Source organism: Photinus pyralis, unplaced genomic scaffold (genome assembly GCF_008802855.1).
Source record: "Photinus pyralis isolate 1611_PpyrPB1 unplaced genomic scaffold, Ppyr1.3 Ppyr1.4_LG6, whole genome shotgun sequence".
Lineage (NCBI taxonomy): Eukaryota > Metazoa > Arthropoda > Insecta > Coleoptera > Lampyridae > Photinus > Photinus pyralis.
In genome coordinates this window covers 9568706-9707683 of record NW_022170663.1, presented here as the reverse complement: position 1 = coordinate 9707683, position 138978 = coordinate 9568706, and the positions used below count along the sequence as shown (strand labels likewise).

General features: G+C 35.8%; 4 protein-coding genes and 1 long non-coding RNA gene across 10 annotated transcripts; 1 reads left to right on the top strand and 4 right to left on the bottom strand.

Moving 5' to 3' along the window:
* Window positions 1–29484: 29484 nt before the first annotated feature.
* LOC116174849 (prisilkin-39-like) lies at window positions 29485–30906 on the bottom strand. Its single transcript, XM_031492863.1, has 2 exons — window positions 30578–30906; window positions 29485–30531 (listed from the first exon to the last, which is right to left on the bottom strand). Exons 1-2 carry the CDS (start codon window positions 30590–30592, stop codon window positions 29608–29610), a joined length of 939 nt encoding a protein of 312 aa, XP_031348723.1. The 5' UTR covers window positions 30593–30906; the 3' UTR covers window positions 29485–29607.
* Window positions 30907–39090: 8184 nt separating this feature from the next.
* LOC116173128 (band 3 anion transport protein-like) lies at window positions 39091–111503 on the bottom strand. Of its 6 annotated transcripts, none has more exons than XM_031490412.1 (10): window positions 111341–111503; window positions 80633–80948; window positions 61420–61588; window positions 60867–61296; window positions 48670–48943; window positions 48237–48617; window positions 48000–48122; window positions 42408–43892; window positions 42106–42362; window positions 39091–39573 (listed from the first exon to the last, which is right to left on the bottom strand). In XM_031490412.1, exons 2-10 carry the CDS (start codon window positions 80696–80698, stop codon window positions 39093–39095), a joined length of 3666 nt encoding a protein of 1221 aa, XP_031346272.1. In that variant the 5' UTR covers window positions 80699–80948; window positions 111341–111503; the 3' UTR covers window positions 39091–39092. The 6 variants fall into 6 exon arrangements, with proteins under 6 accessions (XP_031346272.1, XP_031346271.1, XP_031346270.1 ...); XM_031490411.1 differs by lacking the exon at window positions 111341–111503 and adding an exon at window positions 106211–106326; XM_031490410.1 differs by lacking the exon at window positions 111341–111503 and adding an exon at window positions 100602–100778.
* On the top strand, window positions 84217–84785 carry LOC116173131. The gene is made up of 2 exons (XR_004145879.1): window positions 84217–84309; window positions 84356–84785. It is a non-coding gene; the product is annotated as an uncharacterized LOC116173131 (long non-coding RNA).
* Window positions 111504–115427: 3924 nt separating the features above from the next.
* On the bottom strand, window positions 115428–122014 carry LOC116173130 (WD repeat-containing protein 47-like). Its single transcript, XM_031490415.1, has 3 exons — window positions 121815–122014; window positions 116198–116898; window positions 115428–116080 (listed from the first exon to the last, which is right to left on the bottom strand). Exons 2-3 carry the CDS (start codon window positions 116871–116873, stop codon window positions 115935–115937), a joined length of 822 nt encoding a protein of 273 aa, XP_031346275.1. The 5' UTR covers window positions 116874–116898; window positions 121815–122014; the 3' UTR covers window positions 115428–115934.
* On the bottom strand, window positions 121553–130516 carry LOC116173615. Its single transcript, XM_031491234.1, has 3 exons — window positions 129956–130516; window positions 121815–122005; window positions 121553–121565 (listed from the first exon to the last, which is right to left on the bottom strand). Exons 1-3 carry the CDS (start codon window positions 130514–130516, stop codon window positions 121553–121555), a joined length of 765 nt encoding a protein of 254 aa, XP_031347094.1.
* Window positions 130517–138978: the final 8462 nt, after the last annotated feature.

Here is a 138978-nt window from a genome sequence, read left to right as displayed (position 1 = left end):
AGGCAATCTTAGGCACTGTTATACAACGTTGCATTACAAGAATTTTCACCATCTTACTAAACTAGGAGATACATCGGATAAACTGTTGTACACTGTGAAGTGTGAAGGCCTCTATGATAGTGAAAGTTCAATCTCATAACAACTAATCCAGAAGCGTTTGGAACGAAAAAAATCCTACGAATTCTCTCTACCTCTACCTGAGCACTGGGAAGAAACTTGGTGAAATTGCTAAATACAAAAATCATTGTAGTTACGTTTACAGATATATTGTAGCTGAAGAGGCATGATCAAATACCAAATGATGATGAAATTGGTATGTGCGGATTATGTTTCTATAAACTATAATTAAAGTTGTATCTCGATTTGGACGACACTAGGTTCGTTGTAATTACAGATGTAAAATTGGCTCTAATGGTGGGAAAACTCTCTTTAACGAGTACTGGGAAAGGCTTTACATAAGTGACGCCTGCTCAATAAACACAGCACTTCGACTTACTTCTTCGTAGAACGTGAAACACGCTTCCGCTTAACTTTAAACAAGAACTTTACAACTGACAAGACTGACTGTCTTGCAATAAATACTATCAAATACGGCTTTTAGCTATCACGTAAGTAAAGAGTTTGTTAATATTGATGGAAAGGTGTATATTGTGCCAGATAATTTGACAACAGACATAGAATAGATTATCTATGTGAAAACAAAAAATACATTGAAAATTGTACGTCAAAATCAAAGAGATGCTATTCCGGAAGCAGCAAAAAGAGGAAAGAACCATAAGTTTGGGTTCCATATCACCTTACGTAGAATTACCAAGCTGGCTCTTGCCAACTACTATTATGTCATACTAAAACTTAAAGTATACCTACAAGCGCATGCAAACTGCCAACTTGTGGAAACGTCACTGAAGAAAAGGAAGAAGTAGTAGGTTTTAGTGTACATGAAACTTTTGAAAGTAGGTAACGAAGGGGTTGATTTGATTTATTTTTCATTAAATGTTAAGAGTTAAAAAAAATTCCGCTCGTTTACTTCATGCATTAGTTACTAATTGTTGATGTTATCGGAAATGTAGTTATGACAATATTGTAGCACTCACAAAAGCTATGATTTAAGAAAATGATTAAGTCGGAGCAATAGTTCTAAAGATAGGTATAGTTGATTTTATAAAACTCAACATCCGCCATCTTGGATTGGCCGCCATTTCTATTAGCTACCACTTTGAGATGGCAATTATGGTTTTTTTACATTCCAATATATGTGTCTAACCGTGGTAAAAAGGAAAATTGGTACCCCCAAATTATACTATTTCCTAAAATTTAGCCAGTTGGCCCATAGACTAATAATTGGTATAATGACAAAACGTATTAACTATTGTAGTAGGTATAAGAGTAATTATATTACCGATACAACCTCCCTACTAAAATTTAGTACCCCTGTAGTCAAGGCTTAAATTAAAATTTACTATGGTATGGTACTGGCAACCCATCTTCTACACAAGAAAACAAAAAATCGCAGGTGAGGAGTATCGTTCCGAAGTTTTCAAGTTGTTACTGGCAATTCTGTGTGGAAAAATTGAAAAACTGGGCTCGATTAAAAGTAAAAAAAAGAAATGCGCCGATTTGCAAAAAAATAAATTGCTATATAAGTAGGTACAAACCCTGGTATGGTACAAACTTTAATACTTATGAGAGTCTTTGGAGTTTCTCACTTCTATAAGACAAACTGATATTAAAAATAAATTCTAGGTGGCAATTACGGTGATATGAATATAAAACGTATGGAGTTTTTGATGATTAAAAAAGCTTTTTCTATTTTCAACGATGTAAATATAAGTGTTGGTAGCATAATAGTATATTGAAAGACAAGTGTTACAATGCGACCTATTGTAATACGACTATCTTGTGGCACGAGTGGCGACGCGAAGCGTAGCCACGAGTGTCCGCAAGATAGAAGTATTACAATAAAGCGTTAGCATTGTAACACGCGTTTTTCATACTATTTTTTCTATTTCGGTGCTTTAATTTAATTTAAAAAATCATTATCAGAAACTATAGGGAACATTAGAACTGACGTGTTTTATGTTGGGAACACTTTTTATGCCGTTAAGTTTTAGGTTGGCAGCGTAGTAAGATTGGCATTTAGAAGTTCAAACATGGAAGTATTGTACCTACTTGTACTAACTATTAACTGCCAACTTAAGAGATGCAGATGAGTTACCAAAAAAAACGACTATAATCACTGTCTTTGTACAACTGTTTTCGGCCGAAAACAGTTGTACAAAATCATCATTGTGACACCGAAATAGAAAAATGATATTTGCATTTGAATAAAGTTTTTTTAGCGCATTTTTAAAAAAAGACAGAATTGGAAAATTCGAAACCGTTCATGAGTTATCAATGTTATCATGTACACAGGCAGACGGATGGACAGTAAGTCCAAAATCATGAAGTTGCTTCTTGTCGGTCTAAAGAAAAACGCGTGCGCTAATAAAATTATATCTCACGCAAAGTGAGTGGTGTAAGAAGTTGTTATCTCACGTATTTAGTTCTGGCAGATGGTATGGTAGAATAGAATTTCAACAATTTCTGCTTTCATACTATTTATAATTTCTCTTACTTTATTACAGCCGAATAAACGTTGATATTCGAACTTTACCTAATATACTTTTGAAATTTTGCCAACAAACTTTTAGTGTATCTAACAATTGGGATGTATTTCTGATAAACGCACGTTCCACCAGGTTGTTCCGAAAAAAGTTGCGCTGTTAGCACGACCCTACATGTGAAAGGTGATAATTCGAAAAACGAAAGTTTGGTGACAAAACAGATTATGGCACAGTTAAAACTAATGAGCATAACCCCGCGTTTTGTGCCCCACAAAATTAGCTAACATTTAAAACAACTTCCGCAATTGCGTTACTGAAATACGCATTTTGTGTGGACTAGTAGGAGATACTCGTATTTCCGTGTCGTGTTTCATAGTAGTCATCCATTTGTGATTTGGGTTGGTGAACTTTAGATTGGAATTGTGAGTGAATGGCGGGTAAATGGAGTGCGGGGTTGCTACATTGAATAAAAATCCACGAAATTCACGAAATCCCGTTTATTGAGACTATAATTGAATTACACAGATCTCGAACAAATTCCATTTAATACTATGCTCCGTATTACTTTATTTTTGTACAGGTCTTAGCTGTATTAATAGGTATTACTAAAAATCCGCCATGAAAGGGCCGACGACCGTTTCATACTGCTAATAAAAAAGTTAATTTCGTCGCCTTCCGCGTTTTATACAGAACGAAGTTTCAGGGAAATATGACGGTATGGGCACCACTGGTTTTTATGAATTCATTGCTATACTTTACGACTTGCACCTAACTGTGTAGGAATGCACAAGGCCGTATACTCACGATATTATTTTAATTATTTTCATATTTTTACTTTTACCCAAAATCGTTATGAAACCTTCATTTCCATGCCTACGTTATACTACACTACATTACTAAATGTCTATAATGATTCCCGTGATCACTAACAGAACAGATTCACTTTAATCAAATGTTAAAAATTGAAATGTTATATTAAACTCGTACTACAAACTTTCTTCGCCAGTAATGTGTCATTACTCATTTTCTTGACTTTTATGTAAATATAACTATTACTTAATAAATGAAACAAATATGACCTAGACTGTTCTAATATTGTGTTCTAGTATAAAATTGTAGCGCATGCTATGATATTTATATATGTATGTCTACACCACATTGCGTTACACAGGTATCAAGATTGAAAATAGAATTTTGCATTGAATGATAAATTAGAACACATCTCCTATTCTGTATACTGTGGAGAATGCTTTTATTTTGGATTTTTTAAGGTTCTAGTAAAAATAAGTAAAGAAGAAAAGAAAGCTCTAGTGATAGACTTGCAGTCCTTTTAATGGAGATATAACCTTACATTTCGTAGTTCATCATGAGATAGGTTAGTACCGTGAAATGCTAAGTGTACGTTTTTGAAATTGCGTGGATTTTGAAAAACGTCTAAGGTTGGTAGCGAACACTTCGGACATCGGCATTTTTAGGATCAATCCGCCAGTGTGGGCGATCAAAATTTTACTAAATAACTAAGATTGGGGATTGTTTTTCGCGAGCTTTTAGGAATTCGCAATTTGGCTTTGACAATTTGTCCCTATAATATTATAAATGAGTTGTCAGAGCGAGCACTGTGTCGGACAAAAGACACCGGAATTGGAGGTTAATTCCCAAAGTAACCAATACTTTGTCGATATCCACAAAGTTTGTGGGACATCTTTTCTGGGAGCTGCATCAGTGAATAAAACGTCTTTAGACGTCTGTTTGTCTAGTTCGATGTAGTGTGTATAGTGACACCATAACCACCCATGCTAAACCCCTCGTTTTAGTAGCCATTAGTGAAGATAACTAAACGTGAGTGACCGTGAGAATGATTTGGCAGAGACAAGCAAATTAGGAGTATTATATTTATGTTACAAATTGGCACAGGTTGCAATCATAAATGTCAGAAAGGGAAGTACAAAATAATTATAATGGCAACCTCTTTCTTTAACATCGAGCAATTGATCACATTGTACCTTGTTTTGATTTTTATGTCTACGTTAGAATGAAAAAATAGATAATCTGAAAGACAGGCTCAACAGAATAATAAACATGAATATTAATTTAATTTCCTCAAGGTAATACATAAAACACTACGGCTTGTTTAGCTATACAATAAACATTTACTGAGATTCCCGGTGCGTGTCCAAACAAAGACTTTCTGGAGAACTTTCTCTTGCTATAAATAATGTAAACAAAGTAATGATCAATCAGGCGCGTTTGCAGTAAATCAATCGCACTAAGTTATTTATCACAAATCTATTCACCTTCGAAAATCCGTTCTTAATATAACTGATGAATACAGCACCTAAATCAATTTTCTCTGTAAACGTTAAGAATTAACTGCTGGCAGCAGAAAATTTGTAACGAGAAAAATATTATCCACACATATAATGTGTCGAGTTATTCTACCGTGCAGAACACGGAACAAATTGAGTGTAACAGCTTTCCAAATGAAACTTTTCGTGCTTCCTATTCATCTAGACCTTTCACGTCAATAAGATTCCTTCATGTTACTCTTTCACAATTCGTCCTTACAGGGCTGCTTGGCATGGAATATAAATTGTTTTCTCAGTAAAAATGGGACGCATTAATAATTAATATCTTAAGAAGGTAACGAGCGATCAAAAATGACTTGCCGTCGAGTCGCCTTTGGGAGTACGATTTCTCATGTAAACAAAAAGTCCAAAGATGACTAGGCGGCAAGTCATTTTTGATCGTATAGTATATGTCTGCAAATATCCTTTGAGCGAAGCTTACAGGTTCTGAACCTTTTCAGTGGTGTTTTGTGCTTTCTTCAAATTACTTTGTACCTATCTAACAAATTGATAGGACACTCAATCTTTTATATTTATTTCCGACTCGGAACTCGGCGTCAGAATTCAAAACTGCGTGCAGGGGGGCCGGGACACTTCGCCTAATGCCGACAAGGGTACAAGGGAGACAGTGCCGACAATGCTCACTTGTAATAGTTTTTCCTTTTTTTCATGAAGTATGCTTGGTCAGATTGAGAATAAAAGGAAATTTATGAGCAGACTACAAATTTTAATGCAAACTAGATCTTTTGATGTGATTTTTAATAAATTACTAAGTATAGAATCCAGCGCCTTTAACGTACAGGGTGGAGCGCGGGAGACAGATGGAATTGGTAGAGGCGCCGTGCGTGGCGCATGCGCAACAGGGGTCTGGGAGGGGGTTTATCTGAAAGAGGGGAATGGGAAGTTTATGTTTTGTAGCTAATCAGTCGCAACAATGTTTTGGTCAGTGGAACATCGTACGTTTTGTGTCAAAGCCTATTTTGAGAATGGCCGCTCGATCGTACGCGTGCAACGTGCCTTCCGTTTGAGGTTTAATATCGCCCCCCGTGGCCGAATTCCCGACCGAAATCGCATTCTTTCGTGGGTGAATGCATTCGAAACGAGTGGTAATGTGTCAACGATCAGAAGGGGGCCTCAGAACTCCGTCATTACCCCAGAAAACGTTGAAAGAGTTCGAGTCGCCATTCAACAATCTCCAAGGCGGTCAATTCGGAAACAGTCACAAGTCCTTGGCATTTCGAGACGATCTATGCATCGAATAATCAAAGAACACCTGCATATGCATCCCTACAAAATGGTAGTCGTCCAGGAATTGAAACCACGTGATTATGAAGCCAGACAAATCGCGAGTGAAAATATCCTTGCAGCACTGCCTCGGGACGCTGTTGTGTTCTTCTCTGACGAGGCACATTTCCATCTTAGCGGTTGTGTCAACAAGCAAAACATGCGCTATTGGAGCGAGACAAACCCCAGGGAACTCCATCAGAGGCCTCTTCACTCCGATAGGGTAACCGTATGGTGTGCACTTTCGAAAAATGGGATCATCGGACCTTATTTTTTTGAGGAAAATGACAGAGCCGTTTCCGTCAACTCGGCGCGTTATTTGACTATGATTCAGGAGTTTTTCTTGCATGCATTAGATGAAATGGGTGTGGATGAGGACGTCTGGTTCCAACAAGATGGGGCCACCGCCCACACAGCAAGAAGAGTGATGGAGTTTTTGAGAGGGAGGTTCCCCGGGCGCCTCATCTCCCTGAGAGGCGATTTGGACTGGCCAGCGCGGTCGCCAGATTTGGCCCCTTGCGACTTTTTCCTTTGGGGCTACCTCAAATCTAAGGTTTACAATGATCGTCCCAGGACCATAGAAGACCTCAAGAACAACATCAGGGCCAACATCGCTGAAATTCCTGTTGAAATGCTCGGAAGAGTTCACGAAAACTTCAGAAAACCTCTTGATCAGTGTATTCAGAGTGAGGGTGCCCATATGCCAGATACGCTGTTCAAAACCAAATAAATCTAAATTTCCAATGCTTACACACGAGGTAAAAATAAAAAGTTTGAGAATTTTTCATGAATTAGTAATGTTTTTTCATTTTATAATCCATCTGTCTCTCGCGCTCCACCCTGTATTTCTATGTCAATTTACTGCACCCTCCCTATCCACGTTAAAGTCGCCATCTGATCTTAAGGGTGCTCTCTACAGTTTGAGAAACACATAAAACAGGGATTTTGTTGCATAATGGTTCACTCGGATATTTGGACCACTAAATACTTCAGTCTCCTAGGATAGGAGCGTGGAAGGCAGATAATGAAAACATTCTTTTATTACGTGGATGTAAATGATAAGCTGCAACTGAGGATTTGGTGCAAACAACCGCATTGATGAATTACTGCTTGACGGAAACATGATTAGTATGTAGGTAAAACTTCGCAGTAGAGCAATAACACGATCACGGCTCACTTTTAAATTTGATAAAAAGTCAAATACTTCATTGGTATTCACCGTTTTATTTTTTGAACCAAGCAAGATGAGAGCACTGAAGTTGAGATAACACATTTTAATAAAACTCAGAACGGGTGTTATAAGGGAATTATTTGTTTGTGTGGTTTTAGCTTTGAATATCAGAGAGGCTATAAATCGAATTTTAGGTAATCTGTTCTGACGTAAACTTCGTGTAGCGGAGTGAATAATTTCTCATATGCTAAATTATTCATGCGAGATCTAGTTAGATGGAACATGAAGGATAACTAAAATAAGTGGCATTTCTCACCCAGACTGTGTAATATTCTACTAACAATGTATTGCAAGAAACAGCCATTCTTTAATTTTAGGAACACAGTTCATACGAAATGTGTTCTAAACACAAGAGGTCGTTAAGGAACGAGTCATGGTTGCAATGACTATGAATCTTTTATAGTATAGATGGATTAATAAATAATTCATGAAGTCATGTTAACAGTTTAGTTTATGAATAGCTTATATTGTAGGTACTTTTCGGTTATTATTAGGGCTGGAAATTTAAAATATTCATGTGTGTTTGCTATGTGCAATTCAATATTCTGACTATATTGTAAGCCTTGTTTGTATTTCTATTTTCATGTGCAAAAGGGCCCAAGGGCGAACTATGCCCATGATTAATATTTTCTGGTAGGCATACCGTTTAGAACTTTTGGAGACAAGGGTTACATTTACATCAATAAAAATTAAAAGAAACGTTGAAGAACAAATAATGACAAGGAAAGAGCACTGCATCACACTGCTTTCCAGTATTTAAATCGGGAGATTCAAAAGATATAAAGAATTATCGACCCATATCAATACTCCCTACGTTTATTATGAAATAAGTAAGAGATTTAGGACTGCTCAGGAAATATGCCAATGTCTCTTGAGTTGTTCCAAATTTTCCTTTTGCCATTTTCAGTTCAAATATGATCATTATTCATATTATTATTATTATTTCTGGAGAAAGTTTATTGAATCGATTAACAACAAAGTTATTAATTTTGCAACAAAGTATAACTAACTGGAATTTATATGGAGATGTGCATGTTTTTTTCTCAATCATTGCCATTTCTTTGGATTACCGGAAAATCATAAAATTGGCCGAATTCTTCATCTCCAAGAGATCACTCGTTATATTTAGATTGTTATTTAAAACTGTGAATGATCGGAATATTAATCTGTTTTAATCTTTGCTCATTCTACAATAAGTTATGAGGGATGAGTGTTAATGAAAATTACAAGGGCGTAGGTACGTCATGCATGGTAATATTATTCATAGTAAATCAGAATTGCCTTCCATTACTGGGGAAATAATAAACGCTCACCAACTTCATATCACGTTGTCGTTCAATTAATACCAAATGTAAGGTGTATGAAAATATAAATCAATATCCATGATTTATTCAACAAAGTGTGATTTATTATACGCAAATCCAATGCACCAGGTCCCTATGGGACATTGGATTATGTCACCAATACCGCTCTTTTTCAACGTAATCGCATTAGCATTTTTATGCATACACCGACAACTAATTATGTCAACACTGTGAGTAGATTAAGGGAAATCTGAAAGTACCACCTCCATCTTACTTGCGTATTGGAAACTGAAGTTAAATAATTAATTCTTAGAGTAATTTGCGGATTTTTATCGGTGGTTGCCTCTTCTCATTTTGGGGATATGGAAACTCATCGATCTTTATCTTCTCCTTTTCAATACCACAAATAGGATTGGGAAGCTTCCTCCATGCTATGGCATAATCGAAAATGCGTATCTACCTACGTAATGGCGTGGCGTAAAAATTCTAACTTTTGTGATTACAGTTCTAGAACTTTTAATGAACGTCATTGTTGAAAGTTTAATAATTGTCAAAGCAGCACAATTATGTTCTCTAGCTCAATGCCGTTTTCAAACAGGCTATCTGCCGAACTGGAAAAAATAAAAGTATTTGATGCCCTTAATGTGTATCGTGTATGATTTATGATGACAACATAAAAGACATTTGAAAATCCGGTCTAATCTGTGTGCTTCAAAAGTATCTGTAACAAAGTGTCATTATTTAATGTTGACATATTAGTTTTTAATTTAAACTTTATCAATCAATCAACAGTGGCTGCAGATTACTTATCAAGTGTGATTGTGATATTTTTGTGCTCCTTTAGAGAACGATAGATACATGCTTTTAATGAAAAGTACAATGAGTTCATTGCAATAAGATTTCCTGTAAGGTTTGGGAAGGCCAATTCCGAAACTTACCACAAGAACGTTTTTTTTTCGCAGTTTCCATATAAACCCGAACATAACCCTATCAGGCGAAACAAAATATTTGTATTTACAGCTTTTCTTGAAATCTGGAACTTTGGGAAAAATTGACAAAATATAATTTTCCACCTATAGGATACAAAAAAAAACGAAGCTAATTGCACAAGGTGTGCAAGTGGAACCCTCGGTGGAAAAGGATTATAGGAAACTTTAAACTTTTAAAGGACAAAGGCACAGAATTTCACACATATCAGTTACGCAGTGAAAAACCTCCGCACGAGCCTCCGCATCAAAGCGGAAGTGATTCAGTGGCACAAATGTCAACTGTTCGGACACACGCCACGCAACTGCCACAAAACCCCGCTTCAGATATCGTAAAATGTTTTCTATTGTTAAGCTATTTTTTGTCTGTTCGGAAGTGCAGCCACATGTCGATTTTTTAAAATGGAATGTCTTATTTTTATTACTTTTACAATCTATGTTAAATTTGGACTAAATTTGATACTCTTAAGCGCCTGTACCGACAGGTTTTGGAATTATTTAAATCACAAAATAAATTCCTTTTTATGGTACAAAAAATCCAAACCAATGTATTCCAGAAATTAATTGATACCTTAGTGGAATGAAATGGAAATTTGTGCAGCCATTGCAATTGCTCAAGTAGATTAGCCACGTAAGATATTTTCGTAAGTTTTCATTGCCACGCTAAAACGTCAAAATTAGTTGTTTTTTTATTTCTTGACTTAATAACATTTGATTCTTTATGGTTCTGTTAACAGTCACCTAAAAACCCAAAAATATTGCATTAGCTGCACACAATTTCGTTACTTTCCACTTTCAATAAGAATGACTTATTTCAGATATAAATATGTAATTACAAACTGCTATGATTTTTCAAGGCACCACCAATGCAAAGAAAAGTAAGGGTTTTGTAAAAACTCAAGCTTTCTCATTTTAAAAAATGAGAATTTTGACGTAACTTCCAAAAAATCCATGTCCTATACCTGTAATTGATAAAAAAAATTTGAATCTCCCTTTTGATGTTTTGGGACCCCGGCGTGTTAGCCCTGAAAAGAATTTCATGTCCATTTTTACTTTTTCAAATCCAAGATGGCCGTGACAAATGAGAAAAAAATAATGTTGTGTTGAGGTAAAGTGCCATTTCGGTCAATAATACGGCAAACTGTTATTAAGAAAAGTTGTTTAGAATCTGAAATTATGTCCACATGCAAAATTTCACAAATATTGGAGCACTTTGATTAAATCAGTATTTCATTTGTAGTTTCAATTTCAATTTGATTCTGTTCCTTTGGCATACGAATTACGATAGTATATAGGACGCGTCAAACATAAAAAATTCACGTGAAACAACATACCTTGTTCTGTATTAGTATTTAGATAGCTCAGAACAAATTTTCTTTCGTCACAAATGGTGCTAGGATGGCATGTGATATGATCTTAACAGTTACCGAAGTGAATGATCTACAGTCTTATGAATTTGAGATTGACAATGTAAGCTAAATGTTTGCAGCATCGTATGAATGTCGTCACAGTTATCTGTGATACACTACACTACTGTATTAGAATGCAAAAATATTACTTTTAGCCATTGTTTACTAACTTTTTACGCAAGAAGAATATAACTAATTTATTTTAATTTAAGAAAACATATAATTACACACTGTAAAAAAAAAGTTAATCATTTTCGAGTTAGATATGAAATCCGGCTCGAAGGACCAAATGTTTCTAAATAATAATGGACTGTAGTTTTGAACTTACCATCATAGAATAAAATAAAATAATTATCAACTTACCCTTTTGTGAATGCCTGGATCTCCTTCAAAGCAGGTATAGGGAAAGGTGGTAAGAGTGAAAAATGGGGGACAAGTTGACAATCGTATTTTGAAGTATGTATACTGACAGTTAAGGGCACAAATCACCCTGCTACGCACTGGTAATACCTTAAAACGTTACGCAAAAATAAAAATTATTTTCAATACGAGCAAATAGCACGCACGCATCCGACTGTATCTTTCTATATATTGGCTGGGTTTTTCCCAATGGCGTGTGTACTATCCTTTTGATATGAATTATTTTATGAACTAAACACCCCTAGATACCTAGTTAAAATTATACAAACTTGTAACTCAGGTGAATGCTCGAAAGTGATCTAAGAAAATTCCCATCTCAGCCACAGATGAAAAATTCCCAGGTTCGAATACCCGGCCTCCGGTATTGTAGCCCAACGGTCTACCACTGAGCTACAAACGTTTTTTATAATAAAAAAAAACGATAAAACGCGGAGGACTGGAAGTGGTTCTTTAACGTCATAATACCAAAGAAACACTTCTTTAATTTTTTGGTGAGCTCATTTATTTATGAAATCCACTTTAGGTCATTGGCCATACACAGGTGTTTGGCCGTTCTGACTGTTGGGAATGTGGAATGCATTGTAGATCAGGGGCGGAAGTTTTGCCCTGATTGACGATGAGTTTGTTTTGCCTCCTCTCCGCACTTCGGTTGAGTACGAAGTTTACTAGTGACCACATTATTTTGGGTTTATTACTCGATCGTTCTATTTGTGAGTGGATTACCTTTTCGTTTCGAATTTGTATGGGTGTATTCCTTCTTTTAGTTTTATAAAGATGCTCTAAATTCCAGCCAGCTTTCTTGTGTACTTTTTCTCAAGAAGTGTGTCTCTGTTCAGTTTTTGGTTTAATTCAATAACTTTCGGGGTCGTAGAGTCTTGATTTTGGTGGTGGGTTTAGGGAAAGCGGTATTGAAACACCACAAGAGATACTCCCAAGTAATCTTGGATATGAATGGGAACTTTTACTGCTGTGCACTTAAACTACTGCAATTTAGCCAAAAGTTTTCAGACGACCTGGCTCGCTTTAAAAGTATTAACGTTAGAAGGAATCGACTATTTATTTATTACGTATCATTCACGAATTCAATTTAATACACCAGCCTCAATGGAAAAGGGAAGCGTTTTTATTACGTGTCTAAAAGCAGATGCGTACCTATGTGGAAAATTTATGCCTAGCATTGCACCACTATTTGATACTTTGGCATATGCCTGGCGTCGCCGCCTCTTCTAGGGTTTAGTGAACTGCCGTGGGGATGTGTTCCTGGTAGGCACTAAGTATTTGTTTACAAAGGCCCGCACCCTGGTGGGAATTGTTTTTGGATAAAGACATTATTTGAATATGCGAACACTAGAACTACTTTTATTCGTGGTGTCTACATACAAAATTTCACGCAATTCGCTTCATAACTAACGGAGATGTCAAAAGGACCTACTTTATTGTTTGGCCTACATTGCCAATTCACGAACTCCTATCTACAAATTTGATAAAGAATCCACCAGCAAAATTTCATTGTAATCTATGTACCTATTTCTTACGTATACGTTCAATATAAACAAGTACGTGTGAGCAACAATGATTGAAGCGTGCGTCATCACCGCTTGTTCCTATTAATATCAAAACTACCTTCTTTGTATGGAGTTGTATACGAAAATGACGTTCTGCGCTGTCACAGTGACGTGCGTCTATTCGTATTTCGTATCTTGTATCAAATCAGCATATGCTATGAGCGGCACATTGCCAATTTAGCTGAAGCGGCACGCTTCAATCTTTGTTGCTCACTCTGTACTAACAGGGGTGCATCTCCACTACTTTTGTTGTCATCGCGCTGGGCCATGCTTTTATTTCATTTTCTCGGTACACGGACACATGTACTCAGAACGAGACATCCGCCTGAAATTCTCATTTCTGGTTGCAGCGTTTCATAATTATCTTTCCACATTCCTGAAACTAATTCCATTTCAAGTTAAGTGCATTCTCGTGCCTTTCAAAATGCGTCTAGCGATCCCTTGTATTTCAAATAAAGCTATGTCAATCGTTGTCTCTTAGCAGCGGCCATTCATCTTATGGTTAGATTTATCTGACAATTAATTTCCATGGTATGGATTTACTAATACTCGAAGTTATCTATCAGATACATTCCTCTTAAACATGAAATCCTGGTTTTAATATAAAAAGAGAGTTCGTACGTAAAAAAAAAGCGTTTCTCAAGCTGTAATTACTATCTTACGATTGGAAACTGCCAGTTCCGGGTAACCGTGCATATAAAAATGGTTCGGTGGCCTATGAAAAAGTATTTCATTTTCAATACTCCCTTATTTGATACAGTAGATATTCCTTTTATTTTTGCAGAAGCTTTTAGCTTTAGAAAAGGATTTGTGTAAAACGCATTTTGTAACCACTACCTGAATCCAAAGACATTGTATCAGAGTAAGAAATTTCGAATATTTTGTTAATCTTTTAGACAGTCAGGATTCTACTAACTCACTTTTTACTTTGTCAAATTCAATATTTAATTCGGTGGTCTTACTAAATTATTCATTTGGGGTGGCGCACTAAAACGATCCACTTTTATAGTAACTGAGATACAAGTGATATAGTCATGCGGTTTTCACTAATCATGAAGGACCACTGAAGGTATAGACAAAACTATAATAAATTCACACTACAATTATCACACCGATTTATTGTGTTTCAAGGTATTTTTATGTCTAAGCGATTAAACTATTTTATTAGCACGCAGTAATTATAAAGATATTACTGGGATGGTACTTGATTAAATGAAAAGGTTTAACTAACATAACCCAAGGCAATATAATTACAGGCCGTGATGAAACATTAAATTCAAGGTATACACCAGAAAAGCAAATTGAGGTTTATCTAGGGGATTTACGTAAATCTGGTTTTGAATGAATAAAGTTATACTCCGATGATAAACGCGGTTCGTCGACGCTCTATACCTACCATGCCACTACATATACTCAATAATCTATTTTTAATTGTACTTGATACTTTGGCATACGCCTGGCGTAGCCGCCTCTCCCGGAAGAAATATAAGAAATGCTAATAAAGTTCTAAAAAGAAACCTCAAAAATAATGGAAATGTAATATTTTTCTAGGGGTGCTGATGGGGGTGCACTATCTACGCGTCTTGCACGTGTACTGTAATTTACAATGGAAATGCAACTGCTTTATATAATCTGGAAAACCATATTATAAACATTAATTTTATATTCTCGAAGCGCCTAAAATTATAATTGCTAATTTGGAACGTCCGATTCTAAAACAATGAAGTTTACGGGCGCTTTGTGAAATTGGGATTGCAGTGCACGTACTGTTTGCTGTTTGGAATAATTTGGTAACTTCAACAGGTGCACACTATTGATGTATTGGTAGCAAATGTTTATTTTCTACTCCATTGTGTAGCAGCTTATATTACATAATCTACTATAAGCAGAATATAATATTTCACAGCAATACGTAACACGTAACATGTAATCATACTCTTATCAAATATGCTTCGAAGACTGCTGTAATATTAAAAATATATATCAGAAAGCAAACGATCTATAAAATAAAATAGAATCGACGCATTTGGCAAGTTGACGATGCAATCACCTTTAGCTTTTATCCAACTGGCAACTGCGTTTTGCCGTTTTTCTAACAAAAGTGGTGAAGACTAAGGTATCACAATATCAATACAATCTTACTCCGTTTTTGAAGTGATTGCGTATTATTTTAGTAGATGAGCATACAGTTAAAATTTTATGAAAAGCGCCAAATACACAGGATAAGAATAATATTTATTAGATGAGCATTCATTTTTACCACTACCACTAGACTTTTGCATCCATACTCTGTTCTTTGCTATTTAGTAGTAAACTCTACCGTCAACATAAAACTCTCTACGGAAGTAAGCGACCAACAGAATAAGATGAAAGATTTTCTATAAAGGTGCCAAGAATTGAGGATATAATGTGATATGTAAGTCAGTGCGTTCAATCGTTGATTGTTTATGCACTAGGAGTCCCCGATGTGCTTTCCTGGATGCTTCAATATGAACTGGACTGACTGTAGAATGCCAGATTTCCCTACCTCTTGTTGGACGAACTGGATGGTTAGCGGGCGTGGTTTCGTTTTTTTTCTCAGAAATGCATCTGGAAATTTCCTCCAAGCACTGTTACGGCTCTATGGAAATGATACTTGGTTCTCGGCGTAAATTTCGTTCTTCTAAGTATCGTTGCACGATTTTCTTGACAACGCACAGTGTGACTCCGCAAGACAGCTGGTGTAGATTCAATATTTGAGTTGCCCGGGGAATGGCTTAAGTTACGTGTACAAATTCACTTATATTTATACCCCTTCCTTCAATATTGTATTTTAAGTATTTAAGCCTATCCGCGCGCCTCTTCTAGAAGCTTGTGTCAATTGGACTTTGGAATGAACAGACATATTTATGGACTCTCCTTGCGGTTATTAAAAAGACTCATTCCTAATCACTTCATTCTGAATATACATACGTAAAGCAGTATTTATGATCCTATTTATTACATGTGAAATAAAATTGCATTCCTAACAGTGATTTTTAATTTATATTCCCTTTTAGCCCCCTCACTGTTAAATAACATCCCATTGCGGGCAATTATAACAAACGAAACAAACAACTTTCTTCCAATGCGAAAACACAGTCATTTGTACGCTCCAGGTTATATGCATCCCTAAATACAGTTTTTTATCAATTTAAAAATTCCTGTGTAGGATACACTCCCACTCTACAAAAAGAGAGTCACGTGAAAATATTTGAGCGCGTCAGATATTGATAGTGTATATGCTCCACGTGGAAGTATGTTAATCTCCCGGTTTGCACGGTGGAGAAAGCTGTACGGAAGGGTAGGCTTCTGTTCTTTTAATTACGTTTGACGCCTTTCAGTCAGGCTTAGAGATTCTATTACTGTCTTTTTAATGAGGGTGTAGGCTTACATTGCTTACATCAGCAAAACTTAAAAACCAGACCGCGAAACCTTGTATCAGCATTCCACCGTAAAACTAACTCGGGATTGGTTGAAAAGAAAACACTAACCAATAAAAATTTAGGTTTTACCGTATTTAATTTAAATCTCATTTCTGGGCGTAAAAAGTTAGTAGATAGATGAAGTCGAACAGCCGTTTAGGGAAAGTCGTTAGAATTATAAGAGCGGGGGGTGCCAAAATTTAGTTTGGCGCTAGTTATATTTTTCGGGAAAAATAAAGTTTGTGTATAAGAATTTTTCCGCCGATTTATTAAAAGAAAAGTATTTTGTTTAAATTACGAAAAGGATTATTTATGTGCTAACCCGTATGAATAAATTAAAATTCGTAAGTGTAAAGTTACAAATTTAATTAAAAGAAAGATTTCGTTCGAAGCTGTTCATGAACGTGCTGACCAAATGCATTCTCTATCACAACCTGGGTTGAGGTGAATTTTTCATCTGTGGCCAGAGATGGGAATTACCTTAGACCAGTTTTGAGCATTCTGCCGGCTACTCCGAATTAGGGTTTCCTGCAGTTTTCCTAATTCGTAAGGTAAATACCGGAGTAGTATAGAACATCTTAAGACCTTCTGTAGAGGCACCTTTAAAAAGTATTATGCGGGTCCCTTTTGTAATTCGGCGCAAGCCTGTTGAGGGCCCAGAACAAGAGAGGGATAATAAATAAATAAAAAATAAAAACACAATTGTCAATATGGAATAAGAAACTTTTCGTCGTATAGTCGCAGAGTATAAAAAACATTGCGGAAGACATTTAATTAAACAAATTACAACAAGAACTATCGTTACTTATGTAACTTATGTACGTATTATTCATATAGGAAAAATTAGGTTCGTCGAATCTCAACAACTTATCCGTCCGTTGTTTTCGGTTTCTTGCAGTTTAAGTATCAATTACCTACCTACGGAAGCTTGACGTTGAGCAAATTTAGAAGCAATTCTGAACAAAGGGCAACCCAGAAAATTACTGCAGTAAAAATCAATTAACACAAATCCACCGTTTCCATTTATGATACTAAATTGGACTACATTACTCTCGATACGCAACGGAAGGTATAATTAAACACTCCACGAGGGCACGAATTTCAATTTAAATACAGTTCAACAGTTAGTAATTTCAATTCGATGTTTATTGGTATCAATTTTCTTAGAGATTTTCAGCCGCGTTAGTATTGAGGAAGGAGAACTCTGTTATACACCTATTACCCTTAGAAACGTGTAAATTTATGCACATGCCGTCACATGGCATGTTATTTACACTCACTTAGGTACATGGAAATATAGGTCTTTACAGTTCTCCCTTTAAATATAAGCGGTACATTTGCTTATTACTGCTCTTTGATTAAAGAAATAACACAATGGCCTATTTACATTAGGCTTTGACGCAAATATTTCGGTAAAGGAAGCGTGAATGAGATCCTGAATAAATTATGGCATGGACCCTTAAGCTGTAGAAAATTCAATATAAGCTGTCAGGTTATTCGTTATCTGTATCAATGTTATTAAAGTTTCCTTCTTTTTCAAGTCATTGAGTCATTTTACACAACTGAAACCCAAAATCTAGAGCTTTTTATCAAATCGTTGAATTTTCTTACAACAGCCCTATTTGAGCGTCCAACGCATTTAGTAGAATATCGATCAATTTTCAAGTTACTCCCAAAAGGCGCTTGGAACGTAGAGACATACCTTCTGGTCATGCAGACACTTGAATGTGACTATCTCGAAAATGTAGTAGGCTGTTTCACGCAAACCGTTATACCTAAAAGTATTCAGACTCCCATAATAATTAGTTTTTCATGATCTATTTAAAAAGTATTATCATGACCGTTTCATTTCCGGTTGTACCGGATATGGATAGCAACTTTCTTATTTTCAATAGAACCCCTTATATTGAACTGCATTTTCGAAATCTATATACGAAAATCTACGTCACCATTTTAGAAAAAAAAGTTATTAAACTTGACCATTATTTTTAAAACATTCTGTAGAATGGCGATTTAAATTTAAATTTCGATTTAAATCATTCGCATGTAACCTCCGACAGTATTGTTAATTTTGGAAGACTTTTTGAAATTCCAGTGACCGTCAAGAAAACTACGAAAAAACCAGACCAAAATGTTATTTAATTGTTAATGGTAACTAAAAAGTAGGAATCGATTTGCAATATCAGTTGCTTAACGATCACTTGTTAAGGAAATAAATCTGCCTCGGGTGCTGACGGACGTTTCGAACGACAATTGATATATAGTGCGTTGGTTTGAATGGCGATTGCGACACATCTATACTAACAACTTCCCTTGGCGATCATTATATCACACTAATATTTTCAGCTCAAATAGAACATCCTGCTTTCCAGCGTAGAGCGGAAAATTGCGACGAAGAAGATATATCATATAGGGCTGGAATCAAAACCGTAATTACGTGCCTTTTCAATTTTGCTCATTTCTCAGGATCAATACCTGTATTGTATTTCTCACAAATTAATATCGCCGACAATTTTTCTTTTCAGTTGATACTCTTACGCTACTCTTAATTAGAAATTAACGCGGGTGCCAAATTCACCAGATTCGTTCATTTGCAAATTCGTACATCACAAATGATCGATAGACATGCAATGCTCAATCACGACAAGAGATTAAAAATGCTTCCACGTAGCAATTTCGACATTAGTGAACCGAATGTTATTAGTATAATATAAAATAATATAGATAATATAAATAAGTGAAACTGAAAACGTTACTGATAAGCGTCACCAACCTTTCCTTTCAATGAATATAATATATTGAGCAACGAATTTGTCGACTACTTCGCGGGATGGAATATGTGTCAATTTTCTACCTCCATAGCAAAAAAAATCGCTTTCTCTCTTAATACTGAACTCGATTTTAAATTTCAAAAAATAATTATTTGTCGTATTAAAAAGTAATGGAACTAAGCCCATTTTTGAAATTTTACCTCATGCATTATATTATTTTATTTTATCTCATTAATGATTTTAATTGTAATTACTCATTTAATAGAGGGAGGTTGTGTTAATTCACGAAATAAGATAAGTAGTTATCCAAGGAATCTAAAAATATACAAGAGAAATACTTTCCGATTCTAAAATTTCCTAGTTAATTTCAACGGTGGCATAAAACTTGCTGAAACGCCCACATTTTTTTAATACATGCACGTTTTCTTTTAAATATTCACTTAGGACGCACTTTTATATTAAAAAAAATTAAAATCAGGAATTTAACTCTGCATTCGTTTATTAAAAAACAAAAAAATATGAAATTGCATACAAACCCGCCCTTTTTACTACCTTTTTTTTAAATATGAATACTATACTAAAAGAAATCTCATCGAACTTCAATACAAAATTCTGATTATTTTGATTGTTTCAAAAAATCGGGACTTTTATGACGTTACAGTATAACGCTGCACTCATTTTGAAAATGGAATTCTGCGCCCATTTAATAAAAACAAAGTATTTGTTTATAAATCAGCAACCGCCAACTTGAATTTTATATTGACATCATTTTAGAGTTTGTCCCATTAGGTAAACTAAGAAACTTCCCATAGCTTTTATAGTCTCAGAAATTTGTTTTTTTTAAAATCGATTGCTTTCAGTTTTTAGCTTATCGAACTTTTTTTGAACGGAATGTGAATCAGCACACAAAACTGCACAGCTGTTCCCATTTAATCTGATCTCCATTTTCACCAAATACCCAGTTTAATATCATTCCTGGGGACACAATGGCCCGTATGAATAAAAATAAGCAAATGCTTATACTTGAAAAATTCAAAGTAAATACTCGTAAGTGCTCCTCCGCACTGAGCGACTTAGTAGCGCTGCTAAGCAGAAGGACAGGACGCAGTGCAGCGCTGCTAAACCATGCTAAACAGACCAGTATGAAGGGGCAGTTACGAGTATTTACTTTGAATTTTGCAAGTATAAGCATTTGCTTATTTTTATTCATACGGGCCATTGTATGTAACAAACATCATTTTGATTTTCATATAATGCCACGAATGCGTTCATAGTACCTAATTAAATTTTATGACCTGCTACACACAAAAATGATTTATGGGGCACGTTGGCGTCGTTTTATAGTCATGGTAAGTATCTCTTCATAATCCACAATTTCAAGTAACAAGAGCCATAGTCTATAAACATACAAATTAGCCATGATTCTAACCGCGCGAAATAAACTCCATTACGTCGAATTAAAATAAATCCTATTGATTTTTAAATGTAACTAACTTGGGCGAATAGAATTTTCCGTCGATCCCGAGTTACGAGGTTGTCACTTGGCGGAAATTTTCTCTTAAAAAGATTTAAAGTGACGATAAACCCGGAAGTGTTCTGACAGAATATGTTCGTAGATTTCGGTTACTGAATTGTGGCGTAGTTTTGAGGAAACCCACACTTATCTCGGAATTATCATATTCAAATTATCGTTGCGAAAATTATTATGATCAAAGCGAAAGCGACTAAAGTTGGTGGAAGTTAAAGTGAAGGGTTGATGGGAAAGTGATTACTTACGGTACAACCACAATTGGTAGTTAAAAACAAGTAATTAAGTTTCAAGTGACCTCAATTTAATTATAAACATAAGGATATCCTTTAACTTACGAACCATGGGGATAATCGGATTATTTCACTCAACTCATTCCAGGCATTAAATGCGGGACAGGATGGCGTATAACAAAGTGAAGATAAATTGATAGCTTTCAACGAAATCGAAATTATTTCTTTCATTTACCTCCATTACCCATGCTCGAGGTTTCAACGTTATTCGATTAAGAGCGATAAAAGGATATTACGTTTTATTATAAGCGCGATGAGAAAAAAAGAAAAACAAGTTCCGTCGTCAAATCAATATTAAGTAATGACATTGATTGATTTTTGGCAAAAATTGAGACTTGTCTGTTTGGTGCCGTTTATATATAGGAAATACATTGGAAATAGACTATATTATATCTAGGCACTGTGACAAATAATTCCTGAAAATTTAATAAAAAATTTAACATTGCAAGTCATTCAAATATGTCCAATTCATTAAACAAATTCCAGGGTTTCCGAACTGATTGCATAAATAATAGACACTTTTTCTACTGAATGTAAACCCAACGGCAATTTTGGGAACGTAAATCACGAATTCACTTCCCGTTGTGGTGAGTACCTACTTTATTTCACGAAGTCTACACAAAAAATATAAAACCAATTGTAATGTGGGGACTAAATAAAATGCTCAGTGTGTCGTACGTTCAATTTTAAATCTATTGAAATATAATAGTTTTCCACCAATTTTATTTAATAAAACTATCCTAGATACGTTTCATTAGCTAGAACTATAGACAAGAAAATGGTATAATGTAATTAAATGGGTACAAGCGGCTGCCTTGCAATTTTCAGTATTATTAAAATCTAAGTAAATTATTAAGTATTCTTTGGTAAAAGTTAAGTGTTGTGTGTTGCTGTTACCCGCATGTAAGCACACAAACTCTGTATACTGTTCATTTTAACTTTGCCGCAGGATATGCTATACTTCTGAAAAAGATAATGTGCACACTAAACAAATCTAAAGTGGTGGAAAATCCGGCCGGGGTTCGTTATTTATTGTTGTAAATGGAAAACAGAAGATTTGTTGCTGGCATACGCTGGTAAACTGTAAAGGAATCTGTTATACAAGCGTAATTTTTGGCAAACATGGCATAGAATGTGAAATGATACCATATTTCAACAAATCAAAAAATTCAAAGATTAAACACAATTTCAGCGGTTTTGCTCGAATGAAAAAATTAATTATTTGCTTATCCATTTTTTCTTACTTCTTATATTTTTACAATATCTCGAAGTATTCATCTTTATACACGAAAAAGGGGTCGTAACCATCTCTTTTACTTTTCGCATCTTAACTACCTACCATCTCTCCCCGTTAATTAATATATGTTTTGGAGATTCTGTTGTTACGTATCCGTCCCTGTTTTCTGTTAGTTATCGTTTATAATTATAGTGCTCTTGCGATTTTTATTGGAATTAATTCAATATTGGTGGCTTTCCTTTCACAAATGTCACATTCAACTCTTTCGTATCTTCTTCCTCCTATTTGCTGCAGTTAATTTCTTTCTTGTTCTTCTCTTTATTTCCAGATATTTATCGCTATCATTTTGTTGTTAGTACCTAGGCTTTTTATCTTTCACGAGATTTTCGATGAATTCGTATAACCTGCTGTAAAGTGGATTGTTCACATCTACTTATTCATTATCCGTCCAGCCTTCATTAGTAGAGGTTCCTTGTGCTTTCAATCTAAATTATTAATTTTTACTTGTTACCTTTTTTGTGCGCCAATGTAAAAACAATTTTTACTTTTACTCTTGGATTCCTTCACTCAACATGTTACTCGTATTTACACTCTTATTGTATCATTGACTTGTAATGCATTGTTCCGTTTTACTATGGTATAATGTATGATCGATTTTAGGTTTCTATATAGTTACTTGTTCCCAAGTACCCTCAACACTCAACACTATCACTCACATCGAGGCCTATTCGAGCAGGACGACTATGTATGACAGCAACAAAAACATTGGTTTCAAAAGTCTCAAAAGACTAGGGGAAGAAAACCTTAAATAAATCACCAAGGTAGTGGTACAGAGATAATTGAAGATTATATAAATATATTCAGTGTAGTTGGAAAAACATAAGAGAGCGAAGAGAGGAGTGTCTATTATGATATATAGAAGACAGTGTAACGGGTGGTAGCTTTAGAATTAAAGGAGTAATTTGTCGAATTTACAATTTGGTAAGCATAGCACCTCAAATAGCGAAAGAGGTTGCTTGAGTTCGCGAGCAGAATCATACTATTCGGGTAAAGATTCAAAGAAGAATTTGCGAGCAATCTAGTACACTGTGCGTGCGTTCTTCTACTGTTAAAGATTTAGGAGAAATTGTTTTTCACGAACCATTGTGCATTAGTTTTAGACCGTTGAAATTAAATTTTTAGCGAAGGTATATGAGCAGGCGTATGCCAAATATTGAGATAAGGATCAAATTTAGCAGGGACAGGTGATTACGAAATAAGAATGGTATTTTTTTGTATTTCTTTTTATGAATCAAACCGAGGGGGTAACCACTCTAGTGAAAACGTACACGTACTTCTAGAAATCTGGAAATCACTTGCGATTTTTAAGCGATTTCGTTGATTTCTCGAAAACCACTTGGGATTTCTGGTTGATTTCCACGATTTCCTGGAAATCACTTGCGATTTCTCATAGATTTCCCGGAAATCATTTGCGATTTCCCTATATTATGCAATGATTTCTATAATTTCTTTAAAGTTACATAGGATTTGTGGCGTGTGGTGGTGTTGTAAGGTAAAAAAATGCAAGACAAATACGAACCTATAGTGGTATCATATTTGTAGATACGTATTGCGTCGTCACTATGTACCTTTTTGGTCTGCAAATGAAATCACACCTAGATTGCGTTGCATTTTAAAGTTCAGTTTGCAGATAATGAATAGATAATAACTAATAATAAAAGTATTTAGTTAACCAGCCTTTTCTTAAGTGCTCACAAAATAATAAGAATAATATTAATATTATATTTAGTAAATTTGCACAATAATACCATTTGCCAAAATCTTTGAAAGCATAGTATAAATATCTACCATCATCTGTTTTGGAATCGAATGTTAATGTATCGCAATATTAGATCTGATAAGCTCTCTATCGTGATCTTGACTTCACATCGACAAAACAAGTAAAGAAACCCTTTCTAATGATGTTGGTTGTTCTCTATCCAATAATATTATTAAAACACAACAAGAGAAGATACAAAGATATAAAGATTTCGCTATAGAAATTAAACGAGTATCTTATCCAAGTTTTGATAATACCAATAGTAATATTAGCAACTGGTATAATATTTCTAGAAACCTCTATGGCTACCTGAAAATCTCAATTTACCTGACGGACTAATTGCAAAAAGCAGTTTACTTGAAACTTAATCTAGCCAGGAAATTCCTATCCTTGGGATAGAATGAAGTTTGATTTCATGAATAGAAATACCGCTAAAAATGCACGATAAATAAAATAAAAGTAAAATAATAATGACGTTTTATTTAGCGCCCAAGCTATAACAAAAATATAGACATAAAACCTCGCATAAAACGTATTATTTATGTCTAGGACGTATGTGAAGTATTGCTAAATATTTACAGCGCTACTTTTAATTTTTTTAAATATTTTTTCTACTTTCTGTTTTTCATATCTTGTTAGGGTAAATGGACCACTACCCTTTAAGTCCACAGGTCCATAGAATATGTAGGATCTTTCTACATTTTGGATGTCCTCAACTTTCGCCCATATGTATGAGTCAAGATCGTGTTTTAGAAATTTCATCTTGTAGACCTGTTCACATGCGGTGTTTAATTTCCTGATTTCGATTACTCGACCTATGTACCATGTATCATATATCAAGGACAATTTCTCAGTTTCAGTTTTGGTGTGGTAAGAACATGATACTAAGCAGACCGATTTGATAATTTTTTTGAATTTGTGAGGAATATTTTTGTTTATGGAAACATCACCTTTTTTAAATGTCTATTCAACTTGTTGAATCCAGATCTGCACATAATTCTACATAAGATTTTTTAGTTTTGATAACACTTTTTGGTTTTGAGGTACATTCGCTCGGCTCCGGCTGTTTCGTAACAGTTCGTAGCTCGGCTTCGCCTCGCACTGTTCACTGTTCAGCAAATATAATTTCTCAGTTTCAGTTTTGGTGTGGTAAGAAAATGCTATTAAGCAGACTGAAGTGATATTTTTTTGAATTTGTGAAGAATATTGTTTACGAAAACATCACCTATACAAAGTGATTTTTTTTTTAAATGTCTATTCAATTTGTTGAATCCAGATCTGCACATAATTGCACATAAGATTTAAATTTCGTTATCACTTTTTGGTTTTGATGAGACATACGCTCGGCTGTCATGATAATAAATTAATATCTAACTGTCTTAAGACGAATTAATTTATAACGATAATTATTATTTATCACTTACAATTTATAACAATAACTCAAAAATATCGAAGTTGGAAATGTCGTATAATGCAATCCAATTTGCTTATATAATAAAGTCGAGTATTCGCGAGCGGTTACGAACATTCCAGAACAAAATACGTCATATTTCCGGGATTGCGTCACATCCGCCTCCGTTTTGTATCGCCGATTACTAATCTTTCATGGCGCTTCGATATCTATAGAAATTTTTGGAATGTTCGCTGCAATATGAATACATTTATTTCCATGGAAATTATCTGTCAAATAAGTTTAACTGAAATCTGAAAGTAAGTCCCTAACTAATATTTGACCGCCAATTAACCAACTTCTAGACCTAGAGGAATGTGAAAAAGTCTTCATTTTTCTGCACTACCTCTAACTTGAGAGTAACACATAGAAAAACCGCAGGATCAAATCGCATCAAACATGTTGTCAAATAACTATTTCATGGAACGCATTCGGAATGTTGTTTCCATAATGTCACTTCTGTTGCCGCTAAGGCCGATAGGAAGCTTCAATCTAGATCAAAGTAACTGGAGAATCTTGAATTTGCGCGCGTTTTTCTCAGCTAACACAGACCTAAAAAATGGTTCAACACCAAATAAATTACGATTTACGACTGACGATTCCAGTAACTCTCGCAGTAACTCCATGAGTAACTCGAGCCACGACGAAAGTTGGCGAAGATTTCCGGCAGAGTATTTTTGAACTGATTTCCGATGATTTCCACGAGATTTCTTAGCTGATTTCTGCGATTTCGAAGTGATTTCTGCGATTTCCGCGATTTCGAAGTGATTTCCGCGATTTCAGAAGTGATTTCTGCGATTTCCACAGTAAAACGTACATGTATTTCCAGAGTGGTTACCCCCTCGAATCAAACCTATGGAGATCCAAATTTAAAAAATTTCATCAAAGACTGAAAACTTTGTGGAATGAAATGACCATTTTCTCACTATTGCATTTGACAGAGAATCAAAATTGGAATATTTTGATATTACATTTTCCTATAGCTATCTTTCTAACTTATTTTCCAGTATTCTTAGTAGTCGACCATGTTTTTATGACAATCGAAATTTGAACAAACCTAAGTGACACTAATCCGTCACCTGTTATAGGATACCATAAGCTTTCAATAATCAAAAAATGACTCAAAGTGGTATCACCCATGAAGATTTTTGGAATTTAATTGTTATTTAAGAGGAAGTCCGTATATTAAATGCCTAAACATCTCTACGTTATCGCGAGAAATTTAAAGTATGACAAAGGTATTTTACTGATGTGTTGATTGATACCGATTCAGCAAGAATGCCGCCGTGCTTTTCTGATGTCATTTTTTTTAAACATGCGAGGACAACAAAATATATGGCGTTAAAGTTCCGACATTTTAGTGGTTTTTAAAGATCGATTTCTCCTTAAAAAAGCAAACCAGGTGTCAAATTCTTGACAGAATAGCTTCCTAGCTGAAACCAAAAATTGCCAACATTTGATGAAATTTCGCATTGTACAAGGTGCATTTTTTACGCATGCATTTTGTGTGCTTTTATTAGAGGGACCTACCATCCAAATTTCGTTAAAATTGCTCCATAAATAAGAAAGTTGGAGGTTGCACATGCGCAACACTATTTTTTGCGCATGCATTTTGTTAGCTTTTATTAAAAGGACCTACCATCTAAATTTCGTTAAAATTGTTCCATAAATAAGACAGTTGGATTTCTGTGCATGCGCAACACGATTTTTGCGCATGCATTTTGTTTGCTTTTATTAGAGGGACCTACCATCCAATTTTCGTTAAAATTGCTCCATAAATAAGAAAGTTGGGTGTTGCACATGCGCAACTCGATTTTTTGCGCATGCATTTTGTTTTCTTTTATTAGGAGGACCTACCATCCAAATTTCGTTTTAATTGTTCCATAAATAAGAAAGTTGCATTTCTGCGCATGCGCAACACGATTTTTGCGCATGAATTTTGTTTGCTTTTATTAAAGGGACTTACCATAGAAATTTCGTTTAAATTGCTTCAGAAACAAGATCGTTGCGTTTTGCACATACAAGGTGGGTGATTCCTATAGTACCTGCCACCGTTTGGGAGCGTATAGGGGGTGCCTAGGAGAGTATTTTGATATAGGACACTTGGGGTCGGAAATCTAAAATAAGGGCGCCAGAACCAAATTTATCTTCTGGAATTTCACGCCTGTATGTAGGCAACCCAACCGACCGACGTTTCGCGCGGAGCGATGCAGAGCGAGTTAGCGCGAGGAAGCGACATGGGAGGGAAGGAGGGAAAACGACAGTCAAAAGCAATAACGTTTACAAGTGTTCAACGTGGCCACCGTTGTTCTCAATGCACTTCCTACATCTAGCCAACTATTATTATACTATTGCCATAGTGTTTATTCACTTGATACGCGTCGTTGCAGACGGGATTTCGTGGGTTTAAACAAAATTCTGATCAAGTGTCAGCCACACATCGCCGCCTGAGATCGCTCCGTGTGCACCGCCGGCCGGTTGGGTTGCCTACCTACAGGCGCGAAATTACAGAAGGTAAATTTGGCTCTGGCACCCTTATTTTAGATTTCCGACCCCAAGTGTCCTATATCAAAATACCCCCCTCCCCCTACGCACGCTCCCAAACGGTGGCAGGTACTATAGGAATCACCCTGTATAATACCATAAGTAGTCGAAGTATTGTCGAATATTTTTGAGGTGCTGTCACGAATGCTAGTTACGCTGATTAATACCACGAGCGCTTGCGCGAGTGGTATTAAAAAGCGTAACTAGCATGAGTGGAGCAGCAGCTCAAAAATAATCTACAAATACTTCGACTACGAATGGTATTCGGAGGACTATTCAATGAATCAAAAGAAAAATTAAGCATAATTACCCACGCGAATGTATTTCCATGACAACAATAAACGTCAAAATAAATTACGGAAGTTGCTTTTCATTTTGCTATTGATTCTATTCGAACTTTTGTGCTCCAAGCTAATTCGTTATGAGTGATTAAATTAAAAGATGTGGTGATAAGTCGGTTGTCGAAATTGATTAACAAACTAAGAAGAATGTTCCGGTTAATACGACAAAATTTCGCGACATTTCACTGGTGGAAGTTTGACAAATGTCATTGAATAATCGCATTGAATTGTCGCTGAAATACCACACGTGAAATTATCGCTGAAATACCACACGTGAAATTATCACTATAATTCGTTCCCATTGGCTCAACAATTTGAAATCTCGACATTTCACTGGTCGAAATGTGACAAATGTTAGATGAATTGAATAGTCCCCTAAATTACACTCGTGCATCAAAATAAACCTGATAATTTTTTATTCAAGCATGTTGTCAGTAAAAAACTGCATTCGGTCATTTTCATATTTTGTTAAAAGAGCCCTCCACCTTCGGTGTCGGGCTCTTTCGCCAAAATATGAAAATAAACTCATGCAGTTTTTAGACAACATGCTTTCAAAAAAATTATCGGTAATTTTGATGCACTTGTGCAATTACCTACGATAATTTCATTTGCCGATCTACCGTTATTTGCGCTTATCTAACTAAGATAATCGCGTAACTGTCTAGCTGATAATTTTACTTCTAGTATGGGAGGTATGATTATAAAACTGTTAATATTATTATCAAAGGAAAAATTATGCTATCAATTGCCTAAGTTTATTAGTTTCATTGATTAGTTTTTAAATTATACTGTTTGTAATTTGTACTCAGTGTAGTTAAGTGGCTACCCGGTTCCGTAAAATGAGGAAGATTTAAAATGGCAAAGAACAGTATTTGTACCTACTTCACGGAGTGAGAAAAGTAGCTAAGATGTAAATTACAATTCTTTATTCGTTTTTTAATAGGCAAATGACGTTTATAAATAAGGGAAGCCAATTAAATAGCATATAAGTAACTAAGAAAAACATAGCTACTTTCTAAATAAATAAATAAAACTTAATATGGTCCACTAGCTCCAGGAGTACCGTATTTACTTCCTCCAGAAACGGTGTATGTAATTCCCGTACTTCCAGATCCGTGACTACCATATACTGGTCCGCCGATACCGTGACCCCGTGAGAAATGCGAATCCTCCAACGTTCTTACAAACGTATTTTTGTCTTGAGCAACAACATGTTCCCCGCCACCATGACCTCCAAGAGTTTGAGCAACGGCTCGTTCGGCATCATGCTGATTGTCGTATTTGAGATAGTATACTTCAGGTCTAGATTGCACAGTGTTACCGCCAGCGATACCAGAAGGTATAGTGATAGATCCATGAGCTTGCTGCTGTTTAGACAATACGTAGACGGTCGTTTTGTCTTCCGACGCGGTTTGGGGCGCGACAATTTCCGGAATGATCGAAGAACTAGCGTCCGGCGATTTTACAAACAAAACACGAGTTTTCTGCGGAGCCGAGCCCAAGCGGATTTGTAAACGGGTATGGCTACCGCTTGGTCCGCCGTAAAAGTGCACTTGGTTGCTAGCCGCCCCAGGTAAGGCATCTACACTGCCGTGCTCGTAGCTTTTAGCGTCGTACGAGATTTTTGGGAAGTAACTTACTTCCCCAAAACTGGCACCGCTTGCAGAACTTCCGGGAGCAAAACCACCTACAGTATGCTGAAACTGGCCAGCATAGTGGCCATCTCCACGACCTGCACCGGAGTAGTATCCACTAGGTCCGCCTCCGTAATAGTTGCCACCAAGTCCAATTTGTCCATATCGGATAGTTCCATCACCTAAACCACCGTGACCGTAACCACCCTGATAGCTGCCATGGTAATTACTGCCCGATCCATAGTATCCACCTGGCCCACCCGTGGGAAGATAGCTCCCCGTCAGCGCACCCGCAAACGCCGCGTTAACTAAATAAAGCAAAACCTACAAGAAAAACTTGAAGCAATCTTTTAACTCGCCACTATCTTACCAAAACACACTTCATCGTTGCACTCTTGGATTAGCGTGATAAGTGCTCAACACGGCACATCTTTATAGTCAATTCCCCACCATTGTCCGTAGAAGACAATATCCGAATGAAGATTACGCATTTAATTATCCAAATATTACCAAATTTTTGAATAATTCAATTTGTCCCGATTACAAGTATTAAGCGATATGCATTCACTTTTACTATCTAGTTTTCTAGTTCTTGGCTTGTCCCCTTTAAATGATATTCTAAATTCAGTTTACATCTTTGACAATGAAACATTTCTTCATAATCGATATAGACGAAACTGGGAAGTACGTTTGTCAATTGTACAGTCGAATTGGAATTAAATGAAATCAGTACACGTTTATATAATGTATGCCATTTGGCATAGTTAGAATAAGATGTTGCATAATTCACGAATGCAGTCGGTTACAAGCTGAATTCATTTAAAATATTGAAAAAAATTATGCAATGGCAGGAATAATTCGTCGGTGAACATTAAACGTGGCTAAAGAAATTTGCGCTTTAAATGGAAAGAAATGCTGGAATGGAGCCGAATTGTTCAATTGAGAATATATCAGGAAGGTAAAATAACTTCAAGAAATGCACAAAGCTTTTTCGAGGAGCGGTAGACGGCCGTATCCAAGGGTCCAAGATAAGGATGTCTATTATGGGAATCTTGGAAACCATAGAAGACGATGGTTAAATTAGGGAAAAGTAACGCATTTAAATAGTTTCGTTTTGGAGAAATTATCATGAACTTTATTTTTTAATATGGCCCGTAAAAAAGTTTTTTTTATTACGAATACAATAATGTACGGCACATAAAAAAACAAAAATTGGAACCTGTTGGTTTTAACAGGATGGTGCACCCGCGCACAAGGCCCTACTCGTGCGAAAATACTTATCCCTTATATTGTCAGGAAATTTGTCCGATAGGTATGAAGAAGAAAGTAACTTCGCTATCGAACCAAAGGCCTGGAAAATTTGTCGTCGAGATTTACTCTCGAAAGGTACGCCATCGGGAACGGACATGTAAATTCGTCTCCAGAAGATTCGTCTTCGAAATATTTTGCGAATATTCTCCACAATTTGCACGTCCCATACAAATTGCCTCCAAAGAAAATCGACGCTTTCGGAATAATCACAAAAAAAATTCGGCGAAAATTGCAGGGGCGATGTTTTTTGATAGCAAACACGGTCGAGTATACAACAGGCCGAGCTCTAGAGACTAATTTATTTTGAGTTCGATTTTGCGAATTTAATTCACCACGGAAAATTCTGTCACAAATATCGGAGGGAATTTTAGAATTGAAGCATATATTTCGAGAGCGAGTTTTCTTCAGCTCAATTCGTATAGGTCCAGTTTTCCAGAACGCGAAACTTCAATTCTTCTGTTATTTCAAAGGCAAAGGACAATGCTTTGGAGGCCGAGCTTTCTGAAAGTTAATGTTTCTTGGAGCAAGCGCTTAGTGCGCGAGTATTCCGCGGGGGAATTTACCTCAAGGTGACTTTTCGTGAGCGTGAACTTTCGAAAGCGGATTCACTGGGACGAATTTTAAATTTATCCCGAAAGCAGAAGGACCTTTGGAATTGACGTTTTTGAGAGGGCACATTTTTTTATGTCGAGCTTTTCTGAAAGTGAATGTTCCTTTCAGTAAACTTTTAGTATGTAACTATTTCGTTTTTCGTTGACTACTTTCCGGAAACGCATTCAGTGGAACGAATTTTAATTTGGTCCAAAAGCAGAAGGAAACTTTAGAATTCAGTACGTAACAATTAGCCAAATGGAGAGTTTTCGCAATGGATATCCAGCTTGTGAATTTACCTGAAGTGAGTTTTCTTGAGCGGGAATTTCCGGAGACGAATTCACCGGGACGAATTTTAGAATTGTGTACGTAGCACTTGTTCGTGTAGCCAGATTCCTTAATTTATACCCTTAGGATCAAGGGTATAAACGTACATTTTCAATTAAAGTAAGTTTTTGGTAAGTATTTCAGGGCGGGAGGTTTTTTCATTGGAACAGGGGAAAAGGCGAATGAGTAGAAACGAAGTTCACGGGTCCAATTTCAATTGTGTTGACAAAAGCTCTATCTCTATCTTGAGATACCTACTCCGACGTGGTTTATTTCTTAAAACTACCACCTTTCAATTGTCTTTGATCGTATGTTCTGCGAAGCAAGTTTCTGGTGAGATGGTATTCCGGTGGGAGTCAATTTCTCTTGGGGGTCCGGGTCAAATATTTGGTGGAGCATGGAATGTGTCTTGGAGAAGAAGCTACAATTGGAAAATACATTAAGAAATGATTGTTCTAATCATGGGGATAGCCCTTATCCCTAGTCTACTCAATAACAATATCCTATGAACTTGTTGTTGAATAAGTGTACCTTCATTGAATTGTTTTATGGATAAAAGTTAAAGAGCCGAAAAAGATGAAATATTACGTACTTATTGAATAATAATAATGAAAATCGACCTTAAGTGAAAATAAATAGAAAACGTATGTCAAATCCATTACCTTTCAGAGTGATACAAATAACCTGCTACAGTGGATGAATTTATACGAAAAATAAGCGACAGATAGAAGAAAAATCAATCGAACCCACTTCGCTTTTAAGCAAAATTTCACCATTTCGTTCCTGTAATAAGTAGAACATACAAAACGAGGCGATAAGGGATGTTAGAATACCTAACATAAGAAATTATTGGGGTGAAATAAAAGGTATAGGATGCCCCGGGGTTAGTAAAGCCAAAATTTAGGGACTAAATCAATATTGAGGTCCGGAAGTCGGCAATATATTTAGTGGGGGACGTTCTACGTGTGTGTCACGAAGGGGCGCTGGTAATTCATGAGTTTCTGTAAGAATCCGAATTTACCTATTTAAAACAGGGCATTTTAACAACCTCAAGTGTCATGAAATTGTTTAATTTAAACGATCTTGTAATTATATTGTTGAATCCAATCAGTCAATTTTGTAATTGAAGCGTTTCCACTGCATATACTAAAACCACACATGGAGAATTTGCTTTTTAGAACACTACATGCAATGTTCAATTATCGTCGCAATGGCATTATGCCAAGAACTCGAGAGTGATCGACACAAGTCTGATTTTGAAATAAGTTTGCTGCAATGTTTAATTAGAAATCAAAAGACACCCTAAACCGTTTTGGAAACAGTTTCTGTACCCCCCTTCTTGTATATTATTAACTTAAAAAATTAAAAATATCTAGGATGACCTACAGTTTTCCGGCGATTATTTATATAGCTTTACAAGAGCAATCCAAGGATAATTATGGATAAGATTAAGAGATTTTTCGGTAGCACCAATCTGTATCATATTATTAGCCCTATAAGAGGGGTCAATAAATTATCATTACACTACAAACAGAATAGATAAGCAAAGAATGCCTGATGATTTAGTGGCATTGGCATTATTGTTTAGCTTTAGTTAAACGATTTTGTTAATGCTTTGTATCTTATCAGTATACGTTATTGAAAACCTTCAATGCTTATTTGGTATGGCATGTAGTCATTCTATCCGCAAATATTTACAAGATAAACACGCCCAAGTAATACTATGTATCTCGGCGTAAAAACGGAATTTGTAGCGATAAGAGTGATAGGCATGTTTGCGTAATTTTAGGAAATGGTTTATGTTTACAGGATGTTTCAAAAGCCACATACGGTTTTCAGCTAACTCGAGAGCGATCCATCTTTAACAGGAAGTTACTTTGCACACACCAATTATACAGGGTGGTTTACCAGCATTTTTTACGTGGTGAGAAGGTCAATTGGTCATAAAATACCGAGTGGTTCTAAAAATGGGGATGGATGCGTTTCTTTTATGATCTCAATGTCATCAGGTTTCATTTAAATTAATTGTTTGTCATGCCGCTTTAATTTGCCAGTGCCATAAGTTTTTTGCATTTAATCAATTAAAAAAAAGATTACACTGAAAGGTGATTTAAAACAGTTGTTAGGAGCTGCGAACATATCAATGGCACATAAATTACACTTCTTTAACGAATTGTTAGAAAACCGTTTATGGGCTCTATTTAAAGCGTAGTCTCATTATCGCAAACAATAGTGTACATAAAACTAAATCTATCAGAAATTCTCAGGTAGAAATCCGCTGATTACTTTCTATTCTATCACTCATTAGGGGGTTAATTGTAAAGTGATTGATAATTCCATGGGTTAACATTCAAAACGTTAATGTTTTTCTTTACAGAAAGCTCGCCCCTCACTTAGCAAATGAAAAAGCCTGCCCCAATTAAATTTTATAACTTTGGTTGTGTCGCTAATTAATGAAGAGGGGAGAAATTTTGGGCTTTAATAAGATTAAACACAGTTTAATGATTAATGGTTACCTTTATTTTTTGGTTTTTGCACCATATTTTATGTTTATTATACCGTTTTCCTGATATCTTCTTGAATTTGGCCCTCTTTGTTTGTTTTGCAAAGTTTTAAATGATCATTTCGGCGTCGCCGTTTTGAACGAGGACTTTTAACATTGAAATTGCTGTAGCTGATTACAGAAGTACAGAAAATAGCGTAGATATATACCGCAGGGCTAGTGCGTCCTAATCCCTTGGGTGTTTATTGCCCACAAATACGTTTCGGGCAACAATCTACACCCTCGAGATTAAAACACACATTTTAGTCCCTTGGTATATAGGTAGAATATACTATTTTAAGTTTTTAGTTCGTGTTGACATTCCTCCGCGCCTGCCGGTATATTGAAAAAAATCGACACTTCCAAATTCAACCCAAAAGTGGAAAACAATTAGTGCATTTTTTTAGATAAAGTGCGGGAAAATGGCAGAAGTAATTACCTAGTAAAAGGTCGAATTGCCAATGTCGATACAGGAGTAGAGTTTCGACAATTCGAAATCCACCATGACTCGTTAAAGGGCGATATGGGCAGGGGCGGACTGGCAGGGCGGACTGGCAGGGGGGGGGCGGGTGGCGATTGCCACCTAGCCTGTAGATCATAATGGCCCGTTGGAAATTTATAAGTATGTGCTGTATTTAGTTTCTTGCACTATTAATAAATTATTAACACGTTTCTCTAATTGGGGTTGATGTTAGGTTGTTAAAAAATTAAAAAATTCTGTTTTAATTGAAGTGTTTTACAATGAATTTATCATTTTTTGTCGTAGTATGAAAGTGCTGAAATACAATGATAGGCGACGCACCTCGTGTGGATTGTATATTTTGTTACTTTTAATTATCACCTGCAATTTTTAAAAAAACTTTATGGTAATTTATTTTCGAGAAAGGAGTACTTGTACTACAATGTTTTTGTGGTGCACCTCAGAGCTAACCCCCCCCCCCCCCCCCGCCACCATCATTACTACACTAATACTTTAATGGCCCATACCATTTCGATTGGATTATACTCGCAGTGATATGGAGGAAGTCTCAAAACACTGCAAATCTAACGAAAATCGTTTGACGGATTGATATTATTGACAGATCAATAATTGGTTTATTTGTCACGACTTACGTTAATGACGTAATTTTTTTGTCTCAATCGATTTAAATGTAATTAAGAGAGAATCGCATTTATGACGTCAGGTTCAGCACCAGTGAAACAAAGTATACATATATCATACGAATTGTAGCTGATAGTCACCAAAAGTTTTTGGTGAAAGAATTTTAGTGATAGGTCTTACCGTTTTCGAGTAAATGATATTTCTATATGCAGCTCGTGCGCGCCCGTGGTCCGTCTAGCAGCGCACTTGCTTGGCTGCTATCGGCGCCGGCCGGATAGCGGGCTTGCCACCTGTAGTGGAGCGAAATCATGCCAAAAACTATAATGCCAAATGGAAAGCGGAGCTGTTCTGCATATTATATTGAAAACATAATGTAACTACATTATCAGAAAAAAATACGAAAGTCGATAAATCAATTATTGTGCGACATAAACTTCACTCTGCGGGAAATTTTTTTGAATTATTGTTGGCAGTACTTCTAGTGTTACAGTTTCTGTGCGCACAGTAACATGGACAGGTATCCAAATATTACTTTATATGGACCATCCAACATCTTCGATGTTGTCGAGTGTTGGTTTGCATTGTTTCCTGCGGTACCACACGTTTAATCGGTAAAAGTATGTGTTACGGTGAAAGTAATTATAATGTCATTGTGATAAAATTAGGGTTCCTTTCCTGTCTAAACTTTAGGGGAAGGGAAACTACTGCCATTTAGGAAACTGCGAAGATATTGAATTTAAAAAAAATCATTCTGGAGACTGTTCAACAAAGCGCTTACTATTTGGCATTATAGAACTGAAACAATTATAACAATATCTCGTGCGGGAGCGGAGATATTCCGGGGTAAATCTCTAAAAACATAAATTTTTATGAAGACACTTTTGAGTGGTTTTTTTTACTATAAAAAATGTCATGACCACCGGAAAATGTCGTAAAACACCATTTCGGATGCAGAATTACAATATCTACATACTCTACTGGGTCTGATCTTGTTATACCTCGAAAAAAAATTTTGTCACATTTTTGGCCCGATTTCGCTCCACTATTAGGAAGTGACTTCTATTGCTCCCATGTGCAAGTCGGTCATGGATCTAGAGGTCTATATTAATGACAAGTTATTTTAAAGTTTCAAGCGAATATAGACGAGCGAGAAACAAAAGGACGGACAGAAAGTTCGAATGACCGAAATTTAATCAGTTAGTTCCTTGACCATTGTCTATCCATTACTGAAAACAGAATTGGAAAATTCGAATGTTCGCGAATTATCATGTACCTACATAGACGTACGGACGGACAGCAAGGCCGAAATCATGAACAAGCTGGGTCGCTCCTTAATAATTACAACTGACAAAATTGCGTTGCTTTTAAATTTAATTACTGCAATTTTTTCCCATTTAAAAACGTTTGTTCTAGCTTCATACTTAAAATCCGAAACAACTCAGTGTGAATGGAGTACATCGTATTTTGTTTTAAAAAATTATTATTCGCATGCAGAGCGGAATAATAAAAAATTAATATTGTTCACGACAGTACCACAATCTACTTCCACCAATGATGAATATTTCACCTACGGAAGTGGAATAACGGTATTCGTAGCTCGGTGGGTGGCGTGATTTAAAGCATACTGAGAAGAAAGTCGGCTACGCGGCATAAATAAACTGTAATTTAATCAAATTCAGTATGTACATTTGAGCTGAAATGATAAAAAAAATGCCACCCGATGAACACGTTTCTTGAGACCACATACAAATTAACAACAAATACACAAAACAGCTACCCAAATATGGAAATTGGCCTTCGTTCCACTTTAATGTTTAACGATATACCAATAAATCAGCAGCAAACAAAGGGGTGTAAATATAGCATTTACAGCGAATTGCCGGCTAATAAACAATTATTTGACTTCTTAGCATGTGCTGAAATGAATGGTACAATTGATTGAGAAGAATCAAATGACGCTAAATAAATATGACATTAATTGATTAAATTGCTTTATATTAACTTCCCTCGATTTGTTACAGCATATTAACCGCGAACGTGCTTTTCGAACGGCACCGAGTAATCCATTTGGGCGAAACAATGCGACGTCAGGAAGTACACGAAAAATATCTTTCAGAAGTAGGGCAACTTTCGATCTTGTTAACAGTTCGGCTACAGCATGTTTGTTCACTTTATTTGGGAGGAAAACGAAAGCGCAATGCGTAGCTAAATTAATTTCATAAAAATCTTCTCCGGCAACTTAATTGAATAATTTGGAAGAATGGAATTTAGTTGCTTTTTCTTGTAGAATCAATCAAAAATGTAATTAAGTTAGGACAATGCACCGTAAACTGCTCATTTGTTCCAACCAGATGCGACGCATAAACGGAGTTCTTCACCCCGTCACGAAAAATCGAGTCCAGATTTAGAAACGTACCGTATAACATTCTAAAAACTTTCGATGGGCTTCTTTGCAAAAAATTTTAAATAGAAACATCCCATTTTCTCAAAGCTCCCTTCTATTAGGTAAGTTCAAAAAACACCTACTGTGTCAAAATAGATCCAAATTGTACGTAAAAAAACGTAACAATTGTGATATATCAGATATTAAAAGCTAATGCCTTATAGTTACAAAATTCCCCACTGACTAAAACAATAAAAACGGCAGATCGTAAACGTTTCACGCAGTAGAAACAGTTAAAGTGGTTAAATTAAAGTCACATCCTTACTGCCCATTGTTAGAAAAGCAATAATAAGCTTTAGAATTGAATTTATCGCAGTAATAAAATAAGTTGTATATGTTTTAGTGAATAACGAATAGAAAAAACTGCACGAAATTAAGATTAATTCAAAAAAGTTAATGTACTCTAGGCTAGTCAACTAATTGCATAACGGCGAAGATTGCTATATATGGAAAGTAATTATTTCATCCATGCCCACATGCAAATAAAATGTACAGTCACTGACACAATTACAGCTCTCCGATAGCTGAAGTTCAGTTCCGTTCAAAAATGTAATAAAGGAATACGCTATTTAAATAAATCGTGTACTGTAGACGACATTTAGAAAAGTAAAAAAAAAGGATCCTACCTTTCTGACGTAGGACGCAGCGGGATGATGTTTCGGCGGCATGAAGAACAACCTGATCCTATCGAAGAATTGTATTCCGTTGGTGGAGGCGACTCCCATGTAAAGGAATACTCCAAATAATACTGACATCGGGACCAATCGAAGAAGGGGTGACATCAATACAGAAACACCGATGAGTAGGGAAACGACGAACGCGGACACTCGCTGTTCCTTAACTTCTATGATGTGCGGCTTTTCGCCAGGCGCGTGCGTCCTGGACATGACGGTAACGGCTTGGACGTGAGCGACGGATCGGACGGTCGCGACGCACACCCATGGAGCGCCGATGAAGCCGCATCCGACGTTTAGTAGACAAATTAATACTATGTCTAGGTGGAAACCGCTGCCTTTCTTTAGCTTTCGTTCTGGCTTGTCGATGATTAATCTGAAACAAAAAGTATAAATGAAATTTTCGTCAACATTTGTGATTATTATTATACATCATATCCGGAGAAAGAATCGGTCCATGGTATTCCCTACCTGTCGTAAAACGCGACTAAAATGAAACCGAATGACTCCAGGGATAAGGAATCAACCCCCATCAAGTGCCAACGGCTTCATCGCGGAAAAGCAGTTTGGAGAAGGGCATCATCTTGTCTTTGTAGAGAAACCTCTCCAAAAGAGGGATGAACAACTAAAGTCAACGGCATAGCATGCATAAAGCAACTGGAAACCACTGGATTAAAGATCTATAGTTGACGGTGACAGAAACGAGAAACGAATACGCATATTAAGAAGAAAGAGAGGAGTACGATTAGATTAGGGGCGTGGAATGTTAGAACCTTTCCTCAAGGCGAAAAACTAGAAAACCTAAAAAGATAAATGCGAAGAACTAATTTGGACCTTATTGATGCCAGTGAAGTGAGATAGAGCGGACGTGCAGTAGAAAAAAGCAGAACATTTCACCTGCTATTTACAGTGGTGATAAAAAGAGTAAGAAAAGGAGTGGGGTTTATGGCGAATAAAAGGTGTACTAGCTGTAGTCAAGCCCGTTCGATTTATGTGCGGGATTAATCCCGCAAAAATCCTGAGGGCAGAGGGATCCCGGTATACAATTTATTATCGTTGTCAGGGATTAAGGTAAAGGTCCACCTTATAAGAAATTGTACCTATTGGTTTTTGTCTCAAAATTAAAACTCGCTTTTTATCCGAAGCTGCGGAAAAATAAGTTCAAGAAGCTCTCGAATAGACGTTGGAGTGGATTATCTTTTATGATCGTCTAAAGTAGGGTAGATTTGATTGGTCTTTTGTCTGCTCCCAAAACAAAGTCTTTTAAGAACATGTAAGTACGATCACAAAGCCTTTATTTATTGTATTCATTAAACAATTTGTCGGAGGAACTACTTCAATCCCAAGCATACTTCACACTAACATGTATCACTGCGATTGGATTGAAATTTGTTGTTAATTTGCACTTTTCTAAAGAACAATGAGTTCACGTGTCCTGATTTCTACGTAATGTTTATTGCGAGAACCGGGAACGCTCTTATTACATTATCTATTAGCTTTTATTGCAGAAGTCAAGTATATTCACTATTAGTGAATCCGCTCTTTTTATACAAAATTTACTATAAGAACGAATTTATCATTTTTGGTAAAAATTGAAGCTTAAATACAGGGACCACAACCAAATGTTTTCCTGAAAACTACGCATCCCAATAACTTCAAGATTAACATTTCTTTTTTAGTGTACTTTTTCCTATCTTGTACAATTTCGTGAAATTCCTGCATCAAGATTTTAGTGTGTCCTTTTGCGTAGAAATCAAGAACGAAGTAAATTTTTATCAAACACAAGAAAGTGTATGTACTACTACAATATTAGCTAACAATTAGAGTGCCCATAATAAATTCCCACCTTTTTATCTGATGATACAATAGATATTTCTCCTATATCAATGAACTAAAGCGGCATTAGCACCTCAAATAGTAGATAGTCTATCTTATCTTATTTTATTTTTGTATGTGCGTCCAGAAGATAAGATCGAGTCCAAATAGATAAAGAAAGCTTTCTTTTACTGCTGTATTATAAATTACCTTAGAGAAATGGTGTTCTTTCATAGGTTCAAAATCAAAGCTAAAGTCAAAATGTTTCCAAACACCTGATGATTAATTTTGAACCGTGATTTGATACATAGATGGTCTTGAAGGTAATTAAATATCATAAAAAAGCAAAACCTCTTTACATGACTGTGTGACAAAAATTGACAACGTCGCCTTTATTTGTACCGACCGCCTTTGAAGATTTAAAGTTGGTAACACTTTGAAAGTAGGATCTTTCAACTCTTATTCTGCTTATTAAGTCAAACAAAACCACCCAGTAATAATAAACCATCCACTTTGCAACAGTAAAGCTATCACTATTAGGGACAACAGAAAGAGAAAGTACACACACTCACAAATTCTGCCCAAGCTCTGTGGATTTGGGTACATTCAATTGCCGATTTTTCTAAATTTGACAAAATGTGCGAATAGGTTTCAGCCAGTTATAATGTTAAAATGGCCATTTTCTTCGCCTGCTATAAGAATTGTTCATTAAAAGCTCTGTGCAAATGATGGACTAAATTCATCCATCCAGGTGCTCGATGAAGATCCTGAAAATGGAGTGCCCAGTGCCCAAATGGGAACGGTGTCCCTTCCGCAAAAGTTCTTTGAAGCAGATGGCGCAGCTAAGCTGAATCTTTTATGCTGGACCAAGACTTGGACGATTCTGCTCCCTATGTGTTCCCGTCCGGGAAGATAACAATGGACGCAAAAAGGAAGTAAAAACTGTAAATTAACTCATAATTTGAAGTAAGCAAATCAAATTGGACCTCCCTCCACAATCAACTCACACGAGCTCTCTAATTTTGCTAATGTGGAGTAGCCCACTCCGCCCACTACACACAAAAATAAGTAAGCATAGTGGAGAAAAACTTACTCTGTAATATGCGTTTCCATGAACAGTAAAATGTAAACGAGCAGAGCCGGAACGCCTGCAGCGAAGGCAACCCACAATTCGATCGGTTGTAGCGTGCCTTTAGGGTCGACTAACCACCCGCGCACTTCTGGATTGGACGGAGTAAAACCTTTCGGAACGGTAAGCCTCTGCGTGTGAGTATTGGGAACGAAGTAATTGAGCGAAGCCATTATTACTATAGCGATCGGAACGCCAAAATCGCCCAGCGCTCTTCTAGCCTGTAAATTGATCTCTCATAATTGCACAACGCGATAAATACTTACATTGCGACCCAAAAACTGACTATTTCGAAACAGTAGCAGATAGTAGGCGATGGCAAACGTCCCCAATGATAAGATGGTACATAGCAGCGCGGTGTTTGGTTGGTTGAGGGGTCCAATAGAGTCATACAATGGCACGGATGGAGGAACTGATGAATTCTTGATGATAGCAGTAAGCTCACTTACATTTCTTGCAAAGAGGTTATCTGTTGTCGAGTTATACACGGTCTCGTTTAACTCCTGCATTAGATTGTTTAGGTTGTAGTAAGTCCCACGTAGAGGATGACGAGTGAACACCAATACTAAATTCATCACGCTCTCCACAATGTACAATAGAGAAATAAGAGCCGAAAAAATTTCCTCTGTGAACCTCGAAAACCACTTCACAAAGACGCTACCCTCAACAGAAGCAACCAGCAACGCAATTACTCCCAGCCATATGCCAATATAAAATCGAATTGTTAAGTAATCAATGCCGCTGCTCTTGCAAAACTGATACAAACTCTCGTCGAACAGCAGTAGAGGTCCAGTAGTTCCGACAATCACAAGCGGCTGTCCACCCAGAAGAGCGAAGATTAGTCCGGCGACCGAAGTTGCCACAAGAGTTTCTGATACTCCGATGAGATTCTGTGTTTTATCACTCATTAGACCACCAAAGGTTATGGCACCGGAAAGCGCCGCGAAATACATAAACAGAGCAGCTGCCGCGCATTGGGGATTCAACCCGCTTTTAAGATCAGACAAATAAAACGGGTACCTCCTTTTCAGGTCGTTAATCAGACCGCCGAAAGGTCTTCGAGTTCTCTCCAACGGATTCGGAAATGGGGGCTTCTTACCGCCATCGTCGCTTACCAACATCGGTTTCGCTACCTCGCCCACGGCCTTCTTTAAGGCGTCCTCTTTGCGTTTACGTATGCGCTCGCTTTTCGCTTTGATTTCTTCGATTGGAAGAAGCGCCTGCCGTTCCCAATCGCCCGGCGGCAATACGATCGAGTCGTCCAAAAACTCGTTAATCGCCGACAGGAGCGCCTTACGATTGTACGCCTCGTAGGCGATATTATGAAACTCGTGGTTCGCCATCAGAGTCGATATCGACCGCCCTACCTCGTGATAGTCGAGGTTGGCTCCCTTCGGACCTAGCAGTATGAAGATGAAACGCACTGGGATGTTAACTTCGATCAGTGATGGTATGTAGACTGCTTCGGCTAAACGGATAAAGGCGATGGCGGGTTGCTCCAAAAAATCAACGTCCCCGACGAGCACGCTGGTGCTTTGGGCGTCGGAAGGAATTCGCTTGAGGATGGGATCGTTCTGGGCTTTCTTCATATCTTCGCTGCTGATGGTGTACATTTCCTCTTTCATGTCTATGGACGTGTGATTATTTGGTAACAAATGCCCTTCGGACTCTACGTTTCGTCCAATCTTTTTGGAGCCGAAAGGGACGTCGATTTGATAGCTGGCTTTTCGCTTCTCCGCGTCGGAAAGGTTCTAGAATGAGACATTTTATATTAACTCAGTTGGGAGTAGAATAAGTGCTTCGCTGCGATACAGTCCCTAATTGGACTTAGCGGTTATTTAAATCAAAACGTGCAAAGATTAAAAACACAGACACAAAATGTGCATAATAGCGTGGAAAAACAAGTGTTGGTAAAGCGATAAATAGTGAGAGAAAAAACTACACGATACATATTTAATGAGACTACGGATTTGTCTAAAAAGCTTATTCGGAAAACCTGTAGAGCCAAAGTACTTTTTAAAATCAAAAAGAGCGTGCGACAGCAGAAAATGGGGTACGCCGTCACAACTCGAGCAGGTAATGAATTTATGGAAAATTGGCGAGCTTTATTAAAAGCACAGAGCGGTTTCGTTGTCCTAATACCGTCCTCGTAAAAACGAGAAATTATAACAATGAATTCTTTTCCCTTAACGTTCCCATCTTAATATTAAAAACAATACTGCAAAATAGGTAAGGGGATGGCATAAAATGAGGTATAATTTATACGACAGTCGTTGAAAACGCTTATGTATCTTCTCTAGTAAATTCATACCGAAAGGGTTTTGCTTACAGTGGATAAACAGAAAGAAAATAAATGGTTTGTTATTATCTGCGCGGAATTTCCTTAAATAATACCGCACTACAAACAAGGCAATAAAAGTTAATCTTGTTAGATAAATTTTCGAAATACCGCTTTTCTTAAACGTACCCTTCCTTCCTCATTATTGTCTTGATTTATTTGGGTATTAACTGTTTACTTAGCTACTTTCAGTGTTTCTTGAATTTATAGTTAGGAGAGAAGTACCTGAAACTAGGGAATATGAATAGGGACAGCATTTTATGAATGCAAATGACCTAAAAGCATATAGTACCACCACCCCCTATCACAAAACGCAAAAGAGCGTGAACCAACCAGAAATTTGAAAGGAGCCATGGATTCTATTCAATCCTTTCAGCAAGAAAATCTTTTTTTCGAAATTGGTTTCTAGTCTATAACTTTTGATTGAGAAGTCTGATCGAAAAACTACGAATTGATTCTACGCACCCAAATTGATAAGAAAAAGTGTTTTCCCGAGAAATTTTGGTGCAGTCGATTTTTTGTAAAAAAGGAAGGTTAAACACTGCCTTTTTTTGAACCCCGAAATAAAAATTGTTTCAGATCGACCCGGAAAAAATTTTTCTTATAGAATGTGGCCTGTAAAATCCATAATTTCAAACAGTTCCAAGATTGGGCTACTATTTCAAAAGTTACAGCCCTTTGAATTTTCTTTCGAAATTGGTTTCTAGTCGATAACTTTTGATTGAGAAGTCTGATCGAAAAAGTACGAATTGTTTTGGATTCTACGCACCAAAATTAATAAGAAAAAGTGTTTTCCGGAGAAATTTTGGTGCAGTCGATTTTTGGTAAAAAAGGAAGGTTATACACTGCCTTTTTTTGAGCCCCGAAAAAAAAATTGTCTCAGATCGACCCGGAAAAAATTTTTTCTTATAGAATGTGGCCTGTAGAATCCATAATTTCAAACAGTTCCAAGATTGGGCTACTAGTTCAAAAGTTACAGCCCTTTGAATTTTTTTTTGAAATTGGTTTCTAGTCTATAACTTTTGATTGAGAAGTCTGATCGAAAAAGTACGAATTGATTTGGATTCTACGCACCCAAATTAATAAGAAAAAGCGTTTTCCCGAGAAATTATATACACAGGGGCGGACTGGGTACTTACGGGCCATTAAAGTATTAGTGTAGTAATGAAGGTGGCGAGGGGGGGGGGGTTAGCTCTGAGGTGCACCACAAAAACATTTTAAAGCACTCCTTTCTCGAAAATCAATTACCATACAGTTTTTTTCAAATTCATTGTAAAACACTTCAATTAAAACAGAATTTTTTAACAACCTAACATCAACCCCAATTAGAGAAACGTGTTAATAATTTATTAATAGTGCAAGAAACTAAATACAGCACATACTTATAAATTTCCAACGGACCATTATGATCTACAGGCTAGGTGGCAATCGCCACCCGTCCGCCCCTGAAAATTATATATAATTAATCGCTAACAATTTCTGCGCCGTCCGAATGAAATATTGCGCCCTAACAGAAAATAAGCTATATCAAAAACTATATTATCAAATAATGACACAAAATTCAGGGTATCCCAACTAAATTCGCAGTTGGGAAGATTATTGTAACGTAAATTAATTACGTGATTTATTTGTTTACAATTGACTAAAACTAAATTTGTAAGTGTTAAAACGGATTAATTTATAACAGTAATTATTATTTATCACTCACAATTTATTACATAAACCGAGGGCGAGTTTAATACTTCACTTCCGTTTGTATTAATCGTTCATTAAAGTATTATGGAGAGATATTGGTTACTTAATTGATTCGCAAACGATATTAGAACTGTCTAAAGCACAATTCGATTTGCTTATATAGCAAACGACCATACTTCTCGAAAGTTCTCGAATCTTCTCGAAGAAACACGTCATATTTCCCGGAAAGAATGCATCACATCCGCTTTTAGTTTCTTACAGGTGTCTATAAGGACATCTAGAATATTGGCTACAGTATCAGAAAATGGCCTAAAAAGCTTAATTTTGATATGAACAAAACTTTACCATTTTGGCAATACACCACTTCCAAAATTTCATTGTAACGCTTCTAAAAATTTTGAAACGACATCTCTCAAGACACAAGTCTTCATAAGATTTAAAATGTGCACATGGTAATTATACAACGAACTACTATACCAGACGAAACATCACGTATCTCCATTATTCATATTCTATTAAGTTTTGGCTCCCCCTGCAGGCTCTTAATTAGTCACCAGTACAAAAGGCATAATTATGTAATACTTTCAAATATTTAAAATGTGCACAGTGTGAATTTGAAACACTTTATCACCATATCTTGAAACGGCATCTCTTAACTTTCAAAACTTCAAAGAATTTAAAATGTGCACATTGTAATGACATTATATGGAATTGTCAATGTAGTCATCATTTTGGATATTTCTTTGGTCAGACTGTGAGTACTCATTTTTTATTTCTTGAGATTTCTTGAATTCATTTATTCGTTTCGTTCTGTCCGTTCTGTACAAAAAAACTTTACGTCACCTTAGAATTTGTATTACAGGGTGGTTTTGTAATTCTGTTACTTTTGTTTGATAATACATTTTTGTAATCTCAGGTTGTTGTCATTGAATTATGTGTCAAATAGAAGTCCAATTTAAGATTCAGGTTCAATTCCATTCAAGTATTATGATTTTTCTTTTAAGTTTGTTGTACCCGGTTTCAAAAGTTACAGCGTTTCCGTTGGAATTTACAGAATTCAATTGCGGTATTTTATTTTAGTCTGAATGTGGTAATTGTGAGATAGCTAGATGAGTCCGTGCGGAATTGTTTTCTTTATTATTTTTTTATGTGCCCGAAGGTAAAGGTCATACCACTATATAAATAAAAATTAATGTCTGTCTGTCTGTCATTGTGGAATGGTTGGACCTATACCCGCAAAGGTTTCCGAGTTAGTAAAACACTTTTACGAAATACCCACGGGAACGGGAAAAACGGGAATTTACGTTTTTCGGTCAAAAAGAGACTTCACATTTAGAACATAGGTTTCTGGGAAAGTGTACTCCGAAAGAATTTCTCGAAGTTCCCACGAAAATGCCGAAAATTCCATGTTATGTATCTGAAAATGTTGATACCTGAGAACTACTCACGTAACCTCGTGAAATCGGAAGTTTGGGTTGGAAGAATGTTCTACTAAAATCCTCGAGAAGTTATGGGATATATTCGCTTCAATTTTCGGTGTGCAAATTTTCGTTCTTAATAACAATGACAGTATTCCCGAATATTTCCAAAAATATTGTAAAATTCGGTTGGAAATACTGACGCCTCACAACACTACCTACACTATGAACCGCAGTAAATCCAGATTTGTTAGGAAATGTTTCAAATGCTATGTGGTGGTCATGCAAGCTGCTAGAGTGTTAGTGCTTTAAAAAATGAACTACTACTGATGTTACGTTTGCAAACAAAAAAAGAAAGCGTACAAATGTCACAAAAAATCGATGCAATTTAATTACAAAAAAGTTACTTGTATGTAGGAAGAAATTGAGTGACGAGGTAATAAATGCTGAGGGCACAGAGGACCTTGTGTTAAACATACGGAACAACGAGAAGGTCTGTTTGAAATGCCATTCTCTTCCAGCCACTGGGACTGTAAGTGCAATCACCAATGATGTAATTATTCCAGAGATTCGAGTAAGATTAAGGCAGAAGAGTCAAAGAGTATATACTCTTGAACCCTTCAACGCCCCCTTAGTGGACTCACCTGCAAAGAAGTATAGCTCTGCTTTCTGCTAAACCGGAAACCCCTGTCATGGTGTTCGTTAACATGTCGATGTCTAAGTAATAAAATTCTCATCAGTGGTGCTTTGTCTTCCTCGCGTATCAAGTCTTCTTTGTATAGGTCTTCGCAAACTCGATACGCGATTCCGGGCAACTCCTTCTCTTCCATGTCCAAATTTACCAAACCTTCTTCTAAACACTTTCGCAAGTTCAAAAGCGAATGAAAACTCAAGGAAGCGACGTGCGGCTTGCCCCATCTATCCACACCCTCCTCCACGTCCTCTTCGTATTTAATCCATCGCGCCGTCTCCTTCCACTCGCGATCCTCATTACCGCCAAACAACTCGTCTAATTGCACGAAAATCTACAAAAGATCCGTGGTAACGGCGTTTAACAATTTTAAACTTATAACAAACCGCGTGTGGGCTATGGTCATACATTTTCTTCATAAGGGCTGCTTGGAAGTTATCCATTCCATCCTTTCTTCCGATGTGAACAATCGACGGTCTCGACGTCCTGTGTCGGCGTAAGGCTTTCGGGTCGTCGGAACGATGACTGTCCAATTGGTCACGGTCGGCTCCCTTGAGCCGTAAGTCCTCAGGTTGGGTGGAAACTCTGCGATTTTTCGGGTGCGCATTTGATTTTGTGGAGCTGTCTTGAAGCGAGTATTTTCGAGATTTTGAGTGTCGACTGTAACGAAACGGAACACATCATTTTGTTGACACACACGCAGTATTAGTAAATTGAAATGTTAATCAAAATCGTAACATAACGCAATGTCCAACGATTGAATTAAAAAGTGAAGAGGTGATTTTCCATTTGTGACTTACAAAATACACTGGACCAATGGCCATGTCCACAAACACATGGGATCCAGATAACAATTTAAAACCCCCTGAACACAAAATAAAACCGATTAAAAGAATTCGCAGCAGTTCAAGTCATCTTTAGGTGGACTGCAAATGCAACGAGTACTAAATTAAACCTCAGTTGTAACCACTGATAATAGAAATCAATGAACTTGACCTTGTTAACGTACAAAAATTATTCAATTACCTATTTGAAGATCGTTCAAGAAATCCGATCATCTCGGCAAACGCATTTTATGTTGTGCATGTGTAAATACACTATTAAGAAGCAATGCGGCTTTACGTTCGCGATTTGTATTTTTATATTGTACATAGTTTTCCAATTACGCTTTTATCGCAAAAATCGGTGCTTTCCTTAACCGAAAAAGGAAGAATTATTGCCGCAAATACGCAATAATTCGAGGGTGAAATTGGAATCAGCTATTTACCTACATGGCATCGATTATTATTAAAAATAGTCCTTCGAGCCGGATGAAAGTTTATCAGATGTGGATGGAAGCAAGAAAAATTAAAATCTGTGGCGTCGATCTAATAATCAATCATCGATCAATGTATAAGTAAACAACGAGCCTTCTAAGTAAGTAACCGTTCATCCACATCCCTTAAACGTAAATTCATTTCACTTTGTAACCTTTATGCTAATTTAAATTAAAAATTAGCTTTTGCTTGCTACCTGCCTTTTTGTCGTCGATTTGTTTACACAACTGTACCTATAATTTACGTTGTGATAGGTATTATTGTCGTCCATTTGTTCCGAAGTAAAAAAATCTTTCAATTACGTTATCAATAGGTAACCTAAGCTAAATTTTTAGCGCATTTTTGGTAACAAAAAGGAGCTTATCATTTCACTTTGTCCGGCTGGCTGGCTGGCTGGCTGGCTGGGTGGCTGGGCGGATTGAAAAACTTTTGATCTAGACATCGTAGAGAGGTCCGGTTTTTTGCATTATCTCCGTCTTGTCGAGTTATTGGCGCAATGGATATTCATTAAGCCCGTAGTGGTTGCGTTTAATTAGAATTTGCGAAATAACTAACGCCGCTTGAAAACTTGTCCGTGCGTATATCGATTTTAGGCCGATCCGATTGACGTAGAGGAATGGCTTTTTTATAAAATATACTTTTGGCATTGCCTAACTACGGTCACTAATATGACTTATCTAGGATAACTACTTCAAGGTGAAAACTAATCAAAATCATAACACGGTGATGAGTTTTACAGTTTGTGGTATAATTTTGGTTAAAATATCGTATCCAGGTCTGAGCGGTTTTTAGCGTAACACAACGAAGTTGAGGTAACGCTTATGTGCTCGTGTTTCCGTCTGTCCGTCCGCCCGTCCGTCCGTCCGTTCCATCGAGATCTCGGCCCCTGGGACACCTAGAGACTTCGGGTTTTCGCTAATTGATAGCTGCTATGGTCTATATTTGCCCATTTCAGACAGTTTTATTGCACTCTCTATTTTGCGCAGACTGCGCATTGCCAACTTTCTTATTTATGGAGATATTTCTTTGAAATTTTAACCACATATGCTTCTAGTAAAGGCAAACATTTCACACATAGTAAAAATTATGTAGACATGCGCAGTGACTGCGCAATGCGAACTTTCCTATTTACTGAGATTTTTCTTTGAAATTTTAACCACACATGCTTCTAGTAAAGGCAAACATTGCGCACATACTAAAAATTATGTGTGCGCATGCGCAGTCCCTGCGCAATGCCAACTTTCCTATTTATGGAGATATTTCTTTGAAATTGAACCACAGATGCTTCTAGTAAAGGCAAACATTTCGCAAATAGTAAAAATTATGTGTAGGCATGCGCAGTGACTGCGCAATGCCAACTTTCTTATTTATGGAGATATTTCTTTGAAATTTGAACCACTGATGCTCCTAGTAAAGGCAACAACTTGTTGATTGCAGCGTTATCGGAGATCGGGGATTTCATTGAGGCAACTGAAGACGTCTTGATTATGGGAGACTTTAATTTCCCATTAACTGTCGGAAATCGGGTAGAGAAATTTCTTCAAGAGAAATTCAATATAGTGATCATCTCTCCCCGAACAGTGACAACGAATGGCGGAACAATAATTGACGGAGTTTTTGGCAAAATGGTCAACTACACTGTTGATTGTTCGGTTTACGAGTCGTACTGTTCATACCATCGTCCAATTATTATTAGAGTTCGTGAAAATTAATAAAGAAATATATGTTTGCATAAACCTTATTTTATAATTAAAATTTTCTGATAAAATACTGATTGCTAATGCAATACTGATCCGTCACGCCAAAAATGCGCTGAAGTCTCATCGATGCACATACGAGGACTTTTGTAATTTTTTAATTTGTTCGTCGCGATAGCACAAAGCCTCAAGTGGCGTGCATTTCCATTCGTAATTTTCACCATTTCGTTTTGTACGTTCCTTTGTTTGGTTTTCGTTTTGTATAGCGCCCATTTCGTTTCGTAATCCAGTAAGGATTCTCTCATTAGAGAACGTGCCCAATTAAAAGCTTAACTAGATTTGAAACATTTCTCACAAAATTTAACACTAATGAGCTCCACATTGTGCCTCAAGCAAAAATCCTTCAAATTCAAAGTACTTCGTTATTGCCGGAATTTAATAGCGTTCAATCAAACATACATCGCTAAAGCCATTTGGCTGGCCGCTGCATAAATATATTCTCTGTCAACTTAAGACTTAATTTTTTTATCAATTTGCTACAAGAAGCAATTAAAACATGGAATATCTGGGAAACCGTTTGAAGCAGCCTTTGACATTTTGTATCAAATTAAAGGTCTCGGAAAAAGGAAAACAACACTGAAGAAAAAAATGGTGGGTACCATTTGAAAAAAATGGAGATAGAAATTTAGACGGTTACGCATACCCTAAGAAAATTCGATCTTTCCTTAATAAAGCAGTGGCAACTGTTTTGCAATATCTCTTACCGTTTTCGAATAATAACTTTTTAAAATTACCACTGATGCAAATTCAATTTTTGACATAAAAACTTGAATATCGACGAAGCTCTTGGAGGAAGTATCGTTGTACTCAAAATTCGACGTATAGAGTCCAAAAATGTAGATAAAATAGGGGGTTCCTATTTAAAGTAACAAAGTTGATGGCTACTTCCGGTATTTGCGGAAGTGGCACCATCTTGAAAACATTTTAGTTCAATTAATCACGTGCCAAAACCCTTAAGGGACTTATCAGTTTAGTTTCATTTTCAAAGGTTCTCCACATCCTTTTAATTAATTTGTTTAATGACAGAAGTAAACATATTTTTCATAATTAATTTGATTTACGTAAGTTATAAAATTGGAGCAATGAAACTCGAAACCTTTCCCATATAATTTTATTCATGATAAGTTAATGGCTACAGGCCATCATCAGGCGACTAAAAAGAGTTGACTTATAGTAAATTGAACACTTAAAGCGCTAAGTTACTATAAATTTATTAGGCAAGATGGAAAGTTAAATTACAACGCTTAAGACGAGTAAAGATAAAGGATAAAGGGTGAAACGCATTGTTTTTTATTTTTAACGGCCAGAGCCGGGTGCATTTAAGGCCGATTAAACCGGGGAGGTTATCCTAGTGTACAAGTCTTGTTGAGACAACTATCCGGAAGTTGAAGTTTTTTAACATTTGGGGTTTAAGTTGAAAACTTAACCTATAAATAAACAGAGTTAAAAATAAATGGTCTAAAGCTACTTTCATGTTCATGTCGGAAAAGGGGGAAAATGTATAAAACTTATAAAAGTGTTGAGATGACTACATATTTGTAAGATTACAATAAGAATTTAAAGTTCATGATCATGCAGAAGACATGTCTGGAAATAGTTAAAGAGGAAACTGACATATCGGCAAATTTTAAAAGGGAATTTATGTTATAGGGTGTGTTGAAATTATTATAAAAACAGAACTATTACAATAAATGCGAAGCGAAGGAGGATTTGGTGGAAGAGGAATTGATTTTTTGTACTACGTGGATTAAATCAACGTATTGTGTCGTCCAAAATGTCACTTTTTCACCCGGAGGGAGAAAAACGCGACGCGGGACAAAATGTGACACTACACACTGAATTGTCAAACACAATTTAATGATTAATGATTACCTTTATATGTACATTTTTATTTTTGTACCATATTTTACATTTATACCCTTTTCCATTCGAATTTGGGAGGGTGTAGGTTTCCTTACCTATAGCTTATTCTTTGGAATTTTAAACGATCATTTCTACGCTGTAGGTTTAAACCAGAGCTGGGCAGAATACTTTCAAAAAGTATGTGAATACTAAATAGTAAATACTTTACACTAACAAATCAAAGGTACTAAATACTTTTACGTCCAGCACAAGCGAATACTAGATACAGTTACATTGAAAAGAATTCAAATACTTTAAAAAATAAGTATTCAAATACTTTAGAATGTATTCGAATACTTTCAAAAGTATTCGAATACTTTGTAAAGTATTTCATTACCTTACTTTAAAAAGTATTCGAATACTTGTCACTCCAATATATACATTAAAAATTTAAAATAGTATACTACTTAAAAAATCAAGTTATACTTTGTATGGGGTTAGCTTTTCTTATATACATATCTATTGTTATATACAAATTTAAGGGGAGTAAAAGCGTAGTATTATTATTATTATTATTATTATACCAGGACCTTTCTTATACCAGTTACATCCTTAAGAATACGTGTACCAGTTTTCAAAGCGTCGCTCGTGCACATGATACGTTCGCCTTTCTGAAATTAATCCTAGCGATTTTGGAACAGATCCTTTATTGACCATCCGGCGTTTGTCCGTGAGCATGATAGTTTGTTTAAAAACGTGCGATCGCTTTGAAAATTGGTACACATGGTCATAAGCCTGGTCATAAGGATATAAGAAAGGTCCCTATTTGTTTTAAGTTACGTTGACTATCGAGTCAAAAAGTTTCACCCCAGGATCGTTCGGTATTCAGTTGTATCGGATTTTTATATTTGATTTTGTGACAATGGAAACTTTCCCTAAACATTTCTAAATTGTTCTCAAATATTTGAATAACTTAAAAGTACCTACTGCCTTTTTTTGAGGCCGGAAAAAAATTTGTCTGAGATCGACCGGAAAAAAATTTTTCTTATAGAATGTGGCCTGTAGAATCCATAATTTCAAACAGTTCCAAGATTGGGCTACTAGTTCCAAAGTTACAGCCCTTTGAATTTTCTTTCGAAATTGGTTTCTAGTCTATAACTTTTGATTGAGAAGTCTAATCGAAAAAGTACGAATTGGTTTGGATTCTACGCACCAAAATTAATAAGAAAAAGTGTTTTCCCGAGAAATTTTGGTGCAGTCGATTTTTGGTAAAAAAGGAAGGTTATACACTGCCTTTCTTTGAGCCCCGAAAAAAAAATTGTCTCAGATCGACCCGGAAAAAAATTTTCTTATAGAATGTGGCCTGTAGAATCCATAATTTCAAACAGCTCCAAGATTGGGCTACTAGTCCAAAAGTTACAGCCCTTTGAATTTTCTTTCGAAATTGGTTTCTAGTCTATAACTTTTGATTGAGAAGTCTGATCGAAAAAGTGCGAATTGTTTTGGATTCTACGCACCAAAATTAATAAGAAAAAGTGTTTTCCCGAGAAATTTTGGTGTAGTCGATTTTTGGTAAAAAAGGAAGCTTATACACTGCCTTCTTTTGAGGCCCGAAAAAAAAATTGTCTCAGATCGACCCGGAAAAAAAATTTCTTATAGAATGTGGCCTGTAAAATCCATAATTTCAAACAGTTCCAAGATTGGGCTACTAGTTCAAAAGTTAGTGTAGTCGATTTTTGGTAAAAAAGGAAGGTTAAGTATTCAAATACTATGCGAAGTATTCGAATACTTTACGAAGTATCCAAATACAGCTTTGAGTTACAAATACAAATACTGCTTCCATAAAAGTATTTAATTACAAAGTATTTGAATACTTTAAAGGATTTGAATACTAAAAAGTATTTACAAAATCATATACTGCCCAGCTTATTTATTACAAGGTATATTGTTCCTACAATCAACAAAAATTTTCTTTCCAATTTGCACTTAAACATTGAAATTGCTGTGGCTGATTACCGGAGTACAAAGAATAGCGTATACATATATACCACAGGACTAAAGTGCGTCCTAATCCCCCGGGTGCTTCTTGCCCGAAACGTAGTCTGCGCCTTCGCGATTAAAACACACACTTTAGTCCTTTGGTATAGGTATAATATACTATTAACACATTGGAAATGTTCATGGAGCCTTGTGGAGAATGTTCTCCCTGTCTGGGCAATGTATATGAAGATTTGTCGGGCAGTTAAGTTTGTAGATGCTGGATTTGTCTGTGAGGGGGATTTGGTCTTTGGTGTGTCAAAGGACTGATTTTAGATTGCTGTTCGCTTTAAAAATCACATATGTTGATGTTGTATTTATGGAAGATGTTTTGAAAACAGTGACAAAATTCCCCGATATAAGGTAGGTAATGCATGATAAGTGACCATAGTATTTTCACGCAAGGGAGTTAAAGATGTGTATGTGGATCTTAGATTTATGAAGAAGTTTAAATTAATTTTAAGGGTAATTGGTTTGAGAAGCTACCTGATAAATAATTTGGAGTTCCAAAAAGCTTAGGGTTCTAAGGGACTCTATTTCGAGGGTAAACTTTAAAATTTAGGATTTTTAAATCGGAGTCGTTATCGTCGAATATCACGAATATAATAATATAGTCTACATAGCGTTTATAAAATTTGAAGTGTTGTTCGATGGTAGGGAGTTTAGTGGTTTCTAGATTCGATAGAAATAATTAGCGAATAATGGGGAGAGGAGACTCGACTTTTGTATATGAAAAAGAAATTTTGGTTTAAGCATTGATCTCAATTGATTCAAAATTCGGAAGTTTCGTCTGAAGCAGTAGAATCTGAAAGTAAATTTGGACTATTCTGCATTCTCCGTAGGAAACAAATTAACTATATCAAAGGAAATAGGGGTTGGGATTCTGAAGTATTGATTTTTAAAGGTTCGTGGACAAATTGAATGGAGTAGGTTATTGAGTTAGGGGAAAAACGGGAAAGCTCGAGTATAATCAGAGAGAGTTCATGTACTGGTGTGTTGCAGAAAAAGACGATGAGTCGTATAGGGTTGTTGGGTTTGTGGATCATTGGAAGAGCATATAATCTAGGGATGGATGGGTTCATTAGGAGGAAAAAAGTGTATACTGAAGGTTAAATTCTGTTTTAATAATCCTTAAGAGTGAAAAAAATTTTCTAAAATTGACCGTGACATTGTTAAAGTTAATATTTGAGTTAATGAAATCATCACCACCTCCACTTTTTGGATATAATCTTTCTTGACCACTAAATCCACCATTATGACTTTTCGACGCTTCGTTGCTCGCAGAGGCAAACCTTCTCATGTCTATTCATGGTTCATAGTTCAAACTTCGTTGGCATAGTTTTTCGCGGACAAGCAGGATACTGTCGTTGACAGTTGTAGTTTAACCATAAGGTGTTGCATCGCATTTTATTTCTGCTGAGGAGGCCTATGGGAGCCAGCTATCAAGACAGTTAAAGATTATTTAAAACGTACTTTAGGTGATAACTTATACTTTCTCAAATTGAATCCATACTTAAATCCCGTCCACTTGTCTCCACTATCGTCAGATCCCAACGCGATGCTTAAAAGATTTGTATACCTAAGCGAATTTTTATATTGTACATAGTTTTTCCATTACATTTTTGTGTTTTCCCTAACCGCTAAAAAGGAAGAATGATTCCCACAAATAGGCAATAATCAGAGGGGAAAAAGCTATTTACCTACATGGCACCGACCATCATCACCCTCATAAACATAAATAACAAACATCCAGTATTCATTTACAATAACTCGCGCTATACCAAAATTAAGCAATTGTGTAGAATATTCGATTTCAGATATTCTGCGGTACCACGTTTTATATGTTTCGTAATGATCTATAGATTCTAGAATATTCCACAGTGATCTGGAATTCTCCATAAAGGCAGAGTAAAATTTTCATTGTGTAATAACGAATGGGTAAGTCGTCTGGATTGTATTCTCGAATGGTTTAGCTTTAGACACACAACGCGGTGTCCCCAATCGCACAGTATTCCAGTAATTAAAATCAAAATTCTTGCGATTTTCACGCCAATAAAGACATTTGTTGATTGCCGGATCATAAGACGTAATGTGTGAACTGAAATTTCATGCTTTCTCTAATAAGTATAAGGGTTGGTTAATTTTACTTCATCGAATAAATTTACTTAAACTACGTAATAGAAGCAATTCCATAACGGATTGTATAAATGCAGCATTGTGCGACGAAAAGGCGTCGAATCCTAACACCCCCAATAAAAAGTATTTCCGCTCCCACGATACCAAACGCAATGGAATTGATGAAATCAATCAAAGGACTATTGAAAAATGAAAATATCGAAGTTTCGAAATTTAGGGGTAATATTGAATTAACATTTCCAAATGACGGTATATTTCAACCCATCTTTTGTAAAATTTAATTCCCCCTTAAAAATGAACGTGACGGCTGGTGAGTTTTATAAGCTGTTCATCTTAAACAAGGCAATAAAAGGAAGCATAATAATAAAATCTCATCTCATTACATGAAAGAATGCCCCAATTCTTAGTTAAATGCGTTACAAGTTTTACAAGTCGTAGATATATTTATTAATTTTCTTACCTGAGTTGACAAACTCAAGACATGGCAAAAATCAACATGGCATATTTGATAACTATCACCCTCATATAGCAACACATTAACATTCTAAATGATTAAGGGCTGGTTATTTGATTTTTCCATCAACAGGAACAAAAGACGAGTGCATAGCATTTGTAACTTACACTATCTAACGAAATACCCATCAGAAAACTAAATGTGTAGATCAAGTGACAATCCACTTCTCGAAGCATTATTGCCTGACAACCCTCAATTTTACGTGATTTCCCTCATTACCTTAGTATAAGAGAGGCGACTGCACAAACATTATTTTCACAAAAAACGAGGACGCATTTATAAATGTTATTGGCGATAACGGATGATATGAGTATAGATTAAGTGTCAAGCAAGAACCCCAGACAACCCCTAAACTACATTTGCCCTATATAAGAATAAGGACTACGTTAAAAATTATTTTCACAAAAACTGAGGGTGCATATATCAATTTTATTCGCATTATTTAAAGGATGATATGTGTAAATTAAGTGTCCATCAACTTCGTGAATTGACAATCTTTAAATTTTACTTGGATTCCCTTCTTATAACTTTGAAAACGAGAGGCGATTACGTAAAAAAATATTATCACAAAAATTGAGGGTGCATATATCAGTTTTATTGGCGTGTTTTAAAGGATGATATGTATAGATTAAGGGCCGAACAACGTCGTGAATTTTTTCACGACGACCTCTAAATTGTTACCTTCATTCCCTAGTCACCTTTGCATAAGAACTACGTAAAAAAATATTTTCACAAAAACTGAGGCAACTCCTAAATATTTTACTTGTATTCTCTCACAACAAAACAGTTCTAATTATAATGTAAATTTGAATAATATGTACAATATTTTAATCAAAATGGAAGCCATATTTGAACACAAAAAATTCGCAAATGAAAAATCTTAAAACACTGAAATAATAAGGGATAGATACCTACGTTTAAGTAAGTAATATGATATATTCATTGCACTCTTGCGGGTGGCAAGTCGTTAAGCGCAAAAATGAGCGCGTTTCTATTAAATCAACCATTCCGATTAATAATGCAGGGGCCATTATCGGTTATTTATTAGCGTATAAATAATGGCCTAGGGCAGAGTTTATTAGAAACAATGAGTTAGATTTGCGGAGATCCAGAGAACAAAACATGTTCTAAATGAAAAATGATTTCTACTTGCACCCCCAATTATAGTTCTACAGTTTTTTTTTAAATTATCGTTTCCTTACTTAAAATATAACACTATAGAAACGCTAAAATCGCAAACTAACGGCTATAGGTCTGATTTTTGTAAATTTGTTAGGACTACTACCATTAGCGTATATCCAAGTTTGCAGCTTCGAAAGATCTCAAAAGCGGAGTGTCGGAAGAGGGTCTGCAAGAATTATATCCATTGGTGATGTCAAAAGAGCTTCGAAAACGAAGTGGGAAAATTCGATATTTTGGAGAATTTCTCTAGGGGCTTTTCTCTTTTTGCAATATAGCGCCTACAGTTTCTGTCCGGATTTAATGCAACAACAAATATTTTAATGCAAAAATTCTACAAAACGGCCATAATTAAAATGTTTTAAATTATTATTTTCGAGGACTACTAATAGTTTACTTAATTTTTTTTTAAATGGCATGATTATATTTTCTGATCGCTTTTAAAATAGCATGATTCGTTTTTTTCAAATATATGACAGTACTATTAATCTATTCGAAAACCGTATTTTCAAGAAGTGACACATTTAGCTTTGGTAATTATTCTACAGAGCAAGTCGTCATAGAAAGTGGTTTAAAATCTATTCCTCGATTGAGAAACTCTCAGCCCCAAATTTTGAACAAAAGCCGAATTCTTATTCGCAACAAATCGCTTAAGTAAAGAGCGAACGCCCTCACACTTTCGTTCAAATGTTGCGCAATGTTGGTCTCTACTAAATTTTTGCATAGGAAGCCATATTTGTTGCTTAGCTCAAATTTGGTGCACTCGTCGCAGGATCATAATTTAAAGAGATTTAAAGATACCAAATCGAATTTGTACACAAATTTCGTTGAGGAAATGGTAAAATGCACTTACTGTCTGAATGGTCGGGAACCAAATATCACAGTCTACGTTTGGGCCAGCATTTTCGAGCAGTGCTAGAACTTAAACGCGAATACCTGTAGTGTATAAAAGTTAAGTGTCGTGTACCCTGTACAGCCCCCCCCCCTCACCCGTGCCGGTAATTTAGTATACAATCATGCATAATTTCTCTGTAATTTCTTGTAATTTTGTCCAAATTTAATAATTTACTGGTAATCTTTTCTGTAAGTTCAGTAATTTTTGGACGAATTTAATAATTTTTTAAACTCAAATTGTTTGACAATTTTGAGTCATGGTTTTTATGATGTTTATAATAAACGATTGTGTGTTTTTGATGTTTATTGCGTTGATTGTTTATAAAAAAAAGTGTTCAGTTCTCCTAAGGCTGTAGGTAACCTAAACTCTCTATTTAAAAAAATGCAACTTGATATAAATCACCCTGTAACAATTACAATTTAGTTGGAAATATTTTTAGATTACACTCATAAGAGTCCTTCCACTCGCGTTAATAAACCCATAATGTTCCACCCACGCACTAATGGCCCACCCTGTATAGGCACCCACTCGCAAAAAGATAATAGTATTTCTGTTTCTCACTGCCCACAATCTTCCCACATTCACAAGAACTACTCTCCCGTGATGAATTAATTAGTCCACAATACTTTGAGATTGAAGACAATGACACTTTTAGTACTTTTGATGAGTCTACATTTTCAATAATTTTCAACCCCACTCCTATTTAAAATAGGTAAAGCCAAAAGGCGATGACTTTTGAGTTGGAACCAGATACACTGCTTAATGTACTTGTCTGTTTAATATTTGAGGTGCTTCGAAATTAAGAGCAAGCTCAAGATTAAGTTTGCAGCACCTTCAAGCTTAGAAGTTGTTGAACATTGCGCGTCACATTACTAGCAACTTGTGAACAAACGATTGATTTACTCACCTCCCTCTACGCCTACGTTCCTTAACGGGCGACATCTCTTCGGCGGTCTTCTCGCCGTTAACAAATTGAACCTTCCTGTCCGGCGTGTACTCGGGAGGGCTCCTATACCCACCTGGATCGGAAAGAATGCATTCAGATTCCGAGCTAATTGCGGTGAGATCATCGTCGTCGTTAAAATTAAACGGCGCGTAGTGCACCGTTTGATCGGAGTCGGTAATGTGGAAAATGGGCGAGCCAATACTGGGAGGTGTGTCGGATGAGGGGGAGAGAATTTTCGTTGTCGAACTCGGAGATTTTGGAATTGTCATGGGGGCGTCTACGGGTGTTAAATTCGTGTTGATATGTGACGACGTCGTAGTTTGACGTTTCAATGATGATCTCGATGGCTTTAGGGAGGCATGAGGATGGGGGTAGCTTTCCGTTCGATGTACTGAAATAGAATAGGTGTAACTGAGTTAGAGTTTGAAACAGGACACTTCAAAGAGAAGATTAATTATTGCGCGCAGACCACAGCTTAATCGATAATCTCAAGATTGCAAGTAGGCGTGCTTACAGTTAAACTCCTTCTCTCCGTAATTCTTTGGCTCGTTAGAGTTGGATAGATCATCGTGCAGGCTTTCAACGTCGAAACGTTGGAGTCCGTCATTGTCCATTCCAAACACCTTCGCGCACTCATCATCCAAGCGAACTTCAACATTGTTGGTATCAGAGAGGCCGTCATTCTGAAACGAAAATTTCATTTTATTATTCTAGTATGTTATCACCCAACTTTTTTTGATGTCAGAGAAAAATTCACGAAACCACTTTTCCAATGAAATCCCAAGAGAAAAGCGGGCTTTTCATTTTGAAAGCAATGGATTCAATCAAAACATATTCGTCGATTTTCTAAAAATAGGTCAATGCAGAAACTTGATATCTAACACAATAAAAGAAAGCAGAAATATATAAGATAGTTACGTTGTATAAAGACGGCACTACCTATAACGTTTCTGTATTAATCGAACGTAAGAATTCATTCAAAAAAATAGACACGCACTTAGATACACCACAAATTTAAATAAATTACAATACAAACCCGTAGCATTGAACGTGGAAGTTACAAAAAAACTCGTGGCGCATTGCGTCACATTTTAATTGTGAAACAAGCAATTAAGTAAGTATTCTTGGGCGACATGTTTTTTCAGTAATGAACAGTGAACTCGATTCGAAATAACCCTTAAAAATACTCGAACACGACTAATTTGTTTATAAGAAAAACCAAACTTAACTTCACTTACAAGTCTTATGGCCACCCCATTAAAAATTTCATCGGTACATGGGGTGATTATTCAATTCTCTCGTATCTTTTAACTTCAGTTTTAATTTCCATTGATTTGAAATAAAGCATATAATGAAAATAGTTAGAAATGTACATCCCCTCACCTCTACAATACATGGACGAAGGTTTTTAAGTGATTTCGGCAGTGATGGACGTCAAATTTAAGTATGTTAAGTGTCTAAAGACAAAAAGTGAAGCGTTTTGAGATCGGGAAAGTCGTGCGAAAAAGGTCTACAGAAAACTTCTTTCAAACATATGCCGGAATTTGCAGCCCAAGTGGAAATGAGACGTTTTCACTTCATTAGGAAGTTTTATGTGGCTTAAAGTAAACTCTTTATTCAGAAAAACAATCAAGTTAATTAAATGAATAGGGAGAAGGAAGATCTCACCCTCTAACTCGATCGCAAATTGCTTTAAAGCAAAATTCTACATTACAAATTAAATTAACGTAAGAGATTTGCATATTAATAAGGGAGTGCGTCGTATGGAAATTTTATTGTGTAAACTAAGTCATGCGGATGATTTATTTGCTTTCAGCACCTACAGTACTGTTGAGGCACCCTGTATGTGCCAAATTTCAATTATGTGTAACGTTAAATGTGGTTGCTAATTTAGAATGAACACAGTTTCGATTTATAGTCCAGGCTAAATAGCTCTAAAATGATTTATTTTCAAAAAAATTAGTTACCGGGCGAAACCGAATTTTTCAGGCAGGTGAAATGAATAGAAATTGGGAAAAAATAATTAAAACAGCTGAATTTTTCCGCGGGTGAAATCACGGGGGTTGAAAGGGGTGGAAAGTGGTGTTTTGCAAATTGTGGCAAAACTATTGATTTTAGACGAAAATGTTAAATGTAAAAGTTAGAGATTAAAAAAATGAGCAACTTTTGTGTCTATACTATTTTCACATAACCTCAAATTTTCCTAGAAAAACCGGAAAAACTGTTTTTTCGTTTTTTATTCTTATTTTTGCGAAAAAATGTCGTAGGGGTTTGAAAATTGGAGGTAACATAACCTGTTTTATGATAAAACAGAAGATAATTGTTTGGGCCTATAAAGTTGAACCGTTTCCAAGATCTCACGATTTCTGTAAAAAATCACCTCTTTTTCATCGTACAGAGGTGCGCGGGGTAGCAAAATTTTCGTAACGACTTACATTTTAATAATCAAAAATAAAAAATATTATTCTAATAGAAAAATTTCAAGAAAAGCGGCAAAAACGGGGGGAACAGTTTTAAGATACACCGTTTTTGACAGTAGGTAAATAGGCTTTTTTGCAAATAAATTAACGTGTTGGATCCGCGCTAATAAAAAGTTTTGGAAATCTGTCTTCTCTCTCCTCTTTAATGTTGTTAAAATATTTTCTTTTGTTTCCCAGTGCCCAACTGCCTTAATTAAAACATCTTTATTGTTTCTTTTTTCTGCATTTGGACCGCAATAAAAGTAATTTGAAGTAAAATCGAATTCTTTTGCTTTCTGAACAATATGTTTTTGTTCACTAACTTTTCTTCCTGCCTGTTTTACAGCTGATGGGATTAAGCTGGGCCTGTTGATCGTTAATTTACAGGAATTATGAATAAAATCCTCATAAAGTTTATTCCTGCAGGTTTGACATCTCAAATCATTTGCTTTTGGCCGGTAAAACCAACGTTCATATTGCAGATTTTGCAAGTTTATCAACAGGCCCAACGCAATTGCATCAGCTATAAAACAAGCAGGAAGAAGAGTCAGTGAACAAAAATAAATTGTTCAAGAATCAGGAAGCAAGATACATAATTGGATTTTATTTCGAATTGCTTTTATTGCGGTAAAAATGCAGAAAAAAGAAATAATAAAGATGTTTTAACTAAAACAGTTGAGCATAAGATAACAAAAGAGAATATTTAGGCAAACATTAAAGAGAAGGAAGAAGACAGATTTCGAAAAAATCTTTATTAACATCCAACATGTTGATTTATCATGTCAAAAACCGTGTATATCTTAAAACTGTTTTTCCGGTTTTTGGCGATTTTCGCGAATTTTTGCTATAGGAATAATATTTTTTTATTTTTGTTTATTAAAATAAGTCTCCCCGAACATTTTGCTACCCCGCGCACCTCTGTACGATGAAAAAAAAAAGATTTTTCATCCCCTTGAAAAGAGGTGATTTTTTTCAGAAATCGTGAGATCTTGGAAACGGTTCAACTTTATGGGCCCAAACAATTATCTTCTGTTTTATCATAAAACAGGCTATGTTACCTCCAAATTTCAAACCCCTACGACATTTTTTCGCAAAAATAAGAATAAAAAACGAAAAAAAAAAAGTTTTTCCGGTTTTTGTAGGAAAATTGGAGGTTATGTGAAAATAGTGCAGATACAAAAGTTGCTCATTTCTATAACTTTTACATTTAACATTTTCGTCTAAAATCAATAGTTTTACCACAATTTGCAAAATACCACTTTACACCCCTTTCAACCCCCGTGATTTCACCCGCGGAAAAATTCAGCTGTTTTAATTATTTTTTCCCAAATTCTATTCATTCCACCTGCCTGAAAAAACCGGTTTCGCCCGGTAATTAATTTTTTTCATACAAAAATATTATATAGGCTGGACTATTAGCGGTCAATGTGTTTTGTATCCGATTTATTGATGCTTAATTTTGTTTAAATAAACGCGTAGTATGTTGATTTTATTTTTTATTGTTTAAAATGTTTTGTTGTTTAGTTATCTCATTTAAAACCGGTCGTTGCGATAAGAAATTTGCTTTGTAGTGGCAACTTAGTAAAGTCGACGTCCACAATCCCACTATGATGATTCGTGATATTGTAGAACTTTGCGGCTCGTGAACCAAATAACAAAACTAAAGGAAATTAAAGGTGCATGACATTTAATTGATAACAAAAAATTAACGTTACATTGAAGATACAGAAATGTTGACTGTTCAGTCGTTAAAAACCGACTCTGCGTAGTTTTTGGGTAGGTAAGAAAAACAACCGTCCCCGGGTCTTAGGTCTTAGGTATACCGTTAGCTATAGAGGATAGGTGCTTGTGAATAAAAATTAAACACGTTCTCCAAGATTTTCTCTACTAGCTACAAATTTAATGAATACAAACTACGTCGCGCATTGTAAAGTTTCCAAAGGGAATGGTCGTGATCCACCGAAACTAATTACTAAAGATATTCCCGAGAATATTCCTAATGAAATGGCTCTAAATTTATCGCAATTGCGTAACGCTTTAATAACCCAAATTGACGAAACAGATGTAGAGATAGAAGGGAGATATTTCAAATCTAAAGCACAAGGATCTTATTTTAATGTCGCTTATGACTTTTGTGGCAGATAAAATATGTTATGTTTATGGGACCCATCACATTATCTACAGTGGCGTACCTAGGTATTTTTCGAAGCGGTGCCGGATCAGGTTTTGGCGCCTTATTAGTTACCATTGAGCTCTAAGTAATAAAACACTGTACATTTTTGAGAGAAACTTTACACGAAATTTTAAAAGCACTGCACTACTTAAATTTTAAAATAATGCTTTGAATAACGAAGTCTTTCACTCAACGAAGAATAGAATTTTATTGATCATGTTTTCAATTCTCGCGTCAAATTTAGCTATGACATAGGGTACAAGTCGTAGAAATGATTGCGTCTTAGAATAAGGGTGCAAATGCTGGTCACACTAATACAGACTATTGTATAGATCACAAATAGTATTATTAGTTTAAATTTGCAGCCTTTTCCTACCGCTGTAACTTTGTTCTACAAGGGCCATTCAGAAAGTAACAGACATTTTGAAATAAAAAATTAAGAAAGTGTAAGAAACAACTGTTATTATATACACTCTTAGGCTGTTTTTCAACATAGTCGCCATTCATATTGAGGTACTTAACATAGCGTGGTACAAGTGTTTTGATTCAAACTTTGTATACATCCGCCGACTGTGGGGGCGTCAGAAGTGGGTACCGACAAAAGGGAATATGGTAGCCCCCGACAAGATTTTATTGATTGTGGAGTCAAAACTGGCTAATAAAAGTACTGATCTGCCACACAAAAATGCCTTGGATCTCACACGGTGACTTTGATAATTTTTTTAATTTTTTAACAATGTTAAAGGAGTGTAAATTTAGTTTTCATTATATTTCAGCGCACCCTGTAGTCGACTTTAGCAAACTATTAGAATTTAACTGCCGTTCTTGTATTTTATGACTGATCTATACGGTACACCACGTACTGCCCACCCCGACTTAGTGCCCTCGGTACTTTAGCGCCTCTGGCGCGCCCTCCCGCCTTCAGAGCGCGGTGCCGCGGCCCGCGGCACCTTTGGCACCTACCTAGTTACGCCACTGATTATCTATACAGAAACATGGCCGTTCAACATTTTGTTGAATTATGCGAGTATAGGGAGATTCACGTAGCCCGTCAGTTACAAGTTTTTAAACTTGCAAATTTGGTTCACGTCCATGATGGACCATTGCGAATTGAAATAAAAAAATTTCAAGATGGCGTAAAGACCGAAAGTTGGAGTCATCATTTTTTTCTAAATGCGCCATCTTATTCTCAATTCAACGCATTTAAGATTTGCGAACTTGTCTGTCATAGTTTTTGCCATTTTTTCTGTAAAAATTTGGAGATGCAAGAGTCCATTCAAAAATTCATATTTCTTAAAGATAAGTGTTATCTAATAAGACGTAGTCTCACTTTTTTAGACGGTTACGCATTCCATAAGAAAATTCGATCTTTCCTTAATAAAGCATTGAACACTGTTTTGCCATATCTCTCACCGTTTTCGTATAATAAATTTTTAAAATGACCCCTGCAAATTCAATTTTTGACATAAAAACTTGAATATCGACGAAGCCCTTGGAGCAAAGGGTCAACTATGGGGTATCGTTGTACTCCAAATTCGACGTAGAATCCGAAAATGTAGAAAAAATAGGAGGTCCCTATTTAAAATAACCAAGTTGATGGCAACTTCCGGTATTTTCGGAAGTGGAGCCATCTTGAAAATATTTTAGTTCAATTCATCATGTGCCAAAACCCTTAAAGAACTTATCGGTTTATTTTCATTTTCAAAGGTTTTCCATATCTCTAACTGACGCTCGTCAAGAATGACCCTGTATAGTAAAGTTCGCAGGATAAAAGATGCTAGCTTACTCCTCGCTTTGTGGAAATACGTCGAAAAGACCCCTGCTGTTGTAATTGAAGTTTCAATAGATAAAAGGAGCTTTTGAGCTTCAATCTGAATTTGCGTCCGTTGTATTTTGCCAGACTCATCACAACAATTCGCACACATCTCTTTGATTGAAGGTGTGAGACAAGCAAAGATAAGTGGATATAAATTGATTCTTTAGAAAACTAATTTCCCTTAGTGCACAGAGATAAGGGAGACATTTTGAGGTAATCTCGATAACAGGGTAAATTTAGTTAACATAAGCAACAACGTACGACACAAAATGACATCTTATCGATACTCGTTCAGAAGATTCCGCTTATATGCCTGTAGGTATTGAATTTTCATACACCAAACCTTTGCATAATATTCCAGCGGCAGTCATCAAATAGACTGATCTGAAGCGACGGCTGTCAACTCAAGCAGCAATCGACCACAAAATCCGATTTTAAATGTCGTAAAAACGTAATATTCATATTCCATTCGAAATAGCACACTAGAGTGATTTGAAGCAGATCGAATGTCATTGTGAAATGCTGTCTGCATCAATAAATCAAAATCAAGTATTATGGTCCTGTCAAAATTACGCAATAGATCCAGGTTGAGGAACAGGATTCTTAGTTGACATGAAGTGTAGTGAAGCATTTTTCTTTTTGAAACCTGAACCCATTATAAGCAAGTACATTCAATTTCAGGTTATCCTGTTTGTCAGGGACTACATACACATTGCTCCAAAATAAAAATCCCAACCCTTTGCATTCCTAAGGGAACATCGGTCATTAGAATAACAAAGTTTGATATTAAGAAAACCCTATTGCTTTTATGAACCGGAATAGATCCTTTTTTATGGCATTGTTAATCAAGTGCATAACTGGGTTATCCATTATTCCTTGCATAACCGTTTGTCTTGACTTTTATCATTGCAATTAGATCACGGAAATTGATCAGAAGTAAACAAAACTAAAATAGATCGGTAATTTATCACACGGTGTTTACAAAACTTCACTTCAAGTACGCAAACCTGCTTTTATTACGTTTTTTTAAAATCTTATTGCCGTTTTATACTCTTCACGAGATACTAAACCATAAACTATTCCAGAAATGTTGACATTAAAATACTTTACGATCAAATATGCAAGGAGATAAAATCTAAGTACGTTGACGAATTGCGGACCTCGCAAACGAAACATTCACAGTGGTCGTCACCATCCCCAAAAGTATTAGAATTCAATCCCGAACCTCGCACTGCGTTTAAATTAAAAAAGGCGATTAAGTAAATCTCCAATCTTCCATTTTGGGAGGTTGAATGAATTGGTTTCTATACAAACACGTCTTTTCCGCAAAATTTAATCAAAATCGATGGAACGATTGAATAAGTGGATTTCTTTCTAGGACGTAACTCGATTTACCCACACTCTATAAACGTTCCGTGCAAGTGGCAAATGAATTGAGTTGTCAGATTTCGCAATAAGTTGATGTTACTTTTAGTAATCTGAATTATAACAGCTATCATACAGGGTATAATAGATAAATCTGTGAAAAGTGGTGCTGGAGAGGTACCAAGACTATGAAAAATGTTTCGTTTTCGCGGAATCCCCATTCATGAATGCGCCATCTTGTAGTAAGAAATATAAAACATTTGCTTTTGCTATCAGAAGTAGGGCATACCAGAAAACTGAGTAAAGTCGATCCATCATTCTATGTGTCAGCACTGAGGAAAAATGAAGGAAAACGTGTACTTTTTAAGATTTTACGAGTGTTTTTTTCATTTTATGAATCTTTACACCTTTCAACGTCACCTTTGCAATAATGTAGATAATTTAATGACAACGAGCTACCTACTAAATCAGGTGCCTACCGAAAGGTAGCTCATTACAAGTAATTTATTAAGGTGTAAGTACTTAATTTTGAAGGGTATGAGTTTTGTGCGAGTAAAATATTACTGGAAGGTCCATGAAAACAAAAGTAACGATGACAAAGACACATTAAGCTTGAATAGCTGTGAAAAAACAGTAGATCATGTTCAAACCGAGTTACAAACGAACAGCATGAAACGTATAGTTCCCCAAAGAGAATAAAAGTTCTTTACTCGTGCTAGGTAAGCTCTATATCCTCCAGAGTAACGCGTGGGCAAATAACAGAGGCAGTCGGCTGTATCTCAGATAAAATTTAATATAAATGTGGCCAAGTGAAAATGTTTATGTGATTACAGCTCGGGTGAAACGTCGACGTCTAAACAGGAAAAATATGTTCTCTAAAATTGGAAGTAAAAGCGCAAACGGTAGGTAGATGTCACATCGAAGAATTTGAAAATGTTACTGTTTTGTGTTGTTAAATCAGAGAACCTCACCCGCCTCCAAAAGTTCAAAGAGTTAACAAATTTTCAATTAACACCCCCTTGAGTCGTAATCTGGGCTCAATTAAACATGTTTACAGATGAAAAGCCGAAGGAGAAATAGGCACTCAAAGCCAGATAACATACCACGCAATAATAGATGGATTAAACAAATTAAATTTAAGTCAAGTTTTCTTATGCTAAACAATCCTTATCATCCGGTCATAATTGAGGTTTTCAACAAACAGACGCACTAACACAAAACCCAAGCTGATGATGCTTCGGAATTTCACTTCTTTGACTTCACATAAAATTTGATTCAGACGACACTGACTTCGTTATAATTGCAATTATAGTTTTGGCCCTTTGATGGGGGAAAAACTCCCTTTAACTAAAAACTTGAAAATCAAGCGCCTAAAACAAGCGCCCTTGTCGATCAATGTCTTCCAATTTTTTTAAGAATAATCTACACCTGTGTTAAACTCTGGCGATTTACCCTAAAAATAATTAGCGTTCGCAGCGATAACCAAATTTCTTATCGCAACGACCCTGATTTAATATAACAAAATTACGCAAATAATTTCAGATGTTTCCCATCTTACTAAAACAATAACTTTACAATAAAATAAACAAATTCAACAAAACGATTATTTAGACAACATACAAAGCAAAATTGACCTCGAATTCAACTAATTCTCAAAATTAAAGACCTAATTTTTAACATTAAATATAACTGAAATGCGCATACAGGGTGACCCATCATTAACTGCAGGTGCTGAAGCCGGACTGACGTAGTTTTACATGATTAGTAATCCGCTAAACTATTACGGCATTATTTTTTTTGGAAAATTCGAGATAAACAACCAATTTCAAGCGCGTCCTTCTCTGCTGGCGTGGTCATGCCACATGAAAAAGCGCGATTTCGTAATATTTTTTCTGAATGTCATCATTATATTTTAATTATTTAATTTAATTATCAAACGTATAAAGTTTTTTGGAAACATTCAAGGACAAAAACGATCATTCTCTACCTGCAAGGAATTTTTGAAATTATCCCTTTTTTTAATGTCCAATTCCAATTTTATGAATTTTTGCGGATTGTGCAATTTTTCAGATTCTTATTTGTTTTCTTTAAATTCTTCGGTCTCTTCTTGGGGCGCTTCGGATTTTTTTGTTTTTTTACAAGGTTCGTGTCCTTTCAGTTTCATTCTTAGGTTTCAGACTCTTCCCCTTCTTCGAACTTATTTTCCTTTGTACACATAAATAGTCCGATGACCTTTCGGGAAGTTCTGACCAATTCATGGCAAATGCTCACCTTAAGGCGCAAATCTTTTTTTCATTTTTTTATTTTCCCCCGTATCTCATAAGCGAGAGAATATTGTACCATTCCGTTTGACTCAAAAAGAGCACATGCCGCCTGTGTTACTTATTTGATAGCACAAATAATTACGGAGTTACCTTATAAAAATGTAAAAATGAGATACGGTGAATGAATTTTTCGAGTAACCGCTGTAGTAGATATACAGGGTGCCCGTTTTTCCAGCTCCAACATGGGAATCTCGGTTATTTGAAGAGATGCAGTGTGGTCGAAATTGGGGCAAAGCAAATTTTGGTGCCCAATAATGTGCCATTACGATTTACGATTTAGGAAACAAACCGAAATTTTCAATTTTCGATTTTCCCTTTTAAGTTCGAAAACGACAAAAAGTGGACGTTTTAAACTAAAACATTATTAAAGAACAATTTTTATGAGGGATCCAAATATGTTATCGCAAAATTCAAGGCACTCTTGACTTGGAAGTTACAGTAGATAACTTTTTTTTATTTCTTCTGGAACCCATATTGGATTTTAGCATTTTTAAAGAACTTTTCACAAAAACGGTTTTTCTATATTTTGACTGAATCTTCAAGTTAAAACATAACCTTTGTGAATTATTAAATTTTTGTTAAATTGTCTTAATGAATATATACTTTATTGGTACCACTGGAAAGCTCTCCTATTTTGATATGTTCAAGGAAGCACCTCTCTCTATATTCGGAGCGGCCATTCTAATCATTACTTCAGAGATGATACCGCTGGTCAACGGAAATTCTTCCACTGTCGCCCTGTTCCCCAGACTTTACTCATCTTCAAATTATTACCTAAGCCTAGACCTAGGGGAAGTTCACGTATTCTTTTCATGGTGTCCTCTCTGATTCGAAAACCCTGCAATTTCACTAGAGGCCTTGTGACCCTGGTGTTGTACCCTTGTTTCTCCAATGGACCGTATAAATATACCCTTATTTTATAATCCACGCAAAAATAGTTGCGAACTTACCATTGGTTAATCGTCATCACTATCCAACACGCAACCTAACTCATAATATTGTGATATGACACTACAAGTATTTTATCTCGTATTTTATACTATTACTTTTCATACTAAAGACGATGAAATTGAAACAATTTCTTATGTTACGAAAACAAAGCCGGTGGCAACTAATTACAAGTGTTTGCCAACTATTAGTACGATAAAATCTCTTTTCTTGCCCACAAAAGCAAGATGCGACAATAATTTTGGCCGTATAAAACAATGTCACCGATCATTTGCCAAGGGGTCTAGATCGTACAGTACAGAATGCTGCCAAAATTGTAAAAAAAAATGTACACTTCAATTTGTTAATGTTAGAGTTGCGTGTCTAAAACTGTTGCCACCTCTTATAACCAGGAAAATTTAATTTTATCGTTTTAGTATATCATTAGTGGTATAGTTCCTATTCTACAAAGAAGACACTTGGCCGTGTTTATTTCGAAATACCCCAATGAACAATTTTCAAAATTTTATTAAAAAAATGTGTTATTACGGGATGTTTCAGATGAGCATGTCAAAAAATTGGGAACACAAGTTTTTATTAACGAGCGACCCAGGTGATTTTGGATTTTGTCCGTCCGTCTGTGTACGTGATAACTCGCGAACGGTTTCGAATTTTCCAATTCTGTTTTCAGTAATAGGAATTGGTCATTTGAACTACGCATCGTTGAAAGACGGCGATTTCGCCGAAATTGCACATGAAAATACGTAACTTTCGGAAAACTACTGCAACTTTTGATCGAGCAGCAAAAACTTCCAAAACTTCGCGAAAATTGCTTTTTCGTACTTCCGAGACTAAAGTGACAACTTCACTCCATTATGACAAGGACTGAAGTGTCACTTTTTGTCCCGCCGGGATTAAATTTGGACGAAAATCCCGGAAGGATGAAATTACTAACAAGGCAATTTCAGTAGGTTGTTCCACATTTTGTATGCGGCACTACCTCTTAAACGCATCGTACTGATTGCTGCTCATATAGTTTTTTGGATTTCGGTGGTATCAATTCATTACCTAGTTTGGCTGCTTTTTATCAATATCAAATACACCTTTGTCAGCCACCACCGAAATTATGACACTAGCAATGACAGTTTCCAAATTATATTTGTTACCATAGCATAGGGTTTGGTGTACTGACGCAACGTTCCTATGGTAACTTGTTAAGCAGCGATTTTTTGAAAGAACGCGTTCTCTAACTCCATACATATTAGTGTTTCAGTTTCGGAAGTACGAAAAATATCCGTATATACCTTGCGACTGAAGTAGTGGTCTTAATCCCTCAGGTAAATTATGGCCCTCCCTTCGGTCGGCCCATAAACTTTACCTTCGGGATTAAAAGTACTACTTCAGTCCCGCGGTATATAATATACTATTACATTCGATCTATCTGAAATACTGTGCGGTGTATACGTACAACTGCTCAATTTACGTATCCTACTTATCACACCCTGTACACCGACATGGAGTTATATTTAAAGCTGCTTCTAATTATATGCACTATTACCTAAAGCACAAGTCGATGCAATATATAAATAAAATCAGCAACTGAACTAGTGCGATATTCTAGCTCTAAAATATGCTACTTTATATGAAAATGGTAGGTTCTGCTTTTTCCGAAGATTTGTGAGTAATTTTCTCACACAAAGTGTCGGAATTACTGCATTATTAATTGTACGATAAAGAGCGGGGGGAAAATTGATCTACCCACCTGATGGCCTAAATTGCGAATCCAATTCCAAAACTTCCCTCTTGCCCGATTTAGAAACGACCGTTGATTCGTCGTCGGTTTTTCTGTAGGCATCACACTACGGGCTCGAGAGACATTTTTAAATTGCACTTGCCTTCATTTTCATTTAACCAAGTGAATTTTTCTCGAAAGAGTCTTTTTACGTATCTTTAATACATCACTCCGCATATGAATGAGTTTATATAACACGTGGATTTATTGCATGGGGCTTCGTGTATTAGTTAAACAATCGATACTCTTTTATTAGTTCATCCTATTGTGCAGCTGTTTTTTCCTCTTCATTTTCGGAAAGTGCGGTTTTTCAGACGACGGGATTAAAAGGGCAATTGGATCTAACAGCTTCCGTGCAATTATGCAAATCGGTGTCTACTTAGCGCACTAATTTTCTGTTCATTTCCGCAATATTGTGAAGTAGCGGAAAAGTCTCCATTTAGCTTTCGTTCTTTGCAAAGTAGGGCTGCTTACCTTAAAAAACTTCTAAGTTAATTAGAAAAGGTAATTTTTAAAGAAAATAGTCGATTGAAAGTGCCAAACAAGATTAAAAAACTAAGCGTCGTCGTCACAATAAACTTCGACAAGTGCAACGAGACGCGTGTTAGGATAGAGCTGGAATTCCGGCAGGGAAGCAACCACCGACGGCCGTCAGCTGTGCACTGACCTACTACTGCCAAAATACCGCACCCAGCAGATACTGTGAAGTAAAACGGTCGATAGGGCTGCGCACATTCAGCATCCAGGAAACCCCATGATCAAGGTTAGCATAATTCGCCAAGGGTTTCAGGGTCAGGGTTGAAAGGGAAGCTTAAATTTTTTAGGGGATTACCATTTGACAGGTGAAAATGCCGAACAGGAGCGTCTTTCCTAATTTAACAAAAACTTTGCGCCAAATGGCAAATGAAATCCGACGTAAGGCGATTATCTGAAAGTTTGAAAAACACAGGACGCACTGTCCCTGGAAAATTGCGTACTAATCTTGATTCCATTTTAATTAGGAGTGAAAACGATACCAAGGACGTGTTTTAATTAAAATTATAAACTTTACATAAACTGAGAGTTCTTGAAAACCTAATTGGTTTCAACTTTGATATGGAAAATAAAATCTTGGGTAGGAGGATTAAGGGAAAATTCAAAGAACATTGCCCCAAACACAAGCTGCCCTTTCAACACTTCTCGTGTAGGTGAATTAAATGAATGCATTGGCTGGTATACCAAAACACGATTTTCAATAGGGGATTTTTTGGAACTCGTAGAAATCGATTGGCGAAGGTTTGACATCGCTGTCTCTTTTCGTTCTAGAGTTAGGCGATGGACGGACCAAACAATCACTGTTTATCAGGGTGTTAATGGTTGGTGCCATGTAGCCCTCGAATTATTGCCTATTTATGGCAATAATTTTTAGCGGTGAAAGAAAACAAAAGTTTTGCGATAAAAATATAATAGAGAGAGAAAAATTATTTAATGCAAAAGTCTTGCTTTGGAAAAACTGCACCGTGTACTGTCCTCTTTGTACCTCCTTTTCTAAGTTTTAAATTTATTTGCTCGACTTGCGCTTTTATATGTAATAAAGTTTGATATAAGGACAGTTGTTAAACGAATATATAACTATGTATTATGCATCTGTTTATGACCCATTAAAAATCACTTTACCACACAAAAAAACATTAATTATGTTTTAAAATCACTGGAAATTACCCAAGCATATCTTTTAGAGCAATAAAAAACTGCGCCTTAGACAGTTTCCTTAGATTTTGTTCCACCCATTTAAATGTAGAACCAGTCGGCCGGTTGATTTGCAGGATCAGAAGGCAAAGTCGAATTGCACCATCAGAATCCCGGGTCGAATGGCAGGATCGCCATGTGATGCGCTTTTGGGTTTCACGAAAACTACACCCATTTCTCGTGCAAATACTTATAATTTACACCGATTACACGTCATTAACAATTTAACTAATCATATCTAACTGAATCTAACTAAATGAACATATGAGGCTGGTCATAGCGAAAGCAAATGGCTTCCCAAGCGACTTGGTAGTTTAGATTTAATGACAGCATCGCCTACAAGACTCGACCTGAGATAATGTAGTCTTTGGATATCATCGATGTTTGGGTTTGAGCGTTGAGTGACCACTCAACTATTTGAGTTTCGAAAAATTCCCCTAAAAATCGAACTGAAGGAGCTCCTTTGGTGCAAACACATCCCATGTTTTATGTAAATATGGTAAAACTTAATGTATACCACAAGAAATTCATGGGAAATGTAAGATTTCGATTGCAATTTTTGGGTTAAGTGAATTTTTAAGCGAAGATTTAGTTAGTGCTCTGGTGAAACACGCAGCGAGAGCGCATCTCAAAAAGTTAGCTTTGCATTTTTTGCACATTTATGTTAGTAGGTACGTTTTGAAAAGTATAAATAAGTAAGTAAGAAAAGTATAACAAGATCGTTTCCAATGTATATCCTAACATATTCTGTTTCACATTCAATTCCAACACGTGCAAAAATAGAAATGTAATCTCGTGGGGGTTAACAATATAATGACTACCTGTCCCAAAATAGCAGCATCGATTTCAAATTTCTAGCATGACTGCCACTTGTTTGCCCTTTCCACTTAGATATTATGTGCATGACTGAGCAAATTGGACTCGTTACCTTTCTGACTGAGCACCTTCGAATGGCAGCATACAAATGAAATTCTATACATTCGAATTTCGATTTAATGATGAGCCTAAGCGAAACGATTACCAAATTTAGTAAGCGAGGTTGAGGACGACAACAGATGGCTCCCTAACGACATATTTTGATCAAGTTAACGTATTTACTTTTCGTTACATTTTTTTTTCTTGTCTACAGAGACTTTAAAATCGGTTTATCCGAGAGAACATCGAGGAAAATTGGATCGAAAACATACATAGGGGAAATTTCCCATGCGGGATTAAAGCGGCATTGAGTACAACAAAAAACAAATATAGAAAATGAGCTCCTGGGTATGGCTATAGCATGTGAAAAACCAAGTTTTGAACCTGGTGTTAGTTTTGCTTTTATTAACGATCCTCGAGATCGTTTATTATTTTGTAATGCTGTGTGTTCTTTGTGTAGAAACGTCCGATCGCTTTGAAAATTGATACACATGTTCTTAACGATGTAAGAAAGGTCGCTATTGTTTTTCGCCTACGTATACTAACGGGCCAAAAAGTTACTGCTCAAACCTAAAAAAAGGTTTCTTTTATAATTTATAAAGAACATATTATAAATGTTCGGTTTTCTGTGTAAATAAAAAAAATCGCGCATGGGCAACCCAACTTTTTTATTTGCACAATCTCAATTTTTTTATCTGTTAAGACAAATGAATCAAATTGGGAAACTGGCGCTTACCATTTTGCTTTTATTCCAAATGCATATGTATCGAATTTCTTAGATAAGAAAGTTGGCACTGCCAAATTTTTAAACTGGCGTTACATTTGCTCTTATTCCAAATTAGTCTAGGCGATAAAGACATCTAACTAAATCATCCATTTTCGTGGCTTTTTGCAAATATATCGCGACCTTTAGGGCTAGATGAAATATTTTTAGCTGAAAATGCTCCTCGTGAAATTTTTTACAAGGTAGATACTCAGAAGTTAGCCTAGGTGTAGCCTTAGCCTAGAAAATTCATAAAAGGAGGCGAAAATCATCATTTTTGTGTTTTTTTTGCGGTTTTTTGCAAAAATATCGCGACCGTCAGGGCTAGATGAAATATGTTTAGCTGAAAATGCTCTTCATGCAATTTCATACGAGATAGGTAACTGAAGAGTTAGCGTAAAGTCACCTTTCACCTTCCACTTTCATGTGTGAGGAAATATTCATTGTAAAACAAAGTATTTCTATGTACCATTTATTTAGTTACCTATCTCGTATGAAATTGCACGAAGAGCATTTTCAGCTAAAAATATTTCATCTAGCCCTAAAGGTCGCGATATTTTTGCAAAAAACCGCAAAAAAAAAATACGAAAATGATGATTTTCGCCTCCTTTTATGAATTTTCTAGGCTAAGAGGTATACCTAGGCTAACTTCTGAGTATCTACCTTGTAAAAAATTTCACGAGGAGCATTTTCAGGTAAAAATATTTCATCTAGCCCTAAAGGTCGCGATATATTTGCAAAAAGCCACGAAAATGGATGATTTTCGCCGCTTTTATGAATTTCCTAGGCTAAGAGGTACACCTAGGCTAACTTCTGAGTATCTACCTTGTATAAAATTTCCCGAGAAATATTTTCAGCTAAAAATGTTTCAAATAGACCTCATAGATCGCGATATATCAGCCAAAAAGAGCGAAAACCAGGTTTTTGGGGGATGGTGGGGTGGCTGGAGCCTTTAGCACAGGGTCTGGAGGGTAGGATTTTTAATATGTTGTTTTTGACACCTAACTGAACATATTCCACCATTTTTTTCTTTTCCACCTCAAAATGTCCAGTTTGCCAATTTTACAGTCTCTATCGCCTAGACTAAATGGCTATGTATCAAATTCCATTTAAATGCTTTCATAAATATGAACGTTTGCAATTCACTTTATAAACGGTCGAGATGCGAAAAGGACAGTGTGAATGTTGATCGATCAACTTTTGGAACTTGGGCATTTTATATGGCCAAAGCTATACGCATACTGAATTTCCTGCAATTCGGTGCATAACTCACAGATGTCAAAAAGGCCTTCCTTATTTTTTGGCGTACATTGCCAATTCACGGACTACGAGCTACAAATTTGATAAAGAATCCACCTACAAAATTTCATCGTAATCGGCCCATTCGTTATCGAGATATCGTGGTAACACGGACAGACGGCCAGACACCGCAAAATTGTAAACTCGCTAGGAGCTCGTTAATAAAGAGTATAAAGGGATTCATATTCACTGTTCTATATGAGAACATGCCTAATTGTACAAGGGTCCGAGTTAACCTTCTAATACTTAAAAAAACTGCTGTGGCTAGCACAGGTACCACCCGCACCCCTACGCATGCGCAATTCTACCGTTTTTTATGCGTATGTATATGTGCACTAAATTTGGTTCCAATCGGTTCAGCCGTTTAGCTGGAAATGAGAGTACAAACAGACCGACAATCGAAATTTTGTTTTGATTCAGATTTTTGTTGCTTCAAACCATGTACTTCCGTAAAAAAAAGGGGGGGGGGCATTTTTACCACAATGCAATGCCTGGGATACCATGGGAGACGTTATTTAGGCGAATTATTATTATTATTATTATCGAATGTTTTAATCCAATTTAAATCTGGAGGATTTCATTGCGAATAATCACAAAATTGGATTATTTCATCGGAATTAGGTATTTTAGTGTCTATTTTTCCATTTTAAAATTGTTTTTAATTGCGAAATTTCTTGTTTAAATTTTATCATCCGTGTAAATTTGTTCATTAAATTGTAAAACGTGACCTCTTTATTTCAGGTTTTTCTTGTTGATTTCGGAAATTTTTTTTGATATTATCAATCAATTAATTGTGTGTTTGTGAATCCATTATACGACCCAGATAGAGTTCTCATGTTCAGATTTTTCTATTATTCTATTTTCGGAAGTTGATGGAGTCTCCTAAATTATTAATTTCGAGCTATTATTAGGATTTTGTTTGGTAGCGAATGCCGGATGTGTGTGAGGAGAGATCATAAAACTTGCTTAGACACGCTTTTAGGAAGAATTTTCGGGAATAATGGCAACACATATTTTCGATTTTACCTTTTAACCAAATCGTTTGTTTTTTATATTTTCCAGTGCAGAATCCAATGACGTTTTCGTATTTTAAAAACGGTTGCTATATCTTATATGAAACCCACCCACGTCAATTCGGGAAATAAGTTTGCTACATATTATATAAAGCTCTACCCACGCGAATCCAGAAGGTAATTGGACTGTCTGCATTACAAGAGGAAATGTAACGCGAAAAGGAAAAAATACTCATGTACAAATCCTCAGAAACCTACTAATATATAATGGAATCTGCTGGTCGTTATGCCAAGAATCCGGCTCCATGTAATGTAAAATTAAATGGTACCGCTACCGAAAACCTAATTGCTTATAACAAAAATATCATTAAATACAGTATTTAGAAAAGTGACAGATAATTAAGATTAATGAGCAAAAGCACATAACGTCTTATTAGCGTTACTCAGCTAGTTTAATCAATTTATTAACACAGCAGTGTAAATATTACGCAAGAAAACCGAAAAGTGGATTCGTCATTCTCGTGACCAAGTTCTTACACACTATTAACAATTGGAAATATGTAAGTATATAGATGGAAGGATATCGAAGGTATCGGACACGAAACCGTACCCGTTCGTAACAACAATATATATTTACAATGACCTACATTATAACATTATCTTCAATGCAATCAATAAATTCAGTCGTCACAGCGTTGTTCGTTGGAAAGGAGACTATTACATGCAGTTTTAAACAAATAAGTGTGCTCCGATCTATTGATCAGCTTTTAATTCCTCAAAATATGGTCTTTTACTATTAGAAAATTAGCGGCTCTTTTGCAAAATACAAAATCGCATGTTGTAAAATGAAAGCGCCACCGTGGCGCATAAAACCGGAAATTGTTATTTACCACTTTTAATAAAATGCAAAAAACCGCGTTGCGTCGTGCAATTTTTATTTCATACATTCGTTTGCTTGCACGATTAGTACAACGTTTTTAGCCTTACTGAATAACCCATTTCTTTAAACTCTATAGCAAAATGCACCTAATCGAGATTTTCAAAAAACACATGCAAAAGGTTGTAATCACTTAATGGGCATAATTTGCATACCTCTAATTACCCATACGAATTCAAAAAGGCAGGGTGTGTATGGCAAAGTTTGCGTACTTACCCCGTTGACAGGTTTGGCGAAACCCAAAAAGGACAACTTCTTCAAATTTTTCTTGGGCGAACTCATTATAAAAGTTCAATGTCACTGGATCGAAGTCAATAAAAATAGTTAGCACACGGTGCGCGGCACTTATTTTTTCCTAGGCGATCTCCCGAGTCGGGTAATTGCGAAAAGGACCTGAGTCAACATTGGATATCCAAGGTCCGACGTTTCGATTTCCGTGTAGAAACCTTCCCAGCGAGATGCCTCCGTCGCCGTCGCGTGTAAATCACCTACGGTCGTCGCAGCTCCCGATTATCCACTACAAATTCGTACTCTGAAACAAATTTTAGATATTAATGTCATGTGAGTCTTGCGGTCGGAAATCTAAAACTAACAAATAGCGTTAAATTAAACGCGCGAAGGACGAATTTACTATACAGAGAATTGAACTAAAATGTCAACAGTCGTGAAAAATGGCCAATTACGTTAATTGCCAAAAACAATAGCGGCAAAAAAACGCGAATTTCAAGTAAACGCGTCAAAATTTCTCGCGGACTCGCGAAAGCTAAAAATAGTTCAATAGCACCAATTAATTGACGAACTCGCTCGAAGTTATTAGCGCAGTGCAGTCGATATCGTAAAGAAGCTACAAAACTTATTGCATTTAAGAATAATTTAAAAAAAAAGAGCAATTATTTCAAGACAATGAGCAATTATTTTCTTATTTTTTTTATTGTGTACCGGGTACGCCATGGGAAGATTCAAAATTCAAGTACACAAACTTTTTCCCAATGACATAGATAAATTGCAACAATAACCAGACAACAGAAATGTGCAAATGGTTATGAAGAGCTTCAAGTTCAAGGATTTGGAATTTGGCAATAAGCCTTTTCCTATGCATTTGAAGCTTTGAATTTCGCAAAAGGCTCCATTGAATTCCTTTTTAATGTATTTTGTGATTTTGCAAAGACTTAAATTCGCACCGGAATACCTGGTCCATCAAGAACAGCAACGCGAAGAAGATTGCGTTAAATTTCAGAATTGTGCATTGCATGTGAATTAGGCCTACTGGGGATACAACGATAAAAAAACGTGTCGCTCATTAACTAAGGTGGTGTAGTCCAGTCGACAGATAGTTTAAGATAGAAAAAGGTCGGAGGTTAATGAAACTTTGGCACCAATGATCCAGTAGGGTCAAATCAAAGTGCTTTTAGATCCGCTTTAGGGGTTTATTTTCATCAAATCAACCCCAGCCCTCGTTCCGGTTTATTTTCTTATACTTTTTCAGGATGTGACACTACTTTAGCGACATACAACCATGGAAAAATTAAATTAATTAAAACAGTTCACAACAGCCCTCAGTTTTCACAAATTCCGCCCCTGTTTTACAACCAAACACCAAGAACATTTACTAAAACTACGGAAACTATTAAGAAATTCGCCAATTTTCGCCTTTTCCGATGATTTAGAAACGTACAAAACGGGGTTTCTAAGAAAGAGTAAATTTCGCAAATGTTAATGGCATAATTTGTCACAGTGACCAGAATAAAATTTATTTTGGGGTAATAACGCGAATCGAACAATAAAAATTTCTGTCTAGAATTTCTTCCAGAAATAAACTTAATTACACTGCAGCTGCAGCAGCCCAACATTGTCAGAATTTCGTCTAGAAAACACATTAACTTTTTAGAAACCTCATTTTAATTTGACGTAACTGACTAACGCAATTGATGTACGTATGAGAAGTGCGCAATAACAATAAGTACGTATTAAGAAGAGGAATGTCTACATTCCTTCCAATAAACGAAAGGTAAGGCATGTGAACAATGAAAAAATGAGTCCACAAAATCGTTGAAATACCGCCAATCATCCTTCTTGTTCGGTATCAACGTCATTAAGGCCTATTGTAATATTCAAGTCTCTAATGAAATTCGTACAGACACCTGAGGAAATCGCAAATTGAGCTAGGAAACAAGTGTCCATAAATAACATAATAGTTACTTGTTTTACAAGTGGTATTTATCTTTACGAGTTGCACTATTCCTAATCCAGACGTTGCCCGAGATTAGAAATGCGACGAGTAAAGAAAAACCACTTTCCTTTCAGAATAATACCTACATCATATTTTTTCGGGCACTCGAAGGAAACAAAATCCACGACTACCTTTACTATATAACAAAAAATGTTTATATGTAAGTACAGAACTTTTTGTTTTACTTGGCCGGTTTTCTGTACTTTATTCGCACTCATCTATAGAACCAATACACATATACATATATCCTTTGCTTCTAGGTTTGCTTCTTTTGCAAATTTTGAAATGCATAATTCGTCATTTTTTAAGAGTAACGTTTTTTTTCTACCGCTCGCTTTAAAGGGCATACCTGAATTAATTAATTGATCAAAGTCAAAGTCTAATTAATAAAACTGATTCAATGAAATCCACGAAACCCCAAAAATAATCGAACTTCTTGCCACCCCAACTCTAAACAACTCCTAAAGTATTCATTCACTCCTTAGTTACGTAATAGGGATGAACCTCTTCACCAAGGCCACAACTTTTTCGTCGGGGAAATCCCAGAGCACGACCATAAAACAAGACCACGCCTTTGTTATATAACGAGGGAAACCTTTTACAACGTCCTTTTTTTTAAATTATGGACCTGCCAGGAACATGTAATAATTTTAAAAAAGGAGCATTTAATTCGGGGATAGGGCACTTAATTATCACCTAATTATGCAATATGTTTGATTGTGTTCTGCCGACCTTGCTCTGCTAGGTTCATGGACATGGGACATGTTTTTCTTGCATCTCGTTCCCCCCGTAGATACCGCTAATTAACTAGCGCTTCCGTTACCGTTACCAAAGGCATTGAATTTAGTTATAAATTCAATGCCAAAAGTTTCTTGGCAGTCCATTCCGAGGCAAACGAATTCCAATAGCCATAACTGAACTCGATCTCGCAATTTCTCCACCAACCCACCCCTAGTACTAGAAGGAATTATTCGAGATGGGGCTTAAGAAAAAGACTATTTATCTACATCCACATTTTGTTCTTCTGATTTATGTTTGTACCCAAATCTTTAATGACTCTTTAATAAGGATCTACACTTTTATATAGCGATTCGTCTATTGTAAGTGCTGTACTTTTCGAGTCCATTTTGTTTCCTTGATTCCGTCAGTTTTAAGGTGATGATTGCGATGAGATTGTACATTTACAAACAACTTTTTAGGGGCCCAGATACTCACTGCTGTAGGTGACCCTAGTTAAACACTACCAAAAAATTTATTACGCGTACTTTTTATCCTATCAAATCAACATGCAAACTTAGAAGCGAGATTATAGTTTGTTTTTGTGAATCATAAATCAAATGCGGTTGAAGGGTCCCACTTATACCCTAAACGATAGATAGGTTTTGTATCCAATACCTAATAATTGTGTGCGCGCGTCGCGTAATTAAAAAAACCCTAGATCCATTACTTGTTGTCCTTAGTCGCGCATAAGGTTATTTTTGATCTCGGTGACTTTATGTAAAGAATAAGATAAACGGTTTAAAAAAAACAAGCGGAGGTTATAAATCGACGCGCTTCTGTGAAACGCTAGTAATCAAGATGAGGTTCATAGTGCCTATCGTAGTTTTAACGTTTCTAATTTTCGAGGTGGTTGCGGTTTCTCGATTCGAATCCAAGCAATTAGGTAATTTCAGTTTTAAACAATACGTGTAGTTACATCTATATTTTAGGATCAGAAGAGCCAGCAGTGGAGTACACCTTGGGGATAATTCGCTGCCTTAAAGAGGGCCTCAAACCATTTGATTTTAATGTGCTGAAGACGCTTTGGCGCATCTATTGGCTTCTGTTTAGTTTCACTCTTTGCCTAATACCTCTGCTCATAATAAGTAATGACTATGTAACCGAATGCGTTTTAAGAATTAGTGACCTAGATGATATAATGTTTGGGATGTCAACATGGGATTATTATATGAAAGTAGATGAAATTCTAGCACAGGCTACGCTTCCACCGAGCGTAAAAAAATGTGTGGAGTTCGATATATGGTCTAGCCCTGCCCCGTCCACTACTACCACCACAACGCTGTGAAACTTTCGCCATTTCCGTATAATCGTAATGTAACCATTGTAGATCTTCTGTTAAAAATATAATATAGCCTTATTCGGAGTAGCCTTAATAATCCACATTCATCTGCTTAATATCAACAACCAGAGCACCATTTTTTGAATTTTTTCTTATATCTCCAAATAAAACCGCTGAGAATTAACGTTTAAAGTCCACTGGTCACGTAGATCTCATCAATAAAACTCAACAAACCAAACCTTCTCATTTTGTACTTCCAGTTTTAATCAGTTTTGAATTAGTATTCCGCGTGCAACTTAGTGAAGCAGTATCATCATCCGAAATTCACTGGGGCGCGTGGCGCAGGAGTGGCAGAATGGAGATATCCACCCTTAAAAAATTTGCATGCTACTATAAAGTAGCAGGGGTTTAAACAATAATAACAGTTTTTAATTACACATACAGTCAAAAACATAATAATCAGTCGCCATTAAATTGGCTATCAAGCGCTTTATTTGATGAGTAGTAGAAAGTATGAGGGTTATTTTCACCCATCGACCACTATTGCGAGATGCGCCCTATCGAAATTCGTGATCTACATATTTTTCTGAAACTTTTGGTCACTGCTTATCATGTGATAGATCAAGTTGCATACGGGATCTTATATTTGGACAATTGAAAACTGACTATTTTAAGTATTTGTGAAGAGCTGAAAAGCCTTTGAGAGCCTTGAGAAAAATCTAATTACAATTCACATGAACCAATCTCAGTTCTTCAACAGTAAATGAACCACAATCCGGGCTGACCATTTCACAAGTCAAGCAACAATTTAATTAATCAATACTGATAAATAATAGAACGAAAATATCGTCTTGATTGATTCAATTAAAGCGCTACACGCTAAACAATAAACGCGCCTGTTGACAGTCACAATTTCAAATCGATTTAGAACTTTAATGGCGTTTTAATATAAATTACGTTTCGTTCGTGAAGGTTGCAGTTTATTTGGGCAAAGTGTCGCTATAAATAGCTTGCGGATACACAGAACCAATGAAGTGTGCGAAGGGCTAATGAAGAGTTATTTCGGGACTGTTAAACGAAATTGCTTGTATTTTATTTATTTACCAATCAAATATATAGTAACTAAAGCCTAACATTCCTTTATACAGGGTGGCCCATTAGTTCGATATCTCTGGGCGATGCTACAAAAAAAGTTAAAATGCAAAATTGTGTTTTATGTACTGGGTGCTCGATAAATATGGTAATAGGTTCTGAGTGAATAAAATGAGTTTAGAATTTTTAAGGGGAGAAGGGAGCGAAAGATTGTGTTAGACTTCTGTTGGCGCTCACCAAGTGCGATTTTTTTACGGTCGGTTCTAAAGGTCGAAGGGTTGTTTATTTTGAGATTCTGTAACTCCGAGTTAGTTGTACCGTTTTGGACTAAAATACCGTACCGTTTAATTGGCAGATAAGCATTTGATGCTTTTGTTTCCGGTAAGCATAAAAAGGGGAGTCTTGTTCCGTTTTCCTGCATCTCGTTTCCTCGTAGATACCACTAATTAACTTGCGCTTCCGTTACCGTTTGAGAAATCGCTAGCGTGTTCGGGTGTCGCAATTTTGTTTTAGTTGTTCCCCTGGACGTAACCACCCGCCGAACCCTGGACGTTTCTTCAATTAATCACTTGTGGCTACCGATTTTTCCAAAATCCCGAGACCGTTGCATCACCTCCGACTCTTGACCAAAACCAAGGTTGTCATCTTCTGGTGACGCCTGAGGAAATCCGGATCGACCACCGACTGCTACCGTTTTTTGTTGTTGTTGTAAAGTATTACTACCGTTCATAAAATAAAGTAGGGACTTGAAGGGTACAGCACCGTCCATCCCGGAATTAACCACTTGCGAAACAACCATCACTGTCTTGTCTCGGAGGTAATCACGGGCGAAACGTGTCCGTTTCCTCCGTGAAGGTCGCCTCAACCGATAACTTTGCCTCCGACTATAACTTTTACCCCGATAAGCACTTCTGGCACACTTTTGTCCCTCGACTGTTTCCTACCCGCTCAGGGATTTTTTCAATCTTAACCGTTACCTTCAGTCTAGGTGATTCTAACAAGTATACTTTTCCTCTGCCTGTTGAATCCGCACCAAATTTCAGTCTCCCTTAGCACGGCACAAAGATTCTCGACTGGAATGTTAGTTGTGGAGCGAAAACCGATTCGATTGCCTTCCTAGAACCCCCCGAAGAGATCAGTCTCCGTTATAGTATACCGAGTGATCAGATACTTCTTGTGTTGCCAGAGTTATTTACTGGCTTGGCTCTTAAATGCTACCGAAATATCCGTCTCCGCTGGCACACTTTTTTTTACCAATTTCCAAAATATTTATTTTCCGATTGATATTAACTTTGAGGCACAGATTAGCCGCCTTGTCCAAAGGGTAAATGAGTCCACTTAGGCTGGTCAATCTAGGCTGGTTTATATAAGTGAGGTAGAAAAAATTAGTAACAAAGTGATCTCTGCGGAAATGAGTACTAAATAGGGTCCTTGTTAACCCCTCAAAAATCGCTCTTTGTCGCATTGGTGGAACTTGGAAAAAAATGGCCGCCATCTTGATTTTTTTCGAATTTATTAAATATTTCGTAAAGTATACATTCATTATATCAAAACAACTCAAGAGACTTTTTTTATGGAGAATCAAAAGTTACCTGTAATAAAAAAAGTTTAAGTCTATTGATCAAAAAACAAAAAAGTTATTGAAATTTATATGATTTGGGTAATTATCACATCTGTGATAGCAGTTTTAATTAAATTAGGACTTAAATTATTTTAAACCTGTACCGGTGTCCAAAGAAGATTCATGATATTAACCAGTTACGTCACACACTATACAGGATTGTGACTTGCGTAACGCATCATAGGGATTTAAATGTAAAATTCATAACATGCGATTATTGGCTCCCCAAATTATTTTAGAGCTAAAATGTATTAAAGTTTTTTGTAGAAAAACAACTGTATTAGTTTTCAATTTTTTTCATATAAAGACGGAAAATTGGAAAAATAAAACCCGCGCCCTTTTCAATAATCTGCGATGCCATGGAATTTTCTAAAACAAAAAGATATCCACTTATCAATTAGCAGCAGTTGGAAATTGATTTTATGATCGACTTGGTTACTGTCTTGCAGTTAATGGTGACTTATTCGAACGTTTATTGTAAATTGTTCTATTAGGAACCCGTTTTTAGTTTTATGTTGAATTCGGTGTTCTAAATTAAATACTTTTTGATAGAATTTGATTTGTTTTATAGCAGACATTCCATGGGGATGACGGATATTGGCGTAGTTTTTGTATTAGAAAATTCCATGGCATTACAGATTATTGAAAAAGATGGGGGTTTTATTTTTCCAATTTTCCGTCTTTATTATGCAAAAAAATTGACAACTAATACGGTTGATTGACGTAAAAAATTTTTTCTACAAAAAACCTTAATACATTTTTGCTCTAAAATAATTTGGGGAGCCAATAATGGCATGTTATGAATTTTACATTGAAATCCCTATGATGCGTGACGCAAGTCACCACCCTGTATATGCGAATGACTTCAAGGCATAGCTTAAATTCAGAATTGTGTTTAGCCTCACTACCACCAACCGAAGAAGCTGCCAAACAGCACATTAATATCGTGAATCTTTTTTTTTTATTGATGTATTGTTCCATGTGAATTATTTGGATATATTTAATGTAGCAGGTAAGTAGAGGGAAGCAAATAATTGAATGTTTTTATTTTCTTTGGGTTATCGATTTCGAAGCTCACTTCATCATGAGACCTTGCTAAAATATATAAACGACTCTAGTGAGCCGATAACCTAAAGAAAATAAAAACATTCAATTATTTGCCTCCCTCTACTTACCTGCTACATTAAATCATGAATCTTCTTTGGACACCGGTACAGATTTAAAATAATTTTAAGTCCCGATTTAATTAACACTGCTATATCTGCATTATGTTTTTGAAATACATCTAAGTCTCGACACAGATGTGAATAATTATTGAGTATTTTACTTTAAAATCCTTATTTTCAAAATTAGGCATGCAAAACAGTTTTAACTAATTCAGATATTTACCAAATTTTAAAAAAATCCATATTGCCAAATCATATAAATTTCAATAACTTTTTTTGTTTTTTTATTACAGGTAACTTTTGATTCTCCATAAAAAAAAGTCTCTTGAGTTTTTTTGATATAATGTATACTTTACGAAATATTTAATAAATTCGAAAAAAATCAAGATGGCGGCCATTTTTTTCCAAGTTCCACCAATGCGACAAAGTGCGATTTTTGAGGGGTTAATAAGGACCCTATTGAGTACTCATTTCCGCAGAGATCACTTTGTTACTAATTTTTTCTACCTTAACCACCTATTTTGACTAGCCTAACTGTTTCGACTTACGAACTTTAGATGACATGGTCGTATGTCACAAGAGCCTTTATTGGTTTCACGGTTGCACCATAATTAGTTTCTTGAATATCATTTGTGTTACCGCCGACCGATTACCGAACCGTAACTGAGTTTGCTCAGACCGTTAAGAATTATGAAGATTTGTACCGAGAGGCCCTTCAGGCTTTATCATTCCGATTTTCCGTTCAGTAACCAGTAACCAGTCGTCACATCAAACCGATGGGGCCTTAGATACGCCGAACTCATTTCCACTCAAAACCAAAGACAATGGGTTTCTTCGCAGCCCATTCCCTGGCAACCGAATTCCAAAAACCGCAACTGGACTCCATCTCGAAATTTCTCCGAGCGACCCACCACAAATACTCCCGCACGTGTTACTACACCTTTCCGACCGCCTGCAACCAATCAATCTGCAAATTTCGACGAGGCTCTGTTTGCTGGAAGTGTGGACAAACTGGTCATTGGAGGTCACAGTGCCTAACCGTCCCATGCGTAATTCTGATGGCATTTCAATATCTCCGGACAGTGCTTTCACTTGTAACTAGGTGATGATTGCGAAACGATTGTAGGTGACGCTAGTTAAACATTACCAAACAATTTACACAGGTACACGTACTCCTTTATCTTATTATTAGCTGTCCACATGCAAACTTCAGAAGCGAGATTCTGTCTTGTTTTTGTGAATCATAAATCAAATGCAGTTGACGAATCCCACTTATATCCCAAACAACAGATTGGTTCGATCAGTGGCATACAAAGATTTTAAACCTAACACCTAATTATTATGTGCGGAAAGCTTTTAAAAAACCCTAGATCCATTACTTGTACTTAGGTGTGCATAAGGTTATTTTTGATATTTGAGTGTGGGATTGCTAAATCTCTGTGGCTTTATGTAAAAAATAAGATAAAAGGTAAAAAACGTGCGGAGGTTATAAAACGACGCGCTCTTATGAAACACCAGTAATCAAGATGAGATTCATAGTGTTAACCGTGGTTTTAACGTTCCTAATCTTCGAGGTGGTTGCGGTTTCTGGATCCAAAACCAACCAATTAGGTACTTTCAGTTTTAACTAATACGTGTAGGTACATATATTTCTATCTTACAGAAGCAAAAGACGGAGAATTGGAGTACACTTTGACGGCGATTCGTTGCCTTCAAGGCGCGATATCTACTTCTACTGTGCGACAGACTCTTGGGCGCATCTATTGGCTAATTTTTACTTTCACCCGTTGCTCAATACCACTGCTCATGATAAGTACTGACTATGTAGCCAAATGCATTACGAGAATTGAACAGTTCGATGAAATAACATTTGGGACGTCAACATGGCGCTACTATGATGAAATAACTGCCATTCTAAAACAGGCTCCGCTCTCATCGGGCGTAAAAATATGTTTGGGGTTACCTACTACGAGTTGAAACATTCGCCATTTCCGTATGACCATAATGTAACCATTGTAGCTGTTCTGTTAACTAAATATTAATATAGCTTTATTAGGAGTAGCCTTTTTTCCTCTCATAATCCACATTCAGAGCACCATTTTTAGCGCATTTTCCAACGGTTCACATTCATGGTCAACCGTAACCGGATCTGCCATTTTAGTTTCTCTCATTTGATCCATCATGCTCCCGGTCTCGGTTATGAAATACTTCTTGGCGTAGATTTTCTTTCCCGAACCGACTTGCATTTCAACATGAAAACTGCCAATTGATTCCTTGGCAGTTTCCTTGTTTCTCCTGTTAGTGTCGCTTCTTCTTCTGTTAGCCCACCGCTAACCGCCGCCAAGAAGCCGAATTACAACAATCCCTTCATACCGAGTTACAACTGTTTGAAAATCTCAATTAAATTGAAGATGACATCTGGCCCCGAGATTCCACTCCGAATGGTTGCTGAAAATATCATAGAGCGGTCCGAAAGTCCGATCGTCATGGTCCGAAAGAAAGATGGCAGTGCTTTGAGTTCACCGAGAATTTTGTTTCCTCAAAAACAATGCTTTCAATTGTAACTACGTCAGTTTTAAGGTGATGATGCTAGTTAAACATTACCAAACAATTTACACAGGCACACGTACTCCTTTATCTTATTATTTGCTGTCAACATGCAAACTTCAGAAGCGAGATTTTATCTTGGTTTTGTGAACCATAAATCAAATGCAGTTGAGGATTCCCACTTATAGCTATCCTAACCCATAGATTGGTTCGATCAGTGGCGTACAAAGGTTTTAAACCTAAAACCTAATTATTGTGTGCGAAAAGCTTTGCCTCGTTATCGACGTAATTAAAAAACCCTAGGCCCATTACTTGTTGTACTTAGTTGTGCGTAAGGTTTATTTTTGATATTTGAGCGTGGGATTGCTAAATCTCTGTGGCTTTATGTAAAAAATAAGATAAAAAAGTTATAAAACGGCGCGCTCTTATGAAACACCAGTAATCAAGATGAGATTCATAGTCAACCGTGGTTTTAACGTTCCTAATCTTCGAGGTGGTTGCGGGTTCTCGATCCAAAACCAACCAATTAGGTAAATTCAGTTTTAAGTATAATACGTGTGGGTATATATATTTCTATCTTACAGAATCAAAAGACGGAGAATTGGAGTACCCTTTGAAGGCGATTAGTTGCCTTAAACAGGGCCTCACGATATTTACTGCTTCTGTGCGACAGACGCTTGGGCGCATCTATTGGCTTCTTTTTACTTTCACCGCTTGCTCAATACCACTGCTCATAATAAGTACTGACTATGTAGGCGAATGCGTTAAGAGAATTGAAGATTTGGATGAAATAACATTTGGAACGTCAACATGGCGGTATTATGATGAAATAACTGCCATTCTAAAACAGGCTACGCTCCCAACGGGCGTAAAAGAATGTTTGGGGTTAACTACAACGAGGTGAAACATTCGCCATTTCCGTATGACCATACGGTTACATAACCATTGTAGCTGTTATGTTAACTACATATAATATAGCCTTATTCGACTAGACTTTTTTCCCCCCTTAATCCACAATTAAAGCACCATTTTTTATTTGTTATTTTAATTTCAAACAAGTCAGAATTAATATAAATGTTTAACGCCCGTTGGTCACGCACATTCCATGAAGCCCTTTCACTTTTTACATTCGGTTTAATGGTGGGTTGATACCAGGGGCGGACTGGGTAACTGCGGGCCAGGTGGAATGACATAGGTTACGAGCCATTAAAGTATTAGTGTAGTAATAAAGGTGCCGGGGGGGGGGGGGTTAGCTCTGAGGTGCAGCTGATAATTAAGAAACAAAATATACAATCCACACGAGGTGCGTCGCCTATCATTGTATTTCAGCACTTTCATGCAACGACAAAAAAAGATAAATTCATTGTAAAACACTTCAATTAAATTGAAATTGTCCTATCAAATAGATTGGAAGTTAAAATGGGCGTGCCTCAAGAGAGTGTATTGGGACCAACACTGTTCATTATATACGTAAACGATCTGCTAAATCTTTTTACTTACAACCCTAACATTCACATCACTACATATGCGGACGACAATAATATATTAATTACCTGCCCAAAAAGTAGCGATATCCAACCAATTTTTAGTACAACTATGGATACTATTTTAGAATGGATGGAAACTAATAAATTGTGTCTAAATATAAACGAGACAAAATGCGTTCCTTTTGTTACAGCTAGATCAAAACATGACTTTCCCCAATACATTATCTATAAGGACTCGAAGATTGAACTAGAGCAAAATACAAAAACATTAGGCATAAATTTAAATGAAAACCTTAAATGGGACCATTATATAGATAACTTATGTAAAAAACTATCGTCGTCCATTTTTGCAATAAAATCCCTAGCACACAAATGCTCTAGCTAGTACAACCCTCAGAACATTATATTTTGCTTGTTTTGAAAGCCATATAAGATTTGCAATAATTCACTGGGGGCAATCTCCCAACCTATTAAGAATATTTAAGCTGCAAAAATATGTAGTAAGAATAATTTGCTCTATAGGCTACCGTGCCACATGCCGATCCAGGTTCAAAGAATTAATCATTCTAACGGTACCATGTCTGTACATTAATGAAATCATAAAATATGCTCATCAGAATAAAAACACTTTGATTCCCTTTCTCACAACCACAACACTCGATTTAAAAATAACTTGCTGCCTCATAAGCATAAAACGTCATATTACCAAAAAAGTAGTCAGAATAACGCCTGTAAATTTTTCAATTGCTTGCCAACCGATCTAAAAAACATAAATAATATCAATAAGTTCAAAAACACCTTAAAGTCCTTCTTAGTTAATGCTGAATATTATTCCATTAATGAATTCTTTACATAATATGGCGTTGTCGCGGACCTTACATTATAACTGCATATCTTCTATAAATTTTATAATTGTATCGTATTTGTTTGTACCGTTTTATTATTTTACATTATATTGTAACTGTTGACATATTTTCCATGTATATATGCGGACTCACTGCATGTACTGTATATATAGTGAAAATAAAAATATACTCTACTCTACTCTACTCTAATTAAAACAGAATTTTTTAACAACCTAACATCAACCCCAATTATAGAAACGTGTTAATAATTTATTAATAGTGCAAGAAACTAAATACAGCACATACTTATAAATTTCAACGAGCCATTATGATCTACAGGCTAGGTGGCAATCGCCAGCCCCCCCCCCCCCCCGTGCCAGTCCGTTTTTTTCCCGAGAAATTTTGGTGCAGTCGATTTTTGGTAAAAAAAGGAAGGTAATAACTACCTTTTTTTGGGCCCCGAAAAAAAATTGTCTCAGATCGCCCCGGAAAAAAAAATTTCTTATAGAATGTGGCCTGTAGAATCCATAATTTCAAACAGTTCCAAGATTGGGCTACTAGTTCAAAAGTTACAGCCCTTTGAATTTTTTTTCGAAATTGGTTTCTAGTCTATAACTTTTGATTGAGAAGTCTGATCGAAAAAGTACGAATTGATTTGGATTCTACGCGCCCAAATTAATAAGAAAAAGTGTTTTCCCGAGAAATTTTGGTGCAGTCGATTTTTGGTAAAAAAGGAAGGTTACACACTGCCTTTTTTTGAGCCCCGAAAAAAAAATTGTCTCGGATCGACCCGGAAAAAAAATTTTCTTATAGAATGTGGCCTGTAGAATCCATAATTTCAAACAGTTCCAAGATTGGGCTACTAGTTCAAAAGTTACAGCCCTTTGAATTTTTTTTCGAAATTGGTTTCTAGTCTATAACTTTTGATTGAGAAGTCTGATCGAAAAAGTACGAATTGATTTGGATTCTACGCACCCAACCCAAATTAATAAGAATAAGTGTTTTCCCGAGAAATTTTGGTGTAGTTGAATTTTGGTAAAAAAGGAAGGTTATACACAGGGGCGGACTGGGTACTTACGGGCCATTAAAGTATTAGTGTAGTAATGAAGGTTGGGGGGGTTAGCTCTGAGGTGCACCACAAAAACATTTTAAAGTACTCCTTTCTCAAAAATCAATTACCATACAGTTTTTTTTAAATTGCAGCTGATAATTAAAAGTAACAAAATTTACAATCCACACGAAGTGCGGCGCCTATCATTGTATTTCAGCACTTTCAAAATACTGCGACAAAAAATGATAAATTCATTGTAAAACACTTCAAATAAATCAGAATTTTTTAATAACCTAACATCAACCCCAATTAGAGAAACGTGTTAATAATTTATTAATAGTGCAAGAAACTAAATACAGCACATACTTATAAATTCCCAACGAGCCATTATGATCTACAGGCTAGGTGGCAATCGCCACCCGCCCCCCCCCATGCCAGTCCGCCCCTGGTTTATACAATCACTAAACCATTAAGTAACAGTCAAATTAAACAAAGGTTTATTGTGCTTCGCTAACCAACGAAATCATACATTTGTTTCTATTGGCTATTTCATAGTGATCTAGTGAACTAATGATAATGAGCCGCGCATGCGCAGATGTCCGGATGGTATCTGCAATTTTTTATATTCTCTGTGGTACACCTGTCAGCAAATAAAAAACTAAAAATATTAAAAATAAGATGATTGAGCGATGCTAGTGGTTTATTTCAAGCTTCCCCTTAGGCGAAAGAGGTTCTCTCATAACAGTATCCTTTTTGGTGAAACGTGGACCCACTAAATTCGATTCTCAACTTTTTTAACAACTGAGATGATGCACCGCCTGAAGCTCTTCTCAACAAACACTTTCTGGTGCATTCTTTCTTCTTTTCCACATCATAAGATTCAGTGATATAATCTCGACATAACTGCTAAATGACTGTTTCAAGTTTGGGGGTTTGTGGTACTTGGGGGTTTTTGGACACGAGAATAACATGTTCAAAATTAGTTTTTGAAAATAATGAATCGGCCAAATGGCGCTTTTAACCGCCCAGGGAATCAAAATCTTTCCAAAAAGGAAGAATCGCATATTACTAACTGCCTAACATCAAGTAGGTACAGTGGGTGTTTAAAAAAATAAAAAATAATAGCAGTAATCATACCTTAGTGCATGAGATCTGTAAACTGTTACACTTGATTAGACCTAAAATGTTAAGTTAAATTTATACCCAACCCAGGGTAAGTGGGAGAGTCATTTTTTATTGATGGTAATTAAAGCCTGGAAAACGCGAGGAATTTACCATTCACTGATTCATAAAATTTCAACGTAACGTTAGTAGGAATGCAAAGATAACAAAGAAAGGATAATCTTTCTTCAAACAAACATTCATCAGTTTGTTTACTGTATTGTCACCTAAAAATAACGACATACACACTTGAACCCATAATACCAACGGATTTGTTCATCCTGTTTTAAGCAACGGTAATCGGCGAACAGATTACGATACGGTATAAAAATAGTTATATTGATTAAAAAAACAGACGAAACCTCAATTCGAAATTACTTACCACACCATATGAAAACCATAAGCAAACACCCTAAACGCCTAAATTGACTCATTAAAATTACAATGTAAAGTACACAGTGTCAATATTCAAATTTTTCCTACGTTGTTCGTCATTCGGATCGACAACATGGGTACTCTCAACGTGAGCGGATGGATATTTTCGGCCATAGACATTACGTGGGACATTGTCTTCGATGAGAAGTCCAATGTCTCCAACCTTGATGGATTGTCGCTTCTGGTGCCAAAATTTGTCCCGTTGTCGCTCCAGATTGCAGCAGGCTTTCCTTTGATGTTGATGAAGGGGATTAAGGCCTCGATTGTGTCCTTGGAGTTTCAGCAATTTCCAAGTGAGTCGGCGTTGTGGTGACACAGCAAAACACAACTCGTACGATAAACGTTTCCTTTCATCTTGATCGGTACAAGAAAACCAAGGGTATCATTTACATATTTCTCTTCTGGTTGGTCTTGTATTTCTTCCATAACTTTCCTTTGGAACTTTATTTTTGATTTCAGTTCAATTTCCCATCGATTTCAAATGAAGAAGCACTCTTACCACATTCATCCTTCTTGCATTTCCGGTTTTGGTCAGGACACTTATTAGACCAATGTCCTGATTGAAGACAAAGAAAACACAATTTGTTTTCTTGAGCGATGTTCCTTTTTTTTTCATCTTCCATCTTGCGAAATGCTCAGTATTTTACACACTACACATTTGCAGCTGCGTTAAATGCTCCTCGAGTTCTTCTTCTTTTTATCTTCACTTATAATTGGTCGCATTCTGACTTCAGTTACTTTCACATTTGTGCTGAGTCACGAATCAAACTCTCGGAGGTTGCAACCGGAACTTGACGAGTTTAACAAATGTTCATACCATTTGTCCTGTAGAAATTCAGGGAACTTATTCACTAATTCATTTACTAATAATTTGTTAAACATGTAATCTTGTTAGTTGAAATCGGCGATGTTATAAACTAGGGCTTCGATTGCTGTCTTAAAGTCGATTCAAGTTGATGGTTCCTTTTGGTTTGGCCTGGTGAGATTTCGTTATCTCCATTAAATAGTCCAAGATAAATTCCGATTTACCAAATTTCCTTTCCAAGATTTCCCAGACTTTCCGCAGATTACCTTCGGTTGCAAGAAAGTGTTCAACCGCCGCATTTGCCTTTCCCTTAGCAGTGATTAGGACGTAACATATTTTCAACAGAGGTGATGCTGTATTGTTTGGTTGTTCGATCAAAAATGTTGTGGAAGTTTCTTGCCCTGATTCAATTATTAAAGCACATCAGTTTTCGACGGAAAATTTCCTACAAGATCGTTATCAAATAAATAAACGTAGACAACACTTTATGCGCGTGTTAATCCCTTAATCGTGGAAAATACATGTATTTACTCTAGAAAACATGAGAGCCTTTTAACATTAGATTGAGATTATGTTTCGCTATCAACTTGTCATGAACGATTTGATATCAGTAACAATTATCTACTTAATATGTTATTTTTACGTTTTTACAAACGATTACAAGATACCGATTGTAACGTAAATAGCGACATCCGCACAGGTATTAACTTTTGCCTTTAGAGATGGCTTAACGCCGAACGAAATTATTAGAGAAGTTGTCAAGATTATATCAAAATTGTTTCAATAAAAATCTAAAAAAAGCTTAATGTACACAACGAGCTAAAAATACATATAATAAACTACGGAATAAAGCCACCTGCGTTAAAAATTTATTTATACGTATAAATCAAAGATGTACGTAAACATTGTATCTAAAAGTTAAAAGGAAGAAAAACGAAATTTGTCATTTTCGGTTTTTCAGTGATATCTCAGTTATTTTCAATCAAACATTTCTCAGCGTTACGTAGACCCCGAATTTAAACCACCGTGTACCTACAAGAAAACCAGTAGCAATGAAGAGGAGTTTGAACATGAAATTGTTTTTACCGCAGCTTTACATTGTGCAAAAATAAAATTGTAACCTGAAGTGCTTGGGAATGACAAAGTGGAAGATTGAAAATAAGCAATATAACATAAAATTCTTGATTCGTTTTCCTCTACTTCTTATTATCAAACATTGATTTTTAATAAAAACCATACAATACAAAGAATTGATAAATTCAAGGTAAGTTACGGCAGGTATCAACTATAATTAGGGTCGAAAATGAATACGGTTTCATTAAGCTCATTACTTTAATTTTATAGGACTAATCTCTTGCAATATTCGCTTCTGCTGTAACAGTTTTATTATAGTAGCCACATATAAATTATTTTTAGTTAACTATCACTTGTAATTTTGTTTTTTTTGGGTGTATTTTACAACTCTTATCATATGTAGGTCGTGACGAATTATCATTGGTTCATGAGTTTGGAATACGCGTTAGCTTGATTCGTTCTTGTGTACGAGCATGTTTGTAGAAGGCAAATCTTGGTGTATTATTTAAGTCCATGCGGGTTTAATTGCAAATTTTTGAGTATAATATTGTATTCTGGCAATACTCGATGTAATCAGCAAAAAGAATCCGAAAAATAGACGTTAAGATATACAGGGTGTTGCATTTAAAAAACACAACTAAAAAATAACTTTGAATTGGAATTGAGGAATGCCTCAGTACATCTATTGTTTTTAATTTGTGATTTTAACTTGTATTTTTATTTTTAATATTGTTAGTTTTGTATGAATTTCTTTGTCTGTTTGTACTTTTTATTGTATACTACTTATTTATGCTGTAATTTGACGTGTCGCGGATCGCCAGCACTAAATGTGATATTACGACAAAAATATACATTTACATTTCTAAATTGTTCTCAAATATTTGAATAACATAAAAGTACTGCCTTTTTTTGAGGCCAGAAAAAATTGTCTGAGATCGACCGGCATATTCTTATAGAATTTGGCCCGTAGAATCCATAATTTCAAACAGTTTGAAGATTGGGCTACTAGTTCAAAAGTTACAGCCCTTTGAATTTTCTTTCGAAATTGGTTTCTAGTCTATAACTTTTGATTGAGAAGTCTGATCGAAAAAGTACGAATTGTTTTGGATTCTACGCAACAAAATTAATAAGAAAAAGTGTTTTCCCGAGAAATTTTGGTGCAGTCGATTTTTGGTAAAAAAGGAAGGTTATACACTGCTTTTTTTTGAGCCCCGAAAAAAAAATTGTCTCAGATCGACCCGGAAAAAAAATTTTCTTATAGAATGTGGCCTGTAGAATCCATAATTTCAACAGTTCCAAGATTGGGCTACTAGTTCAAAAGTTACAGCCCTTTGAATTTTCTTTCGAAATTGGTTTCTAGTCTATAACTTTTGATTGAGAAGTCTGATCGAAAAAGTACGAATTGTTTTGGATTCTAAGCACCAAAATTAATAAGAAAAAGTGTTTTCCCGAGAAATTTTGGTGTAGTCGATTTTTGGAAAAAAGAAGGTTAAGTATTCAAATACTATGCGAAGTATTCGAATACAAAATATTTGTGAAAGTATTTGAGTTACACATACAAATACTGCTTCCATAAAAGTATTTAATTACAAAGTATTTGAATACTTTAAATAAAGGATTTGAATACTAAAAAGTATTTACAAAATCGAATACTGCCCAGCTCTGGTCGTAATGCATGTATTTCTATATACAAGATGTGAATCTGAATTTCACGTTAGTAGCTGAAACTTTGGGTTTTTGTCACTCATTAAACACCTGCCGATTGCTTTTTTTGTTAACTTTTGAGTTTTGTTAATTTAAAGTGCAATACAGTAGCCAGCCAAGCGTATGGCAAGCGAGAAGTGTCTCATTGTACTTCTTCCTGTAACTCGAACAATCCTGACAGATAATACGGGTTTTTCAGTCGAAATTCCAATAGTGGATTCCCCCTCGAGTCATTACATAACATCTTATAGGAAATGGCATTAGGCCTTTTACAGAAAAAATTGTTACGATGCTCCTTTTGTGGGTCACAAATAGGCAAGCCCAAAAATGTAGGGTGAATACCTTTCAGTTATAAACCGGTTACCCATACAATTTCTATTTACCATTATTATTATTTATATACTGCGAAGTGTTCAATCATTTCCTTGCACAACGGATGACACATTTTCCATTTGAAATATGGATAGCTTGTGGTGATTAATCGGTAACAATATTGACAAGAAGCATGTGAGTGGGAGTCATTGAAGCATTCCACAAAAATTGCATGATTTTCATGTTACTATACGATAAGTCATTATGATCGACAATTACCTAATTTCCTACCGCAGTGGCAAAAAGTGAAACTGTTTTGGAACTGATAAGATAAGAAACAGACTTTACATAACATACTCCGCAAAACTAATCAATATTTAAATTAATGTAAGTTTTATTTCAGACATTCGGTCTTGTAAACCAAAAAAAGAATGCAAGTTCGTAAACCTTTTGCTTGTCTATTTTTAGAATAACTATGCATCCTTTCGTAACTTGAATTAAATTCAAACATGCCTTTGAATCTCATCTTTAAAAAAAATGACATTTAGGCCCCAGCACTATGTACGGTCGCAAAAAAATTGTTTTGAGAAAATTACCTTCATTAATAAAGTAGGTGCTCTAAACTCCAATGTCACAACATAATTTCACCACATTCACCACACGCGAGAAAATGAGTCCATTTTCGATTATTCCCTGTATGTAATCCCTAATGTAACACGTGCGCGCGGTGCTCACTTCGCGAGTTCGCGGACACTAAATTCGAAGTGACCGCACACGCTTTACGAGCCAATCAAATGGCTACATGCCATTGTTTAACAAAAATAAACGGGTTTCGATAAGGAAAGGAAATCATTCAAGTTCAGTGATAACATACCACCACAATCGCGCGTAATCAAATTTTGTGAAATGAAAATGGGACACACGTCTCAAATTCCAGCCTGCCCGAAGTCAATTAGAAAGTGAGATCGTAAATAATAAACCGGCTTCGCGCGTTTTTTAGCGAAGGAAAATTTTGGTACAAATTTAGCTCAACCCCCCTCGGGGAAATTTTTCCTCTCTCGCCATTTCGAGCTATTTTTCAATTACATGTTTACTGATCGTATCGTGTCCATTGACCCGGTATCCGCACCTGGTGATTAGAAAGTATGGGAACTGTTTTTGCTGCACTCGAGTTTCTTGGAAAATTCCCTGGAAAATTGTATTCATTTGCGTATGCGTAGATATGAGAGGAATTTACAATTTATTATCGGATCAATTTTTGTCAAATTCGAAGATTAAAAAAAATTTAAATTGAGGGGGCCAGCGGTACTACTCCCATGCCAAATGCAATGAATTAAAATAATAATTTTGCACTATTGGATACCAGAAAGAGAAACAAAACTCTTTGGTACATTGTCGTCATGCTTTTTTGCAACAGTTTATTTAAGTTATTTCAAGTTTAATAAAAAAAAGAGACATTCTACAATATTTGTAAAGAAATTCTACTGGAATACTTAATTTTTGTAACGAGCGCAAAGTATTTCTGAAGAATCTTCTGGAGATTGGCATAGTTCTTGACGAAATTCATAGTGATAAAGATGATGGTGAGAACTGAGAACACCCACAAATAGAATGAAAAAAACCTAACACTTAAATTAATTATGCGTTATTTAACCCAAATTTAAGCAATAAAGTAATGGATGCCAAATTTAATGTTTGATAGTTGCACATCTGGAACCCATAATCTTTCATATAGCGAAAACTCGTCTTTTTCCCAAGGAAATCGGTACATAGATCACTTCTTGGGCAACGAACAATCGAGTTTGGTCTTATTCCCAAGAAATTTGGCGAATAAGAAACGATTTTGACAACTTTGGGTAAAGATACATATTACTATGTGCCCTACCCTACGTTGGGCGCCAAATGAACATACGATGTGCAATGGCAAACGGTCACTAGAAAGCCCACAAAACGCCTGTCCAGCTAGAGCAATTAAAGTGAGGTACTAAAAAGACATTTAAAAGAAATAGATAATTATAGTTTTTCTAAGTCACGACAAAAATCTCGATATCGGCGTAAATTTTATTCATTTGAGAAATTCAGCAGACATTGGCAACGTCATTATATCTTCAAATATAGTTAGGACCTCTCCAAAAAGTGTTAGTTTGATGAAATTAATTTGATGCATCTTAACTTTATATTAAATTGCTTCCTGAAAGTTTTTACTGAAACGACATCAGGTGCACGGAATAGCAATGAATTGTACTTATTTTCAGCATTTTATATGGCGTAATTATATGCTCGAAATCGATTAATAATGAAATTCGATCTAAATTTGCTAATGTTTTGAAGTGGTCCTAAATGGAAATATTTGAATGGGAAACAACGGAGCTTATTATAATCAAAAGTGGCTAGCATTCTAATATTTTTAATCGTCGTTTGTGAAACCGTGCATCAGTATTATTGTTAACTATCATTTTTACCCTATATAGTTTACCTGAATTAAATTTTCATGGGCAATGTACAAAACCTCTTGCTTTAATTGGGTTTAATTATTAGTGGCATCTTTAAAATCCTGAAAAACTACCATTATCGCCCATTTTCTTTCCATAATGTGCATTCGATGAAACCAGGGGACCTCCCAAGACAAACTGAGTTTGGCGAATGGCTAATGTTAAGAGATTAGAAAGGTGATAATTTTTTGGAGAACGTTATTGGTCAGACGAGGCCAAATTTAGTAGAAACGGCATGCTTAATCGCCATTACTCACATTACTAGTGTGATTAAAATCCTTTTTTTCACTACTAGCGTCTGATGACATGATTATTAACCTTTTTTCCACTTGTAAAGGTTGCTCTCGAGATTGCTCGAATTACAGACCAATTTCTGTTAGCTCGGCGCTGTCAAAAGTGTTTGAATACGCCATGTTAGAGAGGCTAAATAGTCACCTTGTTAAATATAACATTGTAAGTAATAAACAACACGGGTTCTGCAATGGGAAATCGACAATTACTGCCATTAACTCGTTTGTTAACGACATCATTTCACTTCTTGATAAAAAACAGAATGTCCTTACTATATTTTGTGACCTCAGCAGGGCTTTTGATACTGTTGATCACTTGTTACTGTTGGAAAAATTAAATACCTACGGTATCAGAGGCGTTGTTGCCAATTGGTTCTCATCATATCTCTCTGGAAGGTGTCAACAAGTAGAAATTAAATTTAAAACCGGTTCCACTATTGCAAAATTTTTATCCACAGCTTTGCCTGTTAATATGGGGGTTTCATAAGGTTCTGTTTTAGGACCTATTTTATTTTTATTATTTATTAATGATATTGTCATGTTCTTAAATTGCTTGGTTTTATATGCGGATGATACGACGGCATTAATATCCGGAAAGAAGCAAGAAAATATATATCCCAAAGCTGTTGAGATTCTAAATAAGCTAAGTAATTGGTTTAATTTTAACAAATTATTCTTAAATCACGATAAAACATTTTTCCTACCGTTTACAAACTTTTGGAAATAACCATTTGTCTGACTCAAGCAACAAAAACATTAATATTCTAGGCACTGGGAAGTTTCTGGGGATCTATTTAGATCAAAACTTAAATTGGAAATGTCACTGCGAAAATCTTATTAAAAGACTAAACACTTATTGCTACCAGATACGGAATCTTAAAGAATTAATGGATGTGAACCATACTTTAAATTATTACTATGCTCAAATTCAATCCAGATTGTCGTATGGAATAATTGTTTGGGGCTCGTCAAGCGCGGCAAAAAATGTTTTTCTGGTACAAAAACGAATAGTCCGGTGTATTGCGGGTAGTAAGAAATTTGATTCGTGTCGCCCGATATTTAAAAAATTGAATATTCTTACACTTTCATCACTCTATATACTTGAATTGTTAACTTTTATTTTCCATAATCAGCAACATTTCTTACGCCATAGCAGTTTTCATAATTACAACACGCGCAATAAACAACAATTTATCATCCCTTTAACAAGGCTTAAACTTGCCCATAATTCTCCCACGTCAATGGGCATTAAATTATTTAATGCTCTTCCAAGTACACTTAGAAGTCAGGGAACAATAAAGTGCTTTGAAACTTCTTTAAAAAAATTTCTTCTAGTCAATGCACCATATACAATTGATGAGTTTTTAAATTGTGTTGATAAAAATTGCGGATCTCTAGTGTAATTTATATTGCATTCTTTCTTTTTTGTCCATTGTATTGTGTATTACCAACATTTTTTAAATTGTATTTAATTATATTTTTTTTCTGTCTGACGTATCCTATACAATTCAAAATTTGTCTTGGGAATTAATATATTATTATTATTATGCCAATTTTAATTTTCTATCAAATGCAATAGGACGAAAATGGTCAGTCCATTAAAAAAACTCAGTTTTTAGTCTTTGAAATTTCTGAAATTTGAATCTCCATTGTAAACAACTTAACCTTTTTTAAGTACACTAAGAGAGAGCCCTATCCTTTCTCTATACACTAGTAAAAATGGGTTGCCATAAGTACACCGTTTTCAGGTTATCAATTTTCATGATACCGTCTGCATTTGGCATTTTTTTAAAAGTTAAAATTAATTTAAAAACCATAAATTATACCTAATTGTGGAAGAGTCACCATTTTGAAAATATTTTACATCGATATATTAAGAAATTTTACATAGATAATTACAAGCTCTACAAAGAATATGGTTGTAACCGGCAGGTGCGTTAAAGGATTAGACATATATACTGTGTCCAAGATAAGGTCTATCATGGGAATCTCCGAAACCATAGAACTACGATGATGGTTAATTTAGAGAAAATATGCGCAATTAAATTCTCATGGTTTATAAATTATTATTTTTATTTTTTATGAGCATAAACTCGCCTTAAGTCTAAGTACCTAACATTTATGTCTTCACAATTCAATAAACTCCATATAACTTAAACATACGTATAACAAATAACGTTCCACTTGCAATGGAAGTTGATTTAAGATACAAAATACATAACTTTATTACAAAAATTTGATGGTAGTTTCGTTTATCCAATTACAATGAGTCACGTAACTTTCAAGGACTTTTACCAAAATTCCTCTTGTAACCGTGGCCAAACAATAACTTAAACCTCCAATTTTTTTACGAAACTGTTTGATGATTGCTAGAGTTGCTTTTTAAATTGATTGCGTAAGGGTATCAGATTTTGAATACTCTTTTACTCAGACAAAAGATGCACTCACAGTCGTGTGTCGTAAGGGATGTTTAGATTGTGAAATAGTTTTGTTAAGTTTCTGGTAGGGTTTTTAGGGGAGATTTCCAGGAGAACCTAATTGGTTTTTCATAGAACTAAAAACGTCATTTATGACACTTTTTTGAGTTATGCGTATCTCAATCAACCCGTAAACTATTTATTTTGTGGAGGAATCATTTCGATGTCGACATTTGCATTAACAAACATAGGTAACATAAGTGAAGTCTTTTTTACCCCAAATCAAGTAATCAGAGAACCCATCTGCGTTCTAAATCTTTAGAAATACTCTACAAGTACGTAATTCCGAATCCAATTCTTTTCGTTTGCTACTCATACGGTGTTCCTCTCTCAAATCACTTTATTGACCAGGGCTTATACTCGGATAAAGGGATGCGTATACGATAAAATAAATACGTGACCCTGCATTTTACGAATCTAGCAGAACTCTATAATTGACCACCACCAACCAATGCGATTTGTGATAGATGTCGCGTAACACTTTCAGAAGGTTTATGAACTGATCCGATTTTTACTTTCTGAACAAGTCCCAGTTTACCTTGAGCTTGCACTTTATGAGTGTGAATGAAATAGTAGTAGGCCAACTACCTGTTGGTAACCGATAATTTATTGCGGCACGAACGTACTTTACACACGCCATTTGCTATTGACTGGACTAGACTATGTAATTCTCTACAAGTTGGGCAACACTTTTCGCACAAGCATTTACATAAATGTTTCTCTGAGCGGCCTCAGGCGAACTGCAGACCATACATTTATGGTAACAAAAATGAGAAAATTTCATGAAGCTTCAGTGAAATACACGAAGGGTTAAGATCTTAGAACTGAGACCTCGCAGAGGTCGAAATGATTCTGCCATATCTAAAATCATGGTAATTTTGATTTCTTTTAATTATCTTGGTCTCGATCTTTGTATTAAACACTACACAGTAGTATGATTACTTACCTGTTGGAATTGGAATCTGCCGTTTTCAAATTTGAAACTAATGCAACACCCGAAACCAATTGCGGTGTACAATGTAACGCAGACGTAGAAAATGTATACAATCGAATGACACCGCATGGACTTTGAAGTAATTTGTAATGTGACGTATCAAAGCGCAAAGTACGCACCTACATACATACCTACCTATCCAAAATACTTCCAAACCTCAAAAGCGACAAAGTTTGTGAGAATGTATTTAAATTTTTTTCACACGTTTGTTATGAATTATCATAATAAAATAGTCCAGTCAACGAATGCTCACAAGGCACAGTACCGAATGTTTGGTTTCAGTCCTTAGTCTAATTATTTTGTAGCTAAAAAATATTTAGTTTTTTTCGAGTTCTTTTTTACATAAATTTTACGAATCCGCATTGACAACTAATACTGTCACATCAAAAATAATCCAGTTAAATTGTATTTTTACCAGGAAAGTTGTGGGGTAGTTTTGATTTCTTTGATTCTATATGTTTTTTTTTGGGGTGCTGAATCCGAAAATCCGAATCTGAGGTTTGCTAACAAAATTTCATGACGCAACATTGAAAAAAATACAAAAGAAGTTGAAAAAGATATTATTTTGGCAGTTTTGTGCTTACAACTGGAAAACTATTAACTTTTCGAAAATAACCTTCCTATTAAAAATTAAAGTACATAAAATTTCCTACAGATTCCACTATTTAGTTTTTTTCCTCGATAAACCGTTCGGACTCAAGCGCCAGTTGAAAATTGGCGTATTTCGGCTGTCTCCACAAAACATAGTTTATTCGCACTAAAACCCTAAATTAATATTAAGCGTTGTCAATAAGTGAATTCCTTGCATTTACCTACTATTATTTGAATTTTATATGTAAGGGTGGTTTTTTCTCATTTTCATAACGTTCAAGGTGTTTATTGTAGTCCAGAATTGTATGAAAAGTTAATTTCTAACGAACAACAGTATATCATATTATTATATTATTTATAATATATGTATAATACTTATACTGTGCTATCTAAAATTATTCCCACTCTCTTCCGAACCAGCTAAAGAAATCACAAAACCCTACCGTAGCATGTTTGGATAATTATTGTTGAATTTGGGGGCGCTGTGGTCATTATTAATTCAAAAAATTCAAATGGCAAAAGGGGTATATTGATTTCCTATTCAACGGCATTATCCCTCTTGCTCCGGTGTTCTGAAGAATCACGTACTCCTCGGAGTGGGGTAACGCAGGTTACCCCAGCTTGAATTTGTCTGCTAACAACTGAACCCGATTTATTTCTTTTCTGTTTACATGTTAGCCAGCGACAAAAAGCGAGTTCATGATTTTGGACTGTCCGTCCGTCCATCTGTGTAACTTTGTGCGCTTGTGTATGCATGTGTATGGGAGGAGAGCCTCGAGACTGCAAACGTAGGTACACAGGGACGTAATGGGCCTTGGCTCATCTGTGAAAGAGTGGGAGAGTTTTATACCAGACGGAACAGTTATAAAATCTTTTGAGGAGACCGGTAGACAATGAAAAGTCCGGATTTATATTTGCACAGAATAATAATAAAATAATAATAAATGATGAGTATTTGCGGATACAGCCGAAATACGCCAATTTTCAACTAGCGCTCGAGCCCGAACGGTTCATCGAGGAAAAAAACTAAATAGTGGGGTCTGTAGGAAATTTTAAGTACTTTCATTTTGAATAGGAAGGTTATTTTCGAAAAGTTGATAGTTTTCAAGTTGTAACCACAAAACTGCCAAAAAAATCTTTTTCAACTTCTTTTGTATTTTTTTCAATGTTGCGTCATGAAATTTTGTTGGCAAACCTCAGACTCGGATTCAGCACCCCAAAAAACATATAGAATCAAAGAAATCAAAACTACCCCACAACTTTCCCGCTAGATGCCCGTTTGAGCACAAATGGCCTGTATTAAAAGTACAAATGGTGCATATCTAAGTGGTGTCAACTGAAGCAATCACCATGGAAACTATAAGACCACAGGAAGGCTGTGGCCCGTTTTCTCTTATTCATTTATTTATTGATTTCAGTATTTCACCTGGGAGCAACCACATAGGTACTTTTTCTTTTTGGGAAAGGTACACATGAGAACTCACTCCACGGTGTCAGTTGAAGATACGAAGATCCAAGAAAACGCCGATCTGCCGGTTATCTGCGATGGTATTGTGCCACTTTTTATCTTCGTGTTATATAAAATCGTAATTTTTACCCACAAAAAGTCAAATTTAAGTCATCTTTCCCTTAAAAACTTACCTACTGACCTCTTAATCTTCATTTTTGTGTTATGTGTACGGAATACCCCCCAGCATAAGAAGATTTGGTTACCTTTTCGCAAAGGTTACCATGACAGTGCTAGGGGAATATAAAACAAGTATAATTTGTGCACAACCTGGTGTAGATAAAGCTCATTTTTTAAACCGAAGCTTAGTAAATAGTTTGGGTCGAGGTTTGGGTTTAACTATTATAAGGTAGATGATTACTGGAAAGGGGGTTCTTACACATAAACGTTTAAAGGCCGCCTAGCATACCTTCAAAATCTACGCTAATGCAAAAAGAATTTGATTGCCCTTTTTTCTGAACCGCTAAATGTTTGTTGTATAAGACTCGTACCTTGCTAGATAGTATTACAATAAGGATGTTTCTCAAATAATTTGTACGTAAACTACATTGATATTTAATAAAAAATAGCAGAAAATAACCTTCAAGAATTTTCACAAAACATTTTTAAAAATTATTTTTTCGAAGTTTTTCTTTGAAATTTTCACATGATCGAAATGCTTTTGGACCTATTTTGTTCCAAACCAAAGACCATAATGGTTGGATAAGTATTCCAGCAAAAAAGTTAGACAAAATTAAACTACATTTCTTGAAAATTAAATTTTAAGTCATTAATCGCCGTTTGCATCAACCAATGTAAGCGGAACTTAGTTTAAGCCGAGGTTTAAGCGTAAGTTAAAATCCATGGCAACCATTGTCTCAATAATCGTTGCCATGGATTTTAAGCTACGCTTAAGCTAAGTTCCGCTTAAATTTGTCGGTGCAAACGGCCATAAACCTTACATTTTTAAGAAAAACGAAAAATGGAAATATCTCGAAACCTATTAGGTTTTGTACTCGGTTTAGTATTAAGCATGTTCGGGTTACACTTACTCCTTATATGTTGTTCTATCAGATCCCCAAAGGAATGTATCCAAAGAGGTAGCCAATTACCAATAACCCTGTATAATACAAAGAGGGGGTTTGCAATTACGCGCTGTATGCTCGAGCTGTAGATAGCAGGTACAAGGAGTGCGTACTTATACGTTCAGTACTTTCGGAAAATTCTAATCCGAAAAAACCGTACAATTAATGTTGGCATTAATGTAGTTTCGTTCTCTCGGTGGGACGATATAAATAAACTCTTTTGAATACTTTAAATTTACGCACCTGATACATAATTTTTGTTGATATAGGTTCGTCAAACAAATTTACCGATAACAAAAAATTTAATTTTAAATTTGTTGAAGCGTGGATTAGCAAATAATTATAATTTTAAATAATACCCAGGTGGGCCGGTATACAAGTAATTTTCATGATTTCAAAATTATTTAATATCCCTGTTATTGCCTAAATTCACTATATAGTTTTAGTCGAGGTTTTAGTGTATACTACTAGCATGTTGTAGAATTTTCTAGAATTTTTTAGAAATTTGTAAAATTAAAAAAAACTAAGACCAAAACTGGCACCGACATTAAATAATAAAACACAAAATCGATATGAATATGTAGAACAGTTGAAAATGAATGCATAATATTTATCCTTCAATGTATTTTAATGGTCGTACATAGTAAGTCGTACATTATTTCGGCTCATTTGCAGACTAAATTGGAGAGCTATTACGCTTGTTTGTATACCAACAGAACCGTGATATATTGAAAGAACTAATACTTAAGTGAAGACAATGAAGAAAATGGAATGACAAAATTAACTTTTTAACTCGCTTTTTAAAAGAAAATTTTATACGAGTTTTCGTTGCCAAAAAAAGAAAATTGGCAAATAGTTGATAGCGTAATGACTAGTATCTTAGGAAGACCGACATGAGATAAATATGTGAAAGTTTAAGAAGTTAAAAAAGACCGTATAATTAAATTTATTTACTGATTTTAGTAGGTATTTTACAATTGTTGCAATAGATAGCTTAAATAAGTAGGTACATTGATTTTCTAGAATCTAGAATGTTCTGGAATTTTCAAGATTTTTTAAGAAATTAGTAGCATTTTAGTGTACATAAACTTTAAAGTGGTTTACACTCGGGTTTACATGTCGGATCAATCAAGCAAAATGGATTTTTGTAGTCAATGAAGAACAATTTTCCTCGGTCAATGATGAGCTAGACCCCACGAGGTAGATTAAAATATAAAATTTCACTATTTTTCGGAACCACCTCGTATAAAGGACCGAAAACGTATCGGGTGTATAATTGTCTCGAGATTCCAAAAATGTAAAAATATACAGGAGTACTCGGGAGTACCATTTAATTAAATTATCAAACGTCGCAACTGATATCAAATCTGCACCTATCATCCCTCGTATCATCCTTATATCGAATATCTCAATAAAAGCAGGGAACATTTTACGTAATGTCAGGGACTAATAATTTTAAAAAATGCTGTCACGTCACCCTACCTCTTGCAGGTGGTAGGTACCTAAAAAGGTCACCAGCGCATTTAAAATTAGGTATATTCTTCAATAGTTTCTTACAATCAAATCGTTGAATCATACTAATTTCTTTGTAAGTTTATTCCCAAAATTAAAGCTCAATTTTGGCAAGTTTAAACAAATTACTTATAGTAATATAGCTTTGCATGGTACATTGTTCAGTCATCGCAAAAAAATGATTTGGGAAAATAGTTGAGGAAGGCCTAAATTTGAATGGCTCAACTCTCCCACGTGGCTTTGTTGTGTAACTTAATGCTTACAAGCGGAACAAAATGTTTATTAAGAAAACAAGAAATTGATTTGCGGCAAAAATGTGACGTAACGAGTGTTTTTCGTAATGGTTTTTTTCTTTTAAATAACTTTGTGAATAATGTTTAGGGAAGTAGGTAGTTGAAAAACACTCACCATTAAAGGGCGAATCTAACCACAAACGTTTTAGGGTGTAATTCACGCGGGGATTGCACTAAACGTACATGATATCAATGAAGCACTTTTATATCACGGACTTTTACCAAAAAATGCAACGTTTTCATTCACGATTTGAAAGAAACACAAACGCCAACGTGCCAGGAATGTCTGTTTACTTTCTTCGTTTCTTGAGGCATTTAATTAAACGTCGTGTTACAAGTGTCGTCATCTGACGGTTTATTTTTTAACTGTCACAACTAGGCGCAAAACTGACTTTTTAAAACTAGCCAATGGAAAACAGAGGGAGAGAATACCGGGTATATAAAAGAATATGAAAAAAATTCATTGCGAGAGGAGATCTGGGGAACAAACAATGCTTATGAACGAGTCCTCCCCCGCATGGCTTCCCTGCATACCCATTTATAAGACCTTCCTTCATCTTTGTATTCTTTCCAGTTCACCCCATTCCTTCCACTCCTATATCTCCTCTGCATCCCTTTCACTATTGCATCGAATAGGTACTTTCTTGTTCTGAAATTGATCTTGACACTTGTCTCATCGCCACCACTCCCTTTTCCATTAGTTCATTTATTTGCCCATTTACCCTATTATTTCTTTGCATTTAGAACCCTAAATATTTAATTTCTCTTACCTCTTCTGTTCTTTTCTTCTCCCTTTCCTCATTATCTTCGACTGTTCTACATTTATATCCATTCCTTCCTTTTCTCAATACCTCTCCATTTTTCCCGTCCAACATCTTCTTCTCTTCCACTTTTCTTTCCAATTTTTCATTCGGAACCATAGCATGCGTATTCTATGCCGCCGATATTATCGTAATTCGCCTATAACAGTCCACATAGTCTTTATCGCCTGTTTTGAAAATCGGCAGTAGAACCCTTTCCTTCCGTTTTTCTGGTAAAACCCCTCCCTTCCAAACTAGATACTAGATTTCTAATCCTTTTGTTGATCCTGTATGTGGCAAAAATACAAACCCCATTTCCTATCTCATTTCTCCCTGTCGCATTTCCTTTCTTCAGTTTTTTTAGTTGCTGTTCGATCTCCGGTCTTGTTATCTCATGTCCGTCAACTTCCTCTCTTTCATAGCCTCCCCTTTCTCCTGCTTTCCTTGTAGTACCTTGATAAAATTATGTTTCCAATCTTCTAATTAATTGCCTTTCCCACTCACTTGTTCTATTTTTCTTTTTCCTTTGTTTATCTATCACCTTCCAAAGATCCTCTTCTGTTTTTATTTTCCTGATCTTTCTATCTTCTCTTTTAGACTCAATTCCATCGGTTGGTGATCCGACTCTATTCTTGTTCTTACCTTAACTTCATCTATTTCTTCCAGTATTTTCTCATTTACTTTTACCATTGAAAAAACACTATTTTTATTCAATGCTATTACCTAATCAATTACCGATCTTCCGCTTCCTCCCTCATATTTCCTTTTAAATTCTGTGTTTTCTGATACCAGTAACACTTGTCCCTACTTTAACACTTTATTTTCTACCTTTTCCCATGTGAACACATTTTCCTTTAATTCCTGTTCGGGCATTAAGGTCCTTTCAGTTACCATATTTCCTATTTTATTTTTTAACTCCTTCATTCCTTCTCTGGTGTATCGTTATCAGGCTCACATGCTTCCTCTCCACTTCTACTCGTCTGATCTGTATTCCTTCCTCCTTTTTCGTTTCCTCGCCCCGTTCCGTTGCTCCTTTTTTACCCCTGTTAATATACCTCCTTTTGCTCTTTCCTTTATATTATGCCTCTTCGCATTCCATTAATATTTATGTTCTTCTGTTCTGTACTGATGGTTTGCACTACGTCATCCGTCGATTGTCGGTTAAAATTTTCCAGAAATAATTCTTTTCTCCTCCTTTGTACAATTTGTAGTTCTGCATTTGCTATTTACGATTTTCAGGTACCTATAGGTGAATGGAAGTCGGAAACCATATTCAATAGCACCGATCCTTGAACTCGTAGTCGTAGAAATCGATTAGTGAAGGTTTGACACCGCGTGTTCTCGAGTTAAAAGAAGAGCAGACGGACAGACCGACGGAAAAAACCCTCCCTTAAAGGGAAATTTTTTTTCTTTTGAAATTCCCCTAAAATGGGATATACCTTAGCTTAAAGAACTGTATGGATCTGTACTAAAAAAGTTCAAAGTTCTGAAAAATAACAAGGCCAAAGTTTTACAAGAATTTGGCGATGATGATTAGTTGATTATGAAATTGACTTTTGAGAATTAAGGTCCCCAAGAATAGGTATATGAATATACTAATTTTTCCAAAAATATCTGCTTTAGGGAGAAAATCAGAAATTGTACGATAAATCATTTTCATATTCATAGATTTTGAGAAGTAAAGAACAAAGCAGCACAGTTGACAGTGGAAACCGCAGAGGAAGTAGAGAATGACAACATCGGAGAAGGCATTCTAACATTCTATCAACGGAAGTAGCGGGAAACAGGAGTCAGGAATCAAACAAATTACATATTAAATCTTATAAGTATAGTATACTACGTTCCTTCCTCAGATGTATAGCAATTAGATATAGGTACAAAAGTAAATGGTGGTCGTTTGACCTTTCTTGTACCTCAAATCCTCAATACCTATTTAACCCATTTGTTTGGATTTATATTGGGAAAATATGTTAAACTTTCAAGCATAGGTACGTACGTGGGTCATTATTTCTTGTATTGCTTATAGAAGTTAATATTCAGTAATGTTTATAAATAAAAGAAACGGATAAAGAAGTTGTAGGAGATAATAAACTATGATCAATTAATTATTTATACCAAGGGAAAGGGATTATGGGTGCTACCGTTGAATGAAAATGAATGGTTCTACATATGCGACCACATAAAGTCGTCGCATTTACAAAAATTGCATTTGCGCCCGTTAAAAATGTTCAAGTAGGAAGATACTGAAATTTAAAGCGGCTTTGTTTGTAGCTTTAGAGCTCGGAAAACCCCAGATGTCCCTTTTATTTTGCATCGCAATTTTATCACCATCATCATTCATCAAGGAGACATTGTTATTCAGATTCTTTCAATAAGGCATTCCTAAACAACAGACGTTTATTTGAAGCAATCACATTTAAATCTGTCCAGTGGAATAAACTTTTTGTGCTGACAGTAAAGCCTCTTAATAATTATTAAATTTGTCAGGTTTACCTCACTTGCTATCCTCCTTAAAAATAGTCCCCTTCGTTTTCCTCAATTGAAGTTGTGGATATCAATTTTAAAACCCCGATGGTGCATTGAAAATAAAATATAATAGTTAACAGGCAATTTTCTAATCTTATCATGTTAGCACAAGAGTTTTTCTCGTATTCTTTTGTAAACGAAATTCAATAAAGTAAAGAGAAGAATATTACGTAAATTCCTTTCAATGTAGTAGAACTGTTAAGGGATTACGAAATCGACCCGTTTTTGTGGCCTTCTATCTACATCTTTTGAAAGATAATTGTATTTTCAATTACCTATGTCAAACAGACGTGTACCTTTTACGCAAAAATCACGTTTAGTCTTGTTTCGTCACGAAATCCATCGTGTCGATTTTAATTATCTAAATACTTGAAATATTGCTCGTTATGATAGGGAAATTATCGTAAAATTGTGGCATTTGTAGGCTATTACGGAACCCTAAATTCCAGTGCGGTTTTATTTACGTTAGAAAACAAGAAAAGCTTGGAGACCCAAATATTGAAAATTGTATGATGAATTTTTCTAATGTCATCAGTTTTCGTAAATAGGGTAGGTATAGGTAAACACTAAAGATATTGAAAATCCTCCCCTTTTGGCAACAATAACTGGCCGTCACAATAATTCCTTTACTGAAAATAGCTCAAATCCTTTATTTCGTAAACAAACTCAATAGGCGACCCAGCTTACCTGGGAATTTCCAGAGTCCATTTAACATTCTTGAGGTGTATGTAAATGACTTCTTAACAAAGGAGTTGGCTCTTTAAAACCGCGGTTCCAATTACGTTCGCCGTAGGGATAAGAAATAGGATTTCAGACTTGACTATCTTTCATCTGTTTGTTCATCATGGAACATGAAAGTCTTGAAAAATAAATCAATTAGAAGAAATGATGATTTATTTGCTACATTATAAGTTATAGATATTTCCTTCTATTGTATCAGATTAAATTTTATTGTATATATACAGCAAAGGCCACATTACAAAAGCTAATGTATAGGGTAGTAGTTACAAATATAGATAATAAAAATAATGTAAATATGATACGCAAAAACGGTCAGTTCTACAACCTCAAATCTAATAATGAATGAAGAACAGTTAATATACGATACTAATATCGTTTCCTACAATAGGATCTGCTTTATAACAATTCAAATATATTTTATACCTTAATACAAAATAAAAAGTATAGCGAACAATAAAATCACGAAATTAACAATTTCTAGTGAACGATTATCGTATCTAAGTAATAAATATCTAAGAATTACATTAACAAAACTACAAAATTAGATATAAATACATTTTGTGCAGTCGAATATTAGTAATATAATCACTTTTGTTATACATTAGTAGATCAGTTGCGGTCGAGAGCGAATGAAGCTGTTTTCTAAACGGGCGGCAAAGCCCATAATGTGGCTGTTTTGTCTGCGGATGTAGATAAGAAGGAGAATTCGGAAGGGTGCCATCGGGCGGATATTACTTTATCTTGATGTTGCGCCACCACTACACTGGGCAATGGCAGTGTTAAATCTCCTGAAAATGAAAAAAAAATTCAGTAAGGTACTCCATAAGTATCCAAGAGATTAGGGATAACATGATGCACGAAAGAAATAGGCGTCCATGGTGGTGCGGCGGTATATAGAAACTTACCCTGTAAATCTGTAAGAACTAATTTATTATCATAACCACCAGTCAGCAGGTAGTAAGCTGATGGTGAAAATCGAATAGATCTAACATCGCCGGAGTGCGGTTTGAACGTTTGTACACTACGGCCTCCTCTGATATCGTACAGAACGCACGAGCTGTCTTCGTGGCCGGACACAAGCAATCGTCCTGATGGATCCACACACAAGCTGGCAACAGGAGATCCCTGCCTCGTTCCGGGCACCGTGCACGGCGTAACCATATTGACACAGCCTCTCGTTCTCAAATCCCAAAAACGGACGGTCTTATCGTGCGATCCGCTGACGAACATCGCCCCTCCCCATGTGTACAAAGATAAAATATGACCAGTATGTCCACTCAGTGCTTGAAAGGGTGTGCCCGTAGCGCAATCCGTGACGTAAATTTTGCAATCGCCCGCGCCACCGCTAATCAAAAGGCTCGATTTGTTCGACGTATCCTCCAAGAAGCAAATATCTCTAACTGTGCCGTCGTGCATTGAGAGCTCGACCTCGTCGCCCTCCAAGTTGGAGGTGTCCACGTTGAATTTCATTAACTTTACGGTTTTGTCGTTGGATCCCGTTGCCATTAGGTCCCCCATCGGCGACCATGCCAGACAGTAAATGGAACCCTTGTGATGTTTGGTTCGTTTGAAGAGCACCATTGGCTGGTACGTTTGATGTTCTTCTCTGAAATCATTTTCCAAATTATAGTCATGTTTCACAAACTCTGATTAAGTGACAATAGCATAATTATTTTAGTTTGATAAATACCATGAATACTTTTTACTCGTCCATTTATAACGGGACTATTGTAACAATGGAAAAATTTGGAAAAATATGTGTTCTATCCAGAGGTGGGCAGTATTCGATTTTGTAAATACTTTTTAGTATTCAAATCCTTTAAAGTATTCAAATACTTTCTAATTAAATACTTTTATGGAAGCAGTATTTGTATTTGTAACTCAAATACTTTCACAAATATTTAGTATTCGATCGACTACACCAAAATTTCTCGGGAAAACACTTTTTCTTATTAATTTTGGTGCGTAGAATCCAAAACAATTCGCACGTTTTCCATTAGACCTCTCAATAAATACTTATGGCCAAAAAACAAATTTCGGAAAAAAATTCAAAGGGCTGTAACTTTTGATCTAGTAGCCCAATCTTGGAACTGTTTGAAATTATGGATTCTACGGGCCAAATTCTATAGGAAAATGTTTTTTCCCGGTCGATCTCAGACAATTTTTTTTCGGGGCTCAAAAAAAGGCAGTGTATAACCTTCCTTTTTTTTCCAAAAATCGACTACACATTTTGAATACTTATTTTTTTAAGTATCTGAATACTTTTCAATGTATCTGTATCTAGTATTCGCTTGTGCTGGTCGTGAAAGTATTTAGTATTCAAATACTTTTTGAAAGTATTCTGCCCAGCTCTGGTTCTATCCATCTTCTAAAATAGAAAGATAATAAGAAACTTGTGGTTGGGTATAACTTTTTAATGGATGGATTAATTTGTTAATCCCCTAGAGATCTCCAGCGCATGGACGCGCTATTAATTTGGGACTACTGGTAGGCGCCACAATCAAAGAACGAATTTGAATTCAAAATTCCAAATATGCAGGCAACAAATTAAATAAAGAAAAGATATAGTCCTAAATTCAATGAAAAGTGATACCACGAAATACGCAAGCCATCTCTTTTTTAAGGGGCGCAAGAAAAATATTCGCCCAATGAACACTCTTGGAGATTCGTTCAGTCTGCAAGAAAAGTTCATGTAAGTGGCGAATGTTATTTATCGCAGCGCCGAATGTAAAAGGAAAATTCCACCGTTTGTGAACGGACTGCCGCCTTCTCTGGAAAACATCTGCCATTCGAAAATTCGCACAGCGTTCGAAAGATTCGATCTCAAAAGCTCGCCTTTGGAATATTCGCCCCAAGCGGCCATCCCTTAGCAAATTTGTTCTAAGAAAAATTCACCTTCAGAGAAAGGAAAAGTTCAGTAACCCACCCTTGAAGTACTCAAATGCCTTATTTTACATGAGATAACCTAAACTGCATCCTAAACCTATGTATTGCACCCCTATGCGAAATAAACGACCTCGAATCCTTGTTTATATATTATATTAAATGTTCTGCCAAACGCGACCTCAAATTTGCTTGTCCTAAAAACACGATACTAAAATCGTTCTGTTTTCAATTTTCTATGGATACAGGGCTTGTGCTTATTTTCGATAGTCCGTATTTCTCAGCGCCTACAGCAATTCACGTTCGTGTAATTTAAGGAGATAGAAAGAGAAGATTTCGGAGAAATCTGACGAGATTCTGAAGGAGATACCGGCGTTATTTGAGATGCTCCAAGGAAATACGCTATTTTCGGAGAGGCAATGTTTCGTCCCTGGTTGTTTTTGGTGAAAAATTTCCCAGTCCAAATAAATCATTCTGCTATTCTTGATGTCGGCCAAGTATTAATTTGTATTGATAATTATTTGATTTCTAATAAATTAGAATTTCTAAGTAAAAGTAATTAAAAACTAAACTAAAAAAGTTAATTTTCAACTGAGAAAGTTTAGGCTGTTGTAGATTCCTGCATTAGAATTTTGCGATCTGCATTATCTATTAATAAACAACAATAAAAATAATATTAGACAATTATATCTATTTCAGTAAAAGTGATGAAGTCTTAACTTAATCTGACAATCTTAGTCAATGGCTTTACCTTAGCAGGAGTGCACCATTCAGAAAATTGTAAAAAAACCGGATCAGATGTTTAAGGAAAACTGAATGCGTCAATCTCCAAATTTTAGTCCATGCTTTTACCTTCCACCCCATGATTTAAGTTCATAAATTGTTCGTTCAAATCGTCACTGTTGTGAAATGCTTTGATCTAGCAAGGGTATGTAGGTATAAAAATTTATAAACTTGATCTGGGACTTTTAAGGTGAAAGCGGTGAATAACATTTGCAAATTTGAACGAAATGAGACGCATTTTCGCTTTTCTGAGATGAATTGTTTAACAAATTTCGCCAGGTTTTAACGACAATTTTTCGTATACCTCATGTATGTTACCAGGGGCGGACTGGGTACTTACGGGCCAGGTGGAATTGCATAGGTTACGGGTTACGTAGAATCCATAATTTCAAACAGTTCCAAAATTGGGCTACTAGTTCAAAAGTTACAGCCCTTTGAATTTTCTTTCGAAATTGGTTTCTAGCCCATAACTTTTGATTGAGAAGTCCGATCGAAAAAGTACGAATTGTTTTAGATTCTACGCACCAAAATTAATAAGAAAAAGTGTTTTCCCGAGAAATTTTGGTGCAGTCGATTTTTGGTAAAAAAGGAAGGTTATACACTGCCTTTTTTTGAGCCCCGAAAAAAAAATTGTCTCAGATCGACCCGGAAAAAAAATTTTCTTATAGAATGTGGCCTGTAGAATCCATAATTTCAAACAGTTCCAAGATTGGGCTACTAGTTCAAAAGTTACAGCCCTTTGAATTTTCTTTCGAAATTGGTTTCTAGTCTATAACTTTTGATTGAGAAGTCTGATCGAAAAAGTACGAATTGTTTTGGATTCTACGCACCAAAATTAATAAGAAAAAGTGTTTTCCCGAGAAATTTTGGTGCAGTCGATTTTTGGTAAAAAAGGAAGGTTATACACTGCCTTTTTTTGAGCCCGAAAAAAAAATTGTCTCAGATCGACCCGGAAAAAAATTTTCTTATAGAATGTGGCCTGTAGAATCCATAATTTCAAACAGTTCCAAGATTGGGCTTCTAGTTCAAAAGTTACAGCCCTTTGAATTTTCTTACAAAATTGGTTTCTAGTCCATAACTTTTGATTGAGAAGTCCGATCGAAAAAGTACGAATTGTTTTAGATTCTACGCACCGAAATTAATAAGAAAAAGTGTTTTCCCGAGAAATTTTGGTGCAATCAATTTTTGGTAAAAAAGGAAGGTTATACACTGCCTTTTTTTGAGCCCCGAAAAAAAATTGTCTCAGATCGACCTGGAAAAAAATTTTCTTATGTGGCCTGTAGAATCCATAATTTCAAACAGTTCCAAAATTGGGCCACTAGTTCCTTTTCCGGAAATCAATTACAATACAGGTTTTTTTAAATTGCAGCTGATAATTAAAAGTAACAAAATATACAAACCAAACGAGGCGGGTCGCCTATCATTGTATTTCATGACTTCAATTAAAACAGAATTTTTTTAATTTTTTAACAACCTAACATCAACCCCAATTAGAGAAACGTGTTAATAACTTATTAATAGTGCAAGAAAATAAATACAGCACATACTTATAAATTTCCAACGGGCCATTATGATGTACAGGCCAGGTGGCAATCGCCACCCGCCCCCCCGGGCCAGTCCACCCCTGTATGTTACGTTTGAAAGGTTCTAATAAAAGTCTACGTATTGTAGACAGTTATTGTAGTAAAGGAAAGCGTATTGTGAAAATACGACCATTTGGGGAGTAGAAATATTCAGAGAAAAAGAAAAAATGTCCAGTGTGTTTTTGACTCTCTCTGATTGTACTTACTAAAATAAGAGAACCACAAAATTTAGTAGCCACCTGTCGGAACTGTTCCATTTGCTATTTCCTTAACGAAATTGGGGTATAGGGTATTGAATTGAAGAAATTTTCTAACTTTACATGTACAGCCATTGAATAAGTTATTGAATTTTCTCTCAATAAATCCTGATCTAAATATCGAATGAGGAAAATATATAACAGTGCCCTGACTACATGAGAGATCGATGTACAACATTTGAACGATTCGGTGGACACATCTCGTTTTTGGCATGTCTACTGACGGATTTTTACTATTTCCAAATTTTTGTAAAACTTTTTGTACTTTACTCAACACTAGAAAGTGGTGGGATTTTATAATTATTGCTGTTTTATCACGCTCATTATAATTGTATTAATTTAAGTTTTCGTGTTAGCGAGTGAAGTATCTTTTTGTTCAGTCGGCCACAAAGATTATGCCTACTAACTAGATTCGAAGAGACTGCAATAAATAATGTATGGCAGTTTTAATGATGTTTTTTGTATATATAGATTGGGATTTACGTATGCAACAAGGGTCACGTTATGACCTTTACTAACGCAAATTAGTTGAGTCTATGCAACTGCCAAAGGACGAGTATTTGGAAACATGTCTTGATGTTGCACAAACGTGCTTAAAGATACAAATTACAGGTAATACATGCTAGCAAAGCAGGAATGCTGCGCTTATAACAGTTACCCGTTACAGTTTTCTTAGTTTTGAGCTACTGTACCTTCTTACGTAAGTTTCATACGTTGAAGGTCAAGAAGAAATGGGCCACTCATTTGTATATCACTAACCCGTATAGCTACGGTATTTAAAATTAAAAACTACGAAAACAAGTTTATTACATTAAATTAACATAAGTGAAGTGGCACAGATTTTACAACCAATTGATTCGGCTAATTATTGCGTTTTACTGCAATTTTAATCATAACTATTAACAATAAATTCGAAATTTATTTATTAGGCAAAGAAACATGACAAACTCACGAATGCAATTATCAAGGAGAAAGTTGCAAAATTTCAATTTCGTTATAGCGAGCGTACTACTCACCTAACGTCACCCAATTTCGGATATCCACATATTCGAAGAGTTTTCGAATTGGATCCGACGGCGTACAGCTGACCACCGGGGTGGAATTCTGCACAGCGAACCGCCTGGACATCTTCGAGGGTCGTAACGGCAACAAACCGAGGCCTAGTCCCGCTACTTGCATCGCTATTGTCCAAATCGATACTTTTCGTCTGCAACAAAAAATTTAAAACGTGTTACGGCCGTTACTTTCCAAAGTCGCTTGATTAAACTTGACTTGTAATTACCGATGCACGAATAGAGTGCTTATTAAATTAATAACACGGCAGTAGCAAATACTTTTGAAAAACGCTAATGTGTAACGGATCTATGTATTATTAAAATGAACGCAGTTATAGCTGTACCAATAGGAAATCCGTATGTATTGAATTCAATGAAGCGTGTAGGTACCTAGAAAAATAATCGAGAAACTATGCCAATAATCCACGTTTCATCAAAATAAGCATCTGAAGATGAATTCTGAAGTACTGACCTAATACCCACTGACGACCTTTGAAGAGTGAAGATTTTTAATTTCATTAAAGAAAGCAATAATTTCTTCAATTATAGTACAATGAAATTTAAAACTTACTACCTGCAGATGTAATTAATGTTGAGATAGCTTTCATGATCATGAACCAAAAGCTTGTAAATTTAAACTGTTGGCCAGATGTACATTTCCTAGTTTCTTCATAGCCAATAATTCTACAATCTCACGCATGAAGTTGAATATTGCTTAAAGATTAATGAATTTCACAAAGCACGGGTAATAATAGTAATAATTCGCCACTACACAATCATTTTGTTTTTCTTTTTAAAAGCATATACCGGAGAAAAAGCTAAACCTTGACTTTTAGAATACAAGACAGAGAACTTATAGTAACCTACCCTTTTAGGTAGTAAATTTTTTACTGTCACTTGTATTACAAACGTCGCTTTTTACATAAAACATTTATTTCTAGCTTATCTTAAAAGATATCAGTGATGTATTTGCCGAGGTATTTGCATTTAACAGATAAAGTAGGTAGCTAAGTTAGTCATCTTCACAATAGTACAACCGGGGCCTTAAGCAAAGATTCCTGAATCTTACTAACATTGAGTATGTAAAACTCAATTTTTTCTAATGGAACACCCCATACTTTTTTATCAATTATACAGGGTGTAACCGCAAGCTGTGGCGCCTACAGTCCGACTTCAATGCAATAAAAACCATATTTAATGACAGCAAAAATACTACAAAACGGCCATCATTAGAACGTTTTAAATTATTCTTTTCGGTGACTACTAATAGTGGACTCAAATATTTTAAATGGCATGATTATGTTTTTTAATTGAATTTGATAGAATTTATCTCCCTAAATTCAACGATTATTGCTAAAGATAAGTAAGTACTTTTGATTCGAATTTTTCACACAAAAAATTAAAGAAGCTAATTTTTCAAAATGTTGTAGTATGCTATAGAAACAATCCTCTTTATGCATCAAGTGTAACAGAAATCGTGAGGAATTTTATAGCATGCCATGCAAACAATCCTTTAATAGCTGTCAATATGCTTTAGTGTGGTTTAATAAATTAACTGATATGTTGCAAGTATACAATCAAAGCCGTGGGTAAGCAGGGCGGCTGTATCGCGAACCACTCCCTATTTGACATCCTCGAGGAACCACGCAAGTTTGTTAGACTGGGAGAATACTTTATGTCTTTCGAATAATTTAATACAAATTACACCATTATTTTTCGTTTCCCTATGCTTAATTTAAGTTTCCGAAATTTAAACAAAATACGTGCGGGGTTATTCAGTTGGACAGCGGGTTCATACAAGAGATACAAAAGTTGTGGGGAATCTCCAGAAAACCAAAAGTAGAAAAAAAACAAATGAATATCGCAAAGTTGGTAAAAATGGAAATTTTTTCAATTTTTAATGGAACGCCCTATATATTAGAATTAAAATTGACTAGATCTTTTCTTTTTGATTTCATAAATATATCATATGTTGACTTACACTATACTACAAACTGTTTTACCAATTCGCAGTTGCCGTGACAAAACAAATAATTTGAACGCCACTAATAATTAATTATTTATTCTGCTGTCGAAATTACTTTATTCCATTCCAGCTATAAAATATGGGTTCTACAGAAGAAGAAAAGGTTGAAATAGTTCGATTATAGTACAAAAACGATAATAATGTTCCTCACGGGCAAGCGGAATATCGGCGAATTTACCCCCATATGGCATTTCTTTCTAAAACCGCTTTCAATAGAAAGAGAGGTGCATGATGGAGCAACTGCGATTTGATAAAACATTTTGATAATATTATACTGTAAGCCTTGCGGAATCCCCACCCTAATTGGTTTAGGGCTACTGATTTTGTTGTTAACTCTGACAGTCTGTGATCGGTCAGAGAGATATTATCACAATTAAGAGCGTTTATTTATTTATTAAGTTTATTTATTAAGAGATTGTGGTCATATGAAAAACAAAACTCGGTATCGATATAAAATAAAATATTAATGATAACGAAAATTCATTTCCATCATCTAAAAGAACAGAAAAGGTTCCCTAAAGAAAGTTTTTTTAGTTTTTAAATATCTCCCCAAATAACCATTTTAAAACCACAAATCAAAAACGTCAATTATGTTATTTTTTGTATACTCCGTGGACTAAATCAATGTAGTTTGTCATTCATTTAAAGGACTAAATTGTCGCTTTTTTTAAGCGATCATATCTCCGCTGTCTCTATCTATGCAAATTAGCGAAATTTCTGTACTGAACACGAAATTTGTGCAACCTGTATATTCACTATGGAAAGCTCCCAAAAAAAAACATCCTAACTTAACTTGCAAGCAATAATCCCCATTCGCCTGGACTCATAATATGTAACTGTGTTATTTAAATATTGCAACTGACAAATAAGGCAAATTTAAAATATCCTGCATTACAAGAAACTGCAATTAATGCCATCTTACATGCGGCGTTGCGTTATGATCTTATGATTAAAAAAACACGAAATCTAAGCTAGATAATGTTTATGAAGATAATTAATTCACTAACACACTTTCACAACTACAGAAAAAACTTACGCTTCACGGTCAGTAAATTCAAACATAAAAATTACAATCAGTGAACAAAATTAATAAAATCGCGAGTAAGAAAGCCGAATCAATACAGGCCTAGCTCCAACTTTTCGTATGAATAACATGTTGACATATCTGGAATCAATCAATCAAGAACATGAATGAAATGGTTTTTGGTAATCATTCATTTATACGGGCACGACTACTTTGTCAAAGAAAATTTTCGGTGCATATCATTCTTGTGGTATAATTGGAAGAGTAGAAAAGTTTATACAATGGAATGGAATAATTTTAAACTAGAGCGTAGTGAAAGATGATGATGGAAAAATAATTGATCCCTGTAATTAACCAAGAATTTCTACAACTGTCTCGGTACGCGAATGTTATAGAGCGGTAACCAAATTTCGTTTCGCCATATAGTATATTAAGCTACAAGGGTGGTAAGTGAAGTTTACTTATGGTCGAGGGCAAGGGCAGACCTATAGAAAAACTTATACCATCCGCCTTGCTTACAATATTTTTGCACGATCGAGAACAATCAGTGGGTAGGTATGTCAGAAAGAATTAATTCCAAATGGAAGTCACCATATTAATTTAAAACGGAATTTTTGGTATAATCTCCTAACAGTCTGTGGGCTGAATATTCGATGTTGCGGACTGACATTTCGAAATACACTAAATAAATAGCGTTTTTGAAAGAAAATCTAATGTGTTTACCAGAGAAGACATGAACCGATTCTTAACTGAAGAATTTTTTAATACTTAAAGTATTATAGATGATGTGTAATGTGCAATCGAGTTTCATTAATTTCAGGTAGTGCTGATAATTGGAATAGCGGGAGCCTGCAGGAAACAATTGTCCAAATATTGGAATACGGCGAACTTACACAATTATTAACCACAAAGACGAAAAGATAAATTTTCTGGAACTTCGTCCAAAATATTGTTCTACAACATTCAACATGAAATAGCTAAAATGTTTGCTCTCTATTAGTCGTACTTAACTGTTTGTATTTCTTTGTTGTTAATTGTACATGTTTTTTTCCAAATAAAGAGTTGTAATTAAGTTACATCACCGTAAGGGATTGGAGTACGTATTAGATTTAACAGGTCTAGGGCGGTAAGTATGACCTACAACCCTCCTCTCATATCTTGTAAAATGTCAAAAACGGCCGATCGTGCAAAAACGATCTTCTTCCGACCGGAAAATTTGATGTTTATACTGATTTGATTAGAATCCACCAATTACAGCTCGTTATATTTATACTGATTCACTTATTCATTAGTCGCAACTCAACTTTATCCTAAACACTTTTCGGCAACCGAGGAAAAACGCCATCCGCCATCCCTTTTAAAAGCTCTAAAACACCAACACACTAAGAAGAGTGGATTTGGAAAGTGTGAAAGGAGATTACCATTTTGTCCAACGTCTGTCTACAATCGATTCCGCATCTTCAAATACTTATTTATGTATTTATGTACAATTAAGATGTTTACACAAACAGTTACAAATTCTTCCGCTGTCCACGACGTATCAATATACAATTATCCCCGCGGTACATATAACGTTTCATTTTCACTTGCTGGACAATAAAAATTTCTTAATGAATCAAAACTACGAGTGCTTTGCACTACAATTTGGCCTGTGGCTATGGTGTCATTTGTTTACCTAATAGTGTATTAGTAAAAACCGAGGCAAAAACGCAAAAAAGTGTATCTTAAAACGATTGAAGAAGGTAATATTCCAGAAGAAATTCTTTAACGTGCAGCTAACAAGAACGTCAAGGTCAACTGAAAAGCTTAAATTCGAAGAATGGGGTAAGTAAATTAACGAAACCATTCTGAGGGGCACGTCGTGCAAATCGGATGACAATATCGTCTATGGGGTCCTTTATGAGCTAATTTAGAGTTCTTACACTTTTCTGTATAGATAATGAATTTCTGAAAACGTGAATTTTGTGAGTTTTTCGAATGCTTTATAATTTTACGGTACCGGAAAAAAGGCCCCTGGAAAAAAACCCCGGAATAAAAACCCCCGGAATAAAAACCCATGGAAAGAAAACCCCCCGGAAAAAAACCCCGGAAAAAAACCCACGGAAAGAAAGACCCCCTGGTAAAAAACCGGAAGAAAAACCACAGGGAAAAAAGGAAATATTGCGCGAGAGCTAAAGTTGCATATTGTTTACTGAAACAGGAATATCAAACAGAACTCGGTTGAGATATTTTAACAAATTTTCACAATTTTTACAAAATACGTAATTGCATATTATCCTAAACTACCATTAACCCTAATACTATGACTTATAGCTTCTAAGAAGTTTACCACATCTCTTTGTCCGGCGCTGTATTCTTCGCAGATATTTTTTAGTCTACTTTGCAGCAGTACATATTTTGCTTTCTTCTTTTTTGGGATTAATTGACCTAAATGTTGTAGGTGTAATTTTAAATGAATTTAAAGTATGTTTTCGCAAACGTGATTAAGATCACAATCCTTTGTTAATATTTAACAGATGAATAACGTTGGTTTGAGCCCATGTCATTTGGTAAACATCAAAAATCGACCAATCATATACCATATAATCATTGATTAACTAACACTCTTTGTGAAACCGGGTATAAGTTACTGAACAACGCTTTTTGCAAGCTAATTCAGCACAGGACTACACAGTTCGCACTTTTAGAAATCTTACGAAGGGCCGGTTCCACAATGCAAGTATATACCAGGTATAAGCTTTTTCAAGTATAAAATCTAAAAATTCAATCCAATTTTCAGATTTTGTACTTGGAATATCTTATACTATAAGTATATACTTGCTTTGTACAATCGCCCTAAGATGTATACCTACCTATTGTGGAGATTTAAAAAAGGGGGTTTTCATTCCAGGGTTTTTTTTCCGGGGGGTTTTCTTTCCGTGGGTTTTTATTCCGTGGGTTTTTATTCCGGGGTTTTTTTTCACGGGTTTTTTTTCCTAGACTCATAATTTTAATGACTTTACCTAATTTTTTTTAGTGTTTGGGGGTTTCGGTTTTCGTGGATACAGTTCGAGATCCATGTGCGTGAACATAGCACCCTTACAAATACAATTAGAATTGAGTTCCTGTGCACCTCTCATAGTTCTCGACTTCTGTCATTTTTTATACGGGAAATGAATTATATAGAACTTATTAATAATGACTTGCTAAGGTTAGGTATTATTAATAGAACTTCAGTGATCCATAACTCCGAGCATAACTCTTAAGACATTTTTTTAGAAGACATTGCACCCCTTGTAAACTTTGAAATGTTTCCACACGGGAAACGGATTATAGATAGAATTTTAGGAAGAATGTTCAGTTTGCCTTCTAATTTTAAAAGCAGTATTTCTCGGGCTCGGATGGTTTGTAGTGACTATTTTTCAGGGAGGGGTATCGAATCTTCTTTGCCTGAAAGGTATTCCATATCTCTTAAACTCCCTGTTGCTGTGTTGTCCCTCAAAACGTTTAAAAAAAAAATAAAAATTCGATGGCCCTCCTTGAAAACTTATCACATAAGTCCTAAGGGTTCTCAATTTGGGGGAGAGTCTAAAAATATCCCCCCCCCCCAGTTACATGCACTCCAGGAAAGAAATATTTCGAGAATTGGAGTATTGGAGCTCCAAAAGCGTTTCCTTCCTGTAACGTACGTACATCTTATGTAGATGCCCCCAGATCCCCCGGTCTTAAATTCTCCCCAGATTTTTAAACTTTAGTACATTTGTGGTTATTTTTCAAGAAGATCTATCGAACTTTCTTTGCCTGAAAGGTATTCCATAGCTCCCACACTCCCTGTTACTGCGTTGTCCCTCAAAACGTTAAAAAATAAAAATTCGATGGCCGTCCTTGGAAAATGATTACAAAAGTATTAAACGTTTAATAATTTGGAGGAGAGTCCAAGCTGAGGGGTCTGAGAGGTATGGAAAAATGCTTTCCAGGAAAAAAATATTCCGTGAATTGTTTATTGTTCCGAAAGATCTTTCCTGGAACGTATACTAAATGGGTATTGAATGAGTGTTTGCGAGTAGGAATATTGAATGAGTGTTTGCGAGTAGGAATACATAGTTGCAAAATATTTCTATGAACGTGTGACACACAGGGTTTTTATGTGTTGAAGAGTTAAAAATTTGAGGGGAAAAGTTGAAACGTACATCTTAAACTTTTGGTTGATGAAATTCGTAAAGGCAGAGCCGTCTTAACAAGTGAATGACATTTACACGTAGCTGTATCTACAGAAAACTAATAAGCAGGTAAGTTGTTGTAATTATGATCTTAATTTAAATTTAAATATATCCAAGAGAATGTTTAGTGATATTTTTTTTTGCTGGCTTAGGTCGGAAAATGATAACTTTCTTGGCTACGAAAAACAATGCTTTGAATCACAAAAACGTTATTATTATGCGAGAAATAAGAGGGGATGACACCTTTCTAAGTTTTGATTCGTAAATCGTAAAAATCAGAATGATCCAAATTGCCACAGATGCAGGTGCTTTTGAAATAACATATGTTTTTCAACAAATTCTAAATTGTTCGATTAAACTTTCAATTTCTCCCTAGTTGCCAAGAGTGCTTCTTCATTAACATTCAATAGCGAGGAATGTCTGGATTGTTTAAAATATTGCAAATTATGAAATAGATGCTATCAAGAGAAATTATTTTTCAGTTTCGTAACGCAAAGTACACGATGCAATTGTTACAGAAAGTAAATAGAATCATTAATCATAAATACGTTATGCAAACACAATAATAACAATTAGCTACCCGCATTGTTTCGCACGGTCCCTAATTAAAAATGAGTTTAGATTTGTTACCATTTTAATTGCGGCACTGCACTACATGCGAAAAACGTTTTCTTAATAATACGAATCTAAGAAAGAAAGCAAATTCTTTTATATACGAAAATTTAAATAAATGAGCGTATAAAGATCCGAGCACGTTCGGCGAACTTTCTCCTCAGGATGACATTTCGTTTCGGTCATTTTTGTGAATAAAAGTGAAATCAGGCGAGGTGCAAGCAAAAAAGGTAAAGTATACCTGTAAATTTTGCGCAACGTCGTAATTATCAAGAAGCAGGTTGTCCATCGATCTCCTGTTACTGCGATACTTTTTGCTGTGTTTATCGTAGTTGCTTTTATTCTTGTGTCTTCGGCCGATTTTGTTTCCGTTTTCGTCCTCCTCCCACTCGGAGGACATTTCGACGAATTCTGGTCTGACATCATCTAAAGATCTCGATCTACACTGGCAAGGATGAACTTCGGCCTTTCTGGAGGTCACCCTTCGACGAGTCGGATCGATCATTAGGAGGCGATCTTTGTTGGGGTTTGGGGGTGGAGGCATCGCGTTTCTGTAATAGGGTGCTAAGTAACAGTAATCCCGCGACTTGTTTATCTGGCAATAATTTGACGAGTTATAAGTGGAATGGGGCAGTATATAGTTGCCACGCTCACGCCAATCTGGCGGTTTAAAGCTTAAGATCTGCCGATTGTGGGCCAAGTATTGGGGGTGGACCGGCGGCCACCCTCTTCGAGACAGCATCTCGAGACTTTGCCAGTGCTTCACCGTTGGCGGTCGCTGCTTCAGAAGAAGATCACCCATTTTCATAAATCACGCACAAGCACTACGAACATTAACACTACCGAACATAACGGCGGCTTTACTCTGAAGACTTCTTCGCGTACGTGCAAAATAACCTACTTTACTGCCCCACCAATGCGAATAAACTCATTTCCTCTTCTAAGCAGCACTTACCCGATACGTTTTTTTGAAAGTTTGCCAACATCTGTTAATTGTCTATGATTTAACTTCATTAACGGAACAAATCAAATTTTAGATCACTCTAATTACGTAAGATAAAAACGTCTCCTCGACTGTCCCTTTCACTGTTCAAATGTCAAGTGCGAATTTAACGCGCAAGTGTTAAAAATTGTACTCATGGGACCACCAAAACGAATTTTTAATAAGTCACAACTAATTGCATTTGATCAACTTATTGAGAAATTAATGAGTTTTAGCATCTGTAACGTGAGTCGCAAATTTTTGAAGTTCGTGACGATATGTGTGGCTACCACCTTTTATTCTTTTACGGGTGGTATAATTATAGGCATGTAATTTGTTTGATCCGACAAACGTTCTGCCATTTGCACATGATCTGAAGAATTTTGCAGATTTCAAAGACGACCGTGAAATTTTATCAAAAAGAAACACATATGCGACTTTGCATTTTGTGGCACATTTTTAAAACTTCCAGGAGAGATTTTAGATACTTTATTCTCAACAGGCTTGCGCCCAATTACAGAGTGACCTGCATAATGCTTTTTAGAGGATTAATCTGATTCCATCCGCACTATACTGCGGCCCAAACTGGAGAACAAAGGGTTGAAGTCCAGTAAAAGTAGACATTGACTCAGAAATTTGAAAAAACAAGCTGAAAATTGGCATACTTGGTGAGGATGGTGCTAGAACTAAATCCTGAAAAGTCCCAAAAGATCCCGGTTGGGGGCCATCTTGAAAAAACTACCCCTAAATTTGATTTTCCGATTTTTGAGCATAACAAATGAACGGATGGTCCAAATTTCGTCGTCAAGGTGTCAAAATGGTTGTTTTGATGTTTGTTTTGAGGTGAAATAATTATTTCGTATAATACGATGCCCTTGCAACTGTGACCTTTTTAAAAAAACCACCCCCATCATGGGTTTCTCTCTTTTCCGGCTATTGTTTGAGATTGAGAGTACTAAATGAACACTATTTTATTCATTATATTTTTCATTATTATTTGCAGTCAGGTTAAGTTGCACGTAAAAATATTTAAATGCATTTTACAATTAATGTAAATAAGCGGAATCCTTTCAACTATTCGCACATTCGTTACTAAGAAACCGTAGCTTCCAGATTTATTTATTTCTTTTAGGAATTGGAAACAGAAGGTGATTTAACTTCTAGCGCCCCTTTAGCTGCCGACGAGGAAACCAGTTTCCGTATTACATAAATGAACACTTTCTAAGATAACCGTTCCTTTTGCTATTTAGGTAGTAAGGTTACACAAGATAATCGTTGCAAGGAAGATATAAAATCCAGGATAGCGCAGGCTAAAAAAGCATGGGCATAAAAGTGGGACCTGCTAAGATCCGAGATAAATATAGGAATTAGGAAAAGATTGCTAAAAACGTACAAATGGAGTGTAGGTCATACAGGTGCGAAACCTGGACGATAGGCAGGCAAAAGTAGGATAGAATGAGGATTAACTGGATGGATAGGGTAACAAACGAAGCAGTCTTGGAGCTAGTACAGGAAATAGGGAAATGTTGAAAACCGTACAGAGAAGACGAGATACAATGATAGCGAATGTGCTAAGACACGGAGGAATAGCACTACTAGCTATAGAAGGGGTAGGACAGAGGGCAAGACCGGACCAGAGAGGACAAGCAAGGACCACAGATACTTAAACACATAGACCAAATAGTTAGGGACGTAGGCAAGGGTAGTTATGTAGAACTGAAAAGATTAGCGCAGGATAGGAAAAGGTGGAGGACTTCGTCCAACCAATCCTAGGATTACGCAAACAAAACAACAAATGCCGAAAACGTGAAAAATCCAGGTTGGGGGTGATTTTCCTAAAAAGTTCGAATTTCCAAGGGCTTCTTTTTACTCCAAATACACATTAAAACAAACATTTTGACACCTTAGCAACGAGAATCAGACCATTGGTTCAGTAGTTTTGCTCAAAACTCGAGAAATCGAGTTTAGGGGTAGTTTTTTCAAGATGGCGTCCGTTCCCCAACCGGGATCTTTTAGGACTTTTCGGAAATTGGTTCTGGCACTATCCTGAACATGTATGCCAATTTTCTGCTTGTTTTTTCAAATTTCCGGGTTTGGCCCTTATTTTGTCTAATTTGACTGGACTATTGGGACTACTATCCAAAATGTTGCTGACTCAACCGCTAGTATTGAGTCAGTTCCAAATGAGCAGATCCATAAAAATTAAATAGAATCCTTAATCCCGTTATTTTGTGCTAATTTTTAAGTCAGGTGCCAGATTGTATACCGCCACGTTTTAAACACTAGGACCAAACCATTGGGGCACAACCCTGGCCTATATACTCAAAAAATTTTAAAAATTTGTACTAATTTGTACCACCACGTTTTTGCAGTTTGGGCTATGTTACGGTTGCAGATTTTTGTAGCACAATTATGGTCCATATTATACAGATTCGTGTCGTGATTGCTTGCCCTCGGTATGTACTATCATTTGATCATCTTTTCGTGAAATTCATGTGGATGCTCTGAGTATACCTGAATGCTGTAACTCCGAGTTCAAAATTTCATTTTTTTATACCAAAATGTTGGTACAGCACTTGTTGAATCCAAATTTGAGGGCTGCGGTACAAATCATTTAAAATGATTACAAAATCAAAGCATAAAAAATTGTACGGATAATGGTATAAAATTCATGCGGTACAAAAAGTACAAAATAACGGAATTAAAAACTTGTTGGACCCTTCTACGAGGAATTAATCGAAAATCAATTAATTGGCGAAAATGGATCTTTGCCTAATTTTTAAGTCACTTCACTTAAAAATCCCTAATTGCTAATGTACAAATTTTCAAATGACATTCTTAAAAAACATAAAAAGCATATTACGGCACCCATTTGATATACGAAATTAACAGCTTCCTGCCAGTCACACAGCTTGGTTTTCAAATGTGCCCATGCTATACACTATAAATTAGTCAAATTACTAATTTCACTAAATTATTTTTGTGTCGAGTGAAAAATAATTATTATAGAAGTTATGGTGGTGTGAAATTTGTGTAAAGTGGATTTATGCAAATTTGAATATAGAAGGAGCGCGTATGCAAGAAAAACTGCATACATTATTACAACTTATTTTTAAAAGAATAAAGCCTATGTGTATAAATTTTATTGTCGTAATTTAAGGGATGATATTTGTAGATTTAATATCAATCGCGATATTTGATGTATAATTTATGTCAAAGTAACCATTTTCGGTTTTAGAAGATGAAGATCGATGGAGAATGATCCTGCTCAGTCAACGTGTCTTTTTAACAGACAACTCCCCTATTGGAATCGAATTATTATACTTAAAGAACTGTTCTATAACTACCCTCATATTATAAATGTAGTCCCCATGGGCGGCACGGGTCCGTGGGGGGCAGTTCTGGGGGCTACAATATCGACAAAACTTAGGTTTGGACCTGTTGTGGCATGATTTAGTAGAATTTTTTTAAGAATATACAAAGGCCCTGTGATGACTTTCGTCAATCGTACAAGTTCAAGGATCAGTGCTATTAAATATGAGCCGAATTAAAAAATTCCCCTACTGAAAATCGTACGCGATTCTTCGTATCTTGTTTATTGGTGAGGTTTTGTCTGAAAGATTCAGTTGTTCGGGTTTTTGAAGGCTTACTCTATTATTTTAGAAAAGATCCACAGAATGGCCGTGGGACTATAATTCTTCGTTTTATCTTTTGATTTAAATAGAAAACGAATCCTGGCGAGCTTTAAGACATCTGTGATAAGCCCAGCTTCAAAGCAATCGTTAATAGTACAAGCGCGTGGCTTGGAAATGAATTTGGCAACGACCTCAGTAATATTTTGGGGATATCATCATATCAAGTGGATAATGTGGTCTTTAGAGCCCCCATGATTTTTGTATATTCACAGTCCGTCGATATACAAAAATCATCGAGACAATTTTTGGAAAGGGTTGTTTTATAGAGTTCCACCATCTATAAAAAAAATTGAGAACGCTCTGGGAGTCACCCAGTTTAAAAGACAAAGCATTATTTTGTTTTCAAGACCCCACCAAAAAAGCAACAAATTCAGACGTACTGGTTTCGTTTTCTTTTTATAAATGTGGTAATATTGTTACCAATTCTCGTAAATTGGGACAACCACCTATTGTAGGAAGTATTTCTAATCTTATGTCACTGTTTAAACTTTAGAGTATTTAAACAATGCAAACAAAAGTTATCCGCGTTAACAATATTCAGGACATTTAGACTGGATTATGATCATCAGGGCTGGGAAATTAAACAATATCCAAAAAGTTATAAATTAAAAAGACGTACCATTACAGAATCCATCTCGCCACATCACCTATTTGCTTGCAAACCGACATCTCATCACCAAATGACGAAACATCCCAATTCAGTTTTGGAAGCCGATGTTGCACAATGCCTACATCTTAATCACTACAATTGACTTTAACTAATCATTACGTACAAAATTATTTGAAAGCGAAGTTTTCACAATAGGAAATATGCCAACGGCTCCTTAATTTGGCATTAAATTAAAGGCTTCCTCGGTCAACGACAAAGCCGTACCTTCCCGTCTCCAAAAAATGAACACCAAAAATAGAAATATATTTGATGCGGTAAATGGGTCAGATTGCGAAATATTCACGAAATCAAAACACGAACGTAGGAGAAGAACGGTAAAAAATTACAGCGATTAAATACTCATTACAGATAATTGGCGTAATTAGTACATTGTTGAGAATATGCCGTGGCATCTGTTAGATTAACATTTGGCGAGCATTCCACCGATTAGTAAAACTCTTAACGTGGTTAAAGCTAACTGTCAATTAAATTTCCCTGACAACTTACGCTAAGGGGCGGTTTTTCTCTGTTCTCGATGTGGTTTCTGTTAGTAATTACTCTCAGAACAGAAGGTTAACAAAAACAAAACATGGAATTAAAGATTAATCACTTACGGTTATGAGAAATTTAATTAATATGGAATTGGATTAATTGGATATTTAGTAAAATAGCACTTAACTTGTATGTGTTACAAATGAAATTGTCCCTTTTAGGTTTTAAGAGTTTAATTTATAAGTTAAAGTGAAAGGAAAATGTACACTTTTTTAAATAATCTATTACTCATTTTATTTTTTAATTGATTATATATACATTGACGCATTTACTAGTTTGCATTAGTATTGCACGGGGATATACGCCTATTTAGAATTCAAGAAATGCACTGAAAACAGTAGATCGGTGCCCATTTCTTTGACATTCATCCCCAATTCATCAATTTTTTTAATAAAAAAAGGGCCTTAAACATTACCCAGCCCGAGAGCCATTTGCATTAGTAAGAAAAATAAACACACCGGATTTTCTATTATTTTCCGAAATCCCTGGTTACATTCTTTACAAAAATATCCCCAAAATCAAATTTGTATGGTCTGAATCTTAAAAGCATTTCACAACAGCCAAAATTACTGCATTTGAGTTGCAGAAAGCTCCTGCACACCGAAACACGTCTACATCATTAAAAGGTAGAGATTTGGGTAAATACGGCAAGGAGAATAATTTGACTTTTTTTATAAAACGGAAAATGGAGAGCGATATCGTGAAATTCTTTGTCAAGGTGCCGAAGAAAATTCTCGTGTCCGGAATAAATGGCATTAAGAAAACTCGTCCTGAAGGATAATACGTCCCTTGAGGAGAATCTACTGCGTCATTTTTCTTTTATATTTCCATTATATCCATTAAATTTAAATTCAGCTACGACTCGCACTGAATAAAGTTTGGATATATACAAAATATACCTCAGGACGACGTACATGTGAAAAAGACTGTGAAATTCTTAGTCGGGCAACAAAGATAGTAGAAATGTGTATGTATACTCTACCCTTCAAGATAAACTTTTTGCATACGACTATTTTTAATATTAAAAAGCAATTTCACCGACATCAAATAAGTTGGATTAATACGTGTTATTAAAAAAATTATCTGTTGTGCTTTTGTTTTAAAAAAATAAATAAAACAAAAAATGTCGTGATAAAAAATTAAATACCCTTTTATTTGAATCTTTTTTCGATAAAATGGATATTTACAAAGATATATTGTGTCCAGGATAAGAATTTTCAATTTTCTAGGAAATTTATCCGATAGGTATTCTCGCACGATCAGGGCGTTGTGCGTAGGTGCACCATTCTGTTCAACTATCAATTTTCAACTTCTGTTTTTTTTGCGGGCTGTACATCATTGTATTCGTAATAAAAAATGCTACTCAATACAGTGGGTACTTTTTTTAAGGGCCATGTAAAAAAAATAAAGTTGATAATTTCTCCGAAACAAAAAGTTGTATTAAAAATCTCTTAATGCTGTCTTGTAGAGCTGCAATACCTAGTGGCAACGTGAAAGTGTTTTATTTATTTTTTTTAAGAAAAAACATCAGAATAAAATAAAAACAAAATCGGCAAATTTCGGTTTTTTTGGCATCTTCGTATCTGGTACTGTTTTTTTAATCAAAATAATCGTTTATCCTCCCTTATTCAAACCTCTGCGAATGAATGAATGAATGAAATGCAATAGGTAAAAGGTACATTAGTGGAAATAGGGCGGCCGCTGTCGCACATCCTTTATACCTAATGTGTACATTTGCAAAATTTTAACGAAATCAAAGTAACCGGTTTGCCCACAAACAATATGTTAGTTTTTGATTTTTTTCCTCCGTTTTTTGTAATAAAACCTGGCTACAATTTTTGAGGCTGTACACAGATAAATAAGGTGATTGGAATAATTTAATAAAAATGTTCAATTAATTGAAAAAAAAATGTTCGATGACGTTGTGGCGTTTCAAAATATTTTTTCAAAAATCCGGTCTGCTATTTTTCGTGTCCGTAGGTATGCCAAAAGTTGAACAAAATGCGAAAATTATCAACGTACGTGTATACAGTCAGAAAAAAATATTTTAAATGCTGTTTAAATTCTGTTTCTGATATGTCGTGGTGAATCAACGTCTCATCCGTGGTTACTAATCATCTAGAGTCTCGTTTTATACATTTCAATAAGGTTCGATCTCAAATACATTTTCACTCTGAATTTGTAAAGTTATATCCCCTCGCACCTCTAGTCGGGGAACTTTCAAAATCGAAGGGTCACTGTAAAATTTTGGTGTACACTAGTAGCATTTTGTAGAATTTTCCTAGAATCTTTAGAATTTTGTAGAACTTTTCTATAATTTTTTTAGATTTTTTTTCCGAACGTACACACACAATATTATTATTTTATACAATTTTTAGAATTTTCTATAATTTGTTAGAATTTTAGTGCACTCAAAATTCGAAATGGTTTACCCCTCGGTCAAAACCAAAACGTAAGACTCGAGGGCGGTGATAGTTTCGTTCGAACGTCGCAAACGTGGTTCATTACTCACGGAACCGCCAAAAGCTCACGAATGTGGTGAATCCCCAAGAGCAGGTTCTAATCTTGATATGATTCCCGTTGCGGTTTCTCAAAAACTTTATAACCACTCGCACTTCCGCTTTTATCCATAATTGAAAATAACTTTACCCACATGACTTTCAAAACCACATTATTTGACATATCGAGTCCGGTTTTATTTGTAGTACACGATACGAATATCCAACGAACAAAACACGGTGATTTTCTTTTGTAGGTATATCACTTATCAATGGTTAAATTCGCCTCTTGTTATTAAATGCACACCTGAAAAAGTCAATAAGAGTAGAAACCTTCCCGAAAAAATATTCCCCACTTCGCGTACTAAACACGGAAGTCTATAGGTTCCTTATTCGATGCTATTAGAAAGTAAAATTTGGTCAAATAATATTGATATATCGGCCCATCCCAACCATTTTTCACCTACAGCTAATTATCAATTAAAAAATTAACCGCTTGGTGGGTGCAAAGTCTTTAGCACAAGATCATCCAGAACAACAAAATTCAGATCATTCACATAATTACCTACCGAGCTGCTGTATTCAGATATATCGTCCTGAAATCGAACAACCATCCTATTAGTCCGTCTAAAGTTTGGCTTGCCACCGAACACCCTTTCACTATCACACGTCAGAGTGCCATCGAACTGAAAAATGGCATCGCTCAGTATTATATGAGGAGGAATTGTAGACAACGGGGGCGGTTTGGGATCGCGATGGAGGCAAGAACACAAAAGTTCCGCGAAACGATGCACTGGCACTGTTTTCTTCTCGATCAACCCCCTCGACTTTGCTAACATTTTCACAAACACCACACTTCTAGCATCTCGGGCTAACCAGAGCTAAGTG

Excerpts from the sequence above, each read along its gene's own strand:
- LOC116173615 (XM_031491234.1), bottom strand. The coding sequence starts at position 130,516 with ATGGGTGATCTTCTTCTGAAGCAGCGACCGCCAACGGTGAAGCACTGG. Across the intron at positions 122,006-129,955 it reads ACGTTGCGCAAAATTTACAG|ACGAAAAGTATCGATTTGGA; the intron begins GTATACTTTACC and ends TTTTTGTTGCAG.
- LOC116173128 (XM_031490409.1), bottom strand. The coding sequence starts at position 73,824 with ATGCCTACAGAAAAACCGACGACGAATCAACGGTCGTTTCTAAATCGG. Across the intron at positions 61,589-73,731 it reads TTCGCAATTTAGGCCATCAG|AATGACGGCCTCTCTGATAC; the intron begins GTGGGTAGATCA and ends TTTTCGTTTCAG. Across the intron at positions 48,123-48,236 it reads AGAGCTATACTTCTTTGCAG|TCCCAGTGGCTGGAAGAGAA; the intron begins GTGAGTCCACTA and ends TTGCACTTACAG.
- LOC116173130 (XM_031490415.1), bottom strand. The coding sequence starts at position 116,873 with ATGGTGCTCTTCAAACGAACCAAACATCACAAGGGTTCCATTTACTGT. Across the intron at positions 116,081-116,197 it reads AGTTCTTACAGATTTACAGG|GAGATTTAACACTGCCATTG; the intron begins GTAAGTTTCTAT and ends TTTCATTTTCAG.